Source organism: Trematomus bernacchii, unplaced genomic scaffold (assembly GCF_902827165.1).
Source record: "Trematomus bernacchii unplaced genomic scaffold, fTreBer1.1, whole genome shotgun sequence".
Taxonomy (NCBI): Eukaryota; Metazoa; Chordata; class Actinopteri; order Perciformes; family Nototheniidae; genus Trematomus; species Trematomus bernacchii.
The window spans coordinates 2,407,215-2,542,453 of record NW_022987739.1 but is presented as its reverse complement, the minus strand read 5'-3'; the positions used below and the strand labels follow the sequence as shown (position 1 = coordinate 2,542,453).

The window sequence follows — 135,239 nt, the reverse complement described above, 5'->3', positions numbered from 1 at the left end:
TTGTTTTGGCGTTCTGCTGATGCTGGGCGCTGGTATCACACCTGATTCATGACTGGCTGCTTTGTCCAGGAGGAACTTCTTGTTGTCGTTGGCCGAACACCGAGTGCTCCTTGCTATCTCACACACAAGCACACATATGCACAAACCCAGAAAACTTGTAAACAGTATTTGTGGATATTCATGCTTTTTATGCTCTCTTGGGGTTTGGTCTACACATGCACAGACGCACACAAAAACAAGTAAACACAAATAGCTTCAGCCAACCCTTCCAAACCAATACACGCACACAAATCAATTCAAGCACGGTATTTAAGGGTTTAGTATCACGCACACACACAGATGCAAAACATATGCACACATATGAAAACATAAAAATGATTTTGATGAGTTTGGTCTCCCTTTCCATCTCTCTCACACACAGACACACACAGACATAACCAGGCAAAAACCAGACAACTATGCTCTTCTCAGGTTTGGTTTACAAAAGCATATCTGTGCGAGCATCACTGCCTGCTCTGTGCGCTCGCTGATCCTTAACCAAGTGAACTTGAGGTCTCCAGTTTTATGGGTCAAATGGAGTCAGCTCCCGGAGGGGGGGGGGGGGGGGGGGGGGGCGCTATGGGAGGTTCTCAAGACGACTTTAAAACACTTCAACTCCTATTTCAACGCTGCATGTCTTTGTCTCTTCTCCCTCACATCTCCTGCCAAGTCTCTCGGACGGACCTCGAATCTCAACACGGAAAAAACCCAGGAGAAAAAGGTGCGCGGGGCATTTCTATCTGGATCTTAATAATGGAGCAGACCAAACTGTCTGGGTTTATGAGAGATTTATAAGACTCCTTCTGTGTGCTAGCCTTTAGTGTCAAGAAGATAGATAGTTTCATTATGCTGCTTCATTGTGTCCATGTGTGGGTACGGTGTGCCAGAGCAGTACGGTCTGAAATATATGCGGGGAAACCGTTCTGGAGATCGATGGTGCTCATTGAGAAAATTAAAGCCTTCTGATAATTGTTAGAACATGTTTTATATGGTGGGGAAGCTAAAGACTTGGCCGAGTTTTCTTGAGATCACAGGGGCTTTGGTTTTTAGAACAGCTGAGGTTCAGACCAGGTTTCCTCAGGGGTTAAAAATGGGTTACAGGGAGAATTTGATACAGCAGTGGAGGTTGTTCAGACTTGAATCACCATTGCTGCATTGTTTGTAGCTCAACCTAGGTGGCAGGGCTGAGGATTGGACCCGGGGTCAGACAGTGAGCGGAGAGGCTCTGGGATCGGGCCAATTGGGGATGTGGCTCTGATCCAAATCCACCGCCTCTGTAGCAGCCGCAGCATGGATCATTATAAGATTTGTTTTAAAGAGTAATGGTTAACCGCAATATGGCCCTGTTGCCTGAGAGCTGAATGGCCTCCTGGGTTTAGACAAGCTCGTGGATGTTTGTTGAGAGCTGGGAAGCCCCACGAGAAGCACATTGGGGGTTGGTTGCTTGATAAATCACAGGAGCTGCAGCCCACAAGGCCGGGCCGCCAGTCAAACGTCCAAAAGGCCTGCTGTGGAAACACTGGGAAACTTTGTGTGGAACCACACACCCACAGACAGTTACATACAGAGGCCTATTATCATGGCCTAATGAGTTTAATGGCAAAACACATTAATGCACACACACACATTTCCCAATGGTAATTCCTTTTGGGTTTAACAGTAATTTCATTAGCAGGTGTCCATTTTCAGGCCCCTCTGCTCTGCTGGGTTTGACAGAGCATCCATTTCAATTGGACTGAATGGACTCAGGCTATGAACGATACATTAGCAGCTCGCTCCAAACCTTTCGACTCAGAGAAGACATTTTTCTAATGATTAATTCCTCAGAATTTTCTGTTACACCGTGTTCCTACTCCATCCATTAAGATGAGATCACAAGCCCTGGTGGGAGCCCAGGATTTGTCCACAGCTCTGGGATGATGGAGCTGGAGTTACCTCTTTGCATAAATATGATTAAGTGTGCAGTAATTCAAAACCACCGCATTGCTTTCATCATGAAGGTGACTTTTAAAAACCCGCAACTTCAGTCGTTCCTGTTCCATTCATCTGTAAAGGCAGCATTGCCATTTACAGGAAGTTCTCTGCAATCAGAAATCTTACAATGTAATATTTAATAAAAAAAAACGTTCTTCCTTTTTAAGTGGAGGTAAGCTGAATCCAACTTTTCACTAAATTACTTTAAAAATGTTATTTCCTTTTCCTTTAAAGTGACATGTTAGATTATGCAAAGGGTAAAAAGCTGCTCTGCCTATTTATACATATTTTTTAATATGTTTGAGTTATTTAAAGTGGACCTATCATGCTATATTTGAATAATATATTGTAGGGCCATACCTATATAAAACATGTCTGTGAAGTTTTTTTTTCAAAATACCAAACAGATCATGCATTTTAGCCATGCCTCATTTCGCTCTAACTGCTCTTTTCCAGCCCTGTTTTTGCAAGGGCTGATTCTGTGAGAAGTCTTCTTCGCTGCTTTTGTGGCAGACTACAGCGCCACTTACAGGCCTGGCATATGTACTACAGCGTCTCCAGCGCTTTCGAGCGGCAATGGCCCTGGCCCAACCCCGCATTCCCCCGATAGGTGGAGCGTTGCCCATATAGGCGGAGCTCCCTGTTTCTGACGTCAGAACAATTTCAAATCTGTATCGGCTCCGTTGCAGCCCCGTTTTTAGAGATTTGGGTATGGAGGAAAAGAGAGAGGGTTGTGTTTTCTGACACTTGGTGAGTTCCCTGACACACCGGGGACACATATTCATGTATAAAAGACGTACAAAAGTGCATTTTGCATGATAGGTCCCCTTTAAACCTATACAGATTATTAACTTTTTTTTCAGTAGTTTCAAAGAAGATTGGCTTCTTAAAAAACTTTTATTTTGGTCGTTAAAATACATTAATACAATTTCTATTTGCCACATTTTTTAAATACATGTTATACCAAACATAGTCAGATGTCCTTTTGGTACCTTATCAACTGTTTGATGATAACTCCCTATAGCAGATTCTCACAGATTTCCTTCCTCAACACCACAACAAATCCTCTTACTGTAATTCCTCTTCTCTTTTTCCCTCTCACTCACTCTCCATCAGTCCCTACATCTTTCTTTCTTCTTTTCCCTCTCATTGTCACATAGCAACGAATAAAGCCAAGACAAACAGGAACTCTGAGATTATTCAGTCATTTTAATCAACATCATCTTCACTTTCCTTCCTCAAATGAGGTCTGGCTTCGGAAATGTTTCCACAGAACGGTTGAGTCTCCGTCAGCGCTTACGTTGGGATTAGAGCTCAAATTACTGACTCTGTGGCTCATTTACTCTCTGAATCCACAGTCTTCAAAACAAAAGTTGCATGCGGACATGTCCAGTGATATGATAATAGCATGAAATGTGAAACACATTTCAAGAGAGAGACTCTTTCCAGCGCTGCGGAGAGGCTTTCATGTGTAGCGTTTGATGTTGCATCACATAGAGGATGTGAGAGGCAGGAGCAGAGACAAAAGTGAAGATGATCTGAACCTCGAGTGAACGGTTTGTAAAGGCAGAGAAGCCCTGGCCACTGTGTAGGATACAGTACAAAGTAAAGATTTATCCGGGTAAAACAAGCACTGAGTAATGAACAGTTGGCAGTATTATAGTACAACAATTAATAAGCCAAGTGGTTGTCATAAGTGACACCATTTGCATTTTTTTAGGCCGAAATGAGGACAGAATAATAAAACAAATGCCAAATGAATATCATTTTGGACAGAGAAGTGATTAATGATACTGAATTCTTTCTATTTTTTTCTTACGAGTGACCTGTAAATCTGCACTAATTTTCTTTGTGTTTAAACTCACAAGGAAAAAGTTAAGAGATTATTGATTTAATAATAACAAAAGAAGACAACTGAATAAACAAATATCGCCACAAAACAGTGAGTGTTATTTAACTAAAGTCTAAATATCTGTTCCACATGAGGTTCTCACCACCGACTTCACAACAGGAGACTCATCTTGGTCTATGATGTTGCAAAATATTGAGTTTTTTATCGCTCTGTAAGCAGTGTAAGAGGTTTGCAGCCGAAGTTTCCCATCTATTGTTAGCTCCCTCTTCTGTCTGCAAAAACACATGATTTACAACATGCCTCGTAGTTTACAGTCTCCTGAGACATTATCACTGTAAGCTTGCTAAGACACTGCTGGCTGACTCCAGTTATGACCGGCACCAGCCTCATACAAACAAAATGTTTCACAAGCTCGCTCAGGAGATGAGGGGGAGCATCAAGATATATTGTGCTGATTAGAAGCGGTGTGATGCAGGACAGCACTGTTGTACTTTGTTATGAGAGTACATTGAAAAACATCTATGTAGTTTGTATAACGTAGTACTTACAGTGGTTACAATACCACCAGTTTCAGCAATGATGTAGAAAAGACAGCAGCCATGCTAGCTGCACTGTAAGACTCTTCTATGCTGCAGTCCCATCATATGAGATGGTTTGTAGAAAAGGGAAGGATTCCCAGGCCACTTAAGGCAGTTTGAGATGGTTATTGAATAATAACAGAGTTGGTCACCAGATCCATTAAATGTGGGTTGAAACACAGAAAACAAGGGTCAGATCATGCCTTACGTAATACGCCCATGCGTGTTCTATTTTCAGGCCTCTCTTAAATTATTAATGACTTATTTAGTCAAACATATGGGAGCTTCCCATTCATAACTGCGACTTAATAAACGACATGAGCGCTTTATACAAAAAATATTAATCACAATAAACCTAATATGATGGATATAGGAAAAGTAGTTTTAAAACTAGAAGCAAATGTAATTCATTATCACATGATAACACTGGCTAACATATAAATAAGGCTGATGTGAATGTCATACACCATTGTATTGGATAAACAGCCTTTTTAAAGCTGATAATGGTGCAAAATAATTCAATTCAATCAATTCAGTAGTTTTCGAGATATTTGAGTCAGAATTTGATCAACTGAAAGACAGACTAACATTTCGCCGTTGTCAATTTGACTGACTGCATTACTGATTTTAAATCGTTAAAAGATTCTATATTCGGTGTACTCGACTGCATGAAAGCGAGGATAGGATAGCGTGGATACAGGAAGGGCAAAGATGAAATGGCAACAAATTAGGCGTGAGGAGGTTTAGGGAAAGTTACGAGGAACAAAAATGTCCTGCATGCTCAAATTACTTTGTAAATGCTACTCTGTCAACTTCATTTGAGCAACTACAGCACCCAAACAGAACACAGTTATCTCTGGGCGTTTGCTGTGAGGTGAGTGAGTGGACCTTACATTGGCTCCGATGTGACTTTCAATCATGGTGGCGTGCTTCGACCCAGCAGACTGCGCTACGCTCAGCTCCGGCTCATAAATCAACCGACTGTCTCACTTAGCCGGCTGCAGAGTTCTGAACTCCCGGGAGTCTAATGTATGATTTAACCCTCTGCAGTCAGGCCAGGCTGCCCTCACCAGGCCTCTGTATACAGGGTCACTGCTAGAGTTTCTGTTTGTAATAACCCTCATATCTGTGCTGCACAAGGCTCTTCGGTATACTCACCAAGTAAATTCAACATGCATGGAGAATATCAAAAAGTTGGATCAAACTGTCCTTTGCTCTAAATATGCAAAGACCAAGACTGGTAACATAAACATAACTCCTACAGTTAATTAGCATTGGCATTTTCTATATGAGCATGTTACTGTAGCATGCTAAATATAGCATTTAGCTTAAAGTACCACTGTGTGTGTACAGTCTCACTGAGCAACAACTTTTTAATCACACTTTTTGCAACAACCACAGCCTCAAAACGATCACCTTCCCTTTAGCCTCAGCTGTAGGCAGGAATGAGCAAATGTTAGCTTGTAATATGAACAAAATATATAAGATTGGTAACATGGAGACTGTGTTGCATTGTCATTGTACGCAAGTTAGCATGCTAAAGATAGCATTTAGCTCAAAGCACGACTCAGCCTTAGAACAGTCTCACAGAGAATAGCTGGTACCTTTCTAGTCTTGATGAAAATAAAGTAAATAATTCAAACCAGCATTTGATTAGGTATCACTGAATCAATCCAGTTTCTCTGTCCACATCAAACCTATCACAAATTATTTAGCGCAAATGCTAGGTTACACTAGGCCTAAATACATGTCTACTATGCATGTTTATACTGTACAGCAGCGGTTCCCAACCTGTGGGCCGCGGAAGGCATTGCAAGTGGGCCGCCAAATAATTTGCAAAACATTATGATTTGTGTGGACATTTTTTTTAATTTGAACCTCTTTTTCTTTCTTGATCCTCCTTAGCAACGGCCATTACAGTCCTTGACAGCGGTCTGTACTCCGTATTGTTTATGGTTGAATGTGGGCCGCACATTTTTTTTATTCTTATGTGGGCCCTGAGTTGAAAAAGGTTGGGAACCGCTGCTGTACAGTACATCCACTGCATCTGTATTGCTTCTACTGTATTATCGGCTTCCCTACAGAGCATTAGGCTCCCAGCCTGCCCTCCGCTGGGAGCTGAGCATCAGAGCTCTGTCAGATTGAGGCTGTAATTCATCTTCTATGAGGCCAGGTGGAGACTAGCGGCTGTCATCGTGATGTTATTGATGGGTTGCAGTCGAGCCACGAGGAACTGAGCTATGCGGCCTGGTTTGCTAAAAGAGTGTACTCTGGGGAAGCCTTGACTCTATGAGATGATAATACTTTGGGAACCAATCAAAGGCCTCACTCCACATGTACATGAGTAATTTTGTAACAAAGGTTTTTCCTCTTGTTTGACAAGAAACATGGCGCATCTGTTCCTCAATAAAGAAGAACAACAACCAAAGTGTATGTGTAAACATGACAATCTTGCACTAATGTACATTTCCCAAACATATTGAAGTGACTGTTATTTTGTATATTGATTGTTGTGCTTTTTTAAAGTCTTACGGCCCGTCCACACGGCGGCGTGCGTTGAAGCTTCAACGCTTCTGCCCATTCACTTTGAATGGGGTGACTTCACGCTTTGCCGAACTGCATTGTGGTTCCGTCGCTTTGCTTTGCTCACGTTGCTCGCTTCAAAAGTTGAGCAATGTTCAACTTTTGAAGCTTCGACGGAAGCGTCAGCCAATCAAATCATATGCCAGTACAAGCTCTAGCCAAACAAACCGCGTGCTTGTGTATCCGGGGCGGGAGATTCATGTGATTGGTTGTTGGTCGAGTTTCCGACACGCCCACCGGCAAGCTTCAACGCACGCCGCCGTGTGGACACTGCGTTAATGTGTGCATATGTATAAATATGTCTGTTGATTGTGTATATATAGGATATACATATTTTTATACATATTTTTATATATATTTGTATTTTTGTAATATTTTGTATTTAATCTGAGATCTTTGTCCTTGGGCATAGGTTCGCAAAAGCTCTGTTTTCAGTGACCTAAAACACTTTTTGGGTGTGGATAAAAGGCCAAAACGCAAATAAGTTCACTAAAAATATCAGTTTAAATGTAGCCTAGGCCTGCCACAATGTTAAATGATGCATTGAAGTAGTTAATACCAAGGTAAGTCAGAGTGAGTGGTTAATGATATCATATGTTACGCACACATGGCAATACAACACAAACGTCCCGTGGCCCAAACACAGCTCCAGACAAGACCATAAATAAATCCAGAAATGAAAGGAGAGGTGAAGTCAGTGTATTTTCTTTTCTCAGTCTCTTACAGTAGATTACAGTATAAACCTTGACACATGTTAAGGATCAGCTGAAGAAGCAGAATGGGCGGACTGCTTGTGTATTTGTCTCTGCGTGTCTGTGAGTGTGTGTTTGTGTATTCAGTCATGAGGGTCATGCTGTTTAATGTGTTTCTGTTATTTGTGTGCGTGTGTGTTACAGTTCAGTCATTTAAGCCACACTGTTTAATGTGTGTCTCTTGACCTACCATGCATGTGTTTGTGTGTATTTTGTCATAGAAGCCATGCTGTTTGACATGTTTCAACTGTGTGTGCATGTATGGATCTGTGTTTATATCAGTGTGTGTGTGTGTGTGTGTGTGTGTGTGTGTGTGTGTGTGTGTGTGTGTGTGTGTGTGTTTAGAGCGCAGACTGCTTCTTGACAGGCTCCGGGTCTGTTGACAGCTCCTCTGCTCCCTGTCATGCAGCAGAACAGCTCTATGTGTGAGTGAAGAGTAGCTGTAGGAACGAAGCCCGGAGAGCAGGGAGAAGTCTGGAGTGTGTGTACGAGTGTGTGTATCTGTGTGTGGATGTCTATGCGTGTCTGTGTGTTTATCCAACTCCTAAGCCAGGTTGTTATTACGGAGACAGATCTTGAAAGCCTCTACCGCCTCCTCTGCCCTCTTTCTACAAACCATTAATTCAAGACACTTGACATATGTCCTTTAAAGCAATAAATGATGTCCACATATGTCAATAAAGAGTCGTCAATCAGACCTAATCATCTCCCTCTCTGGCATTCCCGCGTCTCTTCACATAAATTGCTCTCTCTCACCACCTTTTTTCCGTTTGTAATTCTATTCTTGTAATTTCCCTCTTCTGTCTGTTCCCTATCTCTCTCCCCTCCATCATGTCTCATATTTAGATGACTATATATCCACGCTGACACATGAACTCAAGTCTTCAGGTTTGAGGGAGAAGACCAGCCAAGTGTTACAGAACCGCGCACTGATTTTGAAAATAAACAGAGCCTAAAACCGAAGGAGACGTGTGGGGGGAAAAGACAGAAAAGGATACTCAGAAAAGAGCAGATGATGGATAGGAAGCATGAAATGTCATATTGTGTTACCAAGACAACATTACAGGCCTAGTGGAAAGAAAGGCCTTCACATTGTACAGCCCCTCTCTCACGGCCTTACACTGATTCTGACCCGACCGCTGCAGTCGAGTAACCTGACACACTAGATGGGTTTGTTAGACAGAACCATCTGAGAAGCAGTAATTGGAAACTGTTTGGAAAAGAGAAGGCTTTTTCAAAAAATATTTGGCAGGTGATTGGATGAACCAACTTTCTATCTCTGTCTAGAACCTCCACCAATCAGACTCTTGCGGAGGCCAGTCAGCAGTGGAGCGAAAACACATTTTTCATTGAAGAAAAGCCCTGAAAGCCCATCTTTGCTGTTCTTAAAATTAAGGAATAGTCTAAAATTGTGATTTAAGGTTTGCTATTGCTAACTGCTTTAGAAGCCGGCATTCTTTTTGACAAATATCGCCTCTTGGTTTTGCATTGTACACGCCTAAACCATGCCTGGAGCTGCCAGTGCTCCTAAGACGCGGACACATACTGTACGCATTACTTAAAACGGTTCTTGTGATATCAGTGAAATCCAGCTGCCATGAAATGCAAGACGTCCATTAGTATTAATCACAGAGATCTAAAAGCTTCTGATAGCATCATAACGTTCTCTTTGACAATGCAGCTTAGTCAGGATGTTTGCTATCATGAGTCAATTTCTTTCACTTTTAACCATGCCTTTCATTGGAGACCATGCTGTTCGAAAGGCGCCAATATACAGGTCAGGCATTTGACATGATCAAGCAACATTTCACTAAAAATAGCCTCAGGGATGGTGGCCATATTGTGCTGTATACACACTGTGTGGTATTTTGGACACCTGGCTTTACAGATGTGGGTGAACAAAGCGTCAGGCAGGCTATGACTAAGACTACCCCCTCAAACACATCCAACAGAGGCCATAGCAGCCCGGGTACAATACCACCACAGACAGATGGTAGACATACAGTACACCAAATAAACCTTGGATTAAATGTGTTAGCTTCGCTGCCACCAAACTGAAAACTTTACAACAGAGCAGACAAAGGCAGCACTGACTCAGAGGCTTTGATTTCTCTAGTCAGTCCCATAAACTCACATTAAAAGCAAGGATGATCACCATGTATGAAAACAGTGTGGGCAGACAGTGTTTAAAGCAATGCTTCCCCATCCCTGTTGATCGTTGAACATGATATAGTATTTGTAGAGGCAAGCTTTGATGCCCTGAATTTACTATACATGTAAAATAAAAGCTCCTTGGACAATGAGATAATCTTCAAAGAACCTAATTAGAATAGATGACCGTCTTCAAAAGAAGGTCAAGTCCAAATCCAGATATTTCTCGACTTAAAGCAGGGCTCATCTGATCCTTCAGGCTTGAATTCTGTGTGTCTCCTGCACACCAGTGCTTTGATGTAATGGTATCATAACACATGCTGTTTACCCCAGTCACAGCAAAATGCCTTATTTGGCATTCTCTGTTGAACCTTGCATAAACCACAAACAGGACATTGACAATGAACTTTAGAAGCATTATGCGGACCAACATTAGCTATATGTATCGTATTTCCATAATATTATGATATAAAATACATCCATTGTCCAGAGCTGAGATTTGCAGAGATGTCACAATGGTTGTTGAAATGATAATGGGGGAAACATCATTATTCCTCCATATCTTATATTTTCACCATTCGAGTAGCCACAAGGTAGATCTACTTAACAGCAGGAGGGGCTTTTCACTCGTCCACCTCCCCTGCTCTGGCTCTCAGGGGTAAATGGCGCAGAATGAGAGAGAAGATTGCAGGGGGGTTCCCGATATGGAGAATACAATTACTCACAATGCCAATGATCAGTGGGAGAGAACGCAAAGCATCATGGGGTGACTTCGCCAGCCCGGCCTTTGATGTGAGAGCATTATAAACTCTAGAAAGTATAAGGTATCAGCGATGAGAGTTAGTAGGCATGTGTTTATTTGTGCTCAAAAGCAAAAATAAACACTGAAATGAAATCTCAGGACACATAATGCCTTAGAGTAGTATTTGTTGTATAACAAGGCCTCCCTTACCATTTCATAAGAGGGTATCCACATGTGTTTGAGATATTGAAGGATGAATACCACTCTTATGTTTGTTTATTAAATGTGGTACAGCCACAATCAAGGAAGCAGTTGTCCAATCCCAACAGAGTCGGCCAGCTAACCAATCAGAGCAGACTGGGCTCTGGTTTCAGACAGAGGGTGAAAAGAGGTGCTGCAGTACAGGCAGTATGAGACAAATAAAGAGCACAAAATACAAATATGAACCTAGAAATGAGCATAATAGGGCCCCATTAACAACAAAACCTGATGTTGTTTAAAGTGGACCTATCATGCTATATTTGAATAATATAGTGTAGGACCATACCTATATAAGGCATATTTATACTTTTTTTTTTTCAAAATAACAAACAGATCATGCATTTTAGCCATGCCTCATTTTGCTCAATTTGACAATTTCTAGCTCTGGGCTGATTCTGTGAGAACAGCACCATCTACAGGCCTGGCATATGTACTACAGCGTCTCCAGCGCTTTCGAATGGCAATGCCGTGGCTGTCTCCTCCTGATTGGTGGAGTTGGCCCAATAGCCGTAGCGCCACTGTCCTGACGTCAGGACAGTGTTCAAATCTGGATCAGTTTTTATCAGATCCGTTGCAGCCCCTTTTTTTAGAGATTTGGGTATGGAGGAAAATAGAGAGGGTTGTGTTTTCTGACACTTGGTGAGTTCCCTGGAACACCGGGACACATATTCATGTATAAAAGACGTACGAAAGTGCATTTTGCATGATAGGTCCCCTTTAAGTCATTGTAAGCAAAAGTATTGCAGCTGCTGCTATAGAGAAAAAGCTGTTTTCATTGTCTTATTTTCTGTGATGCTATTTCAAACATTTTCATTACCTCAAATCGCTCCAAATCTGCCTCTGATCCAAACTTAACTACCTTCATCACTCACTGTAAATAATAGCCAATGTAACTCAGGTCAATGTTACCTTATCCTTACATCACCCCAAAACAATGAGAGACAAAAATGATCTGAGACACAACTTCCAGAAAAACAACCCTCACCATGGCCCCTGTCACTTTATCTCTTCCTCTCATCTATTCCCCTCTTGCTTTTGCTCTTTTCCTGATGAAGACAGATAGCCATCCTACATGTGTCGACACGCCACAGGGGACGTCACTGCAGAGAGCGTGGAGAAAACAACTTAATACAGACTTGTTGTTACTAAACACCATCTTAATCTGTGTTTACTTCATCTACAAACACTGGGTCAAAGTCTCAGACACAAACCAAACACATGCAAAGTCAGACTGGTTAATTAACTCCTTCTTATGTCTGCCTGTGCTATGTGTGATTTGACTTAAACAGATTCATTTTGGACCCCCTTCTGACATTCTTTGACATATTGCACCCCCTAAAATTACCTTCCGAAAAAGGAAACCTCAATAACATTTAACCAGAACCTCTGTCAATATTATTCTTCGACAACTTCAAAGCGGGGGAGAGGATATTGGAGCCCGAGCAAGAGACCAGAGGAGATAGTGAGTGAGTGTGAGTGTGTGTGTGTGTGTGTGTAGAGTTCAGTGTGGCCTTTTCAGTCAGTCTGACAGTCTCTGAAGTACAGCTGCCTAAAGCCATGAGCCACTCCTTCATATCCATCGTATTCACATTTTCTTTGAAGCTCTATCTATCTCCCTACCTTTGTCCACACTGTGCAAAACCCCAATTCCTCCTCACACCACTAGGGGTCCCTGTGCACATAATAAACAAAACACTTCCAGCCTCAGTAACCACTATCTCTGTCACATTTGCCTTTTCATGTAGCAGTAATAGAAGTAGCACCTCTCTCATTACAGACATTAATGATGCTCAGTGAATGTTGGGGTTTTGTGGCAGGACTTCTGCACAACATCAGACGGACATACAGCAGCGAAGGACAAGTAGACACAGGATCCTAAGAGCTTCAGGGCCACAACAATTAAGAGGGTCTCTTTTCCCTCGTCCTCACCTCCCATAATGGTTACAATCTGTACGAGGGAACGCCAAATGAAAGTGTTGGAACGCATCAGTATCGGCAGTTGCAGATACACTTTTTGAAGATCGGGTTCTCTAAATGTCTCTCTGTAACGCCTTCCCAGATGTGCGTCCTGTAGGTGGATGTTTCTGCGGTCTGCTAACAGAACATTAACTTTTAAGTCTTCTTTCGTCCCCGGCTATATGTGCACTATGCTGTAAGCGCTGGCTCCCGTCCAGGAATCTCCTGCAGCCAGCCGCTCATAAGCCCCTCTCCTAACCGGCCAAGAATGTGGAAAAGCTCCTTCAAAGAGAAGCCCAGTGCAAGGTGTGGTTAAAGCAAGTACCTGAGTCCACAGGTGGCCTTAAGAGAGCAGATGAAACCCCTGAAATCCCACACCTGTCCCAGAGAGAGGAGAGGAAACGAGGGTACAAAGATGGGATTAGATCAACATGGTGCTTTTGCTATCAAAAAACATCTGAGGCTATTGTTCAGATGTGTAAAAAAAAACAAGAAATATTGACTCTTCAGCCTTTCAGATTCCCAGAGCTCGATGAATGGTGCCCAATAAAAAAGTCAAAGGGTCAAAGGGCAGGAGTGTCAGAGTTTTTACAACGTGAAACTGTGTTAAAAGACAAGCTGATCAAAGACCCTCAGCAGAAACGCCCCAATCTGCCTCTTCTGAGCGGAGAATACAATGAGCGTACAGGGACGGTGCAACAAAGCCGCCCAGTAACAGGAGTGAGGTGGAGTGGTGAGAAGAGGAGTGGGGAACATGGCTGAGGACAAAGAGCTGCTTGTCCAGGGTCTGTCTGCCGTCAGTCTGCAGGGAGGGGCCCGGTGCCACTTGTTTGAGGGGTCTCCATGATAAATGTCCCACTACTTGACTCCGTCACATGTCTGCCACTTGGACAATAACTGAGGTCATGGCGGAGTATAGTGGAGCGTTGACATGGTGGCCTGCAGCGAGAGGGGCCACTTTCTCTCAACACCAGCGCTTATTTCAGATCCGCCCGCTCCACATCATGACTAATATGTCTTAAGAAGAGTGCTGGAGTGAAAAATAAATAAAACACTTCTCACAGTTGTCTTTACTTGGACCTGTTTATTTGCGGACATTAATCATGCGTATAAGGGCTCATGCTCTCAGAGCCTCATACACATGTACTGCTGCAGGGTTGTCAAACAGAGAAGGACAGAGATAGATGTTATCCTCATGGAGAGGAAGCACATGACAACATGTGAAATATTTCTCATTTACATCTTTGGAATGACTCTGTTGAAAAGAAAACAAACAACTCTGCTCATGTTTATGCCACCTGGATCTTCTTGGTGACGGTTTTCTTGGAAGGAACGAGCTTCAGCGGCAGCTTTATACACTGTAGAAATTGTTACTTAGCTAAACATTTCAAATATTGAGGCAAAGGTTTCAAAGCATGTTCGGGAGTCGGTTGACCTTCTGCATATTTTGAGTTTGAGTGGTTTGGATATTTTAGGGGAATATCGCTCAATGCACAGTGGTGATAATAATGCAAAAAAACACAATGAAAATGCAGAGAAATCAGACTTCTCAAACCTTTTGGACCTAATAAAAAAAAAAGGTTAAGAAATTATAATAATAATTAAAAATAATTATTAATATGTTTTATTAATATGATCACTGTTATTATATTAAGAATAATAATACAAATAAGTATTGCTATTATAATAATAAAACGAAATTATACATACAAATAATAAGTATTAATATATTATTATAATTATAAATACCAGTATATAGGCTAAACATGTCCCGTCTAAATGAATAGATTGCTTAATCTGTTTAATTGTTAACCATGGGAATATGAAATAATTCAACTAAACAGAAAAAAAAGGTTCATATTCTTTCATTATTATTTAAATGATAGTACTGCTGACGATACAGCAACACTCATTCAGCTCTGCTCTCTGGTCGGGTCTCTCTGGGGGGCATAATCACGCAAACCTGTCATCCCTCTCTCAACCTGCGCTCCCTCCTCTTAAAAGAAGCAGTTTGTGTGTGTTTGTGTGTGTTGTGTTTGAGTGTGTGTGCGTGTGAGTGAGTGTGTGGTTGTGTGTGTGTTGGGTGGGTTAGGGGGGTTCTCAAGTCGTCCCACCTCCCTCTCTCACAGTCAAGACGCTCCAAAGTTGCGGAGCGCTCCGCGGAAACTCTCCAAAGAGTTTTCAGCTTCAGAACTGCACCGAGTTTACGGAGACAGAAAAAAAGTTTCAGGAAAAACTTAACTCAGCCTCGGGGAGCGTCGGGAGTATCGAAGGGGCGGAATGGTCCTCCAGCCGCGCGGCACATGTGAGCCAAGAGGCCACCGGTAAAGTGTTTTTATTTCAAAGGAGACGGGGAAAGTATAAGAAACGAGCCGGTATAGGAGAGACCTCTGAGAGCCGCCTGTCAGGAGCGTCCTGTCACCTTCACACCATGGCCTGTCTGCCGGGATTCAGCTGGGTCTTCCTGAGCGCGCTCCTGCACGCTGTGGCACCCTGGGGCGCGCACCGACCGGACAGACCGAGGCAGTGCGACGCACCGAAGTCGGTGAGTCGTGTTGGGACACTTTATGAAGTCACGGATGCCACATTTCTCCCAAAACAGACCCTCATAATACATTATATGTTGTTAACCAGCCTTAACAGCCCTCAAGGGATACTGTTAAGATGGTCACATAACTTTATTTTATTGTAGTTTTCTTTCCTAAAGACATAAAGTTGGAAATATTTGGGAGACATTTTTACGTCTTGGAGGGAACAGTCCCACCATATATCGTTTATTATTAATCATAATTGTGCTTTTTAATGAGGCCAAAGTTGTTTCATTCTTGTTATTATTATTAACTGATAAAGAGATTAAATAAAATAAATTATAAAATATAAGATTATTAAAAGATGGGATGACATTTTGAGTTATTGATTGCTTGATTAATAAGAATTGCCTGATAATTAGGCTGTCAAATTGTAGGCCTTTAATCATAATAAAAATACAAATGATAACGACTAATACTATTTCATGTATTTAAATTAATATCAGAAATTAAACACTGTGCATTATCTTGATATGACATATGAAGTGCAGGTATTTCTGAACTTGCTCATAAAATAACTCAAAAGGAGAGAAATTAATGCACTTTGCCAAGAGAAATCATTAAAGCAGGCCAACTTCATGACTGTGTATGTGAGATAACACAAAGTGGGGAACACACGCGGGTGACTTGACTTCATTTGGGGAAGTTTCACTGACCTTTCAGGCGTGATTCTGTTTCAGCGCGACACACGGCCTACAAAAACACTTATTAGGGAATATTGGTGAGATTATGACTGTGGCTTGAACTCTTACTGTGAAGAAGTGCAGCAGAGCAGAGACATGAAGGAGGGAAAAGTGAGGATTAAGATAATAACTGTAGAAAAAGCATGACCTCAGCATTAGGCAAATGTTCAAATATGACACACTCTGATATCATAAGGGAGTCATTTGGAGATCACGCTTTACTTTAATTAGCGCATCACATCCAACTTGGAAAACGGATTTGTTGTCAGAGATCACTGAAGACTTCGTGCTCTTTAGCCTCATGTGATTTCTAATGCGTCAGTACAGTGGTCTCTGTTTTCTGTTAGGAGTAATTACCCCCATAAAAAAAGGAGCCCAGGCTCTCCAGAAAAGTCCACGCAGCTTTAGCAGAGGGGATCTCGCCTCTCTGCAGGACACCACCACACTTTCCATGTCAGAAAAGTCTTCATTTATGGGGAAGGCTCTAAGTGCACACTTGCAAGTTAACGAATGAGCACGAGGAAAAAAAGCTCTGCTCTCTTAGTGTCCAAAAATATGACAGATAATGCACTAATGCCAGAGGTGGGAGAAGTACTCAGATATTGTACTTCATTAAGGTTTTAGTACCAGAGGAATTCTCTGCCATAGGTAAAAGTCCTTCATTCATCATGTTACTTAAAGGTGGGGTAGGTAATTTAGGAGAAACCAGCTCGAGTGCGCTAGAATTTGAAAATACACAACCGGAAAAAATCTGCCACTTCCTTACAGAGCCCCTCCTCCAACACACACGGACGCGCACATGACCAATGAGGGCACGAGATAAGTTTGTGCACAGATGGAAGGCTGACAGGCAGGTAGGCCATCCAGTTATTTTAGCCGGGCCGGCTCAGATGATTGGTCGTGCTTTTTACAGTATTACGGCTTCCACAGATGACATTTTGTTATGTATTTATTGTCAAAGCATTTAATATATTCATTGCTATCGGGATGTTAAGAGCATTCCATGGAATATAACAAAAAGTGTTTCTGAAATAAATTACACACCCCACCTTAAAGTAAAAGTATTAGCATCAGAAAATAGTAAAAGTACCAAAAGTAAAAGTACTCATTCTGCAGATTGCTCAATTTCAGAATAATATTTATTATATGTTTTATAATTATTGATGCATCAAAGTGTTATCAAAGCTGGTAAAGGTGTAGCTAGTTTGAATGACTTTGTATACTGCAGGGTAGCTTGTGAATGTTACTCCAGGTGGAACTAAAGTCTGATTTAACACTTGATTATATTTCACATCATTATTCCAAATCTGAAAAGCAACTAAAGGGTCAAAATAAATGTAGTGGAGTAGAAGTACAGCATTTGCCTCTGAGTTGTAATGGAGTAGCAGGAAATTGAAATACTCAAGTAAAGTACAAGTCCATCGAAAGTGTACTTAAGTTCAGTACTTGAGTAAATGCACATAGTTACTTTACAACACTGCGAATAAGCACACACAAAAAAAAAGCTCTGCTCTTTTAGTTTCCCTCCCTCAAAAATATGACAGATCGTGTCTCCGATGCTGTCCAAAGCTTTCCCGTCAGCCTCGTGTCGCCTGCACCCTGCCAATGTGGAAATTACAGTTAAAACATCTCGCTGTGTTTGCAAAGAAGAAACGCTGCTGTGAACTAAAATGTAGCACTTTCAATTTATTTTGTAGAGAGAGTTTGTGCCAGGAATGACTTGTATGTTCATTGTAGTTAATTATGATGATAACAGAACATCCCACAAGAAGACCTCACTTGCTCTTGGCAGCGTTTGGAAACATTTTATTTGACAAAGGCAGGGTTGGCAGTGCGCAGTATAATTGGAACACAGCTGAAGGAAATCTTGATTACATTTAAGAAGTACACATTGTCTAAGAATAACTTTATTTTACAGTAATGGGTTTCATGCCTCAAATGCCTGATTACACTGTGTCTCAGAAGCCAGAATGTTGATATTGTTTATACAAGTTAATTCTTTTTCTCATATTAAAATAATGCCAGCATCACAGTCATAACACATGCACAGCACATTTGCACAGCACTTAACAAGAAACATATTCGAAACGCAATATCGAATGTCTGATTATTTCATTTCCATCGTGAAGTTGTTTTGTATAAAGATAACCGCACTAGACAAACACTTCCTGTAATGTTAACCTCAGAGCAGTGCTGTTCTTAAGGCTGTCAGCTGCACATTTCCCCGCCTGGTGTTAAAAAAAAAATCACAAACAAAAGTATCACAGAAGGGTCAGAGAGCGGAGAGCAGGTTTCTTTCAGCTTTTGGCTTTTATGAGCTCCAGTGCAGTATATTTGCACTGCAGCTTTCAAAATGCTTCCCAGGCCGAAAGAGGCTTTGGCAACGGAGGTATGCACCTCAACAATACACGGGGGTCTGTTTACAGCCCAGAAGGCCCCTCTATAAACCTCTGCCCGCTCCATCGCAGCAAGCCAGAGCTGACTAGACTTCCCCTGCCGTCATCTCAGAATTTCAATCTTTAACTTGTTGACCCGGGCCTATTAGCCAGTAAACCACAAAAAGGGAAAAATGTGTCAGCTTTAGTTTGCTTTAAATGGTGGTTCTCTCCATATATAAACGTTCATCTCTTACTTTCTTCCACAGCAAAGTGACATGAACTCTTTCCTGTGGCGGGTAAAGCGTGCGCCTCCTCACCCACCCTCTTACTTATTTGGTACCATCCACGTGCCCTACACTCGGGTCTGGGACTTTATACCTGACAGATCCAAGCAGGCTTTCCACAGCAGCCGCAACGTGTTCTTCGAGCTGGACCTGACGGACCCTCTGACCATCTCCAAGCTGACCAACTGCCAGCTGCTGCCCCACGGGGAGAGCCTGCAGACGCTGCTACCTCGAGATCTGTACCGCCGCCTCAAGCGCCACCTGGACTACGTCAAACACATGATGCCTTACTGGATGACCTCAGATCAGCGGGGTCGTGGACTGTACGCTGACTACCTGTTCAACGCCATCGCAGGGAACTGGGAGAGGAAGAGGCCGGTGTGGGTGATGCTGATGATCAACTCGCTGACGGAGTGGGACGTCCGGTCCAGAGGGACGCCTGTGCTGGACCTGTACCTGGCGCAAGAGGCTGAGAGGATGGGGAAGACGACAGGGGCGGTGGAGCGGGTGGAGGAGCAGTGTCACCCCCTCAACGGGCTCAACTTCTCTCAGGTAAGAGGCAGAATTAATATATTTTGTTTATTTTATGCATTTGATTCCCTGTGTGTTTAAAGCTGAAGTTGAAATTGCAAGAACATACTGTATCAGACCTAGAGGGGGCCGGGGTAGATCATATAATCTGTGTCATCTTCCTGTCGTAAAGCAGCCCTGAAGAGAAGCAGGTTGAGTAATTTAAGCGCAGTGGAAGTTTACAGATTTTGGGTATTTCACAATCTCTGAGCTAAAGAGTTAGAGAATGTGAAAGAAGACCTGATTAAAAGCCGTCTTGAGACAGGGTTAGGGTTATGGATGTGCATCCACCTCACTGAACAAACACTCAACAGCTGGATGTTCAGAGAGGGTGTCAGGCTGAGCAATGCACATGCAGAACAGCTTAGAGAAGGTGAGAGGAGCGGGGGGATCTCTGGTTCATTAACAGACTGTCCGGCTGCCTCTCTGAGGTATTGTTGGACGCTAGCACTGTAATCGGAGACTGGAAGAGGAACAAAATAAACATATTTCTTGGCGAGTGTTACATCTTTTTGATCTTGTCTGATTATAAATAATTGAATGCATCTTTCTAATCATCCGTCTTTTTGAGGTCATTTTAGCTCGAGTCTGCTTTTTCAAACTGTGTGAGGTCCCGCAAAAATCTGTAAAATCTGCGACGAGCCACGCAGAGGATGCTCCGTTCAAATTTATGATCTAATGCGACCTTTGATCTACACACTAAGGAGAAAAACATCTCAGTGTGTGTATTCATGCAGCACTCACAACCTCACACATGTGCTCTGCACGCACGGCACCCCACACACGAAGACACACTGTACACACGCAGAGCTCCATACATGCACATCGGCCGTGCCTAAGCCTCCATGTGACAGGTCCGAGGGCTCCGGGGCTAATTTGAGAGGCCGTGGGCTCTCAGCCTCTCCTCTTTCATCAGCACATCCTAACTACGCTGTCAAAGCCACGCTGCATGCCCTTTGCACATGCCTGGGAGCTTTACTGCCCCTCGAAATAAGCTCAGCAAGAAACACAGTTATGAAGAGGAGACGTGCTAATGCCGTTCTGTAATCTGTACCCAGGTATGTCCTGCAAACAGAGGTGGGAGAAGTACTCAGATCTTATATTTCAGAATAATATATCTTATATATTATAATCATTGATGCATCAGTGTTATCAAAGCTGGTAAAGGAGCAGCTAGTTGTAATGATTGTATTCACTGCAGGGTAGCTTGTGAATTTACTCCAGATGTAACTAAAGTCTTATTAAAGTGTTTATATTTCACATTATTAATCCATATCTGCAAAGTAAATGAAGGTATTTAATAAATGTAATGGAGTAAAAGTTCACTATTATCCTCTGAATTGTAGTGGAGTAGACGTACAGCTAGCAACAAATTGAAAAACTAATGTAAAGTACAAGTATCTCAAAATTGCACTTCAGTACAGTAGTTAGTGACTCGATACCACTGCCTGCAGAGGTGTTGTTTTCATGAGATGTATGCTTCTTTGTCTATATAAAGTAGTCCCAGTCTAACTGTCTCTAATGCTGATCTGTATTTAGTGTGGCTCCGTACGACAGTTGCCCCTAAAAACAACACTGTTTTGAGTTACATCGTAACAGGGTTGAGTTGCAGTACAGTGTCCAACTTTAGAGAGCCGTGTTTATGTTTCCAGAGCACGTCTTTTTGACTATATTAAGCATAATCTATTGATCTACAGGGGAAAGAACAAGCCCTGAATTTACAAGAGATGGTAACATTTTTACAAGACAGATGTCCAAATTCAGATAAGAATTTTATTGCCATGAAAATCCAGTCAAAATCGGATCAAGGATAACTTAAATGTCACCCCACCTTCTGAGCTTCCAACCCCCTCCTTTACCAAATCTGTATGAGAGCTGAACTGAAGCTGACATGGAAACCATTATTCTCAATTATAATAATTTGTGATTTAATCTGAACAATATGGCTGATAGAGTCCCACTACGCTTGACTGTAACACGGATGGGGTCAGGAGGAAGAGTCAAAGAGAAAAAATCCTGGTTGGGAATCAGAACAAAGAGAAATGAGACACACAGTGAGAGAAGTCAGAGATTGACTGGGGAGTAAGTGAAAGTGTAGAGGCGGGCTTGAAAAAGCAGGAAGACTGATGTGCATCGTCCCACCGCTAACGCTAATCTGAAACATGAGCGACTTTAAAGGCAGATCTGAGTTGGGAAAGGTTCCAAACCCTGACGGCCCACATATTATTTGTTCCCAATAAAAGTAGTTGCTTACAATATCCTGTAACTCCGACTTCAATGAGAGGCTCTTAGAAACGTGAACGCCGGTGATTCATCATCCGTCACACTGTCGGGTTTCTCAAAAGGCACCTGGACCTGGTGGTGCCAGCGCAGTGAGGCGAGAACCTCTGCTAGACCTGAGGTAATGGGTCCAGGTCTGCAGGTTAGCTGTGACCTCATCTCTCTGGGATATGAGGAGGTGGAGCGGATGTTTTATTGCGGCGACCTTCAGCTTGTAGGTCTGATGTCGGCGGCAGCAGCGTAGGAGGGACGTTTAGAGTTCCCGAGTCCTCCTTAGAGCGTCGAGGTCGAGCTGAGTCTGTCTGAGATCCCTCTGTGCGCTGCTCAGATCTCAGCGAGGTGTGGATGTCTCTGTGAGAGGCAGTTTAGAGCTCGTGAAAACAAAGGCATCTCGCGGTGCATGGTTCTTCTCCAGCTCTTTGGAGGCCGATGCAGGTTGACAGCGGGGCGGGACGACCGGCACCAAATGTCTTCAAGTAGCGAGTGAGAACAGCTGGAGAAAGCTTTATCTCTTCGGAGGCTGCACAGCTACAGGAGGGGAATCATATGCAGGTTCCTTACCGAGAGGTGGATCAATTAACCCTCCTGTTGTGTTCTGGTCAATTCTGACTGATTTACTTATTTCATCAATCATATATTGTGTTTGACATTTGATTGCTTCAAGGCCTTATGAGTATGACATCCTCCACAGCAGGCATTTGAAAATATACAATTGCTGCTCACCACTTTTATTCAATCTGAATGGTGAACTTCGTACATCTATGGTCTTCCAGGTCAAAAATGGCCTCCAAAGGAAATGAAGGGTTACTTTAGATTATGTTCATCCATCATATAGTACATATACCCACACATTGACAACATTTTATAATTTTGGAATATATTTTCAGTGTCTATTCTTTGTATATTCACTGCAGTTATCCATGTGAACCAGAAGTCTGATACATTGTTTACAGCTTAAAAGGGTGTTAAATAAAATGTGTTGATGATTAATGTTTTTTTATTGTTTATTTTAAGAGCTGTTAAAACAGACCGGTCAAATTTGACCTGGAACACCAAAGTAAGGGGGGAGAAACGAACACGACAGGAGGGTTAATTAAATCATGACTTCAGGTATCTAAAATAATAAATCAGAAGATGCAAGGTGATGAAATTGAGTGGTCTCAGCATCACAGAGGTACAGTGTAATAACCAAACCACCGTGGTTTATTTGTCTGTTTGTGGAGTAAAGATTTGGTACAAAAACGTCTGTAGTGCAAAGCTGCGTTTAGGAAAGTCCAGGGCGGCTCCGACCTGTGGGCCTCCCTCACTCCCACCAAATAAACACCCATATTTATTTTGCCTGGGTCGCATTGCAGCCGAGGCCACTGGCCCATGTCGGAGAGAAATTACATCATATCGGTGGCGCCTGTCTCCTGGACAGGGGTCGGAGGTCGCGGCTGGAGGAGGTGGTGGAGCCGTGGAGCAGCAGAGCAGAGAGGAGAGTCTGGAGGGTCAGACTGATACCTGCACAACCTCCGACCAGTGTACAGCAGCACAAGCTATTCTGTGTTTAGACGTGTGTGTGTGTGAGAGAGAGAGAGAGAGAGAGAGAGAGAGAGAGAGAGAGAGAGAGAGAGAGAGAGAGAGAGAGAGAGAGAGAGAGAGAGAGAGAGAGAGAGAGAGAGAGAGAGAGAGAGAGAGAGAAATGGAGTTTTGTTTATTATTATCTTGATATAATTATCATCCGAAGTTTACTTTCATTATTATTACCAACTTTGTTTATTATTTCTTATTAGTTTCTTCGTTAGTTTTTTTGCTATTCTTTGGCAAAAATATTTGATTGAAGATTTTATACATTTGCCAATAAATCAGACTAAGAATCAGGATTATTGCCAAGTAGATTTATGCATACAAGTAATTTGCTTTGGAGTATAATGCTGCATACATACACACAGATAGTATATTATGAAACTATTGAAATTACTAATAGATTATGACTTTGAAAAAATAAATAAATATGTGCAGTATGTCAGAGTTTAAAAGTGGAAGAGTTGTGCAGTTTTAAAGAAGTAGCACTGTGCAAATATGTGTACAAATTCACAGGATGTGCAATAATGTAACGCATAATGGAGGGGTTAAAGGGTCTGTGTCAGTGAGGGTCCCGGGCCTTGTTGTTGAGGCCAGTAGCTAACGGGAAGAAACTGTTTAAGTGGCGTAAGGTTTTTGGTCCTGATGGACTGGAGCCTCCTGCCAAGCATACAGAAACAAAATATGAAATTGACTCTCTGTACATCCCAGTGTTGTCCCCTGAGGGGCTGCAGAGGGGAGGGGGTACATGTGGTAGGTGACAGAATCCGGTCTGATACGGTACATCAAGAGGTAATCTTCCTCTGTTCACAGCTTCAGTGACAACCTGACATGTTATTTTCAATGAGTTAATCATCTCTTCTCCAGGGAAGACGTCGGGCTGAGGCGCTGGTTTGTGCTGACACTGCCGTTTCACACATGCTGTGGTCGCAGTAGGACCCTCTCAGGCCCGGAGATGTCTTTTTTTTTAATAGGATAATAATATGAAATGTGATTACTTCTCGCTTTTCCAGTATATGTATGAAAATATAAAATGAAAAGGCGCTAGGGTAGCAACCACTGAATGTACACACAGCGGTCGTAAAGTGAATCAATTGTCTGTTTTGGCCATGCTGTTCCCTGTAATCATGTTCAAACCCTGCATTTCCCATAAGTCGCTATTACTTTATATGATATTCAATTTGATTTGTATTTGTGTTTGGTTTTCCAACTCAGTTTGGACCTCACAAGAGATATGAAAATGATTTAAAAACATGAAAAGTGAAACACAGCACACATCCAGGAGGAATGTCTCACTGCGTACAGATCCAGAGTTTTCTGGCTGTACACGGGATTTATTTGATGAGCGTTTATGGTAAGCAGTGATTATCATTTTGCGAGCCCCGGGTAGTGAGAGTCTCCTGGCTGGAAAGGGGTTGCTAAGAGTAACAGCAGTATGTGAAATCAAAATAAGATCCTCAGGCGTCGTATCAAATCATGAAGAATACTTTGCGTTGTGTTTTTTGGAACATGTTCGCCTAAATAGGACATCTTTTAAAAGGGAGGAATAAAGTAACATCGAACCTTACCCATATCCAAATATTTACATTCCACGTCGGGTTTGCGAGTTTGGGTTTGAAGGGATGTGTTGGCCGCGGAGGGTGACTGATGGAAAAAGTGATTTCTTTGTCTGCTCTTCTTCTCTCCGACCCTCCCTTTTGGATCTCTGTTCCATCTTTCTCACTCCCTATCTTTCTCACATGTCCCGAGGCTCTGGCTGTCCTGTGCTAACCCATTGCTCATCTGCACACACACACACACACACACACACACCCAGTGGAAAAAGAGGTGGAGAAGGGGAGGAGGAGATTACCTTTAAAGTGTGCTGGCGACATGTATCCCCTCTTTAAGCGTGACATCTGAGGGTGTTTCACATCTAAGCTATAATTACCTGCGCAAATATGTGGAAAACTGCGAGGCAACACGTATCAGGCCGATCATCTGGTCCTGTCGGCGGGCAGACGGCAGTCCCACTGTTGCACTAATGACTTAATAGGCCCCTTAATGACCAAATAGCCCGCTGCCATCCAGAAGCACTTAGACAATTATGTGCCGGCCAGAACACTGCAGGCTGACGGAGAGATGAAGGAGAGCAGAAAGCGTACGGACGCAGAGAAAACAGGGGAGTGTGCACTTGACAACTGAGTAAATCACATTTTTCTATGCTAAAATCATATTTTGGGAGAAGAAGAAATAATGAAGGCTATGGTGGAGTTTGAGAGCTGACAGGAATTGTTGCAAAGCGGCAACAAGAAATGTTCCACTTAAACAAAGTGCTTCAATTTGAGCATTTCCTTAACTGGAAAACTTGAGTCAACACAGCTTTCATGATAACTCCCCTCACTTACTCAGTTAATCAAGTTGAAAGCGGCGAGTTCAGCTGCTGAATTTCGAAAGAAGTGTAGAAATGTAGAAGTAATGCGTGCATGGAAAGTGGAAAGCCTTTGTACGGACAAAGAGGAAACAGGGGAGTGTGCACTTGACAACCGAGTAAATTGCGTTTTTTTCTTCGCTAAAATCACATTTTGAAAGAAAAAGAAATAGTATGGTGGTTGTTGAGAGCTGACAGGAACTGGTATAGAGCTGCAACAAGAAATGTTCCACTTAAAAGAGTGATACAATATGAGCATTTCCTTCACTGGAAAACTTGAGTCAACACAGCTTTCATGATAACTTCCTTCACTAACTCAGTTATTTAAGTTAAAAGTGGCGAGTTCAGCAGCTGAAGTTTGAAGAAGTGTAGTAAAGCATGCAAGGCAAACCGATAATAACGTCTGGAGAAATCTTCTGGTAACTATTAACTTCACTGTCATCTCCGTGCTGCTTTATAAACCCGCGGCTCTGTCTGCGCTGAGTGGATCCAACAGGTCACATCCCTCCTCACACGGAGCAGGGCACCTGGGGACCCCGAGGTAATGACTCCACCACATTGTCACCGAGGCAGAGAGTAAAGCGTGGCGGGTCAGAGTGCTCTTCCATACTTCAGCGCTCACTCTGCCAAATCCTTCCCTCCTTCCCCTCGCCCACATTCTCCCTTTGGTGTAGAAAATGAGCGTTCCTTTCTGCTGCCGGCCTCAGTGTGGATCCATCTTCACCTCGCATTCATCTTCCTTTCAAATGAGCGGCAGAGCACACGCCTACACACACACACACACACACACACACACACACGCTACTGTTTCTGTATAATTATTTTGTCATCCTAACAGTGGAAAATGCATTAAAGTAAATTGGCTTGTTTTTCCTGAAGGCAGGTATTCTCACATTATATTTCTCCGATACATATTTGCTCATCCCAACAGGAGAAAGCTGGAGGTTGTTTTCTGAGGGAAGGGCAGGTAGTTTCCAGGCCGGCTGAGGTTAATCTCAGGTTGTCTGGGCCAGAGGCTGATTGATCACAGACAGGAATGTGACGGACTGATTTCCTCAGAGACCCACTCGGCCCCTCAAGAATGTTGTTGTCCTTTGGGACGTCGTTGTTTTATAACCTTTGTTGAACCAGGTTAGCCCCCGCTAAAACCAATCATCATTGTGTATATCTGCGGTCTGATGTGTGCGCTGCTTAAGTTTGTGCTTCTCTCTACATGCTATCAATTTTAATCACATTCTTCATTTATATATAAGACACTATCATTTAAGGTGGAAATGCTGGCTTTTACATTTGTCTATCTATTATAGAATGATTCCAAAACAATCCTGAAATCAAATAATAATGTCACTGCCCTCTAGAAAGACACATACAGTCTAAGCGTTTTCTTATCTGAGACCCGTATTGATAAGATAAGATGACCCTTTGACAATTCATGTTTCCACTCTGTTATTGTATACACACATGCATTCCTATACAGATTAAGTCTGAACACAGATATGCACAAACACATGCATTTTTTGGAGAGGCTGCCAGGTTTCGCAAGGGAGAAGTCAGGGGTTTCGTGCCTTGCTCAAGGGCTAGGGTTGAGCCCAGGACTCATACACTCCATAGTTTTGGTCCGATCGGGACTTGAACCGGCGACCATTTTATTACCAAGCTAGGTTTCACGATTCAAAGATTCAAAGGCTTTATTGTCGTAGCTGTAGTGTAGAAATGGCAATGAAAATGTTAAGTCCCAAGCTCCTCCAAGATTGCAATATAGGACATAAAGGTCCCTGCAGACTGAGCTAATCCTTCCAAATCATCACTACAAAAATAAAAGCTTTTTTTTTATATTTACCAATGTTATGAATAAGATTTGGTAAGGCTCAGGCACAAAAACAACTTGGTACAGGTTAATGCAAGATTATTTCTTTACATTTAAGTGACGTTTTGCCGCCTGAGACCCGTTGTGGTGAATCAGAATCGCCTAATCAGTGTTGGTGAACATGGAAAAAAGATTTGCCAGAACACCATGGCATGCAACTTTCCATGTCGGGCACTTGGTGGTCGGAGATGAACTCCGCGTCCATGCCTGCCTGTGACATCAGCCACACATACAGTACTACCACACCTCACACACACACACACTGGTGCTCATAAATAGGTGCCAATAGGGAACAACTGTGTGTGTTGTGAGCCTGGCTTGTTGGGGATTAGTCAGTATTAGCAGAGTCCTCTCGCTGAACCTGGTTTTAATGTGACCCATGCGTCTTCTCTACCTCGTCCTTATTATACTCAACCCAGTGGAGCACTTCAGCTCTGCTTACACCTCTCACCTTTCCATGCCCCCCCCCCCCCCCCCCTCCCCCTCCCCCTCTCCAAACACCTTCATGCATGCTCATTTTCACTTTCACACCAGTTACAGTACTTGCAGGTCAAATAATCATGTTTTGCTTTTTATGTTTATTTATCCGACTTGCAGGAACATGTACGCAGCATTTTTGGCATCATTGGTTAAAAATACTTTGATTGTACAATATAACCACACAAAACATTTGGATTGGGGTCATACATAGGTTATTCATGATCAAACAATCAGCCTCTGAGTAGCACTATTTGTTCTGTGTCAAGATTGTTTCAATTTAACTCTGCAAATGTTAGAAGGGAGAGCTGAGAAGAAACAGCAATAAGCATAGACAGTTTTTTTAAGCCATGGTCTGCTATACTGTATTCGTATATTATCGGTATTCCCAGCAATCATAAAGGCTTCAGCCACTGACATAATAAGCTCAGAGTAACATTTAATAAAGCTCTCTGCAAGGCTCCAGTGTGAAACACATGAGCCTGAGTTACATTACACATTGTCTGTCAGGAAGCAGTGAATAGTCGTATTGGCCTTGTAAACTTAAATGATTACATGCTTGTTCAGAAATTTGGCCAGTGGTGAAAGAAGTGCTCAGAAATGTTACTTAGTAGGAGGAAAACCGCAGTGTAACATTTCCCTGCATTGAAAAATGCTTCTCAACTGATAAGTAGTGTCTATATTATATTGTGTATATTGTACCAGCCATGTAGTGTATTCTATTTCTATACTTCCGTTGATACCCACATATACGGTTCTTACTGTATAAACTTTAACTATCTTAAATCTCTTATATGTGTATTATTATATTATACTGTACATTACACTGCACTACACTGGGACATTTCGTTGTATCAGTACTTTTACTTTATTCTAATATAATCTAATCTAAAAGTACCAAAAATGTTAGCATCAAAATATTGCATTCATGCTTAAATTACTTTAATGAGGCTGTCAGTACTATAGTTTCTGTATATAATGCTGGTCCTATTGTGTCTTAAACTGCAATTAAACGTCATTATTTTTCAATTTGATATCATTATCAGAATCTCCAAATAGTAGTAGGAGTACTAACTGGTAGTAGTGGAGTAAAATCAGTACATTTCCCTTAGAAATGTATTGGATTAGTCAATTAAAACTCTCAAGAAAAGTACAGGTCCTTTAAAATTGTACTTAATTTAAGTACTTGAAATGTACTTAGTTATTTCCCAACACTGAATATACAGTATCTTAACATACCTCCAATCCAAAGCCTGCTCTTTTGCTTACACTAACAGTATGGGAATGACCCTGAAGCTGTCCTCAACTCCCAATGTAAAGACTCCAGTTAAAACAAGGCTCCACTTTAACAAACACACACACCTCTCATCTACCTCTCAGTGTAAGGAGGCAGACAGACAAGCAGCAGGCAGCCAAGAGAGAAGGAAAGACAGCAGGTAGAGAGACAGGCGTCAGGAGACAGGCTCCAGTGCCATTAACAAGCCTTCAGCCACAGATGTTCTGCTTCCACCACAAACACTTTTGCAGGGATAGATTACTGCACAGATAAGTAAAACCTCACAGGTCAAACTGAGCTGAGTCACCAAGTTGGAACATTTTACCGTCTGAACAAACTCCTCTCGCTGTTGACCTGTTCTCAGTCAGAACTCTTCGTAAACAAGCCTCCCTGTTACACAGAAGAAAAAAAAGGATAATTTAGTTGAGTGAATGGATAGAGTGGTGCAGGAATGAGTCCTACAATCTGGAATTAAGTCAGCATTTTAGCACTTCTGGTTGCCTGATCTCACATTAAATGGATTTTGTTTGGAGGCCTGAAATCTAAATCTGTCTAAAGCTCATATGTGTCATGAAATACAGTGGTTGCTAACAAGTAGCTAAATGAAGCTACCAAACTTCATCACGCCAAATATTAGCCACCTCTAGCTTAGCGGTGGTGACATGAAACCATTTGACCCTGATGAAGTTTGTTTATAGCCTTACATTAGCGTTTTGCGATTGCATTTATGCTTCAAAAAGAATAACATTTGTGTTAATATGTAGTGATTAACCCAATTAAAGGTGGGGTAGGTAATTTGGGAGAAACCGGCTCGAGTGCGCTAGAATTTGAAAATACACAACCGGAAAAAATCTGCCACTTCCTCACAGAGCCCCTCCTCCAACACACACTAACGCGCACATGACCAATGAGGGCACGAGATAGGTTTGTGCACAGATGGAAGGCTGGCAGGCAGGTAGGCCATCCAGTTATTTTAGCCGGGCCGGCGAAAATGATTGGTCGTGCTTTTTACAGTACCACGGCTTTCACAGATGACATTTTTTTTATAGATTCTTTGTCAAAGCACTTAAGATATTCATTGCTATCGGGATGTTAAGAGCATTCCATGGAATATATCTCGAGCCGGTTTCTCAAACTTACCTACCCCACCCAGGGCCGGCCCGTAGCACTGGCGTTATAGATGTTCGCCTAGGGCGCCAGATCTGGGGAGGCGCTGCGCTGGTAGCTCTGGGAGGGAAACACATTTTTTTTTACCATTGGTACTCATCCTAATTTTCGGCCTTGATGTAACAATATTCATAATTAAGAAAATGTAACACCCTTTTCCCCCCGGTTACACTTTTCATTTGCCCTGTACGATGGGCGCTGTAAGTGATGAAAATCGGGGATGTTGGCTTATCAGGCGCCCGCAGCTCACAGCCAAAGGGCGAGTGAGCGTGGGAGCGAGCGAGGGAGAGAGAGAAGAGCGCACCGGTACCGGCGCTGTTGTTATTAGAATCTGGTGCTAGCTGCTCTAACGGATATAAGAAGAAGATTTTTCTACAATAATGTGGAGGGAGAGTGAGGTAATGTTACGAACTCAGAAACTCAAGGTATAGGAACCAATTGCACGACCCAGGAGACAGAGGTAAAGTATTTGTAAGATCGTTTATTTTCAAAAGAAGAACAGAAATAAACACTTTCTAATCTCTTGATGAGATGACAAAAAGTGAACAAAAGAAAATCGCTCACGTAGTGAGGAACAAAAACATCTTGGTATCAAGGAGAGCATAGATCTGGCCTAGGCATGAGACAAGACGAACTGACAATAAACACTGGGGGTGTTTCTCAATCGCGAGTACGCTTGCTTGGTAGCACATGTCTGCCGAGCGTCTTGCTTCAGAAGCGAGTCAAGAATACTTCCTGACATTTGGAAAACAAAGAGTGGAACAGGCTAGCAAGTGTGCAGGTGTGCGTCATATGAGAGGCCCCGCCTTACATTTTCCGCCACAGATTTTGGAAATTGGTCCGTGCTTTTTACAGTACTACGGCTTCCACAGATGACATTTTTTTATGGATTTTTTGTCAAAGCACTTAAGATATTCATTGCTATCGGGATGTTAAGAGCATTCCATGGAATATAACAAAAAGTGTATCTCGAGCCGGTTTCTCAAACTTACCTACCCTACCTTTAACAAAATATGTAAGTATCATAAATGCTTGTTTGCGTCTTGGACCTTATTTTCAGCAGTATGTCTAAATCCATTGTGAAAATCCCATTGTTTTTTTTTTGAGGGAATTATTTAGAGGATTTCAACTTCAGGGTTTGTCCAACAAATACGTCATCCCTGCACTCCTCTATTAGACTGTCTTCATAAACTCAGATGCACTTGGCTGCATCATACCAGGATAATGTGGAGTAGTGTTGTTTGCCTGCATTCGAAAACTGATCCCAAAGCAGCAGCTGACCCCATGGTAGTCAAACTCTCCAATCCCTGGTCAAGTTGTTTTACCTCAGCGTGCCCTCGGGGGTTTCTAACATGTGTGCATTCAGGCCTCTGTTCACCTTTCAAATGAGGGCTCCCAAAACGTTCTCTGAGCCGGACTGACAGAGGGAGCCGGTTGCCCTTGTCTTTGCCCTCTAGACGACCCCATCTTTTTGGCTGAAGCCCCAGTAGCCCCCCCCGCTATCCCCCCCTCTGAACTGCTGTTGAACATGACTTTTTCACTTCCTTGAAACCACACAGGCCTGAGTCAATTAGTTTCTGAAAATGTGGTCTTAACAAGATAAGCGCTTTAACAAATACGGATGGATGGAGATTATTTCTACTTTTTTTTTTTCGCACTGTAAGATGAGTTCATTATGTCAGGCCGGTGACGAAGAGTCCACCCATGAAATGTCCAAATACTTAAATGAAGTCTCTGGCACTCTTTGTGAAAACGACTATCCATCTGCCACGTAAAAGGGATAAAGCGTTATGTAAAATTGGCTGCCCTGCTTTTGACATGTGACCCGGTCAATCCTTACCACGAGAGAAAGGACCGAAAGAAAAAAGAAACATAAAAAGGGATTATGGGAAGGACAAGAGGGGGAATCAGGGAGCAAAGAGAAGCAGAATAACCCCAAGGCAAAACGAGAAAAAGGAGAGGAAACAAAAGTCCTTCAATTTGGTTGTGAGAGCAACAATAACAGAGGAAACCTTCCACTTTCTGCACTCATCAGCTTCCTTCCTGCCAATATAAAAAAGACAACAATAAATGCTGCTGCTCTGAGGTTTCTCTCTCTTCTCCTCAGTTGGTTTTGAGTTTGTTCTCTCTTTTAACACGCTCAATTTCACCTGTCATTCACCGGCGAAGTTTTTCCAAAACAGCTCTTCTACCTTTTCCCAAGGCATGCGCTCTCTTGGCGTCCACTGGAACAGTTTAAATATAATATCCAACATATGGCAGAGTTTATGGAACGCAAATGAGATGAGAAATCAAATTTACTTAGAGAGTCGTAGTGGGACCGAGGTCTCTGAGGGGTGCCGTTGTTTAGAGAATGATGGACAGCTGTAATTACACCCACAAACTGAGTGGGAGAGCAGGAGATAGATGGGATGGAATAAGTGAGGCAGCCAGGAGGAGAGGGAGCATGGTGGAGGAACGAGGGGTGAGATGGGGGAGATGTTTGAAAAGCGAGGCTCTCACTGGGTGGCTCTTTTTTTTTCTGCTGGGTTCTCTCTTGTGGGTGTGCATCATGTGACGCTGTGTAATTGGCCCTGTGGTCACACCAGAGTTGTGCAAACAGATTAGCAGGAAAACATGTCAGCCTGCGGAGGTGAATGTGTGTGTTGTGTGGATCACAGATGTGGGACTGTGTGGGAAAAGGTTTGATGGAGTAAAACCTTTATTAATGCTGAACAGGTGGGGCAGTTGACTTTGTCGCAGACTAATCATTGTCGTGGTCGTGCTGGGAACGTCTACAGCTCAAGTCTTTATGCACGGTGGGACGTGCAAATTGAATATATTCATTCATAAAGTGATATTCAACGTTTCATTTGCATTCGCTACATTTAATTATGTTTATAATCCAGAGGTTCAGCGTGGTATTAGGACTAGGGATGGGAATTTGAAATGTATATTCGAATATTCGACCCCCAAAAAAACGGTTAACCGATTAACCGAAATGTACATATCCTATAAATAAATACATGTTCAAATAAGTATGGAAACCAAGTCGAATTTGTCAAATGTATTGAACTGGTGATCACAGTTTGAACAGTTGACAGCTATAGGCCTACAGCTTTCATGCTTAAAACATAACTTGGTTTTGGGGGGGTACTACACGAACAACATAACGGGTTAGGGTAACCCTATTACAACAGAGATCAACAACCTATAACAGGGCCTATGCACAGAATGCAGCTATTCAATACTCATTCTTGTTTAAGAATATGAGCATGTCTACTCAGGGGAGAGGCGGGTGCGGAGGCGATTCACAATCAGGCCAGCTGTAGAGAAGACCCTCTCAGCTGGAATTTGGGCATAAGATGAGGTTTGAGTCTGCGTGATCTGCGTGTAGGGAGGGGCAGCAGCCATATCATTAGCTAGAACTAGCTAGATCTGATGGATTTGAACATAAACGCGAGTGAAGTATAACCGGACGCGAGAGAGAGAGATCAGCACCTGCAGCTCTGCCCGCTGTGAGGGACCGGTGAGCGGAGCAAAACACACCTTTAGACCTAACACATTAGCTGTGGCACTGTCGTATACATTGCATTTTTGTTTTTTATATTCGAATACCTGAATAATTTCGAATATTCGAATATTCTATTAATCGTTCCCATCCCTAATTAGGACACTTTAAGATAGACATTTTGGTTTCTACAATAAAGTCTAGCTATCAGGTCTGATCAACCTGGTTTTCCTAAACCTCTCAAAGCACACCAATATACGCCTTTCTTGTATCATAACTGTATTAATAAGCACAAGTTTCTCATTTACTTTTAAGCAACAGTGGGGAAATGGGGGTAAAACATGGATGTTTAAAGTCAACTGGAAACAGTGTTGGTGGCAGGGCACAGCTCAATAATAGGTTGCTCCGTGGTGCATGAAGCTTAAATGACATGACTCTCCAGAACAAAAAATACCCAGATCATGCGCGATCTTCCCGTGTTCTTCTGCATCCATTTGGGCCCATAGAGCATGCCAACTTTCTTGGAGCTTGGGGTAACAGCTAGCCAAAAAGTTACACACCAGTGCCTCTATACATCACTATTAACACAGCACATTTCCTTTGTTTAGAATGAACAAAAGCAAAGTGTAAAAAAAGAAAATGAGTTGTTCTACATCAGGCTTAATTTTTTGGCTGTGAGAAGTGACTTCCTGGAGTCTTGCCAACGCTGCTGGGTAGCCAGGCATTAGAAAATAAACCAAATATCACGAAATGACTGAGCCTCAGAGATGCTGGCCCTGAGATTCCCATGAGAAACCTTTGAGGTATTCAGAGAGGAGAAAGAAAGTGTCCATTAGTGTTCGAGTAGCTAAAGTTGACTCTGGGAACAGACAGATATGTGAGTTTAACTTGGCAGAAGGAGTCGGTGTGTAAGCAGACACAGTTATTGGTTTCTGATGCCCCTGTCAGCTCTGTGCCAAACACACAGCCTTCGGGTAGTTACAGCAACCCAGAATATACCACCCAATGTGGATGGCAATCGTGTTTTTCCCCTAGAATACTCCAACGCAACATGTCAGTCTTTTACTAGCAGGTGTCTTGTTGAGGCCACTTGTTACTTTCTAGCACATGGTATACTTTTTTAGTATTTTTCTGGTTTTACTGGTACAACTTTATAATTACATAAAAAAAAAAATGCTTGGATAATTCCTTATACCATCTTCTAACACATTTTTGGATTCAGTGTGACTAACCCTAACCCTAACTAACGCTTTAAGGGTAATCATTATCTCTGACATCCCTTAATTAAATTTGTACCAAATCCGCTTAGAAATCAAAGAAAAAAAGATCTTCCCTTAAACTCCAGGTCTTGCCTAAAAATCATCATGTTTTAATTTCAGTGTCAAAGTCATATAGTAATACAATATCCATTTCTACATTGCAAACAGAAACAGCTGATGGCTTGTTCAGCATAATTATAAAGATGACAACTTGTCGAAATGGAAACATAGGCTCCATGGCAACATTACGGTAGACAGCGCATAGTAAAGGGTGCACTTCTGTGTTTAGTGTCTCGATTAGAAGATATTTTTGAGGTCTTATGAATCATGTGTGGTCCCAATTGAGATAGCATATAACTTTTTAAGAGGGTACTTTCCACTTGTTTTCTTTGGCTATATCTTCTTAGTCCATGGTGGAATTTGGTGTTGCTAAGCACGTCATCCATCTCTGTTTCTCTAGACTCTATTGTGATGGAGAGAGCTTCAGTGGTGAAGAGCTCCTCAGAGATGTTTCCCTGCCACTTGCTCTAACGGATGTGCCCGTTATGTCATGCTGCAACTTTAAAGCATCTGATAATGTGAAAAATATGGGACTGCACGCTGCGTGAGCCAAGCAATGTTCTGGATCGGCACGGACAAATCCCATGTTTTTGATAGATTTCTCTGCTGTTGACTCTCTCAGGTAGTAGTGTCAGCGCCTGGGGCGGTCGACAGAAGCCTGACAGACAGACGGTGCAGGCGTGCGTGCCATTGTTGACAGCCAAAAGCTAGATCTTTGGGAAAAGCTCACAGAGAGCGAGTGAGTACTGGAATGGAAACACAAGTCTATTTTATCGGCTTGCCAAAATGCAAAAGGGGAGACGCAGAGAAAGACGAAGAGAGAGAGAGAGAGAGAGAGAGGCCGGGCTCCCTCAAAGCCTCCGCAGTCAGCTCTGATGACGGCCAACCCAAGCAACTGAGAGCAGTGCGAATGGGTTTTTAATGCCTGCTAACAGCCGGGGTATTTAGTGGGATGAGGGGATGGATGGAGGGAGGATGAGAGTGATGACAATGTTTGGACACGAGGTTCCAGCTGACCACCATTGCAACTTTTCTGCCCTCAAGAAACTTCACGGCTGTGTTTCACGCCGCTAGCGATCACAGTTTTTTATATCTGTGGTGTTTTCTCTGACTTCAATCTCATTTATCTTGGTCGTGCCTCAGTGTTTTTCTTTCAGTCTTGTTATTTTGCCTCTCAATTATGTGGAAATCACAGGCATAATTGCCTTTCTTGCTCTACCTCTATAGATGAATGTCCAGCTGGCTCCTGATTATACACTCACTCAAATTGGATTTATATGCTGTTGAGAAATGCTGTCCAACACAAAGTCCAATATACTAACAATAACAATCCTGACAAATGTGCCCCCTATTGTGGCCACGATCAGAAGGATATTGGCTTGTCTTGGAATCTGTATTATTGTTTGGTCATGGCCTTGACAAAGCTGATCACGACTGCAATGCTGATTTATATTTTCCTACAGCTGCGTCAAGACAAAGGGCGTCCAGCACAATAGCTCTGGCAGAAACCTCATGCGCCTGTAAATGTGTGTGCATGTTAAAGGAAGGCGTAGGAGTGAAATGATCACAAAATTGCTTTCATTATGTAGTATTTTGACCAGTTTAGGGGAATTCAGTACATATGATATGACTGCATTTTGTGAACTTCAGCAATTTAGAAGACTAATGGGAATCGTGTGTGTGTGTTTCTGTTACTTTCTCCCCATTAAAGGGGCCCTATTATGCTCGTTTTCAGGTTCACAGTTGGATTTGGTGTCTCTACTGTGACATGTCTCCGTGCTTTAATGTTCAAAAAGCTCTTTATTTTTCTCATACTGCCTGTGCTGCAGCACCACTTTTCACCCTCTGTCTGAAACCAGAGCCCAGTCTGTTGTGATTGGTCAACCGCTTAGAGATGTCCCGCCCCTTAGCCTATCACGTACAATGAGCTAGCCAATAGAAGCACGAGTGATACATAGTGATTTCATTATGTTACAGAAGTAAACAGGGGGTGTGTCGGAGAGAAACTCCCTCTGGAGAGAACTTAAGCCCTTGCAGACCATATACATGCACAACATCCTATATAACACACTACAGGAAAATGTAAAAGCCCATAAAAGCATAATAGGTTCTCTTTAAGCTTTTTAGAGTAAGTATCCAGTCGCTGAGTCTACCTGCCAGCAACATTTATTGTATTTATAAGAAGACATGACCTTTGACGTTCACTAATAGGCTTTTCGTAATAAAAAAGGTCTATACAATAACTACAGTACATATTAGTGTGTTGTGTCTCGCATTACACTTAATGGATTAGTTTTGCTGCATTGCAAAGCAAGCAAGTGAAGCCAAATAAAGAAAAGATACTTGCATGTCCAAAAGGTTTCAATAATAAGTACTCACGCTTTGACTCAACAACAAAGGATTTTGGTGTCATAAAACTCAGCATATGTAATAAATAGCTATGAAGTGTATCAGTCCAGATGTACAAGAGAAAAACCAGTGAGAGCCAGAATCCATTTCCACCATGTGTTTTTATCAGAAGAGGAACACTGATGTAAGAAATGGGTCAGATCATTTAATCCATATAAACGTCACTATCTTACCTCCAGCCGGCTGCTGTTTACACAAAACCCCCCCCCCGACTCAAACAAAAGCTGAAAGGCTCAGTCGAAACTATGGGAAGAGAAGATGAGAATGATGAGGATAGGAGAGCGAAAGTAAAAAAAAGATTACTGTAGGTGTTGAAAGAAAAGTAAGAAAACAAACTGAGAAATTTAAAAGCGATTTTTCATTTTGAGGTCATGTTTTTTCAAAGAGCGTAAAACAAAATCTTCTTTTCACTCCCTGCTGACTTTCTCGAATGTTTGACAGTTTCTGTTGAATTGACTTCACTTGAGTAAACGTGTTTTGCGTGTACAGTTTATCTTTCAAATGCTTTTTCCTATTATTGTTTTAAAGTATTTTCTTTGGCAACACCCTCAGCTCTCCTCATACTGTTGTTTTGGTCTTAGTTGAGTAGGATTACTTTGATTTAATATGTTGATTAGTGATTATTTTAACATAGTATTTGACTTACTTCCAAGAAACCTATGAGCACATATTTGGTAAAAACAACATGAAAAGTTGTGCTTTTGTATGATTCCTTGTGGCCATCTCTGATTACAAAATCTGTTAATTAAATATTGTTTATCGACAAAATCGTGTGTGTGATTCTATTTTCCTTTAGTCAAGGACATATTCGTATTTACTTTGTCTGTTTCTTGTCAACGGTAGGGAGTAACATCTGATATTTACTAGAGCAGTCACTCCGCTGACTGATATGAACCAACCCATAAGCTTGGCAAGAAGAAGATGAGCTTCTTATGATGAACTGTGGCAACAAACGTGGCCTTTAGGCTGCTCCTCATCACCCCTTACAACTACAGACAGATTATTTGTCAAAACCATCGGCAAGTTCTTCTCTGACGGAAAAAGAACAAATTCAGAAAGTGTCTGGTTTAAGTCTGCAAAATGTTCAAGGAATTTGATCCGTCTTCACTCGGGCTAGCCTAACATGGTGTGGACTGTGGGGACGGGAGTTTTTTGGTTAGGAAAGCGCCAAGTATTGGAGAAATCTTTGGCATATCTGTTGAAATGGTGGAAGTCCCCTTCACTTTGAGGATTGTTTTCACAAAAAAACAAAGAAGCTTTTCTTGGATTAGTTGCAGTTGTCGATGCATTGTGGATGAAATCATTGTGAAGGATGTCTGGTTTGGTTTCAGCTTTACGGGGGCAGCGCTGCCCACCCAGGAGGACCTGCTGATCTGGCTCTTGTAAAAAGCAACTCATTCCACTTTCTCTCCCGGAGAAACACAAATAAATTCCTTTTAATCAGACGTGGGTTCTTCAGGGGCTCGTTCGGAGGAATGTAATTGAAACTAAAGGTAAAGTTATTCATAAGGTAAAAGTGCTTCGGTAAGCATGATTTCTCTCTCCCACAGCTGGCTTTTGATATACCCAGAGGGTGATCTCGTAGCAGTTTAGATGAAGACGCGATTATTAGAGGCGGCGTGGAGGTGGCCTTTGAATGGGAAAACGCACACAGCACGAGAGACATTTCAACAAATGATCAAAAAACAAACTCTCCTATATCATGAGCGGGCCTTGGCTCTCACTTCCTGTCTGTCTTCCCTGCTTCTTGTTCGCTGCTCTCAGGAATGCTGAGGGGGGAAAAGGTCTTGAGTTCAGCTCCTCTGAAAGGGGATCCAAACCGCGTGCTAACGAGAATGCCAAGCCTAACAGGGCCTGACAGCTCATCGCACTGAGAACCGCTGTGTGTCAATGTGTGTGTGTGTGTGTGTGTGTGTGTGTTTTGGTGTCGGAGCGTGCCAAATATCTGTGTGCATTTATTATGAGAAGGCAAACATCCCTGGTGAAGCTTAATAACTCACTTATTTTTTCACACACATGCATGCAGGAATGCACCCCACATAAACACACGTGACGATCAGTGTTACATTGCATGCAAACACACACACACACACACACACCAATCAGTCAGAAATAATAATCTAAAAGGTTGCGTCTCCCCTATCCATTGGTGGTTCTAGACCAATTTGACTGGGTTACTGAATGAGAGAGGCAGATTTAATGCTGGACAAGGGAGACAAAGACCGTGTTTAAACTTCTTCAGTTTACTATGAAGTCATAGCGCACAAAAAAACATGAAATACCATTATTGGTTTTTATTTTAATAACAGAATTTTTGTCATTGACAAGTTTAGTTACTACTTTACCATTCAAATAAATGCAGTTTGGGATAATCAATACATTATTTATGCAGCCAAACATTGTTTTTATTTTATTTCATAATATGTGTTGGTATTTGTTTAAGTAACAGAATTTGTTTCAGTAACTTAGTTTCAATTTATTTAATTACATAACTGAAAAAAACCCATTCCTGTTATCTTACAGCGCAGTATTGAGTGCATCACTATCACAAATTGCATTACCAAATATTTATTCTTTTGCACTGGCCCCTGTTGCCCCCCCCCCCTAGAACCGCCCATGCTCCTATCCCATCTAACTCCATCAGAAACAGCTTCCTACGCTCCGTCTATCAGATGAAAAGCAGATGGGTCAGAGGGCGGAGAAAGAGAGACATGAAGAGCAATAAAATAGGTGTAATGTCACATGAAGGCTAAAGGGGTCAGTCAGAGAGAAAGTGCTGAAGAGAAACTGTCCACGGAGGCAGAGAGGTCACAGAGAGAGCTGAGGAAGAGAAAGTGAGACCGACAGACAGCGAGGGGGAGATAGAGGCAGCTGAGGGGTCAGACTGGGAGCGAGGGAACAGTCAGCCATTTTCACATGAAAGGAATCCAACCAATCCCCTCAATGATAAACATGTGTCTGCGTCACCCATCCCAGGCTCTATTTCTGCGTGTGTCTGCGTTCTTCCCCGGTACAGACACTCTGACTCCCGACAATGATGATGATACTAACTCTGACACACACACCGACACCTCGTCCACAATTGTGGCAACAGCAGGGGTGTTAACTGACAAAAGCCATCACACCCTCAACACCAGAGCCAGACAGCAAAGCATCTTCTCCCCCTCCCCCCCTCTATCGCTCGTTTCTCCTTCAGTCCTCTCCAAACCTGACGTCTAACTAGCTGCACACTCACACCATTAGTGAGAAGCCAAGTTACTTTTGAAATAGGAGCCAGAAAAAATAACATCACAATTGCAAACAGTCATATGAAGATGTTTTCAGGGATGGGCTTGTGGAATAAGTGGGAAACATGCTTTCATTTTGGTCTTGACGCCGAAAAGAGGGTTAGTCAATGTTTCAAATGTGCAAGCCATCATGGTGGCCTACTGGTCTATATGCATCCACATAACTTGGAATCTGGCGGAGGATTTTTGTTGAATGTCACGCCTCTTTTGCTCCCCGAATTCTCTGACTATCCTTTTACTAGTCAATCAGAAATTAGAAAAATATCTCCAAAAACATTGCATTTTCGTTTGATAATGTTGAAATCAAGGCATTGTAGGCATCAACTTATCTCCAAGCAGTTCTCTGATCAAAGGGATTCCATTCAAATTAATTGATTTTGTCTAAAATGTATCCGAACCCTAGAAACATTTTTATTTAGTTTGACATATTTCATTTGTTTTTTACATTCTCTTGACCTAAATACATTATGCACCTGCATCGATGACTTGGCCTCTTTGGAGCTGTCATATTTGTCTCCTACTGCTTTAAAAAATGTGTCAACATGAGCCAACATCGCAATAATATAACCCTTTTTTATTGCACAACTTTTACTAGAATTCAACCTCATATGACAATTTTTTTTGAAGTGTTTGCTTTTGAGATCATTAAGAATTGACTGTCTTTTTTACGTCTTGAACTAAGTTTGTCTTTTGGACGCTGCTTCCCATTTCCTTTACTCTTTTCTCCTCACCAGCCCCCTTCATCTCCTTGTTTCCTCTCACTTTGAGAGTTAGAGTTGAGGTCCACTCTCTGCAGCCTCAAACCCCCACAGATGGAAGTTGAGGCCTGTGCGGCTCTCTGTTGACTCCACCAGCTCCTTGTACCGTTGCCATGACCACTCTCAGCCTGGCCCGAAATGAACCAGGTGGGGGTGCGGACAGAGGAGGAGGGAGAGGATATAAGTGGGGGGAGAGTGGGATGGTGACCAGAGGAAAAGGGAAGAAAGAATGGAAGAGAGTTATGTCTGGCGGGGTAAACATTGGTTAGCATGTTCTTAAGGTAATGTGAGTGTCTGTGGGATCACTTTTTTTATTTGATCTGTTCTCCATCTCCATCCCGTGTTTGTATGTGTGTGCATGTGCATGTGTGTGTTTTACTGTGTGTTACTTCCTTTATGGTATTTCACAACAATGGCTGTGGTGGACAGGGTATTTATTTTTGGGAGTCCAATCACTCTTCTCTATTCTCCTGTTGGAACCCTGAACTGTGTAAAGCATCTGTCAGCAAGCTAGTCTGTGTGTGTGTGTGTGTGTGTGTGTGTGTGTGTGTGTGTGTGTGTGTGTGTGTGTGTGTGTGTGGATTTTGAGCCATTGAAACCACAGTTACTCACCCGTAACCACACACTGCCGATTGGGTCACTGGCACGCACTCAGGCATGCAGGAGAACACGTAAACACTGACGGTCACACACAGGCAAAGACACACACACACACACACACACACACACACACACACACACACACACACACACACACACACACACACACACACACACACACACACACACACACACACACACACACACACACACACACACACACACACACACACACACACACACACACACACACACACACACACACACACACACACACACACACACACACACACACACACACACACACACTGAGGGTCTGCTTGATGTGGCTCCATTCCTACTCAATTGACTTTGACAGATATTGTTTTCAGTGACCCTCAAGTCGATAAAATTGTGTGTGTGTGTGTGTGTGTGCGTTTGTGTCCTTAACTTCAACACTTAATTACTGTCACAGTGGATGTGAAGCTGGTACTAAACCAACAGAGATATAGTAAAATCCCGTGTTAATTAAGATAGGCTTTGGCCCGGCAGGGAGTGAGGTGAGATGGAAACTGAGAGCTTAGTTAAATAAATAAAAAAGCCTTCCTATGTGTTGATAGTACTATCAGTGATATACACACAGACATTCTTGTTCTCAGGCCACAACAATGCACAAAGAATATAGGGTTAGTCTGGGGAAACAGTGGTCTATTTTATAGCTCACTTTCAACAACAAACTAAATAAACAGCTCTGGAAACTCACAGCAGCTTTGATGGAAAATGGTTTCCCCTGTGGTGAGACTTGGCCACTGAAGCTGAGGTGTCTGTGTGTGTGTGTGTGTGTGTGTGTGTGTGTGTACATTTAGATATGAGATTGTATTTGTTTGTTTGTGACAGTAGGCTCTGATCAAGAAAGAGATAACACTAAGTTTAGGCAAGGGTCATAAAGAAGTGTGTGTGTGTGTGTGTGTGTGTGTGTGTGTGTGTGTGTGTGTGTGTGTGTGTGTGTGTGTGTGTGTGTGTGTGTGTGTGTGTGTGTGTGTGTCAGAGGCACTGTCCTCACATGAAGTGTACTGTATGTTGTGCTGCACTATTGATCATTTCCATCCAAACAAACAGTTCTAAAAGGAACTGCACCGTCATTCCTAAAGCCGTTTTTCTTTCATACATACAAGCTGCGGTTTTACAACTCAGGAGCTCCACCTGTCAACATAGAGTAATATTTCAATCACAGTAACTGTTTGTCTCAAAGATTAAGCAAAGATAAGTCGGGGTTGACACTGCATTTAAATATTACAACATTACATGGGGGATTCATTTAATTCAAGAGAGATTGTCAAAACTTGGGATTTACTCAAGTTGCAAAGTAAATCCACAGAATTCCCAGCATAACATTTACACTTGGCAAACTTTGATCTGCAAGCCCTATTTACATTTAAACTCCTTTTTTGGGGTATAAACTTTTCCATAAAGAAGAAACTGTTTGCAGACAGTTATCCTACAAGAGCTAACAGTACAAATACATTTTGAATATGTTGTGAACTTATTGACCTTCCAGGGACCAAGCTAATTGAACTAGCCGATGTGTTTGCTTTATTTTCGCTCCTTAATAACCTTTTATTACAAAAAAGACCAGCGATACAGCAATTTACCAACTATTTCACTGTTAGATCTGTAGTTAAGAAACATGTTACTGTAACTGCACAGCAACATATAGAGCAAACCTCATACAAATATACTGCTCTGTCCTCTACAGCAGTCAATACACATATACAGTATACACCACTGTACTGCCTCTGCTGCCTCTACTGCTAGGTGTTTCTACCAAAGGTTTTAGTCTTTTCCTTCCAGTAAAGACAAACTTCAGAAGCTGTAATCTTGTTTATCCAGCACTCCTCCTGTCTGCTTGAGCACTTCTCTCCATCCGTGTGGCCTGTTTGAGATTTGCGGCCCATTTAAATCCACAATCCTGTGATCTGTTGGTCCGAGAGACCGCAACCCTCAGCATGGCCGACCAACTCTTCCCTTGAGCCGCTGTGGTTTCACACACACATTCAGTCTCACATACACACAAAGAAACACAGCAAAGCACACACATACGTAGCCTAATGTATGTGCCCATGTATGTCCAACTCACACCTACTGCACACACACTTACACACACTCGAACACTGAATTATGGGTCTTTCCCACAGGCTGATCCCCTCTGTCAGAAGCTGTGCTGAGTTGTGGTCCAAACCCAATGTTTTCCTTAATAGAGGGTACGGGTGCTAAAACTATTAGAGGCAGCAATCATAGTCTTAATCATATTGGATTTCTTCATACCAAGCACTTTCCCTGGGAGGCTACAGGCTGGGACCCTGGGAGGTTGGAGGTTGGAGGAATATGGAAGTGTGTGCTACTGTCTGCGCCTCACAAGTAAAGAAAACAAGAACATATAAAATATATACTTCTGTTTTTATGTATTTCCGTGATTTTGAGTATGGTCTATCTTTTCGTCTATCTATCTTTTTTATATTTTCATTTTAAAGGTCCCATGACATGGCCATTTCTACTGATCATAATTCCATTGTTGAGGTCTACTAGAATAGATTTATATTGTGCATTGTTCCAAACTCGCATTGGTTTCTCATCCAGCATCTCTGTATAGCATGTGTATTCACTCTCTGTCCTAAACGGCTTGTTGGAGCTCCTGCCCCCCCCCCCTCCCTATGAGCCCAGTGTGCTCTGATTGGTCAGCTCGCCCACTCTGTTCTGATGAGTCCACCACCGTTACAGCGGAACATCAGTGTTTATGTTTTACAATGGCGTTAGCAACCAGAAAATGACACCAGTAATGACAAACAGATGAGAATGCTGCGTGGGGTCTGGGTGCCGTGTTGGCGGGACGTTGCGCGGCTCGCTGCTGCGAGGAGCGGACAGTGTGAGCTGGGTTCATTTCCTGCTTGCTGCGTGGGGGCTGCGAGACAGCGAGACATCGCGAATGGTTTTGCCGCTGAGAGAGTGTGTGTGAGGAGCTCCACGGATTGATCAATGGGTCCATTTGGGTATGGTCACGTCACTGTACACAGGAAGAAAAAGAGAAATCTCCAACGAGGCGTTCTGGGGCAGCATAGACAGGTCTTTTCTGTGTTAGAGTTTTACTCGCTACAGGGTGTACTTTGAGGGTTTGTGACTCTGCAGACCGTTTACATGCAGAAAAACCTTCATAACACACAAGGGGACGGGTAATAACCGGAAAAGCATGACATGGGACCTTAAAGAAAATAAATTGTTACATGGCATACGCATAAAAATAAAAAAGTTAAACTATATTACATACAATAAAAAAACTAAGAGAAAAGAAAGATAATCGGTTATCAGTAATATGTTGTGCATTTTTCCGTCTTTGTCTTTTTTATGTTCATTGTTTGCAAATACTAGGAATAAGTAATAACCTTTACTGTTGATCCTATCTGTTTCGTTCCAGTAGTAGAATAAGTGAATTTGTATTTAAAGAAATCCCCAAACTGTTGGACAGTTATAGATAGATAGATATTTCCGAGAAGCCACTTATGCTGTTTGCCTTCTGCTAGCAGCATTCTCTCCAGTATTTTGAAATGTCTTTGTACTTACAGTACTTTGAATTTTGGCTATCTTAAATATAAAATGATATATCTTCCTTGTGTATTCTTTCCAGTGGTTTGATTTACATCTATTATGAATATTGGTCTGGTATTTGTGACGTTTAAAACTATTTGGTGTTGGCGTTCCAGACAGCGAGAGCCTTCAGGTCATCACCAGTAGCCTGATAACACAGACAATACAGAGACAAAGGAAGAGCCAAGAATGTGCCAGAGCAAAAATAAAAATGGCAGTAGAAATATGTGTCACTAATTCATAATGGAATATATAGTCATGTGTGTACCAGACGCGATAACAATGTATTCCCCTGCTGGCTCTGCGCTTTTATTTATCTATTGGATGGTGCATGGAGACACACACACACACACACACTCTGCATAAAGCTATCACGCAAACAAGCAAACAGGGAATGAGATCAATCAGCATCTCTCTACATCCACTCCCTTTCTCCACCTCTTTCCCTTCTAAGCACACAAATGAATGGAGGTTGTAAATAAATTAAGGAGACTGTAAAAACATTCTCCAAGCCTTGGCGTGAGCTCAATTCAACAGAGCTGAGCGTCTAAACTGCACATTTATGAAATAATGAGAGTCTTATGAGGGCAGTTAAATGCCTCGTCTCTGAAGTGACAGCCAGCGCCGCTCACAGTCAAGGCCAGCGAGAAGAAGAGCTACTAATCTGCAGCCAGTGTTGCTGTACCCACCCCCCCCCCCCCCCCCCCCCCCCAAACCACTGGCAGCCAAGAGGGGTTGTTTCCCATCACTGGGCTCCCCTCCCCTTCCTCCCACTCGTTGCTTCTGCAAGTTTTCCTGTCTGTTTGTTTGTCTGTTGTGCTCTGTCCCTATGTTGGCACACACACACACACACACACACACACACACACACACACACACACACACACACACACACACACACACACACACACACACACACACACACACACACACACACACACACACACACACACACACACACACACACACACACACACACACACACACACACACCACACACACACACACACACACACACACACACACACACCACACACACACACACACACACACCACAGTTGCTTTCTCCAGCTCTACTTCTTCCAACTCTTGATAGTGCAAGCAGAATCATTTATGGGCTGCTCGTAAATATATTAGTTCCTCCTTATTCCAGTTTTCAGCACAGGCCTCGTGTCTGCCTCGGCTGTCAGTATGAGCAGGTTGGGTTTATACATTGCAGCATGTCGAGGCCAAAACTCCTGAGCAACAGTAATGAAGAGAAACACTTTGGAAACCTCTTGGCGGACGTCCTTACTGTATCAACCTTTTCAGGACTTCCATGGCTTGTGTTTTTGTAGTTGTTTCGTTTTTAAACCATACAGCTCTTGAAGGACATTAGAGCATGTACTCTGTGTAGTTTCTCATTAACACATATAGCAGGAAACAGGAGATTGTTTTGAATGAAAGGTAGGGTAGGTAAGTTTGAGAAACCGGCTCGAGATACACTTTTTGTTATAGTCCATGGAATGCTCTTAACATCCCGATAGCAATGAATATCTTAAGTGCTTTGACAAAAAATCCATAAAAAAATGTCATCTGTGGAAGCCGTAGTACTGTAAAAAGCACGACCAATCATTTTAGCCGGCCCGGCTAAAATAACTGGATGGCCTACCTGCCTGTCAGCCTTCCATCTGGGCACAAACTTATCTCGTGCCCTCATTGGTCATGTGCGCGTTCGTGTGTGTTGGAGGAAGGGCTCTGTAAGGAAGTGGCAGATTTTCTCCGGTTGTGTATTTTCAAATTCTAGCGATCTCGAGCCGGTTTCTCAAACTTACCTACCCTACCTTTAATGTGTTCAAATTAACTCAACATTTTTGTCAGAAGATTACGATATAAAAGTTTCCCAATCATGATAGACTTTTTCATTTTGAATGATCCTTCTTCTTCTTTGTTTCCTACCATTTTCATGCAAGTCGCAATAGGAACATAATCAACACGCCTCTATTTACACATTCACACGGTCTCAATCGTACATTACTCGGATTTTCTTACGTAACCCTAACCCTAACCCTAGGAGCTGGCAGGGTAAAGTCTATTTAAAGTTGCTCAGAATGACTAATATACATTTTTGTTCTCACATACAGCTCCTTGGGGTAATGTCTATATCATTTCAGGGTTTCAATGCAGGTTTAAAAGATGGCAGGAGTTTGTATCATGAGAGCACAGAAGGTTCAGTCACATGATAAACAAGTTTTTAAATGTTTGTTTGACAATAGTTGTCTTTAGGTATATTAATTTACTAACTAGTCGATAGCTACTTAGCTTAACCCTCATAAGGTGCCGTCTAACAACTCCAAAGCCTTCCACATTTTAATTAGTAAGCAAGCCAGGCTACAATTATGAGGCATTTACTCTCCCCCACTAACAGCTAGCTTAGCACACACACTCAATCTCTGAACTAAACCAAGCTGAGCATAGACTCACCAGTAGGTAACTTGGTAAGAAAACAGCATTGAGACAACTTTGGAAATAGGAAATGCTTTCCCCCTATTTTGGCAGAGGCTAACAATCATTTCCTGAACCAGTCACACAAAAACACGTACAATTAAAATAGACAGAATGTGGCCTAGTGGGGGGTTAATCTCCCTCTCATTACTGTAAAAAAAGATGCAGCCAATAAACATTTTCCTACAGTAAAAAAACGTTTTATATCTGTCAAACACATCAGCAGTTTCTCTGGTGGTCCCACAGTTGTTAAGTGCTGGCAAACCGTGGTAGGCAAGGTTGGAGAGGTTTAATACATTTGTTTGTGTGTTTGTGTGTTCATCTCAACGCTTCATCTAAGGCAGCTTGTTCTCATCGAGGAGATAATTGGGACTCTTGTTTCCTCATGAATGTGCTGACAGAACGTCTTGAAACGACCGGGTAGCATGACCCTCGCTCAAAGTGTGATTTTCCCCCGACTGGAAAACTTTTATTTGACATTCATTCACACCATTTTACTGCTTGTTCATTCGGTGTCTCAAATTATACATTACAATCTGTCTCTGTTTTTCCGCGGGGCCAAAAACGCTTGCATGAAATTGAACATTTATTCTGCTGATATGGCGTAAAATGGTGTCAAGCGTGAAAGAGTTGTGAATGAAGGAGAGGAGAGGAAGTTGGGTCCAATCCGGCTGCTGCTCCAGTCTAGGAGACAGTCAGAGCCCTGTGCAATTTGGACACACTCTGCGGTGAAGACAGACACATATGGAAACACAAACACACCGTATCTACATGCATGCACGTAGGCACAGAAGCAGTGAGTTACACGTGTGTGTGTGTGTGTGTGTGTGTCTACAAAGTGGAGCACAGGAAGGAGGAAGGACATTAAAGCTAAAATAAACAGAGATCGGTGACAGTGGTGGAAGGAGAGCCGCCATCAAATGAAAGAAAGGAGATGAAGGGCTCGCTGCTGGACTGTATAATCTAGAGATTTGTCTTTGAGAGCGCTTAGCCTGGGTGGGGAAAGGGAGGAAGGCCGGTGATTGAGGGTTTGAGAATGGATGGAAGATGAAGATACATGAGTTGTTTTTTTGAGGGATGGGGACAGGGCTTTGGGAGGATGAAGAGGAGGTGAAGGACAAACCTGCCCAGCTGTGCTCCAGACCTGAAGAGGAGGAGGAAGTGAGGGGCAAGAGGTCTGCTCCCTCCTCTCTTCCTCTCCTGTATAACTGTAAACATCTGGCCTTTTTGTCTCTTATGATACTTTGACATTATACCCTCCCAAACCCCTACTGTGTCACTTACATGTTTTCTCTTTTCCTCACATGTTTGTTCTCACTGTCTATCTCACTTATCTTTGCTCTTATTCTCCTCAATTTACTTTCTACACCTTGGCAAGACCACATATTCACAATATGCAGACGTTAACTCATGCTTAAAACATCTAATTCACATCCATTTCATATCAAAATATACTTGTTGCTACATGTATAGGTATTATCTGCTACATTACACTAGTGACACTAGTCATAACTTATAGCATTGGACCACTTCTGGTTCCCTCGTCTTGAAGTCAACAGTTTTTTGATTGCGTTTTTTGGTTAGAAGCCTGAAAAATTTGGTCTGTGGTTAACACGAGTTGAAGAGATTTGAACGTTTTGACTAAAAGAGACTACAAAACGTCATCAAGCCGACATGAGACTGCCTCTAGCTTACCGGTGGTGATGCACAGCCATGCGACCATGATGTAGTCGGTTTATAGCCTTTTTACTTCTGGTGATTGCATTTCAACTTCAAAAATCATAAAGTGATGTCTACTGTATATGTGGAGATTAAGCTGCTTAACAAAATGTATACGTATCATAAATGTGTGTTTACCACAGAGTTTATTTTCTGCAATATTTCAAAATCCATTGGGGAAATCCAATTGCTTTTTGTCGAGGGCGCCCTTTGCGATGAGAACTTCCACGTTGCCCGACAAAAATACGTCATTACTGCACTACTAATATGCCTCTTAAATAGTGCATACAAGGATTGGTTGCTTGCTTACACACAAACTATTTCTTTGAGAGTCATTACATCATTTGAACGTCATGAGAATGATGTGTGAGGATTGAAGGCTGCATGCGACTTAGACTAGCACGCACACTCAGAAAGCTCTTTAAGGACGTTATAAGAAATGAATTCAGTCACCTATACCAGTTTATACAGTGTGGACAATTGATGTTTCCCAATCTGGATCCAGTTTTTCTTCCATTACCCAATCTATGTTCATGCAGGAGATTATGTGCTGCGCTCATGCTTCAGATGCGGACGAATCATTCTTTGGGAATTATTTTGTCTAAAGACATTAGGCCAACCAAAGCAGACTGGGGGAGATAAGAGCGAGTGGTGGGACCCTGGTTAGGGGCCGGGCGTTTTTTTTAAACACACACGGCTGTTTCTGCGGAGAAGACCCGGCTCATCTGGTTTGGATAGCATCACACATCATAATGGGAGCCGGATAAAGCCCATGGAATTCAATGAGAGTTTTCCCTCGGACAAAAAAGCACGCTGTGAAATGTGTTGGGATTAGTGGGGGCCATGATGTGGACTATGAGCTTTAAAAGGAGATAAGGTTAGAGTGATCTGATCAAGTGTAGATACAAGCAAGTCTTTTAATCTTATTTCTCCTCAAAACAGCTGAAGTAATCTGATGGTGGGTGAAGTCATTTCATTCAATGCACGTTTTGCTCAAGCGCTGTTTATTCACATCACTGATCCAACAGAAATGCTTGAAATAAAGCAGATCACGCAATAAAGAATGATGGAAATGATACTTAACATGTGGAGTTTTCAGGGATTTAAAAAGGAATCACTTTAAAGACCCTAATATCTAAAGTACAGGCAGCACTTCTAACACGTAGTAAAAGAGGCAATAACGTGCCTGTTTTTAAAGAAAATCTAATTAAATATCTTTCTATTTAAATTGATTTCTTTGGAAACGCATGGGTAGTGCAATTGCCTGTTGACTTTCAATCAACACTGACGTATTTTCACTTCATAAAATGGTTTATTAACATTTTCTAATATCTATCGCAAACAAAGAAACATCAGCAGTGATCAAGAGCCATGCTTCTGGCCACTTGATGAAGGTAAGTTCATATTCAGCTACTTTCAACTCTTTTTTAGTCACTATCAAACTCCTGAGGTAAATATCCGACCCTCTAAATGGCTCCACATGTTACCAGATAGTGTTTACTGGTTTACCCCTGTTTGCTTTTTTGTACAGAGCTTTTTTGTTGAAACAATCATGGGCGTAATTTCCACTAGGGACAGGGGGGACATGTCCCCCCCACTTTTCAAAATCCCATTTGTGTCCCCCCCACTTTTTAAATGTGTTTATTATTATTTTTTTACGCAAGCGGTCATCGTCAAGGAGGAGCGTCTGTGTGTGTGTGGCACGAGCGCATCTTGTGAGAGAGAGATAGAAAGAGAGAGAGAGGGGGTTGTTGTTAGCATTTGGTGCTAGCTCTGAGCTAACGGAGATTAGTAGCTGTTTCAACAATAAGGAGAGGGAGAGCTCTTTCCTGTCGGACTTTGAGAGACTGAGAGAGAGACAGACAAATATATAGAGAGAGAGAGAGACAGAGAGAGTTACGTGGGTTGTTGTTAGCATCTGGTGCTAGCCCGGAGCTAACGGAGATTAGTAGCTGTTTCAACAATAAGGAGAGGGAGAGCTCTTTCCTGTCGGACTTTGAGAGAGTGAGAGAGAGACAGACAAATATATAGAGAGAGAGAGACAGAGAGACAGAGAGAGAGACAGAGAGTTACGTGGGTTGTTGTTAGCATCTGGTGCTAGCCCGGAGCTAACGGAGATTAGCTGTTTCAACAATAAGGAGAGGGAGAGCTCTCTCCTGTCGTAAAACAGGTTCACATGGATAGGATACTAGATAAGTGTGCACACTCATTATATACACTACACATTTTTCTTGGATTTGTTAACACTATAGTCCCTTATATATTTGTAGAAAGGCAGGAAATGGAATTAAATCGAGAAAATGTTTCATTGCGGAGGACCCCCTGTTTTGTGTCCCCCCCACTTCTCAAACCAAAGTTACACCCTTGGAAACAATGGCCTGTTTGAAACAAAGTAGATGAGAGTAATGGGACTGAACCCAATCATTAAAGTGTATTGGATGTCAAACCAAAACGAGAAATGAGCTAAAAGACGTTAAAACACTAGAGCAAGTATTTTAGTTGGTTACTTTTTGATCAAGTCAAGTTTAGTCATGTCATACTTGATTATCTCATCAGGAGAATTGTGTTTGCAGCCAGATAGACAAACAATGTAATGTTCAGATGTGTTGTCTTTGTATGTTTACACACAGACGTATTCCTGTTCAGCAGTTATGACCACTTGATGTTGTACGAAAACAGAAATTAGCACAATTTCCTTCAAACATTTCCCAGCACTGCTTGTGGGCATTCATGTTGAGGGACCAGCTGTGTGCTTTTCAGTCGGGATCAAGTGATACTTTATTATTTTCTGTGTTTTCTGAGGAGGCAGGAAAGCTGGGATGACCGGCACAGCGGCAGCGCTGCCAAGTCAAACAGTGTGTTTGTGGACAAATGTAGGAGTGACACACACCCCCACTATTCACTGAGACTTTTAATAAGAGGGGAGACAGGAGGAGGCTCTGGGGACTGGAGGGGCGTATACAGTATGTGGGTAAGGGTGCTTATAAGTCTGTTTTATGGAAGAAAAGAAGATAAACAAGCAAAAAAAAAGGCAAGAAGGGCAGTGGTGTAAAGTAACTAAGTACATTTACTCAAGTATTGTACTCAAGTACACATTTGAGGGACTTATAGTATATTTTGATGCTTATAAGTTTTACTTGGGTATACATTTTGATTGCAGAACTTGTAGTTGAGTATTGTTACACTGGTACTTCTACCTTTACTTATGTACAACATTTGAGTATTTTTTCAACCTCTGGAAGATAGTAGTGGAGATAGAAAACTGGTCAGAGAAAAGAAGGGTAAGAAAAATAGGATTGGATTGATTTTAGAATTGTTTTATTACTCCAAGCTGAGAGTGGGATACCTCCCATCATTAGACATTCCCCCCCTGCCTCGGAGAGGAAATAGGACGGGACGGAAGGAAGAAGGAGGGGAAAGAATAGGGGGCTTTGGGTGGAAGCTGGTAGCAGCAGGCCTCTGCCACTGGGATTGTCCCTCTGGTAATCCCTGGATTTCCTACGCTGAGACAGGAGGTAGACTAGGCAGGGCGAAATACTTAAAAGACAGAGAAAGACAAGGAATGAGAGAAATGAGAAAGGTAGTGGGAAGAGAAAGAAAGAGAAGAGAATAAGGAGATATTCAAATTGAAATGGAAAATATATGATGTCTTCTCTCTCATTTTCTGCAATAAGTGGTTTGTTTACAGGTAGCAGAATGTGGTGTGCATAATTATTAGCGTGTGTGCTTATATGTGAGCGTGCATGTGTGTGTATAGTGGGTATTAACGGGGATAAAGATTTGGAAGAAAGCAGGCGTCTGGCTTGCCGTAGCTCATGCCAGATGTGATGAGTTGAAAGTGCTGCGTACCTTCAAACAAGCAAGCGATACATACAGAAAGGCGCCGAAAGGCTGTAAAAACTATTTTGGCAACGCTCTGACGCTGGAGGTCGGGTTTGAGGCATTTTTATGCTCGAACGTAGCCTTTAAACAGGTTACATGATTCCCTCGGAGAGACGAAGGAATGGAAAAAGTTGAAAGGCTTTTGTTGATAAAACTGTAGGAGACAACAGTGGAGCTATCATGTGAGACTGTCCAGACAACTTTGATGTGGTCTTGTGTGACACCGTCTTTCCGCCTAATGTATTCAAGGTGCTTTTTAGAGCAGAAATGGGTTAAAGGGTCGGAAAACAGAAGTCTTTTAAAATACCGCCGCCACTGCTCCATGCATTCAAACAAGAAGTCATACTGAGATAGTGCAGGTTAAAAGAAGGTGGTTTTTTTATGTAGTCTCTAATGGTTTTTATGAAGTCCCTAACCCTAACCCTGTGTAGTGATCATGTGTTGTTGGTGGTCACAGCTAATACTAGTATGCAGTTGTTAAACCCACTGTTCATTTAACAGTTTGGTCAAGTGAAGCTTTCATTCCCATTTTGTATTTATTAAGCTTTCTTTTTGTTGGAATATTATACATTATCTCAACCCTCTAACCCTGTTTCCATGAAGGAAAGTAAGCTAACACAGATTGGTATACCCAGCCTCTTTCTGCTCTGTGGGGAACAAGGATGAGCTATCGCACTTCTCCTATTCTTGGGTTGCCCTGGATGTTATTTCAACTCCCCTACCTCCTTCCTTTCAGTCACCCCAGGGTGCTGTGTGAACCCAATCCCCTCTTGCGGCCTGTAGCCGGAGCCTGTGGGGGGGGGGGAAGCTGGCTCGGCCCAGAGGAACCCAGCCGTGCGTGTCCTGGGTCAGGGGTCCAGATCTTCTCTTTCTCAGGCGATGAAACACAAGCGGCTGGAGGGGAGGGGAGAGCGCTGGAGGGGAACGCACCACCCTCAATCTGTGTGTACTGTTGTCTTTATCAGGGCAGATTAAATGACCAGACATAAAGACGGAGAAAGGGCTGCATTCCCTTTTTCTTTGAATGGTCTGTATTCAAGGATGCCACACAGTTTTAAAGAAACCAGCTGATCACTTATGGAGGGGTTGTAAGTTAATACCATCGCACCACAAGCTTCTATTTCATCTTCTATTTTGAAAATTGAAGCCAAGCTTCCCCTTAACCAGACACTGAAGGAAATGTGCTTTCTGTCACGGAGATAATGTTACTACGTGTCTCTCTTCCTGCTGCTCAACATGTGCTTGGTTTGATAATGGGGAGAGAAGGGATAAAACCAAATACCAACACTTTACTCACCTCATATTTTTAGAAAACCATAGTGATGACATGCACACGAAAAACAACTACTCTAGATTTTGGCTAAATGTTGCGAATGTTAAACCCTCATGGTTTAAAAATCCATAATACTTAGAGTAATAACTGAGTGTGTTAGCTGTTCTGCGTGTCCTGTCAACAGTTTTACAGATGTCTCTGTTATAATGGCGGTCTAAGTGGAAAATGCTTTTTGGGTTGCAGGGCATTTTTGAGTATCAGTACCGCAGAATGCCATTATTTGCCATTTTGGTCAAAAACGATTTGACAGAATGGCGTTAAATGTTGTGCAGATATTTATAGTGCACAGAGCACAAGTCATACTGAATTTGGTGTTTCATACATTTACTATGAGATATGGTCTTTAATGATAACATGCTAAATGAGATGCCCATCAGATTCAGCTGTACTTTGTGTTTAGTGCTAATTAATCAGCCAACGTTACCATGGTAAAAAAATAATTGTGAATATGGTAAACATTATTCCGTCTAAAAATGTTAGCATTTGCATAGGAGCATATGAGCATTCTGAATATAGCATTTACCAAAAAAGCACTGCTGTTCATGACTTTAAGGTTTTCAGGTTATACATTTTAGGATTTCTATTAGTTATCTACATGAACGATCTCAGGAGCTTAGAGAAAAATATCAGCTGCTTAAGATTTGCGTCTGAGTCTCAAATAGACACCAAAAAGGTCACAAGGTTGATGCAAGTTAACAGTTAACAAAGTCCATGATATTTCCTCTAGTCCAAACCAATAAAAGGTGTAAACAAATAGGTGGGATTGATAACTTTCATGACAATTAACACCTGAGAGGACAACAATTGAGTGGGCAAAACAAGGAGAAATCTACTGAGAGTAAAGCTGGTGTAAATTGTATATTTATTAAATAACAAACATTCTCAGATCTCCTGACACGCACCATCGTGCCTTCATGCACCTGACTGCCATACAGTGCCCATGCCATGTCTAAACTCATGCCCTGTGTACACATCCTTACCCAAAGTCTGCACTGCACAAATGAAGGAGAATCACCTCCATCTGCACAACACATGCCCCCTCTCAACGAGAACAAGGCTTTGTTTGTCTTCTACCATTCTTTCACACTTTCAACTCTCTCCAGCTTTTGTTCTCCGCTCTCTGTCGTCCTCCAATAACTCCCTCCTTTCTTTGTTCTCTCTTTCTTTTTTCTCCATCAGTTAGCAGCAGTGGAATAGTTACTCATTGTTTTACAACAGAGAAAAGAAGTGAGTAATTGATAGAGAAATTAAGTGTGGCTTTGGGAAAGTGGATATGAGGGACAGGATTCAAACTGTTATGCATTTACTGCTGCTGTGAATGATGTGCACTTTTCATTCGCTTTTACTGACTTCTCCAGCTATAAAGTAAAAAATAATCCTGGGTATTATATGTTCTCCTATTTACCAGAGTTCACTTTTTTTTTGGCCTCCACAGTTTGACACTTCCTTCTGTTGTTTCGCAGCCCAAAGCCCTTTAGCACAATCCATCACACCCGTTCCCCAATTCAGATTTAAGGAGGTATTTTAAAGTGGAGTGATGTATTCGTCGAGATTGAGCTCTATAGGTTCCAACGCCTTGTCATCGGCACCTACTCATGCTTCAGACCAGTAAAACCTTCAAACAAGCTAACACTATTGCTAGCATACCGCCAGGATTTAACGCACTTCAAGGTCAATTGCTACAATGCACACACATGTCGATAAATGACATGTTCTGAAACATGAAAGATCTCTCTGATTTCTTTTTCTTTTTTTTATGTCGCTCCCACTTCTGCCCTGCCCCTTTGTTTCTGCTTTCTTCCCAACACTCGCTAATGAATTTTTGGAGTGCTGCGCTCAGATCACAGGTTCCAAAACCATCCGCATGCTCTGCTCCTTCCAGCTTTGTTCTTATAAAGCTTTCATTAATTACAATGAGAGTTTCTCACGCATACATCAGACGAGGGGGAGAAAAAAGGGAAAGAGAGACCTGCAGTGGTGAACTGTGTGGTGAGCAGAGTCAATGTTAGTTACTTTGAAAAGGCCTGGCTGTAAAAGAGCCCGTCTGTCAGAGTGAGTGGACCACTTCAGCATGAGAACACCCACTCTGACAGCCAGTGACACACACATACTGTATTCACACGTATGCGCGTACACGTGAGCGCACACACACACACACACACACACACACACACACCGCAAATGTTTGCATTTTCCCTCTCTCTTCCCCTCAGCCTCCTGCAGTGATTGACATGCTCTTTCACTGAGTCCAGCACAAACGCAGGCGCCATGGTTACAGCTGCAGGGATGTTCTCTTCCCGGGAGACGGACAATATTGAAATAACAACTCCCTTAACAACACAACTAACCACACACACACACACACACACACACACACACATCTCAGTTCTTACCATGCATCCCTCACTGCACCCTCTCGTCCGTCATGTCGGCTGCTGTTTGCTGTGTTAAGGGAAACCACCGGAGCTGGCAGTCTTACAAACAGCCTGACAGGTGTGTGTGTGTGTGTGTGTGTGTGTGTGTGTGTGTGTGTGTGTGTGTGTGTGTGCTCTGCCAGCCCACTACCCTCGACCGGTGTTTCTCTTGGAAAAACGTTTGAGACGTGGCATAGAGCCCTGTGGGTCAAGTACTTGGGGCAATGGCAATTAACTGGCACAGAGTCAGCATCTAAAGTAGCAGAACTAGCTACTGTAGCTAGTTAGCCGCCAGCTAGAACTAATTATCAGTCTGGCAGAACCTTACATTTAGAGCTATAGAAAAATCTCACGTGAAATGGTAATAGGAACTGAGATAAGGTATATAATATATATATAATAGTGTTGTAGGAGCTAGAGTTCAAGTAGGAACCACGGTTTGTGTACTCAGAGGTTCAGCAGCTGCAAACAAACACAGAAACAAACAAAAACACACACACACACTGAGGTAAAGGTTGGCTGCCGAATTTAAGTTATTGTGTTTCTACGAGTCATGTTTTGTGCGCTGATTGAAAGCTGATTTGAGTTTAATAGACAATAGTAACAGGAATAAAAGTTGAGAGAAGAGTGTTAAATAAACTCTTCCTATCTGACTTTTATTTATCAGACAAGGTACAGAGTCGGGCTGTGCGATTATGGCAAAAATCATAATCACGATTATTTGGGTCAATAATTGATATCACGATTATTAAATACGATTATTCATTGACTTTGAAAAAATCCATTTATTGAACTTTAAAACAAATACAAACAATAATTTGAACAGTATCTTTTTAACTGTTGATTACCCTGAACGTATAATTCAACTGAAAAACCAATACAAAAATAAATAAAATAAATGATACATTTAAATAAATAATATCAAAATAATAAATACCAATAAACAAGATCAACAAATATTTTGGAGCGCACTTCCCCAAGCTACTAAACATATATAAATATGATAAATACAAATAAATTAGACTAAAATAAATTAGATCAAATATGTTGCAGTGCACGGTCACAACCAAGCAAAGCAAAATAATTGTTTTTTTCGATTATGTTGTTTTCGTAATTGTGGCAGGCCAAAATCGTAATTGCGATTAAAATACGATTAATTGCACAGCCCTAGTACAGAGTGTTAATTATGTGAACACATTGGCACCTCAGGGTCTTTAAGCGTTGGTTTAGCAATACCACCATACAGTGCAGCAAGAGGGAAGTCTGGGTTTAAGAAGTCTGGTAAGATTTGAGTTGATTTTTCCAGGATTCAAATGGTCACATATCTGTTCGAGAACATTTCTGGATTATTCACCTCTGGCAGGGCGAGAGAGCAAAACTATTTGGTCGATGATATACGTCAACATGAATAAATATGATCAGAGAAAGGTCTTAGGCGCTGGCAGAGAGATGAGAAAAAGATAGACACTGTTCTGAAGGAAAAGTGGAGAGTAAAGAGGGTTAAACCAGAGTTATATGTGCCGTTAGCTCATCACTTGTCCCTTTGCATTATGGAATAAAAGCACACCAAAGCAAAAAGGAGCCCACAAGCCTGGTAGGCAAACACAATGACCTCAGAGAGAGAGTCCCGAGGTTGAGCTTAAAGCTGGGTCGTGATTATCCCAGCGTTAGGGGTTACCTGGAGGTGAAACATGCAATATGGGCATTTATGATTGCGAAAAACATAACTAATTGTGTGAATTACGACCCAGACTTTTGACATGGGGCTCAATCAGTTGTGCAGCTGTATCGGCCTTAAGCTGCTCCACAAATCATCTGAGCCTGGATGCTGACGTTCTCCCTGCAGTATTTTCCAAAGCTCTAGTCGGATTTCTTGGGTGATTAGGATCATAGAAATGTTGTTGTTTTATGATATGATGAGCTGAGTCACTTGTTCTAATAACTGAAAGGTGCAATGTAAGAACTGTGTGAAATCTGCGGTACACAGAAATAAAAATATCTCCTGTAACACACCTTGGGTAACCTGTAAGAGAGCTTAACAGTGATTGACAGCTTGGTCCCAGTCGCCAGGCCAGTGAGAGGTGGCGTGGGATTTCAGAGGGCGGGAGTTAGCCCCCGGTGTCTGGGACAGCTGTGGAGTTGTCGGGCTGGCTGGCGGCTGCACGCTATAAATTTCTCTCTAAAGAGGATTTACTTTTATTTTAATGGCTGCTGTAAATTTACGGCACCCCGGCCCGGTGAAAGAGAAAGAAGGGTTATTTTGAAAAGGGCCTCTCACTCTCTCTTCAGCCCTCCCTTTCTTCCCGTTTTTCTCCTTTCCTTTAGAAGCAAGTGGAGTGTTGCCATGTCTCTTGTGGTCTGCTTTTACCTGTAGTCAGCCTGTATGGAAAGTGTATGAAAATATCCTGAAAGAAATGAAAACGCTGCAAAACAACTTATATTACGCCCGACACTCTGGAATAACGGTTTCATTGTATGTGAAGGTCATATCATATTTTAACAGAGGAACACTGGCCACGCTTGCAGAATTTCTCCCACTTGATGGCAAATTCCTCTTCTTGAGCCCAGAGAGTTTTCAGATGCAGAAAGTAACAGTTCTTCCTGTTTTTCCATCTCTCTCTCTCTGCAGGTGCTGTTTGCTCTGAACCAGACACTCCTGCAGCACGAGGGCGTCCGAGCAGGCAGCCTGCAGGGCTCCTTCACCACCGAGGACCTCATCACACACTACAACTGTGGAGACCTCAGCCACATCATCTTCAACCATGACACCTCACAGGTTGGTTAGAATTTAAAAGATCTAACTCCTACTGTAAGTCCTACAATTAAAATTAGAATCACTTAAAGGTGGGGTAGGTAAGTTTGAGAAACCGGCTCGAGATACACTTTTTGTTATATTCCATGGAATGCTCTTAACATCCCGATAGCAATGAATATCTTAAGTGCTTTGACAAAAAATCCATAAAAAAATGTCATCTGTGGAAGCCGTAGTACTGTAAAAAGTACGACCAATCATTTTAGCCGGCCCGGCTAAAATAACTGGATGGCCTACCTGCCTGTCAGCCTTCCATCGGGGCACAAACTTATCTCGTGCCCTCATTGGTCATGTGCGCGTTCGTGTGTGTTGGAGGAGGGGCTCTGTAAGGAAGTGACAGATTTTCTCCGGTTGTGTATTTTCAAATTCTAGCGCACTCGAGCCGGTTTCTCAAACTTCCCTACCCTACCTTTAATATTCATTCTTCTTTCAGCTACGACAGTGTTACATTTTGCAGCCTCATTATAAAACAAATGTTGAACACGAAAACCATAAAATGAGTATCAACTGCTTGCCAAGCATAATACAAATGATCTGATGCCATTATCTCACTTTGCCAAACAATCCCAAATTGTTCGTATTATCTCCCATATTTTCCCACTTATAACGTTTTAAATAGTCCAAAAACAACGGGTGGTGAAAGCCATGCTGCTTTAATGCACAACACACTCGGTTTTCTTCAGATGATGTGAAGTGTTAACCAAAAGATGCCTTGATAACGACCCCGACAGACATGTATCTGGACAAGAAATTCAAAAGTAAAACCTGCTCCTATCTCATACGTATGTAAACGTTTCACAAGTTGTGTCTAAATATTGGATGGTTGGTTAATTTGCAATTAAATACTTTCCGTGACCCTCCAGATTTAAAAAGGAACAAGATAGATGTGAACAGATTTGTTTTATCCTTTTGATTCAAGAGTTTTTTTTAAATGCCTGTTTTGTCTTAAAGTATATCCTTAGTCTCTGCCCGATGTGGCCCAATTTGACAACATCTCCTCCTTCCAATTTGCCTGGGTCCAAATTGTCTGCCATGTCTTTCAGTAAAATCACAGTAAGAAATGTATCACTCAGTGATGTCTCAACGACCACACGAAGAATCTTGGCCCCTTTGGTATCTTATTAAATCCTATACTCTCTCTTGAGTATTCATATTGGGTCAACCTAGTGCAGGGGGCTTAGTCTGCCTTAGTGTAAATGTTTCATTCTGTCAAGTAAATATGGAAGTGTAAGTAAGTAAGTAAAGTTTATTTATAAAGCGCTTTTCACAGACAAAGTCACAAAGTGCTTGACAAAACAATAAGACATCCACATAGGAGGCGTACAATGATCAATGAACCCACATGTTAAGAAGTCATAAAAGCACCAGAGCATAATTAAGACACAATAAAAACACAATAAAACATAAAAGGGAATCGTTTTCAGTGAGAAAAGAAGCGATAGTGAGGTTTCTGACATAATAAAAGAATCCCAGAAAATACCACTTACAGCTAAAATACTGCTTCAGTCCAAAACCATCTGTAGGGATATTCAAAATCCCAAATCTGTCAGACCCTCGATTTAAGTTGGCAAACCCTCTCATACCCACTTCTCTGCCATTAGGCTATCGTCACCTCAAACTTTTAGGCTTGCACATCAATTCCACCAAACTGCACGTTGCCATCTTAATCCCTCAAGTAAGCCTCAAGTTACTTGATAGTCTGGCACTTTAATAGCTCCGGACTCGGCCGTAAATACGCCATCTGACCTCCTCTAACTTTTCCTAACATAGCCTCTGCTCCTTTAGCGATAGCCTCCTCATTTTCACACCCTGCCCTGCTAACTGTCAAAAGGACATTCAATATATAACACACACACACACACACACACACACACACACACACACACACACACACACACACACACACACACACACACACACACACACACACACACACACACACACACACACACACACACACACACACACACACACACACACACACACACACACAAGCTCTCACTCCTCATAAGTCAATTATGCTGTGTCAACCTCTCTCACTGATCCTCAAGTCTCATTAAACCTAACACACCGTGTAACCTCAACTCACCACTCAACTGAGAAGATTCCACATCATTTACACTGGAGACACAAAGAAAGAGAAAGTATGCACAACTTCAGACAAATCTCGCCATGCGTCTGTTATTAGGCCCTGACAAAAGAAACATATCTCCCTTTTTGTGAAGAGCTTGTTAGACATAGCTTCACCTGTAGTCGTCTCCTGCCTGAGCGCTTTAAATCATACCAGTTCTCCCCTGCTCCTCATGTCATAATAACATGTATTAACATTCCCCAGCACATGCTAGAGCAATCAGACGCCTCACTGCGGTGCCAGGTTCTGTAGCCTGGTGATCTATAGCAGGTTTGTCCAAGTGTGTGTGTGTGTGTGTGTGTGTGTGTGTGTGTGTGTGTGTGTGTGTGTGTGTGTGTGTGTGTGTGTGTGTGTGAGAATTTACAGCGTCGTTAAATAGCAGGTGTTTTTTGATAAGTAGGACCAAAGAGGCCTTTAACACCCCCAACGCTCTCCTATTGTTCAATCTTCATCATATTAGAGAAGGATCTGTGATGGGCCTCGTAGTGTAGAGATGCAGGATGCTTTTCAACACTTCACCACAGACATAAAGTCGAGACCATCCTCAGTGGGAGCACATTAGACGTTCAGCAAAAAAGGCTTCTTCTGCGGCTACTCCTTGCTCAGACCACGCGCATTTTTGAGACTCAAGATGAATTTTTCTGCACGGTTTGTTAAAGTGGACCTATCATGCTATATTTGAATAATATAGTGTAGGACCATACCTATATAAGGCATATTTATACTTTTTATTTTTCAAAATACCAAACAGATCATGCATTTTAGCCATGCCTCATTTTGCTCAATTTGAAAATGTTTAGCTCTGTTTTTGCAAGGGCAGATTATGTGAGAACAGCACCATCTACTGGCCTGGCATATGTACTACAGCGTCTCCAGCGCTTTCGAACGGCAATGGCCGTGGCTGTCTCCTCCTGATTGGTGGAGTTGGCCCAATAGCCGTAGCGCCACTTTCCTGACGTCAGGACAGTGTTCAAATCTGGATCAGTTTTTATCAGATCCGTTGCAGCCCCTTTTTTAGAGATTTGGGTATGGAGGAAAATAGAGAGGGTTGTGTTTTCTGACACTTGGTGAGTTCCCTGGAACACCGGGGACACATATTCATGTAGAAAAGACGTACAAAAGTGCATTTTGCATGATAGGTTCCCTTTAAATGAGTCTTGCACGGCTGCCACGCTTTGCTGGCCCCGAAATGTATCCACACACACACAAAGGAAACCAGGGGACACTAATAAGTGATGCACACAGCTGGTACCAGAGCGCTTTGAGACGTTCTGGGATTATAATGCCAACTGTTGGCGGAGTAAGTGTGTTTCATAATTGTAAGTGTTTTGTCTGTATATTTCAAATGACTAGGTTAGCTAGCTAGCCAACAGCAGATAATATCGGAAGGAATCATGCAATCACATTCTTAAAATAAGCCAATAAAACGTACATTTTGGGTACATTTCCAACAACACTAAAAGGTGGCCAACTTTATAATCCCCAAACGTCAAGAAGCACTCCCGACCCAGCTGTTTTTGGCTGTTGTAGGGCGTTCCCACCTGTTGGCCACCGTAGATATCCGATAAAAACGAATGAAAACTAGAGATCGTCTTGCGATAAGATCACAAAGTATGAAACCAAATCAGGCCAATGGCCCCTTCCCAACTGTCTACAACCTTACTTTATTACTTCCCCTTTGAACTCAACGTTATTTTTGATCTCAAATACACACCTGTAAAGTTTTGTGACTCCATCTTGCAGAGTTGTGATCCTTTTGTCTGGCAAAATCTATTCAAATAAATATGAACACATGGTAAAGTACTCTAGTAGTTCCTAATATAGTAGGTATCTCGAGGAGCACATTTTCCTTACTTTTTTTACACATACTCACAAGTTAAGAAGACCAAAAAGGACTTCAAAGAGCAGCATCATAAAGGAAACATATGTCACATTGAGTAAATTGCTGTCAGGAGAGACTAAGAAAGTGAGTGCAGAGGGATCCCAGTAGTGAGGAAGGGAGGAAATATCTCCCTGTCACTCCGTGTTTCCTGCAGGTTGGGATACGGAGCAGTTAATGGCCCTTACTGTGATAAGTTATCTGCATTAAGTGCTCACTCCCACCTTGACCCCTCTCAGGCCCAACATCGTCATGAAACACTCACGTTATCCTCTCTCATCAGAGCAGTGATGAAGCACTCCTTCTCCACCTCCCCCTCTCTCTTAAACTGTTTCATCCAACCCTGCTTTATATTACTTATGAATCATTAACCCCTGCCTATCCGGATTAACTTGGGTCATTCACACCGGAAAAAACACAGACAAGTGAAGGCTTCAGGCTCCAGATATCTGTGGGAATTTATTTATTTGTGGCTTTCTTTCCTTACTGAGTGTAGAGAGTAGCGTGGCTTATGTCATACAAACATTTTGGATTGGATCAGGTCTTGTAATTAACAACCATCAATATGCCAAATGTGACGAAATACATAATGTTAACCGCCAGAGTTAATAATTGTGAACATTCAAAAGGTTTCTTCATACACTTTTGTAACTTTGTTTACACTGTGTTTAAACTCAATTGAACTGAATTGTAGAACAGGGTATATGCAGGAATCCTGAAGTCAAATGTAAAACCTTTTAAGACCTTTTTTAAGACCCTTTCCATACATTTTAAAACCTCATCGCCACTTGGAGTTTTAACCGGTTACATTGGCGACACACTTTACCTCACATTGACTATATACACAGTATTGATTGTCCTTCCTCCTTATCTTCCAACCATTTGGACGCAAACTTGCATTTCCCCATAACGATGTTGTTTAACAACCGGCGTAAGCGGACCTTCGCACACTATCAAGCAGTGAGCGTGCGATGTCCTGTTCAGATGACGTCAAATCCAACGGGATGCCATAAATAAACTACACAGAATCACACTACACACCTACGCAATGATTACATTCAGGCAGACTGTAGAATACAACCTCTTTGGACAAATTATATACTCATTGAAAACAAGCTACAACATTTAATACCTTGGAAAATGCCGTTTAATACTTTTTAATAGCCTTCATTTTTGCTAAATTGATTTATCAACTTTTAATACTTCTTAAGACCCCACGGACACCCCAGTAGAAGCACATTTAAATGCATCAAATCTGATTTATCTGCCGTACAGGCCTATCGTCAATCAAGTTAATAAGTCAGGTAATTTTATAATAAAGAATGTTGAGTTATGGGCCTTTCAATGTTAATTTATTGTCTCTGATTTTTACTTTTAATGTTGTTAATTAGCAGGCACCTGGTCACTTTTCAAGTACCCCGCTGATGCCCCGAGCAACAACTTCACGCAGCTCCCTGTAAAACCTCTTAAGGCCTTTTCAAACTTTTCACAGTAGTACTCCCCGAAACCAGTAAAGAGACTATAATGTGTGAAATTTGTGGGGTTCCCCTGCACACCACAGGTGAAATCAATAAATATCTGATGTAGGTGTGAATTAGCACCTTTCACCCATTATGTGAAACAGACTGTGGGAGGGGGCGTCGGGGGAGTGAGAGAAAATGTGTCAGGTAGAGATTTTAGATGCAGCACCTTGTTCACATGTGGAACAATAAATCCCCCTATGAGTGCAGTATTCAGACACCACACACACATTGACAAATACACACACACACACACTTATTACACACACTGATTTATGCAACACTTGCAGCTGTTCTGCTGTTGTGTCAACTTGTAATTCAGTTTCAGACAGCGGCTGTGTGTGTTCTTGTCACACTCAAGTAGAATTACACATTAAACGCATGTGAATGTGTCTTTCTCTAATCCCTCCATCTTTTGAAGCTTTCCAAGTGAGAGGAAATATTGAAGGCTGGCAGCCTCAGGTGGTACAAGAGAGACTACAAAGTAAAAACCACAGAAATATTAACAGGGGGAGAACTGCAACCAAAAAGAAAACAGCTTGGGGAACCAACATACCACAAAGTTCTTTGTGCACAATATTAAGCTTTTACAGATTCTGAATTTATGTACGCCGTCGCCATATATTGATTTTCAGTTATTAAAACTAGTGTCAAACTCTACTTAAGACTACACGTTTTTACTAATACTATACTTCACTGAAACCCAGTGGCAATGGATAGGAACTGTAAACAACTGTAAGCAACCCCACAATACACCATGTATGTGACGCCGGGACAATTTGCTCTTTCCATGTCACACTAAACCAAACACTCAACAACAGACCAAAAAGACTTCAAGGCTAACACTCAAATCACCAGGTGGAAACAGAGCTAGAGTTTAATTTGATCCATCAACAAGTAGCCAAAACTCTACACACATTGCTTTACTTACTGCTTTATTTCTTACATTAACCATTATTACAAATAACACAGGCTCTAGGTTTGAAATAAACAGGCAGAAACCCTCAGAGTATCAGGCTGCTGACAAACCGTGCAGCCAAACTAATCGATCACCTGGAGATTTATAAGAAAATGGCGCCACGTGTCCACAACAATGCTCTTAAAATCCTAGTTGCTAACACTCCCAAATAACTGGGAACTCAGAGGAACACAGAGATGAAACAAGCGATTTAACCTGTGTGTGCATTTCATTGTTGCGTTTGGACATTTCTTTAAATGGTGGCACTCCTGCATGCAAGGTATCAGTTTATTGAGGGTGAGCTATTGGTCAGAAAAGAAATCTGGATGAGCATCCCAGAACAAACTCCCAGAAACCTGCAGGTCCGCTGCAACTCTTACTACTTTTAAATCCAGGCTGAAGACTTTTCTTTTTGCCGCTGTTTTTAATTGAACTATTCACATCTTAAACTGCACTGTAACTTTTATCCATGTATTTTTTCTTTTAATGTTTATTTTATTATCTTTTCTTTTTAATGACTGATTTTAAATGCCATTTTCATAATGTCTTCCATTTTTGTAAAGCACTTTGAATTGCCTTGTGTTGAAAGGTGCTATATAAATAAACTTGCCTTGCCTTGCCTTGCCTTGCCTTACTTTCATATAAATAAAAGGGGAAGGATTCTGAACTAGCCTGAAATGGCTACTGGCCATATTTTTCCAATTTCAAACTTTGTGTCAAAGGAAAAAATAAGAATTACTACACATGGAAAATAATTTGGGCACGCTAATAGTAAAAACAGTTCCTTAGTCAAGAAAAGACAGCAAACAGAATACCAGGAGGCGGGAGCAGACGCAATGGAACGCTCTGTGGTGTCTTAGGGTCTCACCTTTCTCTAATATTTCATATTTTATTGCATAAATATATCAAGAGAAAGAGCCAGAAAAAGTCAATGCAGGTAAAACGATACTCTGACAGGAAGTGGAAGAAGTCAAGACAGAGTGTGTGTGTTTAGGTGTGTGTCTTGGACAGCTAAGACCCCAGCACTGACCCCCCCCCCCCCACTCATCCTCACAGATTAACAGTCTGTTGGATCGAGGGACGCAGCCAAAAGAGAGGAGCAGAGCCAGCTTTACTGTCTCTGTCTGTCTGGCTCTTTATAAATCACATATTAATTAAACACACATTCACACTGGTTGATACACTGCAATTGGACAAATGCACTTGCCTTTTATAATTATTATATGAGAGAGGTTCCAGGTTGAATTGAGGCGAATATTTGTAATGTTCAGAGGTTGTTGTGTTTCATTTTCATGAGAATGATTGTTCAAATGATAATAAACAAACATATAAAGCATATTTGTCCACTCATATGTTGATAAGAGTATTAAAAACTTGAAAAATATCCCTCTAAGGTACATTTAGAACAGATAAAAAATGTGCGATTAATTTGCGATTAATCGCGATTGACTATTTTAATCGACTGACAGCCCTAATAATAATACAATTAATAATACATTTTATTTCGAGGTGCCATTCAGGACACCCAAGAACAACTGACTGTACAATGCAACAAATAAATAATGAAACAGATAAAAACTGGTTAAACCTGAAAAAAACAGTAAGGTAAAAATAAAAAGAGACAGTGTACCCACTCAGACACTCAGACACACACACACACACACACCACACACACACACACACACACACACACACCACACACACACACACACACACACACACACACACACACACACACACACACACACACACACACACACACACACACACACACACACACACACACACACACACACACACACACACACACACACACACACACACACACACAGTCATGTACAAAAATGTGTTATGCACACACACTCATGGTGTTGAATTTTCTCTCCTCCCTCTCCTTTCCTGCGTTGGTCATTTCCCGTCAAGCCGACACGTCACACACACTCCCGGTTGCCAATTCTCACACTCTCAGTCACACACACATTTGCCAGATTGTCACCAACACCGTCCTCTTCTTTCTTTCCATCTCGTTTTCTATCCCCCTCAATTTCTTTAACACAAGTTCTCTTTGCGTTTGATGTATGCATAAAATGATTCATGGGCTTCCCTATGCTGCTGTGGACGTTCATTATAACAGCTTTTAAATTCAGATTTTCCCTCTCTTTGTCTCAGCTGCCTCACTTCATCAACAGCTCGCTGCCAGCTCACGACCGCACGACCGCGCTGCAGATCGACAGCTACTTCCGCCGGGAGCTCATCTACAAACGGAACGAGAGGATGGCCCGCCGTGTGTCCGCCTTGCTGCAGAGAAATCCCAACCAGACTTTCTTTTTCGCTTTTGGTGCAGGTAAGGGAGCCTCAGATACAGCTTGGGGGAAGTTTGGGGGGAGGTCAAAGTTGATGTAAATGTTAAGATCCTGCCCTCAGGTTAAAAAAAGGCTAAAATGACTGACCTTTGCTCAGCTGGTTATGGGACGTCTCTCTTAACTGTAGGCCAAACAAAGAGTGGTGCAGCGATGACGTATCTTTGTAGGCCGACACAGAAGTTAGCATCGCAATGACTCCCTGGAAAAAAAGATTTTGGAATATTTCAGGATAATCTCCACATAATAATGCCACTTTATGATCTTTGAAGCGTAAATGCTATTGCTAGAAAAAAGCTTACGTTAGGCTATAAACAAACGTCATCATTTTGGCATGTTTGCACACCACTATCGCTAAGCTAAAGGCGGCTAATGTTAAGCTTGATGACGTTTAGTAGTCTCTCTTAGATCCTTGTTAGCAGCCACTGTTTTTATGACACAGAAGCTTCTAGTGGGGTAATTTCTGATATATTTTAAGTCCTAGAACAAAACATGAAAATATTTTTAAGCTATTTCAGGGATCTTACCACTAACACGTTCAAAAACCATTGACTTTGAGACGAGGAAATGGTAAATTGCTAAGTCGATCCAGGTTTTAAGACTCATTCCTGCACCACTCTTTATGAGAATCCATTAGGCAGCAACTCTAATCTTCATATCTATTTTGCAATAAATGAGATCTTGTCAAACACAGTCTGATTGGAGTTGAGAGAGTGTGTTTGCATGTAATTGCCAAGAGAAAGAGGGATCAGGTTTGCTTTGGTCCAGACTCCAGAACACTGATTCTGTCAGAAGTAATGTGTGTTTATAGAGAACAATTTGCTCTCTTTCTTGTTTGAAAGCAAAGTTTGAGAAAAAGCAGAACAATAATAGCGTACAATGGTTCCCAGATCTCTGGCATGGTAAACTGGTTATCTACACACACACACACACACACACACGCAAACACACACACAGAAGTCTCCATTACGGCCAGCTCCCACCTCAGAAATGAAGAAACCATGAGCTGTTTGTTTCAATTAGCATTCCTGGCTAATGCTGCTAATGTTTCCTGAATGGTGTAGTGTGTCCTGAGGGAGGTGTGTGTGTGACTGTGTGTGTAAACATGTTAGTGTGTTTGCCCACAAAAGCAGGTGGTGGGTGGATGTCTGTTTACTGTACAACTGTGTCTGCGCTTTGCATCTGAAAATGGGCGGTACCGCCTCTAGGGGGTGTGTGTGTGTGTGTGCGTGTGCGTGTGTGTGCGTGCGTGCGTGTCACAGTGTATGATTAATGCTGAATGTCTAAGTCCTTCCTCTGAGCATGTTCTGCTCCCGATGCTCTTTGTGTTGTTTGAACAAAACTGCTGTTACACATACACAGCTGCTACGAGTGTGTGTGTGTGTGTGTGTGTGTGTGTGTGTGTGTGTGTGTGTGTGTGTGTGTGTGTGTGTGTGTGTGTGTGTGTGTGTGTGTGTGTGTGTGTGTGTGTGTGTGTGTGTGTGTGTGTGTGTGTGTGTGTGTGCACATGCAAAGATTGAAAAACTGTAGGTTAGCATATGAACTATGACCGCGATGGAGGAATTCGTTTTTGTAATAATACTTAGAGGGGAGTTACGAAAAACTCATTTTTGAGCGTTTGTGCACATACATAACCCAAACCCTGAAAGATCTTTGACATTCAATTATATTACTATAGCAGAAACCCATAATACAATTATAAAGCTGAACATTTGCATAATATCGCCCCCTAAAATAAGTGCAAAGGTGAAGCATTAGGACCCTCTCCTGTTACACACTGTGTTTGTGAAACATTGAACGTTATGGGAATTGGAGAAAACCAACCAACCCATTCCAACTCCTCAGGCTCAAATAAACTCAAAGGAGTGGAGGTCAGCAAGAAAAGAAAAACAGCCATGTTTCCATTACAAGTTGTTAGCAACGTTTACTACAAGCTCTACACAGGGATAAATAGGATATGACAACATTTGTGTAAGGCAATAAGATCAAGGATAATGTTTGTCTTAAGTCGAAAGCATACATAATTTTAAGAACGGAGGTGCTACGGTTTTGCTATATTGTGTTATACTTGATAATTAGCAGAATAGCAACCAGGTAATTCTATACCATATAAGGCAACGTTAAAGGGCTGCTGTGGCTCAGTGGATAGAGTACTGGACTTTGAATCAGGGGGTAGCAAGTTCGAGTCCCACTGCAGTCTGCATGTCGTTGTGTCCGTGGGCAAGACACTTCACCCCAAATTGCTCCTGTGGGGATAGTCCACAGTACTGAATGTATGTAAGTCGCTTTGGATAAAAGCGTCTAACAAATTACATGTAATAATAATAATAATAATAATAATAATGCAGCTTTGGTGCAGAACTGTAGCCTGCTGGTGTTTGAGCTAAGTTCAAACAAGTACACAGAAAATAAACATTAAATTGGATTTGTGATTGTGATTTATTATTAAATAACATAAGTCTAAATCCCTTTAGTAGCATAGACTGTTTTACCTGGCAGGTCCTAGATGTGAAAATATACATCTGCTAAACGTGAAGAAGGAGAGAAAAATTATTGTGTTCAGCCAAGAAATCTTCTGTGGATAAATATGTGATCGTGTATGTGGAGTCTCAGATTCTGTCAGTTTACATGAAGCAGACCTAACAGTTCCTTGCTAGCATTTTAACTTGGAATAGATAGGGATATCATGGCATGCAACAGTGTTCAAACCCCTACATAAAACTGACATTTTACATGTACATCCGTCACCTGTTTTGCTTCATGAGTCTCAGTTGACCATTAAAATCTGTTTTAATGCAGCTTCATGTTTTCCAGATTACAGCAGCTATGTTTTAGCTTTCCAGTGTGTCAACCTGGCCTGGAGGTGCACATCTGTGTGTGTATATGTGTGTGTGTGTGTGTGTGTGTGTGTGTGTGTGTGGGGGGGGGGGGGGGTCACCTGCAGGCTGCAACCGTGTGTGTGAGAGAACTGACAGCTGGTGTGATGTGAGAAGAACCATTACAGTTATGGCCTGCTATGCTCACACACACACACACAACACACACACACACACACACACACACACCCACACACACACACACACCACACACACACACACACACACACACACACACACACACACACACACACACACACACACACACACACACACACACACACACACACACACACACACACACACACACACACACACACACACACACACACACACAACACACACACACTAATTCATACTTAAACAAGCATTGTGCACATATGTGTATACTTTATAATGTGCACTCACACACACAAAGAGGAAACACAGAGGTCTCGGTGAAGGAAGACAGAGTCAATGACGGCCAGATTTGCGCACATGAAAGAGAAAATGCACAAATATTTAATTTTGCGCTTACTTATTTTAATAATTACAAAACTTCTCACAGCGATTTCCATCTAGGTTCATTCAAGGAGAATTTTGAAACTAGAGGAAAAAAACAAATGGTAATAAAAAACAAAAAATGCTAATATAATTAGGCAATTTTAAAACTTACATTTGCTACAATTAAAGTCACTACTATAACATAATACATCACTGATAATGTTTGTAATGGGGTGGTTGTAAAACAGCACCAGTGGAAGTCATTAAACATACATTTAAAAAACGAAATAACTGACTAACAACTGAGAAAGAGAAGACCACTCACTGCGATGCCTTCAATGCTCCTGCCAAAGCCACGTTAAGTTCAAACTTTATGACCACAGTTAAAACTTGTCACTAATTCATTGCAGATCTAGAATAAAGGTTATTAAAACTAGATATTTTTCACCACAGAGTTTTCTTAGCAAATATGTTCCTTACCCAGCTGAACATCTGTGTGCCACACTCATCGTGTCTCCTAATATTCGTTTTTATCCTCCTTTAGATGACATACAAAAAGGAGAAAGATGCCCTTTTCTAAGTAGACATAAGTTGTGTTTTATGTGACAAACTGGGGCGCCAAGGTGTTGTCAGCTAACACACATGTCTCTAGATGCTAATGTCTTTAGAACGGACGCAAAATGGATCATAAATCAGCCTTAATAAAGTCTGTCCCACGATTTATTCACAAAGCTTTCTTTCTCTCATCTCTTATTTCTGTCTTTAAGACGTTGACTCATGTCTTTACGGTCCTGTAACTGTCCCTGCTGGTCCCAGTCTCCCATTGGCCGTAACTAGCCATGACATTTTATCATCCAATGATGCCAGGATGTATTAAGTGACGGCCCCGGACTCCCAGAAATCTGACTGTGCTCTTCAGGACTTACAAGAAGTGGTTCTGTGATATGTCAGACTTGATTAATGGAGGTAGTTTTGCTTATACAGTATACCGATTAGAATCTAACCACAAAGCATGTTAGTGATGAAGACAAATAAAGAGGATAGGAAATGTGAAGGGTTAAGATTATCCAGACATATATTAAAAATAAATACAGCCCAGGGAGATGTATAACAGCCGTTTTCAGTCCAAATGTGGGCGTACAATAGCGTAATCCTGTAAAATCCAATCTTTATGGTAGATTTCACATTAACCTGGCATGTTTAACTACAAGCTCATGGTATAAGGCTTATTATTGTGAATTATGAGATGGAAAACTTCCTTGGGCTTTTTGTAATTGTGTCTATTTTTGAGAGGTGGAATAAGGTTACAAGTTAACGTTTTGGGGGGTTTTCCATACCTGTAGTGTGTAATACGGGTTTTTGTGCATGTAAATGGCCTGCAAAGTCTAAAATCCCTGTGTTCCCTCCAGAGGGAGATTCTCTCCCACACACTCCCCCCCCCCCTGTCTGAAACACCTCCATTGGTCTCCTTTATTTTCTTCCTGAACTTAGACCCCATTTACGCACCGAATTCGTTTTAAAAAAAGTCTTCCGTTCACACGCATTCGGCTCATTTAACGTGTCCGTTCACACGAGACCACTGGAAACGCTGTAGTATATATGCCGGGCCTGTAAGTGGCGCTGTACTTTCGCCACAAAATACACCAAAAGCAGCAAAGAAGACCCCCGAGCATGGTTGCCCTTCTGTTTATGCCCCGCGGTGGATTTAGCAACATGTAGTTCATGTAATTCTCCATGTCCACTTGTTGCTGATGGTTGTGGTAGAGGAGCTGTAGATTTTGCACTAACATCTGATCTGTAGCATGGTCGAGCTGTAGATTTTGCACTAACATCTGTAGCATGGTCAGTAGCTACTGACAGTAGCTACTGACCATGCTACAGCAGTGAGCAGCAGAGGTGGGGAGAGGCGGGGCTATGGCTCATCGTTATCAGGAAAATGATCGTATAGGGCGTACACACGGAGCCGTTTGCCCCCCCAGAGCGTTCCGGTTTCAGATCTATCCACCTTGGGACCCGTTATCGTTTGCGGGATCCGTTTCCGCGTTTCCGTTACGGCCTCGTGTGAGCGAACGGGCTAAACGAAAGAGAAAAGTTGCGGATACAACCGTTTGCGTTATCGTGTAAACACTGCCTTAATGACATCACTATGTAACATATTGTACGTGATAGGCTAAGGGGCGGGACTTCTCTAAGTGGTTGACCAGTCACAACAGAGCCGGCCAGCTAACCAATCAGAGCAGACTGGGCTCTGGTTTCAGACAGAGGGTGAAAAGAGGTGCTGCAGCACAGGCAGTATGAGAAGAAAAAATAATAGAAAAAATAGTTTTTGATCATTAAAGCATGGAGACATGTCACAGTAGAGGCACACAATACAAATATCAAGCTCAAAATGAGCATAATATTTCCTCTTTAAGTACATATACTTTGTTATTTTGCAGGTTGCAGGTTGCATTTCTCCCATACAACAGATGTTTATTGGTGGCCCCTCTAGCTGTCTTTGTCTTGGACCCCTCAGTTACAACCTGAACCGTGTCCAGAGTGCAGAAGGAAAGCAGGGCAGTCAGGAAAGAGTCGGGGCAGCGCTCAGGTCAGGCGCTCTAGAGTTTCAGATGTCACAGTGCGGTCGGTCCAGGAGTTTTTTCACATGGTAATTAAACTATACGATGTGTATATAAAGCGGTTCAGGCAGGAAATCCATCTCTGCTCGGCTCAGCACCTTACCTCCCTCCCCCTTTCCTCTCGCTGTACACCTACACCTTCCTGTAGCACGAGCACTTTTATGTGCAAAATATATGCTTTTGTACTTGCTAAAAGCTCTTTTTCCTCCATCCTACACACATATGCATGCACACACGTGTTGGAACAGACATTCTTTATTTTCTCCACTTTCACCAACAGGTAATTAATACAAATTACAGACGTGAACGAGCTCCAGCAGGCATAATTGAATTACCCCAGGCAGTATAAAAGAGACTGATTGAGCAGTATTTCTCTCTCCCTGCAGTCTGCTGGTTTCACATGTTATAGTCAGATTCCAGCCAGTAATTCCTATTTAGTAAGTGTACATTACTGTAAGCCTGTATTACAGCAGTAAAACTCCACTAGTCAGTATTTTTATTGCAGTTGTATCAAATGACTACATGTAATGTTAAAGAGGTCGCTCGCAGTCATGAAGCTTTATCCCACAGCTGTATTGAGCATTATTTACAGTAACCTAGCTCATTAAATTGTATATATTTATGGTTTTTAGTCACACAAATATAATTATGGTTTGGTTTTACTGCTCTCATCTGTTAATAAAGCAGCAGCAGCAGTTTTTTCAGCCAGAATACTCAATTTACAACAATATTCGATACCATACTCGATTTACAACTGTATCCCACCAGCGTAGGATTCATTTTTGTAAGGAGTGAGCTTGTAGAGGCCAAATTATAGCTAAAAAGAGAAAAAATACTGGACACTCATTGACATGTTTACCAGAAACATGACATCAGACTACAAAACTTCACTCAGTAGACTGCAGATCTTTAATATGTGCGCTCTTCTCACCCAAACAAATATTTCAATCAAACTCAATTCTCTCTCAAATCTCCCTTACAGTGAAAAGGGCGGCAAAGATAACAATAGGGCCAAACTTTATGTAGATCATAACACATTGGGTATGGACTAACGGTAATCTTTAGAAGCTCCGGTTGAAAATTAGACTTAACTTTTCTGTAGATTTCAGTTTCTGAGCCTCACACATGGCCCAAAGTCTGGCCTGCAACGGACGGGCTCATTTTTATCCAAGCCTATTCCCCGTAATGCCTTTAGCTGTTGTTAATCACTCTAAATAGATTTTTTTGTAAAATTGTAAATCACTGACCAAGAACAGATCCTTACACATACAGTGATACATGAGCTCAACAAATGTTAGGCTACTAGATCCAGTAAGACAGACATATGCACACACAAACACACAATCAAATACACTGTCTCCCCACAGGCTTATCTGCCCGATGTGTAGAGCAACTATTTGCTAACATGCTAGCCATAACAACTTAATAAGGTATAGTCTTAGAAGTGGTGACTGCCTGTCAGCTTGTTTGACATTTCATAATAAGCGAATTCCCCTACTTGCTGAGAGTCAGATAAGAAGAGTTACATTACCCGAATAGCTGTCTGTTAAATATGAAGCTAGTGTGTAAAGTTGAAAAAAAGGCGGAGGGAGATGTCTGTCTGTCTCTCATCATTTTCCTCTACGCCAATATGGTCACTATCAGTGTTATGTAATGGGAACCAATCATAGGAGCCCACCACAGCATGACGTGAGCGGTGTGTGTGTGTGAGGCCAAGTGAGCGCATCACTGTTTCCCCTTGGACAGAACGACAGCAGCAGCAGATGATTGCAGTCAAATGCTCTCAGACACGTCGTACGCACATTGGACACTTGTTCTGTTGCTATTGTAAACAGATTTTTTTCCATCACTCACTCAGCAAAAAACATGTATTCTCAGTCGCCCTCTCAATCACACACAAACACACACTGTCATTTAAATAGGCCAACACGCAGTCATGATTTTTGCTGAAGAGCTGCGAGGGTACACAGTGCGAGTGTGTTGGAGCTCTGTGGTGAGCTTCAGCAGGTTTTCATTTGCCAGCGCTCTGGCTGCCGCTGCTCGGCCTTATTGAAAACATCCCATGGAATTTCCTGACGCTGCCTAAGCCTAGATACACACACACACACACACACACACACACACACACACACACACACACACACACACACACACACACACACACACACACACACACACACACACACACACACACACACACACACACACACACACACACACACACACACACACACACACACACACACACACACACACACACACACACACACACACACACACACACACACACACACGTGTCTGTGTATGTTTGCAACACAAAGTCAGATGATCTGCCGAGATATTTATCGCCAAAAAGGGTAGTTACTGTCAAAAAGTACACATGTAGCATTGTTTGTTTTGAAATTAGATCCAGTTGATGAAAGGTGATTGTGTGCATATGACCTGCTACACAGACCATAATAGTCCATTGTGCAGAGCAGAGCGGGCCCATGTGTTTTGCAGTCGTTTGTGGTGTTGAAGTGATGACTGAGGGAGAGAGCCGGCATGTCACTTTGTCTCCGTGGCTCTTGCTCTCGCAGCAGATCTGCTTCTCTCAGCCCTTTTTCTGGAGCCTGCTCTCCAAGCTTTAATTCTGTCTGTCTACCTGTCTGTCTCTCTCTGTCTGTCTGTCTCTCTCTGTCTGTCTCTCTCTGTCTGTCTCTCTCTGTCTGTCTCTCTCTGTCTGTCTGTCTGTCTGTCTGTCTGTCTGTCTCTCTGTCTGTCTGTCTCTCTCTGTCTGTCTCTCTCTCTCTGTCTGTCTCTCTCTATCTGTCTGTCTCTCTGTCTCTGGGTGTTTCTCAATCGCGAGTACGCTTGCTTGGTAGCACATGTCTTCCGAGCGTCTTGCTTCAGAAGCGAGTCAAGAATACTTCCTGACATTTGGAAAACAAAGAGTGGAACAGGCGAGCAAGTGTGCAGGTGTGCGTCATATGAGAGGCCCCGCCTTACATCTTCCGCCACAGATTTGGGGAAATTGGTCCGTGCGCAAAGCATTGTGGGGATTTTAAGACCGCGAAGTCTACTCATGTGCACACTCGATATTTCTCCAAACGGAGTACGCCGGGCTCGGTAGATTTCCAAGTATGCTGGAGATTGGAACAGTACTTCGGCGGCACTCGATGACGTAGTATGCTTGAAATAGTGGCTCTGAAGCAGCTTTACTCGCGATTAAGAAACACCCCATGTCTGTCTCTATCTGTCTGTCTGTCTCTCTCTGTCTCTCTCTGTCTCTCTCTATCTGTCTGTCTGTCTCTCTGTTTCTCTCTGTCTCTCTCTCTCTGTCTCTCTCTGTCTCTCTCTCTCTGTCTGTCTGTCTCTCTCTATCTGTCTGTCTGTAGCTGCTATCTTCCTGGTCTTTCCTCTCCAGCTGCTGCTGTCTCGTCTTTATTAAACTGACGCCACCCCTCACTGCTATCTAGCTCTGTCTCTTCTTCACGCTGTCTTCTCCTCTGCATCATGCAGGAACATTTTATTAAGTCATTGGGATGCCATGCATGTGCGTCACGTGATGTCTAATGCTCTGCAGAGAAGACTATTGGTGCTTTCTTACTAACAGAATGGACTTAACATACTCTTACTTTTAATTTCAATGACAGTGCAGTCTGGCCTAGAAGTTTGGACATGACAATTGTGCACATACTTTAAAAGTTATCCTTTGTATACCAAAAAAAAAAAAAGGTATGTCCACTGTAAGACCACAAGTATGGCTCATATTTCCTCCAAGCCTAATCTGCTATCTCTGAAATGCCTTATGCAATACATATGCATCCAATTACACACTTGATTTGTGGATATAATGATAGTTGTGCTGTGTTACACTAAATTATAAAAACAGCAAAAGAAAAATAAATAAATTAAATAGATTTGTTTCAATTATTAGTTTTTGTATACATTATTGTAATTAAAGTGCTATGCAGAAGTGTTTTGAGTATGTTACCCTATTTATGTATGAGTTTGATACATGAGATTTTCTCTTTAAGATAAACAGATGTTCTTTTAAAATGGTAGAGATTTCTGATCTTTCTACTGTATGTAAATATTTACAGTATATTTAAATAAACCCAATGTGTTTCTGCCCCATATGAGCAAGGCTGACTTGAGATGTAAGCACACACTGTGCAGAATTAGCTCTATTGTAGTACCATGTAAGGTGGTCTTGTAAATGTTCAGGAATGTAACTGCGAGTTTGCGTGAAAACGTCTTATGGTAACTCTTAGCTACACTGCTTGGACTCCTCTAATGAAATCAACACAGCTCATTAGCTTGTTCACAGATTACACACTTCATTAGCAACTGAGAGAACATCCCATAGCCTTTTCAGAGCCAACCAGCTTAATGCTTAAATACATTTCATAAACACGTGGATGCTTCAGTCCTGCTCGCTTTGATCTTTTGAGCATTAACATTGCCCTTCATGCACACAGCGAAAGCTTTGGACCAAAGAATAAAACAAAACAAAGCTCCACTTCTTGGGACCTGTCGTATTGCTGGCTTTCCTACTTGGTAGTTAATTGCATTCACCTGTTGTTCCAGGTGTAAATCAGAGCCTGATTAAATGGTAACAATGAAAACCAGCCGGCGTTGTGTCCTGAGAAACAACTGATGTGAAACATACGTTGCTGCCAGCACAGACACTCACAAACACACACTCACGTCAGCAAGCTACATACAGTCACATGCCTACACACTTACTTTTATCTCTGAGCTCATGCCTGCTGGGCAGCATGTCTGTGTAATGTATGCCAGCAACACACACACACACACACACCACATCATCGACACATGCACACAAATCTGCGCTCTTTTAAAACAGCAATAATTTGTACTTTTTAACGAAAGTAAATCTGTACTTGCTCACATAAAAACGGAATGTGCCTCCTTCTTAACTGCAACGTTAACTGAAGGGTGGAGGAGAGGAAATGAATCGACGGTGCAAGAATGAGATGAGAAAGATAAGGGCTGCCGTGAGCTCTGTGAGGATGTGTGTGTGTGTGTGTGTGTGTGTGTGTGTGTGTGTGTGTGTGTGTGTGTGTGTGTGTGTGTGTGTGTGTGTGTGTGTGTGTGTGTGTGTGTGTGTGTGTGTGTCAACTATAGACCAGCTGCATCTTATACGTTTATTGTCCCAGTACAGCAGGGAGAGATGGTAAAGACCCCAGCTGACAGGCAGAAAGACAAACAGGGAAGACAATTTTTATTTTGCTTCACTCAGCTTAAAGGGGCCCTATTATGCCCATAATCCTCAGGTCCATATTTGTATTTTGTGTCTCTCCTGTGACATGTCTCCATGCTTTAATATTCAAAAAGCTCTGAAGCCAGAGCCCAGTCTGCTCTGATTGGTTAGCTACCCGGTTCTGTTGTGATTGGTCAACCGCTTAGAGATGTCCCGCCCCTTAGCCTCATCACGTACAATGTGTTGGAGCTCTGGCCAAAAGAAGCACAAGTTTTACATAAGCACGTTCACACCAAGTACTTTTCCCACAGTAGTTCATGAGAACTTTAGTTCATGAGAGCTCCTTTAGTTCTGATGAACTAGTTAAGTCACTATGTTACAGAAGTAAACAAAGGAGGGGGGGGGGAGTGTGTGGGAGAGAAACTCCCTCTGGAGGGAACACAGGGATTTTAGCTAAATAACTAAATACACTAGAGAGAAAACCACAAAAAGCACAATAGGGCTTTTAACTCCTTTCTCTTCTCCAATTTCTCTTTCCCTCTCGGCATCCTTCTGTTTTTTCCACACCTCACCCACTTGCTTCCCTTTCTCTCTGCCCACCATGACGGTTTTCTGCAGAAGCAAGCTCACACAGTCTAAATATTTGAATGTGAGGAATCACTTTAAAGCTTCTAACATTGAGCCCGCCCTCCAGCCTTTCTGACATGGACCGGTGTCAGGCCCACCGCAGGCAGCAGTCGGACCCCCCTCTAACTCTCTTGATCTCCGTATTTGACCAGAACATCGAGCGTAACTTGGACATGAACCGCCCAATGAAAAGCCGTCACTCGTGACAGCTCAGTGTGGAGCAGGCAGACGGACAGATGTCGTACTGCATGCAAAGGAAGTGAAGTCATTATGGAGATGAGGAATGAGTGTGAGTTATGGAGAGGTGGAATTCACCGTCCTGCCTTGTTAGATTTACACATCAAGTTAAAAAGACTCAGTGTTCAAGGCATGGGTTCAAGTATTTCTGAAGTGCCGTGGGTAGTTGCTTCTCGGCTGTTAATCCAAAGGCTGCTGTGTGATTTATAGAGGGATCCCAGTACTGTAAAACTAGAAAATGTGAACGCACAGCACGGCGCGGGGATGCTGGGCCTATTAAAATCTCTGTTGCATTACTCATGTGTTGTTGAAGGAAAGAGTGAAGGTGCAACCCGGGATAAATCAGAGAGACTTTCACCACACAGGTAAACAACTACACGTGCTCCCGCTGTTAGAAGTAGACAACAACACAAGAACAGGAAACAAATTAAAAGGAGAAAACCTGTATAATGTATTGGAATCATAACAAATGAAGACACTTAGATACAAGACATGAGGAACTAATGAATTATTTGATTTGATGAAAATGATGTTTCCTTTGCATCCATTGGATCTCAACCATGAGCTCTGTCTCACTCAGTTATTAATGCTACGAAAGTTAAGCTTTTGTTTTGTCATTACACATGTAGTTACGATCATAACAGAGCCATTCAGCATTTACATTTTAAGTATTTTTCTTTTTCAATTAGATTTTTATTTGGTGCATTAGTACAAAAAGTAGGCTTCTTATTTCTAGCCAGCAACCATGGTTTTTGTGGACCGGTATGATCTTAAGAGAATTAACCTTCAACTCACAAAGTGTATTCATTTAATGACAAGGCCCCTTGCCTTACAATTTAGCGGACAAACCCATTGTCAATTATTATCTATTCCTTACACTTTTTGGAAAAGCCAGTGAAAATGACATCACCCTACAAACTATTGAAAAAAAAAAAGTATTGCCATTTTTAGAGCCTCATGCATACCGTTTCAAAGTTGGAGGATTGCAAATCAGTCCTGCAATGATGAAATGCTTTGCTGCGCGATGATTGGACAATCTCTATTGGGGGTTCAGGTTAAACAAACAGTCACTTAAACAATTACGAAAAGTTTCAGAGTGACGTGGTAGGCAGCGTTCTCCGTCACCGCCACCAGCAACACACTAAGGCCCCGGCTCCACGAGAACGCATACGGCAAAACGCATCGGAGTAACGCAAACGCAACCGCAAAAAACCTTCCGCCCACACGCAATATACACCGGATTGTGTCAAGCTCCACGAGACGGCTCCGTTTACATCCAACCGCTGGAAAAGCTGCAGTACATATGCCGAACCTGTACGTGGCGCTGTAACTTCCTCCACAAAAGCAGCAACTTCCTCCACAAAAGCAGCAACTTCCTCCACAAAAGCAGCGAAGAAGAATGGTTGTCATGGCTGCACTTCTGTTTATTCTCTGCGGTGGGGGCCGAGGGAACCGGGCAGAGTTTTTCGCCGGTCAACGTGTGTTAAAGTTTAAATCTTCCGGACAAAATTATAAAAGTGCCGGTCAAAGGTCTTCATTGTTATTTATTGAGCTTTAAAACAAATTAATAACGACTCTATAATGATATATAATAATAAAATACACGGAGCCTGTCTCTTTTTCCTCTCTTCTCACAGCGTCAGTGTCTGTCTCATGCAGCAGCTGATCCAGTAAGTATACCCGACAGTAAAAATAAACATATTTATAACTAGTTTAGGTAGTTTGAGAGGTAATTAAAATAGCTAAGGGTGATGATCTGACTTGAAGTGTGTGTTTTGCTCCTCCAGCTGCATCACAGCGGGAGGAGCTGCGTGTCTCCGTCCTGTCAGATTAGACTTCACTCGCGTTTATGTCCATATCGAGATAAAGATAAATAATCTGTGTACTTTTGCGGGGGTGAGCAGCAGAGGTGGGGAGAGGCGGGGCTATTGCGTCGTCATTATCAGAAACGGATGACCGTATAGGCGACCACACGGCCCCGTTGGACCCCCCCCAGAGCGCTCCGTTCCCAGATCTATCCACCTTTGGACCCGTTGTCGTTTGCAGGGTCTGTTTCTACGTTTCCGTTACGGCGTCGTCGAGCTTAAAGGGCTATACGCATGAGAAATATGCGGATTCAACCCGTTTTCGTTCCCGTGGAGCCTAGGCCTAAATGAGGCAACATTTTATGAAATAACTCCAATAAAGTTCATGCCATGCAAAGAAGCATTACATCTGCTCTGGTGGCTCATTGTGGTCCAACAACTGATATGTTATATTACATTCCATATCACTCCTCCATATGAGTACACTTCAATACCATAGACCAAGCCAATGGGAGCCATTTTAGAGTTACATATCTTGCCCAACGACATTTTGGATTGCAGGAGAACGAAACAAAGACCCTCCAATTGGTAGAAGCCCATTTCCCCCCTGAGCCAAATCCGCCCTGATAGTTTTTCCTTTAATTTGTCAATCATTTGACACATAAACACACAAACACATGGGGATGAGAGGAATTTTCCACATCACCTCAGCCTGCCCACATATCTTCAAACAAATGTGAAGAGGAACCCTCCCATCGTAAACCGTGAAGTAGATTGTATTTCCCCTCTCTATTCTTCTTCACTGTATTCTCTCTTTTTCCTCATCTCCCTTTCATCTTTTGCTCGAATGACCTGAAGGCTAACGCTTGTGTTTTCTTGGACCGTAAAGTAACAGTTCCCAGCATGCAGTCTGACTCAGGTGGAAGATGTGCGTCGATGCAATCCTTCTCGCCCACTGATAACATTTTTCTCTATCTATCAATCAATCCTCCCTCCACTCCTCTATTCACTCCCTTAAGCTTTTCCACATATCCATCCTGTTTCTACTCTCCTCCCTTAAGTTGTATTTCTCTTTTTTCTTAACGTTTGTGCTCTGATTGCAATTGTCGTATGAGGTGGTCTGCTTTCAAGACATGTGGGATGTTTTTAAACCACAAGCACGCATCAGCTGACCCATTGTTTACCCAGTGTAATTGCGACCACATTTTTGTTTCTCTTCCTGTGAGCCTCAGTTCTTGGACCAACCAGAGAGATATGAAACAACTTCGCCCCATGCAACAAATTCATACACAAACTTGCATGGAAAATTAGATGAGGGGGAAAAACGGACGGACAGAAAGTAAAACAAATAGAGGTTAGAAGGCAAGAGAAGCACAGACGCTTTAACAAGACATGATTAAGTGTGGAAAGCCAGACAGATAAAAGAGATAGTCCTGAGACAAGAGGTGGCTTCAGTAAACACAGACAGACAAGAGGAGAAGTGGAGTGCATTGAGTCGCTACTGTAAGTGGAAATCAGGATGGAAAGGTTATTAAACAGAGGAGTAACCGGGTCATTAACTCTGCTCTCAGGAGCCGCGGGAGGGGAAACACCCTGCAAGGTAGAGCACACACTGCAAAAAGTTACCTAAAAAAGGAATCTCTCTGAGCTAAGAAAAATATTTTATTCATATCTGCTTCATTAGAGCGATGACAGCAGCGGGTTGGGTGATATGTGAAAGTGGTTGTAAGTGGTTTTAAGCCACATTACCGCAAGTGACGCTGATTCTGTCTTCAACTCAACAGATCACTCTGCACCATGATCAAGATAAAGCCGTGTCCCACTTCCACACTACTAATGCATTTTAAGCTATTATACCTGAAAAACCTGTAATGTACTTGCAGGATTCTTGCTATTTTGAGTTTGTATCTTCATTGTTGAGTCTACTTACAGTAAGTCGCTTTGGAATTGTAATGTAATATACCCAAAAACTCAAACCGTTGAATTGTTGGTACACCGTTGATGCACTGAACTACAGTCAGTGGGCATACACTTTGATATCGGAGCAGTGTGGTTAGGGTTAGGCAAGAGACTCCTTGGTTAAGGTTAGGAAGTAAGTCAACACTTCCTGTCTCACTTTAGACTTTTCCAGTATTTAACCAAGACCACGATGTTTCCCTAACCAAGAGCTCTGAGTGAGTGCCTGAACATTACCATAAAAACATTCATCCTGGTAATAGAGGAACTGCTCACAGCTGCAGAACATCACAACTATGTGCTAATGGCGATGCCGCACAAGGAAGCAATAAGTATTACATCCTTGAAATAATATAGGGCCTTCTCTGTGCTAACTTTAATTGGATGAGGACTTTTAAAGTCATGTTTTCAATTGTGTTTAAGTCTGTTATTGAAAACCAACAGTATGTAGATGGCGTCCCTCTTGTTCCACTTTCGTTGTCGTTTTTCTTTCAATATAATTTTTTGTTAATACATTCCTGTAGAAAACACTTGATGTTTACACCACAAAATGTCAAATCAAGTTATTTGTGAAAAACGTCATATATATACAGTAATTACACGTTGCTGTCATCGACTGTTTGCTTTAGCTATGAAAAGTAATGCACTCAAATTAGTGTATGTCACACAAAATCAATTATTTTGTATTCCACATATTTGTGAACCAGCAAGTTTTGTCAAATACTTGTTGTACTTAAAGTGGACCTATCATGCTATATTTGAATAATAATAAGGCATATTTATACTTTTTGTTTTTCAAAATACCAAACAGATCATGCATTTTAGCCATGCCTCATTTCGCTCAATAGAGTGGCGAAGTCCCTCCCCTTCCGGTTGAGCCCCATGGGACCTTATTTCGGAAAAGTTATGCATTGAAGTCAATGGAGAGAGAAAGATTATCTTTCGATCCCGTTTGAATTGTGCCACGAATTACACATATGATGTTTGTCAATTTAAAAGATAATTTTGCAAGTAAAAAAAAAAAAAATGTGTCGTAAAACTGTGAAGTAACACATTTGTTTGTGTGAAACGCTAAATGAACTACATCTCTGGTCAACCACACACCTCACCAAGATGGCCGTCACTACTGTCTTGTCAACAAACGATTGACTACCCTCACTATCACCACAATGAAACACGTCCTGAAGAATGTCATGCAAAGCTGCCTGCCTGCCTTCCTTTGATTCTCTCTGAACTGCCTGGTCGTTTTAATGTTTAATGTCAACCATTTGTGCAGATAGCATGAAGTAGAAAAGATCGCCGATGCTAACGTTAGCGTTAGCATTTCTCCCCCGGAATTAAATGGTGTATTATAGAATGATCACACCGGTGACAGTACTATTCAAAGGGTTCACGAAATATGACTACTACTCTTACTGTTTAACATTTTGGGTTACTTAATGTTACTTCATGTTAAGGCTAATAAAAATGACAAGGCTGTAATGCTAACTAACGTGCTAGCTACTAGCTAGGTAGCTAACTTGATCAAGCCACTCCTGGTCGTTTCATCAGACGGGAAGCAAAAGAACGAGCAAGACCCATTGCTGGTATAATAACAACCTGGTACTAAGCACACAGGCATCTTGTTAAAGTTATCTTATCTTAGCCAGCGCCATATAGATAGATTATATCTATATTGCGCTGATCTTAGGTATCTGAATGGTGGAGGTAAACAATTGTGACATCACTTACGCGACTCTGGGATTTGTAGTCTTTCTAGTTGCGTATTTTTCATAGTCTTATATTTCAACAGTTTTACGACAAACTGTGACTTTTTTGACATGGAAATTATTTTTTAAGATTGACAAACATCATATGTGTAATTCATGGCACAATTCAAACGGGATCGAAAGATAAGTTTTCTCTCCCCATTGACTTCAATGCATAATTTTTCCGAAATAAGGTCCCATACCCCGGAAGTAAGTGGGAGGGACTTCGCCACTCTATTTGAAATTTTTTAGCTCTGTTTTTGCAAGGGCTGATTCTGTGAGAACAGCACCACCTACAGGCCTGGCATATGTACTACAACGTCTCCAGCGCTTTCGAACGGCACTGGCCGTGGCTGTCTCCTCCTGATTGGTGGAGTTGGCCCAATAGCCGTAGCGCCACCGTCCTGACGTCAGGACAGTGTTCAAATCTGGATCAGTTTTTATCAGATCCGTTGCAGCCCCTTTTTTAGAGATTTGGGTATGGAGGAAAATAGAGAGGGTTGTGTTTTCTGACACTTGGTGAGTTCCCTGGAACACCGGGGACACATATTCATGTATAAAAGACGTACAAAAGTGCATTTTGCATGATAGGTCCCCTTTAAGTAACAACACTTATTATTTTAACACAGATGTTGACTTAATTTAATAATTAATTAACTTTGCCACATCCGCAGTTATTTTAATCCAAACCAACTCATTTCCTTGCCTTATCCTAACCAAGTGTGATGACGTTTTTTAATGATCGCAATGCATGCAACAAGCTTAATTGGACACATGTTGCTGGATATTTGCAGGAGACTGCAGAAAGAGGAAAAACCTTTCGGAAGATGTCGTAAGAACCATTGTACGAGGATACTTTGCTCTAGTACTATAAGTACCTCCCACACTCAGCAGCAGCATGTTTTGTAGTGTACTAGCAGTGCAGTCAGCAGGGGAGCGATTAGCAGTCAGCGGAGCGCTCATTACGTCGTGGATAGAGCAGCTGATTGTTGGGCCTGCCCTCTGCTTCAGAAGCACCACACTGTTTACTGTCTGGATACACCGAAAACAAACACACCAGCCCAGCCTCCCACACACACTCCAACCCACTCACAGTCAAGTGTACGGAAAAAGCTATTATCTGTACCAGTCGCTCAGCCACACACAGGGATGAACCACGAAAGCACACAAACAAACAAAAACACATGTTGTCAGATGAAAAGCTGCTGAATAAGCTTTTTCCATAAGGCATAATTTGGAGGAAAAAAACATTTGTTTGTTGGACAAATTGTCCCAAATCAAGAGGAACCGTCCAATCCTTCAATTTAATTTCAAACATCAAGTTACCAAAGTTTGACAAGTGGTGGGTTTCACCCTGAAATGTGTGTGTGTGTGAGGGGGGGCATGTGTGCCTAAGTGTATGTTTGTAGTTTATTCTTGTCTGTGTTTAGCCCTCCGTTGCAGACATAAGTGTTTGATTAGCTGGCCTGTGTGGTGTGTGTGTGTGTGCGTGTGCGTGTGCGTAGTAAGTTGTTTAAGGAGTAGGTGCATGTTTACAGCATCCTGAAGACAACAAACACTAAAAAGGGATCCTGAGCAGATGAAATGCTTTAAGAACGTCAGATGTGCAACAGGTGTGTCCGAGAAATGAAAAACACGTGGTCGTCTGCAGGCACTGAAGGAAAACTACAATTCCATCATGCAAACAAACGCACACTGCTCTGTCTGAGTGTGTTATGCAAAACAGCCGCGTGGAGGAAGTGGAGTCAGCCCATGAAACATGCAGCCTGACCTCACACCGGGCCGAACACTCAGGAGGGGCTCGCTCTGCCCCCGGCTGCAGGAGTTAATGAAATAGCTGCTTGACACAGATATGAGGAGGTTGAATCTGTCAGCATGCGGTCACTGAACGAGCTGAGTCTGGCCCCCACATTAGGAGAAAGGGGTGAGAGAAAACAGAGAAGAATGTAAGAGAGGAATTGGTAGTATTAAAGGTATTAAGTGGTACTTTTTGAGTTTGTACATTTAGGAAGTGATTTGGATTATATTACTGTGCTTCAGTTATAAAGGCTTCTTACTGTTTATACTATTATATTTTAACATAAATCAACCGTGGAGGACATTGTTTGCAGTTCTTCCATAAGCATGGCATCAAAAACCAGCTACTATTACTTTGCCAAATGTGCTATCTGTTAGCAGACTTGCTAAAGGGGGTGCATTCAAAAGATACGGTAAAATGGCTCTGCACTGACGTTGCTGTTTCGTTTCTATGGAGAGTGGTAACGCTGACTAGGCAGAAGCCTCGCTCGGCCTTTGCACTGCTCGAAAAGCACTAAATATTTCAACTCATTTACCGCTGACCTCAATGAGCAACCAATCAGATAACAGCAGAATGAAACAGTGCAAGCTAGTAGCGGAGGTAAACGTAGAAACGCGGTAAGCAATAAGTAAATCGTGTATCTGCATTTACATATTTTCAAATGTTTGGCAATTTCAAAAATACGCTTGAATTTGCATGATTTTTCTAAACAATTAAATGCCAATTCTTGAAATAACGGTGTGTGTGTACAGCAGTACCAAAATCTATTTGGCATTAGAAAAAAAATACTACAAAAATATCATTATTATATATCATTATTATTTAGAATCTTCATTCTCAGCTGAATAGTTTTTCCCCTAACCCTACATTTCAGTTCAAGTACCCTGTCTTCACTTCTGCACTTGTTATAAAGTCTGCATAGGTATGACAAAGCAAGAACACACACACACACACACACACACACAAATACACTCACACACCTTCACCCAGACAAAAGCTCACCCTCCCCCCCCCTTGGTGTAATCCCATGTGATCTCGCCGACACTCTGTTGTTAGAAGCCTCCTCTCTCTCCGCAGCCTCTCCCATCGCTGCCTTTGAACTCGGCTGCCAAGAAAGTGTAACACCGCGTGCCAACATTATAATGATACAATTGGCGGGGGGTGAGGAGCTGAGTGGGAGCAGAAGGCCCTGACACAAAGAGAGTAAGAGGCTCCAATATTGTCAACGTGTTGTTAATAAGCTGCGGGAGAGAAACGAGGTGTGTGTGTGAATTCCTGGAAGTTTTTGCATGTCCACAAATATGAATTCTTCTGTAAAGGAGTGTGTGTGTGTGTGTGTGTGTGTGTGTGTGTGTGTGTGTGTGTGTGTGTGTGTGTGTGTGTGTGTGTGTGTTGTGGAGGTGATGTCAGGCTACATTACAACTTATTGCTGAGTTGAGTGACATGCAGGATTATCGGCTGGGAGAAATACAAAAAAGAAACTTTTATCAGCGTGGGGCCGGGCCCGCATGTTTGATGTTGGTCTGATGACTCATATACAGGGTGGAGGACAGAGGTTGAGTGCTGACAGTGCGGGGTCATTAGAGAGCAACAAGTGGGCCCAGGCAAGCTTTCATTTACACAGTCTCTGTCATCTCACAGATAGTTCACAATCATACCGCAGGATAACTGGTATAATATGTAAATATCGGATGGATAAATTAGGGCTGAGAGGTATGAAGAAAATCATATATCACAATATATTTGACCAAATACCTCAAAATTGATATCATGATGATATTGTAGGGTGTGCTGTTGAGGATTTAAGCAATTTCAAACATTAGCATTTTAATAAATAATCATCAATAATGTAGATATAATGACTAAGATCATGATTTTCCTGTACTGAAGCAATATCTACAGTAGTCTTATGTCATGATATCAATACAATATTGATTAATTGCCTAGCCCTTAGATTTTTTTGTTTTGGTGGGTGAGGATTACTCAATATTAGATGTTGATTATGCACACAATTTGAAGCTGTTGTGAGCATCAAAACGTTTTTTTCCATGTTATATTTATTCTTACAGACAACATGCATGCTCAGCAAACAAACGGGCTTCAATTCCCTTACTTCACTTATATCTGAAATGATTTTCTTTTGTCTTTTTTGACTACTAGGTCACTTCCTGGGGAACCACAGCGTGCTGGAGCTCCTGAGGCAGGAGGGCTACGAGATCGTCCACGTGCATCCTGATCACCCAGAGCCAGACACAGGGTGAGCCAGCAGAGGAGAGCTAAACTAATGACAGATGAAATAGCTGTGGTTACAAAGAAACAAAGAAAGTCTGCTATATATAGTCAGGAAAAAATGCTAAATGCTTGGGTTACTAATTAAACACATCTGATGCAAAACCAACAGTGATTGTTTGACAATACTGAATCTGATAAGGTTTTAAATGCTGTAATCAGGCTCGCTTTGATTCTGACAAGGCAGGAGGGATTTGTTGCTACCATCACACCAATAATGCAATATGGATTGTGAATCAGAGCATTTGTGCACTCTTAGTTCTTGGCAGGCGTGCAGATATATGTGGACATCCATCAACTCAGCCAGTCCACATCCGTCTAGCTCTCCGTGGAATCGAGCTATTTAACCTCGGTAGATTTATTAAAGTGAAGCGCAGACACACTGCTCTGTAACATATAAAAAAGCTAAGCTACGCAGGAACCCTTTGATACATCCTCAACTCCCTCACCTTCCTCCCCTGTCTCCCGCCTGCCAGAGGGCGAGCTGCCAGGGGTGGTTCTGCCTGTTCTCAGCAGCCACTGGTACCAGGGTCAACACAAACACACACTTAAGCATGTAAGTGTGTGTTTGGAGGAATGCACGGTGCCAAGGAGGGTTTAACACACACTCAAACTAGCACGGGAGTCACGCAACATTTTTGCACAGAAACCCTTCCACAAACGCTCTTAATATCTCACTCTGTGTGTGTGTGTGTGTGTGTGTGTGTGTGTGTGTGTGTGTGTGTGTGTGTGTGTGTGTGTGTGTGTGATCCCATTCCTTGGCAAAGAGCAGCTCCACTCTTACGAGGTTTATCCATGGGCCCATAAAATAGCAGCAAAAGCCACTTGAATCAGGGTGAAATTGGAAACAAGGGGCGCCCTCTTAAAAACAGTAAATACATCCCCACACATCCATCCAGCTGTGATTTCACCCTGCACACCTCTATCTCCCACCGCTCCGTTTTAGCCGGCGGTTTGAAAGCTGACAAGTGGACTGACTTACTGTGGTCGCAAAACACTCACACACAACCACACTGTGCACGGACACTTTTAGCTTCCTGATACAAGGGTGACATGACAGACCAGGAGCAACACCACAGAGCGAGAGGTGTTTGGGGAAGACTCAGACTTTGAGTGTTTCGGACCGATAGGCAGGAGGTTTGAAAGAGCGATCGTACGACTGACTAGGCGGAGAAGAGTGGAGGTGGGTTTGGCTCCACAGAAGCTTGACTGCAGGCCTGCCGCTATCATCACCCCCGACCGAGGGGGGGGTTCATGTTTGTGGAAGTAGAAGTGCAGACTTTGAATTTATGATGATCAGAGGGAGATGAGAGAGCCGAGGAGATCTTGAGTTAGATCCATCCTGCAATCCATCATATTGGGTTAAGTAGTATCAAAGTTGGACACGAGAATAAGAGGATTATTGACTACTTGTTTTAGACTATTTGTTTCCCTTATAGTCGACTTGCCAGCAGTGTGAACCTGGAAATGTGGAGTACTCCAAAGTGTTATGTTAGAAATTTATAGTACGTAAAAAAGTATTGGTGTGGTGTGGTTTTTGAGGTATATTGAGGATGTGTAATCAATTTCTGACATTTTTAGGATAAAAGATTGCAGTTTTGAGTCGCCTTAAACTTTGAGATTGACCAAAAATGCATGAGCCCACCAGGAGTACACATATGGCCACTTTCTGGTCCAAACTGAAATTGTTCATCCTGAAAAATGTCAGAAATCGATTCAAAGTCCTCAATTACCTCCAAACCCACTCCAAGATTGTCGAAATGGGCCATGCCAATTTGTAACTATTGTCTGCATATGGTAATTAATGCTAAACATGCAACTTATGCTAATTGTGCAAATTGCCCAACATATGCAAGTTAGCATCCGGTAGTTTCTATGAGCTTGGGATCTATACTATACATTTCTAACATAAAACGTTGGGGTACTCAACATTTCCGGGTGCACGAGTACGTTTTTACGATCTGGCAAACAGACTATTACTGTAGTGTCGATGATGTGTTCAGGCTCTTTTTGTTGGTCTACAGTACCTTGAAAAACAAAGTCATATGCGAGCCACATTGACAGGAAAAGAACAGGAGAGGAGAAAGTATGAGTAACTGGAGGACAGAGCAGCGTGGCAAAAGTTTTTGAGGAGAGGCCGGGGATTCTGGGTGGTCTGCTCCGGGCAGATGTCAGTTTTGAAGCAACAGTACGGCCAAAGGAGTTACAACTTCCTCTAATGTTGGCTGCAGGGGATTTCTGCCACTCAGGGGGAGGGTTTATAGGGCAAGGCGTCCTATGGGGTGCTCGTGTCCTTGATTGAAGTCAAGACATGTTAAGGGAAAAGCAATATTGGCCAGAAACCACAAACAATAACATTTGAAAAGTGAAACAGTTTCAATTACCGACTCACAAAATGTGATTTACCCTCTATAAGTCAAAGTGATACATTTGATATACCTCGTTTTCATTTGGTACAAAGTTACTAAGTGGGCTTTTCTGAGTATAAAGTGAATCAATACATGCGACATAAGAATTCATAAAACTCTTTCACTCTTTGAAGTTTGACCGCTCACATATTTTTTTAAAACGGTTCATTTATATGTTTAAACATATCCACTTATTTGTATATTATTACAGTTTATTGAATTGATTCTACTGTAAAGTTTTACATGTTTTACTCTCAATTTACTTGCATCAGTATGTCTCTGGCACTATTTTATGTAAAGTATTCAATGGTGCAGAAATGACCAATTAACGTAATTAGAACACCTTTACGTTAGTGTTACGGACCGTCTCCACAGCAGCGTTAAAAAAATCTTGGAGGTGGGCGTATCTGAAGCTTGAGGATTTTTTGCGATCAACCAATCACATGAATCTCCCGCCCCTGACATACGAAGCCAAAAAGCCCGAAGTAAACTGGATATAAACTCCCCAAAACAGGCGAAAACCTACCACTGTCTCTGCCACCTCCCTCCATGCCTGGCTCCTCCGGTTTATATCCCGGTAGGTCTGGTCATAAAGCACCAGGTGATTCCCTACCGCTAATTTCTCCTCCATGTTTTGGAATATGAGGAAATGACCTGCGGTATGTCTCTCCCAGCATACACGCCGTTTGATTGGCTAGAGCTTGAACTGTCAGATTTGCGTACACGGGATTTGATTGGCTGACGCTTCCACCTCAGCCTCAAAAGTTGAACATTGTTCAACTTTGAATCCTCAAAATCCTGAGAATCTCCGCTCGCCTGCCCACAATCCATTTCGGCGAAAAGTGAGGGAAAGTGACGTCACCCCATTCAAAGTGAATGGGCAGAAGCGTTTCAAGATTTTTTAACGCTGCTGTGGAGACGGCCCGTTAGTGACGGCATGCAGGTAGTTATGATCCACCCAAATGACCCTAGAAGTGTTTTTTTTTTTTGCTAAACATCTCTAAAAAGGTCAAATGTCACTTGTTTTGCATCAATCTTGATACAGGGTACTTATTATATGTTATAGTTTGGATTCCTAAAGCTTTTAGTAATGTTTTTTTTTTGGACGGACACTATAATTTACATTTTTTTACTATGTTCAATCTGAATTTACTTTAAAATAAAAGCATCTATATTGATTCTGACTTTTCCACATCCAACTCACAGGTTTATCATTGCTTTGAGAAAAAAGATTATTAATTTAACCCTTTTAGAAGTGAAGATATAGTCGTTTGTTCTGGGCATGTCATTTTCGAGCCTGAGGCCTGGAAAACAGGCTCAGGGCTTAACAGGTTAAACCCTAACACTAGCTTCTTACTTCTGGTTTCAGGTAAATATAAGGAGATTATCTTGTTGAATAAAACTTGCAAGCATCATAAACATGTGTTATTTTCTGCGTTAATTGATAATGCAATGGAAACAAATCCCATTGGCTTTTTGTCGAGGGAACCAGTGTGATGTTAACTTCTGGGTCAGCCTACAGAAATGCCTCATCCCTGCACCACCATACAGTACACTCAATATTGTATGTTGTGTTGTTCAAGGAGCCTAGGACTTCCGATTATCATTGCCAAAACTACACTCTGGCCCAAGGGTGTCCAAACTACGGCCCGTCTTATATTGTACTTCTTAAATATATAGGTAAAAATGTATTACACGGTAGTAATCATGTATTAATAAGCCCACTTGTCAAATAAATTCTGTCAATTAAAGTTGAGAACATTTTCTAACAAATCTTTGTTAAAAAAAAGGACCAATAACTTATTTACCTAACAAGCTTGAAATAGACCCTTCATATTTTCCCCTTATTATAAGCAATCTGAAGCTTCTGTTTTGAGGGATGAGCTGCCAACAAAATAAAGTAAACCCTAGAAAGCTTTTTTTCTTAAAGGTCCCATGACATGCTTTTCTGGTTATTACCCGTCCCCTTGTGTGTTATGTAGCTTTTTCTGCATGTAAACGGTCTGCAAAGTTACAACCCCTCAAAGTACACCCTGTAGCGAGTAAAACTCTAACACAGAAAAGACCTGTCTATGCTGCCCCAGAACGCCTCGTTGGAGATTTTTCTTTTTCCATTTTTTTGTGACGAGTATAGTGACGTAACGAGTATAGTGACGTAACAGCTCCTCACACACACACACTCAGCCTTATATTTTCTCAGCCACGGCTCTGTGCTCAGGCTGAGTTCTGGGTGTACCAGTAACCCAGCTCACACTGTCCGCTCCTCGAGCCTCAAAGGGCGGAGCAGCGAGCCCCGCAACGTCCCGCCAACACAGCACCCAGACCCCACGCGGCATTCTCATCTGTTTGTCATTACTGGTGTCATTTTCTGGGTACTAACAAACGCCATTGTAACACATAATCACTGATGTTCCGCTGTAACGGTGGTGGACTCATCAGAACAGAGTGGGCGAGCTGACCAATCAGAGCACAGTGGGCTCATAGGAAGGGGGGGGGGGGGGGGCAGGAGCTCCAACAAGCCGTTTAGGACAGAGAGTGAATACACATACTATACCGAGATGCTGTATGAGAAACCAATGCGAGTTTGGAACAATGTAAATCTATTCTAGTATACCTCAACAATGGAATTATGATCAGTAGAAATGGCCATGTCATGGGACCTTTAAGGCATTATCAGGTATCAAGCATCATTTACCTACATTTGATTGATTTTTCGAACTTATAACTGAACCTATGAGGCAATATACCTCTAGTGAGTGGCCCAGCCCTTCGTATGTTTTTCTGTATGTGGCCCTCTGTGAAAAAAGTTTGAACACCCCTGCTCTAGCCAATGTGAACATGACAGTGAAGCCTTTGAATCTTTCCTCCTCCAGGAGTAAACCAGCTGAAGACTCTGAAGGCACGGACCCCAGCACCTCATCTACAGACAGCTGGATGACCGGTTCCCCCGACACGGAGCTGGAGCTGGAGGAGCCGGAGGACATGCCGGGCCTCGGGGGGGAGGAGCTGCCTCACATCCTGCTCCCCGACAGCCTGAGCCAGCTGGAGGAGTTCGGACGACACAAACGGCCTCGCAAAACTCACAGAGGCCACGGGAGGCCCCGCCTCTTCAGTGACCTGTGGGTGCGCATCGGGGACAGGTGAGATATCTACGATCATCTATCGTGCTATTTTATGTCTTTTTTCTTTTCTGCCTTAAAGGAGAGGTGTCATGCTTTTCCGGTTATTACCCGTCCCCTTGTGTGTTATGAAGGTTTTTATGCATGTAAACGGTGTGCAGAGTCAAAACCCTCAAAGTACACCCTGTAGCGAGTAAAACTCTAACACAGAAAATACCTCCCCAAAACGCCTCGTTGGAGATTACTCATGTTCTTCCTGGGCATCGTGACGTCTGGATACCCAGTAGCCACGCCCAGAGCTATGACGCGATACGGTCATGCGGTACCCGGAACCAAATGGACCAATCCGTGGAGCCGTTATGTTACGTCCGCGGAGCCGTTACGTTAAGCCCCCGCTGATTGGTCCAAATTGACCAATCCACGGACTTCCTCACACACAGGCAGCTCAGCTGATTTCTCCTCCCTGGCTGCAGGCTGATAACAGACAGTTGGGATCGTGGCGAAATTCTCTCTGCAGACCCATTCTCACAGCGTTTATCAACCTTTTTCTTACTCAATATCAAGCCACACTTATTGTTTTTACTTCGGCTGTGAGTTTGTGTGTGCTCAGGATGAGTTTGGCTGTGTTTGGCTGTGTATCCTAAACAAGGAAACAACACCTCCACGGAGCTCAGCGCGATTCACAACGTCCCGACCAATCAGAGCACACTGTGCTCACAGGGAGGGTGGGGGCTGGAGCTATTGGAGCTCCAACGAGCCGTTAAAGGCAGATAGTGAAATTCAGTGAATACACGTAGTTTACAGAGATGCTGTTTGAGAAACCAATGTGAGTTTGGAAAAATGCACAATATAAATCTATTTTAGTAGACCTCAACAATGGAATTATGATCAGTGGAAATGGCCATGACACCTCTCCTTTAAGTATGATAAATGTTGCCGTGTTGGAGAAGCTTTAGACTAGGTTTCATTGCCAACAGCCACCCTGTAGATATTGTTCATTTGACAATAACGCCTTTTCTATCACTATATTGGTTTTCAGCTCTATATTGTATGAGGTTGTTTTTTGGAAGTATATCATGATTTGATAAAATCTTATACAATAAAATGTGACATGATAAGATGAAATTCAATAATCTCAAAGGAAATGTATGCGATTGCTCAAAATGACATAATAAAAAAACAAAAAACATGAAGTAATAAATAAAAAGTGTATATGATGTAATGTTGACAAACTGCATAATACAATTTTATAAAAAGTAAGACACATTTTGTTGACCAAGTGAACTAAAATATGAAGTAAAACATTCTTATTATTGTTAAACTGAATTGGATATTCGAGGAAAAAAAGCTTCAAAATGTAAGAGCACTTGACTCGACATATCTGGCAACGCCTTTTTGTAAATGATTCTGACCATAAATTCAGCTATAAAGTATTCACATTGGAGAAAAACTGAAGCATTGTTTGCTTTAAAGATTTAAAATTGACATTGTCAAAATGATTGAAGATATATTTGTGTTGATTGATCACCAAAGAAGCTAAACCCCTGTTATCTTGTGTCCTCCTCCCTCCTGCAGCACCACTCCTCCCCCCAGTGTGAGGATAGTGAACGGCTATGTGACCGTGGAGCCTCCTCTCACCCACCAGGAGCAGCACAGACGAACAGAAAGCTCCGTCACAAAGGAGCACCCTGACCCTGCCTCCCCCTCCTCTCCCCCCCCCACCCCCCGCTCTGCTCAGTCAGCCTCCGTGCACAGCGCGCTCACACCATCGTGTATTTTAGCCTGGCTGTTATCACACATGCTGCTCACCTCCTGACCGAGGAGACAACAACAGCGGTATCTAAACACACACACACACACACACACTGCTGCCTTCTTCCATACCAGAGCAGTGGAATGTACCTGATAAACAAGGAATGAGCATCTCACACGCAGGACGAGAGATGGAGGAACAGTCCTGCTGTCGGCCTCCACCCACAGCGAGAGATACAGCCTGAAGAAGACTTTACGAACATTTACAAGTCTCCGAATGTGCAGAATAAGCTCTCAGCCAAGCAACCAATGGACTGTGTTGGAGTTTGCAAACCTCAATAAAGTATTATGGTGGAATAACAAACACATAACACAATGAAAACATGTTTTAAGAAGTTGTGTGGTGGAACAGAGGGCTGGGTAATATATCAGTGTTGGGAAATAAGACTAGAAATCTTCTTAGATTTTGGATAACATAATAAAAGTGTTATTTCTTCCTGGTTTTAAAGGCTGCATTACAGTAGGGGGGAGGGCTTTTCTGAATATACCAGGTTATTTCAGCACGTCTTCCTACTTGGACATTAAATCCACAGTACTGATGATCATTTTTCCAAATTATCATTGTGTAGTATTTTGAGAAAGCATCACATTTCAACCCTAAAATAAAATAAGGATACCGATATCAAGGTATTTGGTCATACATATTGGGATATGTGATTTGTCTTCATGTTGCCCAGCCCTGGTGGAACTTTCCATCTACTAAAATCTGTAATACTGTATAGAATAAGACCAAGTGTTTCTTAATATTGAGAGTAGGACATACTAATAACAGTTATTATAACTCTGTGGTAAATGAGTTGAATGCATAGAGTTAAACAGTACTGTGTAGGAGGTGGAGCACTCAGTTGCCACTTTTTTTGTAAATTGTGCATTTTGTTCATAAAGAAATATTGTATATTTATTATTTCTGGAAGAAAAGAGTATATTTTCTTGCTTTTTTTGAAGATAAATGTAAAAATAAACTTTGAAAACGAATAATTGCTGAAAGATTTCTTTTTGATCCCGGTTGACACATCATTTGGGTTTGACTTTCATGGCCAGACATTGGAGAAAAAACTGATTGAAATATAATGAACAGCCTCCTAAAGACATTCATATTCCTATATGAATTGATATATGTAATATGTCATATGTGAATTATTACAATGGCTATATTTAATAATCACAGTAAGATCAACTTGGATGAAGTTAGTGGCATCAATGTATTCATTTCTTGATGTATTTATTATTAAGCACCATGCATATTCATGAAACCATGAATTAATGTGGTAACAATTAGGCTACATTTAGTGACGTGTGTATGTGACAAGTTGGCAGATGACAAAGCTTAACCTGTGTCGTGCTTTCTTTAACACTTAACTTAGTGTATTGAAAAGAGTAAATGCACATTACAGTATGTTGGACTGCGGGTTAAAGACCTTTTGATTACAGTGTACACACCCAAATATTATACTGAAAACATAACTGAGCAGACCATAAGGGGTAAAAGAGACAACATGTGATCTCAGTCTGCCACCTGCTGGCCAAACAGGGAAACACTTCACTTAAATAATCTACTACACATACAGAAAAATATACAAAGGGCTGGGCCACTCACTAGAGGTATATTAAGTTCAGTTCAAAGTTGCACAAATCAATCCAATGTAGGTAAACTATTCTTGATACTTGAAAACTGCCTATATCACAGCTCTCCATAAGGTTTCATTTATTTTGTTGGCAGCTCATTCCTTAAAACAGAAGCCTCAGATTGATTATAATAAGAGGAAATAGGAAGGGTCTATTTCAACCTTGTTATGAAAATAAGTTATTGGGCTTTTTTATTATCAACTTAGATTTGTTAGAACATGTTTTCAACTTGAATGGACTGAATCTATTTGAAAAGTGGGTTTATTAACACATGAATACTGTAATATATTTGAACATATATATTTACATGTAAGAAGCACAATATAAGACAAGCAGACGTTTATTATGCTTAAGTCATTAAACTTTTTTAATTTGCTGAGCGCCGATTCAAAATGGTCCGTGGGCCGCATTTGGCCCCCGGGCCGTAGTTTGGACACCCCTGATCTATTAGTACTACAGTTGCATTAGACAAGTGCCTATCAGAGTAATGCAACATAACACCAGAACCATCAAACCTCAGGAGGGGAAATGTTGAAGTCAAACACAGCGAGGAAGGTTAAAACAAGGCACATGTAAAGTCAGAGGTCATTTCAGGGGACTTGATGCTTAAAAATGCAATAAAAAGTCTGAATCCTGTTTTTACTTCTCAAAAGGGAACATTATAAACACATTGGCAGATCAAGATGTTTCTCACAATCTTGTGAATGAATGACATATAAGTACCATTTCTGAAACAGTTCAAAGTTAAACACAGGTTAACCTGAAGACGTAGATCATGGCAGCTATTGATAGGTAAAAGGCTTCTCGGCTGTGATCTTGATCTGGCATGTCTGCAGAGGTATTAAAAGATTCATGATGATTAATGAAGGAGATGTGGTAAGATTGTAGGAATTCTCATGATGACATTTACCTCAATGTGATTTATACCGAAGCTTTTACATTATTCACCTGCATCGTTGGAAGCTGAGAGCTCCTTATGAGCCATATTTAAAGTGGACCTATCATGCTATATTTTAATAATATAGTGTAGGACTATACCTATATAAGGCATATTTATACTTTTTTTTTTCAAAATACCAAACAGATCATGCATTTTAGCCATGCCTCATTTCGCTCAATTTGAAACATTTTAGCTCTGTTTTTGCAAGGTCTGATTCTGTGAGAACAGCACCACCTACAGGCCTGGCATATGTACTACAGCGTCTCCAGCGCTTTCGAATGGCCGTGGCTGTCTCCTCCTGATTGGTGGAGTTGGCCCAATAGCTGTAGCGCCACTGTCCTGACGTCAGGACAGTGTTCAAATCTGGATCAGTTTTTATCAGATCCGTTGCAGCCCCTTTTTTAGAGATTTGGGTATGGAGGAAAATAGAGAGGGTTGTGTTTTCTGACACTTGGTGAGTTCCCTGGAACACCGGGGACACATATTCATGTATAAAAGACGTACAAAAGTGCATTTTGCATGATAGGTCCCCTTTAAATTTAGTAATAACTCAGGCAGTCATAGTATTTACCTCCTTGATTGCCAGACGCCTAATTCTTCTGTCCTGGAAGGAGCAAGCACCTCCCAATTTTACTAGATGGATAAGAGACACTATGCTCTTCCTTACATTTGAGAAAATCCAGTACACTCTAAAAGGCTCTGTGCAGAAGTTTACAAAGATTTGGACCCCCTTCCTAAATGATTACGATAGTTTACAGATCCCCCTTAACCAGGATGACTAGAGCAATAGTTTGTGGCAGCAGTTTTTTTTTTTAAACTGTTAAACATATAAAAAAACGAAGACGAAATCCAAAATTCAAGGGCTGACAATTTGGAAAAAATATGTAATTTGTAAATAAATGGACTGTTGTTGAAATTGAAATATGATTCATGATATCAGAGGGGCTTCCATGTGTTGAGCATGCATTCAAATATCAACATTATGACAACCAAGACTTCAGATTTAAAAATCAAAAACCACAGCTGTAGTTACAAAGTGTTCCCACTAGGTGGCGCCAGAGTCATATATGTAATTCAACAACAGCACAAAGCTCTAGGCGGTCAGAGGGAATGTTAAAAGGCCTCAGAACAGGGCCTGGAACTGAAGAGCTGCACACAGAAGGGCTTTGCTTTTGGGATACCACACTTTAATAGAGTTCATATAGAGACACATATATATTATTATAGACACATTTTCATCCAAAAAAAACGTTTGATCATTTATCCAATGATTATTTCGATGTAGGCCTACATCTTGAATTAGCTAGTGAAGACTGGACTTACTTAACTGATAGAGTCCAAATAGTTCAGAGATAATGTTTAACTTTGTTTTGAAATCACGCCAAAATATATATATAAAAGTAATTTCACAAATATACTATAATTTTAAAATGTATGTATTCAATGTATAGATTTCTCAAAATAAACCACACGCGTGTTGCAATATATTATTATTATTATTATGACAGTCACAAAATATCAAAGGAATAATAAAGGATGTTATTACTATTACATGTTATTATGGTAAATAATATATGATGCAATTCAGTTCAGCTATTTTATGGCTTATTGTGCCAGTGTTAGAGTAGTTTTTTATAATGTATGTGTTCCTAAGTGCTTTTAATGAATCAAATAAATACTGTATATTTAGGGTTCAGATGACAACAATATACATTTCACTAACTGCAATAAATAGCCTAACGTGTAGAAAACGTTTCACAAAAACAATGAAAAAGTAAAAGACACATAACATTTCAAATACAGTCAATACCATACATTTAAAAATAATTACTGATTTGATTGAGCACTTACAGTATTAGGCATTTAAACCTAAAAAGTAAAAATGCATTGTAGATTTTTTTCCTTATGTAATTGTATTTGTATTGGTTATTTTATTGAACTAAATAGTGTCCAATCTTAGTAAGTTTAATATTGATAAAGCTTTTAAATTGTTAAGACACTACCAAATCCTCTCAAGATGTTTTTAATCAAATGCTTCTAGTCAATATTAATTGAACAGTATTTTCTTATTTTCTAACCTTATTTAAAGAGAGCCTTCTCCTCGTCTTAAAAGGTTGAAAAAAAGCAGTGAAGAGCAAGTTTTTTTGAACAAACAGTTTTTTCGCCCCTTAAGCCAAGACAGGACAATATTTGCCTTAGCTAGAATACCATTTTCCCTGGACTTTGGGGTGTTGTTTGAAGAGGAGGGGGCCTGACAGGCGCTCTTGAGGGCTGACCCTCACTCTGCCGGGGACACGCCGCCAGCCGCATATAAATAAAAGATTACAGTGGAAAATCAATTTCTGAGCAAACTCATTAAAAATGCCCCTCGCCTTAACTGATTCCATTTCCTCCCGTTCAACCTGTTAACGCCTTGCTGTCCCTGAGCCGGACCACCACCACTGCTTCACCCCCCCCCCCTCCTCCTCCTCCATCCTCCCTTTGCCCTGTCGCTCTCCCCCGGTGGTAATTACTTGCACAAGTCGTTTTTTGCCCTTTGATTTGCACCGTTTCACAAATGAAGGTTAAGTTTGTTTAACCGTGCTGGATTTGCCAGTCATGTTAAAGCATATAATGTGGCAGGTCCTTGGTTTCTGCACACACCTCAGGCCTGCCTCCCCCCTCATCTCCTTCCCTGTTGGCCTGGGCCTCCCCAGGAGGAGGAGGGGGGGGGGGCTCCAAGGTTAAGGCTTACTGGGCCTGAGGAAGCCTGCAGTGGATCAGGCTTCAGACCCATTGACTTAACTGAAAGGAGACCAGGAAGTTGTTAAAAATCACCTCTGCTAAAAGGATTAAGAATCAAACTGCTGTGTTTGTCCTGAGAGGATGTTAAGGTGCTCTCGGTAAGTCACTGAGAAGATAGAGAGGACGAAATGGGAGCGAGATAAGGGATCATTAGTGAACCTCCCTCCAAGGTCTCGGACCTACAGTACAGCAGAAGCTTTTGTCAAAATCTTCCTATACAATGTTTATGAAACACTTTGCACAGCTTATTGTTGAAACAGAAAGAAATGAACAATAGTGAAAGACACACAAAGTGTACAAGTGTTTTCCCATTTCAGCGCCTTCGCCTTGTCTCCGATCAATACCTCACAGAGTGAAAGTCACCAGAGCCAAGGTGAACATCGATCTCAGGCAGCCGGAGCCGTTAAGAGCATTTTAAGTGTGTCGCTGAGGATTGTTTAGCTGCAGCTCGCACACAAAGGAGAGCACACGGAGGAGTTTGTTATCACACTGCACACAAAACCACGAGACTTTCACATTCACAGCCAGGCATTGTCTTTCAGCTAATCAGATCTATATTGGTGCACTGAAGCAGTCTTGAAGTTAATGGCTTTTTGGTCTGAATTTAGGTTTGTTGTTAACACAAGCTTCAGAGATTAAACCAGTTTATTCCACAACCTAAAAAAGCATCAATGCACACGTGAAGCCTATGTCATAAAAACGAGGGTAACAAGTTACTAAAGGAGAATACTAAACGTCGTCATGCCAAACATTAGCCACCTTTAGCTTAGCGGTGGTGACGTGAATTCATGCGAACGTGATGTTTATAGCCTAAAGTTAACTTCTGAAGATCGCATTAAACAAAACAAAAAAAGGGTTAGTATGTGGCGTTTATCCTGTTGAACAAAAACTCTGCAATATTCCAAAATCTAATGGAAAAAGTCCCTAATTGGCTCTTTTGTTGAGGGAACCAGCGCGATGCTCATTTCCGGGTCGTCCTACCAAAATACCAGCTTTCTATCGGTCGCACATGTGCTGTGAAAGCCACGCAAAGGAGGAGCAGCTCTGTAGTTGTTGATGAAGGATGTTTACAAAAATATGTTTTACACTGGTAATTATGCGTTACCGGGAACGTCTGTCTACCCTAACCATGTCCTGTGTGGTGGAGGTTACCCCACATTTCACTGAGAGCTTTGAGTCTCTGTCTAGCCGAGGGCAGCCATAAAGCTTTGGGAAAACAAAAGTGTGTTTAGCTGCGCAGATAGCTCTTCTCCCTGTAGATAATCCTGCTGATAGTGTGAGGTGGAGCGGTGAGCTTCACTAACTCACAGCTCATCTGTGTTTGTGCTGGATGAGACATTATTGTCTCCCATTGTCCCAGTCTCTGAGCCCCACCATTGAGCTGTGGCCTTGTGCTGCTTTAACACCGGTCATGTGCAAGACGTCTGGTGAGCGTATATCAAAACTCAGTTCATAATAAAGGGCTCATGGTATACTCTGTAGGTTTGTAGCCTGTTATTTATTAAATAAAACGTGATAAAAGATTAAACAATGTGCAATAATTGAGGATAAAGCTGCTATTTTTTTTATTTCTGTGAATTCCTTTAAGAAAATTGAATTTAATATTTTCCTAGGACAGTTGCCCGCATAGCTACAGTCTAGCCTGATAAAGCTCTCCATGCCATTTAACGCCAATATTATCCAGAAACTATTGAAACACAAACAAGAGGCCATGCTGATGCATTTGGTGACTTTTTCTCTCCTCACAATGAACATGGCTAGTGTTGTTTATTTTGGAAATGAATCAGTCACATGGTTCAGCTCTAGGTCATTGTCTTTGTACTGAAGCAATATATCAACCAATGCATCAGTACGGCTCTTTGATGTGTTGTGAGGAGACAACAGGAAATACGCATAAGCATGTTAGGATGTACATTTGTTACTTTTTGAATATTTATAGTTCATTTTGATATTTAGGGCCACATTTTCGTCAAAGCGTCAAGAGGCGGAAGACCTATTGAACATGGTAAGATTATTATAATAATTGTATTTAGCATTTGAACACATTTTCGGGGTCCCTGCGATTTTGGAAAAGTCAAAAGTTTGCACGTAAGTGGCGAGTGGCGAAAATGTAGTTTTGACAACGTGGTTGGGCTTGGATGTGGCAAAGTGCTGAAACCATGCCCATGACACTTTACTAAGTAAACATTCACATATACATTTTGGTAGGCATATGTAGCATGATGATGCGTACAAAAAAGCCTCATGGAACAGTACTTTTGTAATGGGATTTTAATAATAAAAAAGATCATAATCTCAGCACTATCCTTAAAGATTCATAGTGAGTATAATCAATGTATGTACCTTCTTTACAATAACCATGCATCTTGTGTGGGAAATAAACCTGTTATGGTTGCATGGGAATAGTACATACATTATATAGATATATTGCACCACTGGTTTTCCATTTGAACATGCAGCGAGGGAAAATAGTTTGTTTTTGAGTGCAGAGGTAGAAGGAGTGAATGTGTACCAAGGAGATTAAAGTAGGTACAAAAGAGAGAGGAATACCTCGTGTGTGTATATGTGCGTGTGCGTCCTTGTGTGTGCATTGAAGGATGGTGGTGAGAGTGTTGTGTTTCACAGTTTTTTGCCATGATGCACTGCTTTATTATTCTGCACAAGGGGCACTTCACATGCGGAATGGGTTCTCTTTGATATCGACAGCAGCTTGAGGGAGAGAGTGCACTCAAAAACAGGCGCGGGCGAATTTATTCTGGGAAAAAAACAGATAGTTGTGTACTTCCCTGGCAGTGGTTGCCGCACATGCGAAGAACCAACCGCTTTGATGCTCCAGCGGTGACACTCCACACGCTAATGAAATATGGTAATTACAGCTACATGAAAGCCCTCCTAGACAGAACTGGAGAAAGGGTATAAAAAACAACAAATATGACTTTATCCAAAGATACCCACTGTGATTAATTCTCCTTTTTATAAACATATATTTTATGCCGTTCACTTGCGACAAAGCAGCGTGGGCCATCAGTTGACCCAGGAACCGGCGAGGGGGAAAGGTCTGCTGATTAAGAACCCTATTGTTCCCTTTCAATAGAAGACGCTGTCTGCAGGAGAGTGCTCTACGTGCCGAGCTGCTCTAACTTAGACCCCTTTCTTTGCAGCAGCAGATCTTTTTTCCTGAAATTCACCCAAATCTAGACTGCAAAGCTGAGTCCACAGCACACACACTTGGCTCTATCGCACGCCACAGAAGTCCCATTTGTGGAAAAACTGGTAACTTGAAGAGTTTAAGAGGAATTCATTATGATTAATGTTTAAACAATGGACACTTGAGAAATGTGCTTGCATTTTTAAGTCAAGAGTCTAGAGTGTCAGATATTACCCAGAGAAGGAAATCGCCAGTCACAAGGGAGAGACTACAATTTGATATATCTTTAGTAACTTATTTCAAAAAAGGAAATGGTAAGACTGTAAGTGGGGCAGATTTTGATGATTGGCGGTAAGTTTGTTGGAGATGATTGAGAGTTTGGCCTTTATAGTGGTCTATCTGCAGATAAAGACATAAGGGGAACCTGGAGAAGAACCAGAGATGGCACTGAGGAAGGATGTGAAACGCAATAGAAAATCTTATCAGTATAAAACACATCTTGTTGTTATCATCACTCGTAAAAAAAAAAAAGGTCAACCGTGAAGAATGAATACTAAAGCTAGATCATAATAAAACCCTTTTGGTTGCCAAGTTTTGTCAGACATTACTAAATCTGTTGTGATGGTTAAATAATGTCGTCTTAAAAGAACCTACGGTAAGATATGAATTTTAATCTACAGATAGGGGTCCTTTTCAAGCTGTATTCCAAGTCCACAAAATATTTAATTTACAAAAAAAGTTGAAATTGTACTTGTATACTTGACACTTAAAGAACAGGTGTCGTGACACAATGGCTTCTCACCGAGGAGGAGGACGGAGAGAGAAAGGAAGGGGGTGGAGGAGGCCGTGTGTTTGACCATCAGTGTTTGCTCTCAGTCAGACAGCCAAGCAAGCAGTCCCCCATCCTGTCACACACTCACACACACTTTCGCCTCGCTGACCCACTCTCCCGAGGGATGGAGACCTCCACCTAGAGGTCAGGGAGAAGGTGGAGGTCAAATGGGCTCTGATAAGTCCTGCTAATAGGACTGTGTATGTGTGCATGTGAGTCTAAATAGGGATGTGGGGGTTTGACCGGCTAACTGGGGCTAAAAGCTAAGTGAACAAACACACAGGGATTCACACACACACACACACACACACACACGCTGTATGCATGCATGCACACTCTTTAAGGTCAGAGCACAGGGTGAGAATGTTAAACGGCCAAGCTGGGGACATCAAATATTTTCCTACCCATCACTATCAGCAAACCACCTGCCTGAAATCTTCAAGTGTGTGCACCCGTGTGTGTGTGTGTGTGTGTGTGTGTGTGTGTGTGTGTGTGTGTGTGTGTGTGTGTGTGTGTGTGTGTGTGTGTGCGCGCAGGAGAGGCTGCCCGAGAAACATATATAGGCTTAGCTGACTGCTGAGACAACTTGGCTTTATTAGAGCACACACAGATTCAGACAGACAGATAGGCAGGGTGTGTGTGGGCGCCAGCAGAGCAGACAGATGTAGTTTGGGGGGCGGGCTCAGATAGGGAGATCCTTCCCCACCCTGTGTTTTTCTTATACCCCCCGCTCTTTTTTATCGCCTCTCCTCCAGGTGTATCCAGGTAACTCCAAGGCCAGGCCGCTCTTAAAACCCACGACAGTCAAGGTAACGGGTAATTGCGGAATGGTACTCGTAAAAACGGCCTGTTTGCCTTCAGATGAACTCCGCCCGGCTTGTTTTAGACACAAAAATGGAGAATCATGAAGCTCAACATGGCGTGATATTGTGGTACAAGCTTCAGACAAACTACTTATGTCCTGCTTTCACCTTCATACCAATCCTCCTCTACCGTCCAGCCTTCAACACAAGTTACTTTTTCTTTGTATTCCCTTCTCTGCTTCCCACTGTCTTTATCTCTCCCCCTTCAGCGCCCATATTTCTCTGACTTTATGAGTAACTTTGGCTCCCTCCCTCTTTTAATGTTTGATTCCAGGTGATAAGAGGAGGCTGAGAGATGAGTGGGACTGCGCCTGGTTAATGTGGTCAAAGGGCAGAGGCTGTGCTGGGGGAGTGGGGGGCCGGCTGCAGTCACTCAGCCCGAGACTGGGCCGCGCTGAGCTTTTTTGGGCCGTGAGCTGTGGATGGTGGCCCTCAGCCAATAGCTGCACACAAGCCAGGAAAACACACATATTGAAGCAATTGTCCATATCTGCCGAGGAGTCATTATCTGACAATCTATCAAGATATCGATCAAGAGTTTGTATATATCTACTGTCACATGTACTTACCCTCTGAACAGCGATAAGATGACTACGTCTCTTTGCACAAAGGCCGATAAACACATGTGCACACACCCGTATAGGCAGATGCATGCAAAAAAAGCCGGGTGTATATTTGTACACATAAATAAAAATATTGTATACAGGCGCGCACGTACAGGATACACACACACACACACACACACACACACACACACACACACACACACACACACACACACACACACACACACACACAACACACACACACACAACACACACACACACACACACACACACACACACCACACACACACACACATCACACAAACACACACACACACACCACACACACACACACACACACACACACACACACACACACACACACACACACCACACACACACACACACACACACACACACACACACACACACACACACACACACACACACACACACACACACCACACACACACACACACTTCACTGTCAAACACAGTCTCAGTCCATCTCCTCACTTTCAACAATCACTTGTTTGTTTCAGACCGCAAACAAACAACCCACTCCCGCACATAGTGGTCATTGACACGGACTTTCCTCTCTATTACTCTCCATCTTTCGCTCTCTTGTCCTCCCTAACCCCTCTCTCTGATTTTATTCCTCGCCCTGCTCCGGCCATTATAAATTCATCGTATGCCATCGTGGCTGATTGAAGTGATGGGCTGATTCCTCAGAGCTTCCTGGCTGATGGAGGGTGCTATAGCAAATAGCCCAATGGGTCTGTTTAGATAACACTGACCTCTCGCAAACCACCGCCACCTCTGTGAGTGAGCTTTGTGGGAGTCGTCCCCGAGAGGAAGCATGATCCAGAAATGGAAAAGGGACATTTAAAAAAAAAAAAAAAAAAAGGAAAATTGATTTATCACAAAAAAACAGAGTAAAGGAAAGAGAGTGTTTCAGAGAGATGAAAAGAAAGTAAAAAAATATATGGATGGGGGGGAAAAGGAGAGTAAAGGGGGGATTGGGGTGGGCCATGATTTGAAGCGTATTGTAACTCCCACCTGCCCTCTCCATGAACAAAAGTGTTAGTCATCATCAGGGTGAATTGTGAGGCGAGACGAGAGGCCGCTTCGTTGGTCCCCCTGATCTGCATTCTGGCCATGGGGTTACCAGGGTAACGAGTACAGTACACGGCGGGGCGAGGAGGGTGAGGGGGGCATGGAGAGGGCACTCACCCTTTTCCTTGGAAATGGATATTCATGCCTTTGTTCGGCAGGGGTTACGATCATGTTGATTAGGGGGGAAAAAATAGTGTTTAAACGGCCCGCCCTCTCGGCTGGCTCCATGAAACGGGTAAATAATGGAAAGCAGGGTCGGAGGACATTTCAGTTTTCCTCACCTGCCACTGTAGCAGGTCCCTAAATATTTTTAACGGCCACTCAATTTTTCTCTGCCAATACTGAAATCTACGTATAACCAGCGATTGAATGCAGTGAAGTACATTTACTCAATACTTAAGTACAAATTAAATGTATTTGTACTTTACCGAAGTATTTTCATTTTGTCCATCTTCATACGTTTACTCTTAACTTTTAAAGAGTATATTTATAAAATGTAGTATTGTAACTTTTACTTAATTAAAAGATGTAAGTACTTCTTCCACCTCTGTGTAGAACGCTTTGAATTAAAAACCGTGATTCAGTGGAACCACACAGTAATAATATTAAATATCTTGTGTAAAATTAAGATTTTTTTTTTTTTTTTTGTTAACTGCTTTTTTTTCTGTTAACTTATCACATGATGGCAGGGGACTGGACATGTTTCCTGTCTCAGCCCTTTGTATTCAGCAGGTAGAATGTGCTCATTTTATTACTTTATAAAAAGTATGTACACCAGCGAATGCAAATGTGTTTGTTCTGGTAACATTTTATTAAATTTGTTTCATTCAGCTTTTATCCAAGCCTACACCTAGACTTACAAAAGGTGCAACAAGCTGCGAACTGAAAACAGAAACAATTTATTTATTCTTAAAAAGAGGAGGGCTGCTCGATTTCTTCCCTCCCCCTTCCCCAAACAGCCCATTGACCTTGTCTGTCTGTCTGTACAGAAACTACAGTATTCTCTGTTGCACAAAGATCCTCCAAATATGTTTTCAGTCTGGATAATATCTCTCTTTCTGTCAGCCACATATAAAGAGTGTGTGTCTGCTAGCCCGTAAGTGTGTTGAGGCCCATGTGTGTGGCATGTATCCATGTCCGTATCTGTGGCCTTGTGTTTAAGTACTCACTTTATGATACACATCAGAACACACATACTCCGTCTTGAAGTGTGCATTTAAAAATAATGGGCTTTGGCATTATGCAACTCTTTGCACACACTGAGCCCGTTTTAAAAGTTACGGAGGGCAATATTATCACTCATCTTTAAAAGCTGGGGGCTGTAAAACATCATTGTAACTCCCCTCATGTGACAAGATGTTTTACAATCGCACCATTAAAAGCTATTGAGAGAGCGTGGGCCATATAGAGTTGAGGAGAGTAAGCAGCGGTGAGTGTAGGTGGCTCTTTCTCTCCTGACGCAGCACTGAAAACATTCTTCAGTGCAAGGCGTGCAGCGCCCTAAGATAATGTTGTTCTTTAATTAAACTATCTCTGCTGTGCACTGTAAAGAAGCGGGGGAGAGGGCGCACACACAGGTAACCTTGGGCAAACCGATGCATTATGAATTCTCAGTATTGTAGGTTCTTTGTGTGGCGGTGTTTACGCATTTGAAAGAAGTGTGTGTATTAATAATGTGTGTGCACTTTCCACACTGATCGCCAATTAAAACAACCCTCGGCTCAATGAAAACATGAAACTGACTCCTGCAATCACAGTTATGAATCAACCATCAGAGCTCATTACAGGAGTCAGGTGATCGGCCTCTGAAGCAGCTTCGCTTTACAAGATTCAAACCTGGAACTGAATAATGTTCAGATCAAACTGCACAACCCAGCAATGAGGCCTCACCACATCGTGAAATAACACACATGCTGTATATGCATTAGGCTGCATCACTTAAATAAATACAAATGTGATTTTTAGATATTTAAAATAATATTTATTCTAAAGAGTCTGGACTTACTGTTTGTTTTTAACAATCTGCAGTATGCAAATGTAGATATTTGAGCCAAAAGGCTGAATTGAAATTAGTCTACAATAATCCTCCAGGCTATTATTATTGAATGAGCTGATAAAGTTTATCCTATATATCCGCTGCTTATTATGGGTAATAATATTTATTAAATCTACAGTTAGGCTGTTATACAACGTCCATACATCTCTGTATGAGTTAGTGTTATGTTGCTCCAGTGGCTTATAGTTCAAAAGGCCTGAAATACAGCAATAGATACATAAATAGTCATGTGAATAAACACAGGTGTCCTTTACACTGGGGACATGCCTGCACATTTTGAAATGGAATTGTCCCTATTACTTTTTTGAAGAATAATCTGTAATAAAAAATAATAAAAAAACGCTTGCACCTACAAATGTTAACTAACCAATAAAAAGGGCTTTAGGAAAGGTATATTTGCACCATAAGGAAAGATATAATGCAATGTAAATATAGAAATAATTAATGTGTATTGTCAACTGAAAAAAAATCCCCCTATAAAATTTCCAAAAAATCATGCATTAGCGACTTTTAATATTTCATGACATAGGTTGTTTTTATCCTTATTCTGGTAATTTTCTAATCTAATTCATCCTTCTATAACACTGCCTTACAGTGTATATGTTGAAGACAATTTTTAAATCTTATGTCACCATTACTTTACAACCCAAAGTGACGCCCTTGTAAATCAAATAGAAGGAGGTTCGTTTTATGGCGGATTAATTACGGCTTTTAATGAGAGTTATCGTCGGCAGACCGCTTGATGCTGCAGAGAAACGCGATCCTGCAGCAGCCTGTGCAGTCTGTAATGTCTGTAATGTCTCTAAACTGGAGCCGCGGTAGGTCAGGCCGACCACTGCTGAGATGTGAGAGGAATCCCTCCGCTATCTGCGAACTGATCCGTGTCCTGCGGTTTGATCCAGCTCGTGCATCTGCAGCCTGACAGGAAGCTGGCGCACACTGTCCGATTTAACACCGAAGAGCACGGAGACGAAGCAGGCCTAAGGTCCGGTGTTGTGTTGTGATCCGGCTACTGTTCATTTACAAGAGCTTTACCTGCTGGTAGCCTATACCGATAGGCTCTAATTCAGGAGGCTGCTGTGCCTGGTAGTTCACCTGTCAGCCGCTAGGGGGAGATATGCATGAAGATAGAGAGGAGATCAGCACACAGCTTCCGTTCAAATCAGTAAAGGGTGTGAAAGAAACAACGACAAAAAAAGACCTTTAAATAATTTAAATTAAAAGATAAAACAAAACGTGACAAAATGACCTTAAACAAAATGTAAAAAGGCTAATAAAAAACCTACAGGGGTGAGTAACAGGCAGTGGTGTAATGTAACTAAGTACATTTACTCAAGTATACTGAATAGCCTACTTAAGTACAATTTTGAGATAGTACTTTACTTTTTTGCTACTGCGTACTTCTACCCCACTACAATTCAGAGGTTGATAAAAGTAACTTTTACTCCACTACATTTATTTTATACCTTTGGTTACTTTTCAGACTTGGATTAATAATGTGAAATATAATTAACACTTAAATAAGACTTTAGTTACACCTGGAATAAATCCACAAGCTACCTAGCACTATATAAATCAATAAAAATGACCTCAACTTTTACCAGCTTTGATAACACTTTAGTGCATCAACGATTATAATATAGAAAATATATGATTCTGAAATAAGGCCAATCTGCATAATGAGTACTTCAAGTTTATTTGATGCTAATACTTTTGTACTTTTACTTAAGTAACATTTGCAATGCAGGAGTTGTACTTTTAACAGAGTATTTCTACACTGTACTTTTACTTAAGATCTGAATACGTCTTCCACCTCTGGTAACAGGTAAGGATAATACAAAAATTGCATATAGAAATACATTTTAAAAAATACAGACTGGTGTGATTAATTGAATCTCACCTTTGGCCCCTTCATGTTTCAACCAGTGAGAAACTCAGTGCAGAAAATAATCATAATATGGAGAGTGGATTTTAGTAAAAGGGGCCGAGAGAAAATGCCATTTAGGACTCAAGATTTTTCCATTTGGCCGCCTGAAAGAGACTTAACGCCAATTGTCCTGCTGGTCATCTCACTCGATAGAATGCAAATGCGGGGGTCTATAGGGCCCGGTGCGGGAAAGCCATTGATTTGGGATGAATACAGTGGCTACTCTCAGGCCCTTCACAGTTATTAGGACTAATAGAGAAACATAAAATAGTGAGAGAGAGAAGCACAGATCGGCACAAATGCTCTAAATAGCGGGCTACTCCACAGGCCTCTCGCCGAGTTTGGCTTGCAATTTGCATTCCTTTGTGTGACAACTTGTAATCCTCTCCTCAGCATGCCAAGAAACACACAACAGATTTATTGTCCCAGTCAACAAATAGTTTAAGTCATCCCAAACCTATTACTGCCTAATGCAGTGGGAGCCGGCCCGCCTATAGCCCCGTGCACCGTCCCGTCTCCGCCACCGGAGGCTTGCAAACACCGGAGGCCCCCGTAGGCTGCAGAGCTTTGTGGGCCCCGCGGTCTATTCACACTCCCTGCACTTCTGGAGCTTTATATCATCTCCCAGCAGCTTGGGAGGTTGTCTGAGCCTCAGCCCCGGGTTCTGTGCCTCTCAGTTTGGTGTCGGGACGGTTTCTGATGCTGCAGGCCCACACAAGCTGCACACACTCTTAAAGCACAGGTTTGGGAACAACATGCATTGGAAATAACTCAAAATCAGCCATTGTGTTCAGATTTAGGAGCTTATTTCAAAGGGAAACTACTTAAAAACATGAGCAAACATCCATTTAAACATAGAAATCACAAAAATAGAGATTAGTATTAAGTAAAAACACATGTGGGATATTAAATATAGTCTTAAACGGGATATTGTATCCAGAGTTAGGAGCTTAAAGTGTAACTACTTGAAAGGTAGGCCAACATTGAATTAAAAATAGGAATCACAAACAATTTAAGCTAGTATTCAATAAAAACACATGTAGGATGTTAAATAGGGTCTAAAACGTGATATTTCGTCCATTACATTCTATTTTCAAAGTTGTTATGAACTGCTCCCGGGCGAACAAACATGGTAGCTCTCCATAAAAAGCCTCTGTGTGTGCATTTTGGGAATAATGTGTATCTGTACTGTTAGTGCATGTGTGTATCTGTACTGCATAGTAACAGAGTGTAAACTGGATTTTATTAAAGTATTTGCATTGCTGGTTTCTTAAGTATATCATCACTCGTCATATTGTTTTTGGACATTATGACCTAAGCATGGGACTGTTTTGGTCCTGTCATTATACTTGATGGAGCGCGACCACATCCTCACATGTCTGCAAGAAAAACCATAACAACACTTTATTTTTGTTTGTCTGGGACAGGCGTGGACCTACTGACTGCTGTTTTGTTGTGGAAGAGCTTTCTGTTAAGACAAACAGATATTTTTCATTCACCTTTTTTCATTTTACACCAGCATTTTGAAGCAGCAAATGAATAGGAGTGAGGCATTGAGTTGAATTAAAGTGAACTGAATTCACATGAATTGAAGTGGGAGTAAAAGGCAGATAATGAAAAAGTGAGAGCAGCGACAGAAAGAGAGACTGCAGCCCATCTGTGAGTCTCGGCCTCGCACCGCAGGACTCAAAGAGGGGTCAGCCCGGAGAGAAAGAGAGGAGGAGGGGGGGACATCTCTCCACCAGTCATCTTCCCACAAACACAACGGGCCTTTGATTCGTTTGTTTGGACACACACATTCATGTCTAATTGTTGTTTTTCTTTTTTAGTGTACCCCACAAGGCGCCCATGCATCATGCAGGCCGAGCGGCGCATATGTCTCCGGTCCTGCTCTGAACCGCAGCCTTTCTCCCTCTGAGAGATCCACACAGCCCTAATTATAACGGGAGTCAATGTCCGTGTTTACATCAATGAAGACTGGAAATATAGCCGGCATCCTAACAAGGCACTTAGGCACGCACTATTTTAAACATTGTAATTTTGTGAAATATCAAAAATCAAAATTAGCTGTTTTCGTTTATATGAATGAAAACAGACTTCTTCCTTGGCTCTAACGAGGGTATTTGATGGCAATTAAACCTCTGTTTAATGCTCTTCCTGGAAATTCTAGATTAGCTTGGATTTAATTAGATTAGATCATATTTCATGTATTTATCCAAAATGTGGGAAAAGTAAGGCCTGACACGGGTTCAAAATAAAATAGAAAAAACATTAACAGTAAATATATACATAAGTAGGAAAATATATATCTTTATCCAATTAAACTCTGACGCAGGATGTACCAGTCAGTAACCAGACTTTAAGGCTTTAATTTAGTCCCTTCTCATGTCATTATTGTATTAGAGCAATGGCTGTGAGCTGTAGTTAGACCGGCTCAGATAGGGGACTCTTTAAGTGTTTAAGCCCTAAACTGTCCTTGAATATGAAAGTGCACCAGCCCCCCCTGAACTCATTTGTCATAACTTCCCTCCAGCATTCACTATTTCTCCTGCCAAAAAAAAAAGGTCATCTGACTATTTAACACCCATTTTTCATAGTCTAGCAGAGGCCGGATGTCATTCTTTTTTTAATTCTGCCCTAATCCGTCTTTATCCCCATCTAATCTCCATTCATTGTAAAACAAAAAAACAACATTATGCAGGTGAATGAAGGGGTTAAGAAAATAAAAGCTGAAAAACATGTTCTCCATTTCCACACACTGATGCTGACTGTGTTCTGTGGTTCATACACCAACTCCTGGGCCACCAGATAACATCATCCATTACATCATTCTTAAAAAAAATTATAATATCAATTTCATTAGCATAAATAGCGTGAGATAATTAATTGAATAATCATATCCAGATCTAAATGGTCGATTCATGAAGCAGACTGCTGATTTATATACACACATTAATCATTTATTAAATACAAACAATTAATTGGTGTTAATAAACTACATATGGTTGCACATAGTAGGGACTAAATATAATAATACAAATATGTAAGCTATTATTATTGTATGTTGTTTTAATTATAATTCCAATAAAAAGAAAATTGTTATATTTTCCTATTCCTTATTTCTCATTATTGTTGGAATTATTATTGTTTTGCATTTATTTTTTACTGAACTAAAAATGTTTTCTTACAGAATGGGCTCGATGACAGTGCAGCTGCGCCTGTTGAAGTGGTTTTAATTTAATCTGTCAAATGACATTTTCCCAGAGCGCGCCAGGCCTAATGAAGCCTGGGTTTGGGAGGATGTTTGCAGTTGCGCTTGGCAGAGAACTCTGGCTGGTTTCAACATTGCCTTGTGTTTCAAAGAATACTTTTATGAGTTTATTTTCCTTTAAAATATAATTTCTCAGCTCCTGAGCTTGGCAGAATGTCCACATTGTGGCGAAATAGGCTATAAATCCCACCATTTATGCAGGCCGATATTCATTACAATGAAATATTCAAATTCACAGCGGGGTTAAGGCAGTGTCTCCTTTAATTTCCTGGACGTTTGTACTAGCAAAACATATCGTTTTTTTTTAAACATTTTGACAAATTAGTTAGAAAAAATGAACATAAATAATTCACTCCTCTGTTTAATATGATCAGGAAGCCCAGAGAAGCAAATGAGGTCAGAACTAAAGCGTCTGATTTAAGAGAACCAAGGGCCTAAATTAAACGCTTCTCCCTCAAGGCAAATGTGAAGTCAGGATGACCTAAGCGACACGAATTCCGTCTGAATAAATTGTCTGGCCACACGGCTCTTGCACACATGCCCTTGGTTAGGTCGTCTCCTTTTGTGAGACTTCCCACAGATTCCCTACGTAACTCAATCTGTCGACAATCAATACCCTGCCCAGAGCCCATTGAATAAATACATTATTCAATTATTTGGCAAGCTACGCAGCATGCATCCCATTTTCATCTCAGGAAATGTAATGCAGAAATGGTTTTAGCTCAATGGTGCTCCAAATGGAAAAGAAAATAATTCACTTTTAGTAGACTTTTGCCACTGTTTTGTAGTGTACAATATTCAAAGGATTCAAAGGCTTTATTGTCATAAGCACAGTAGCTACAGTGTAGATATGGCAATGACAATCTTAAGTCCTAAGTTCCTCCAACAGTGCAACATAATCTATACAAGACATAAAACAAATTTAGAAAAACAATACAATAGTGCAAGAAGAAACCGAGTAGAATAAAATATTGCAAGAGTATCCAATGTGTGAGTAGTGCAGATGTTGCACAGCATGTTATAAGTCTAAATAATTCCAGTGCTGCCAGAGGAGTTTATTCCACTATGGTGGCAGCAGAAGCAGGTGTTTCTCCATAGTATTTGGGAGGGTCCCACCATGGGTTTAAAGACACCGCCATCCCTGGTCCCCCTGCTTCACCTTCCTCTCTTCAGGCCGGCCTGCTGCTCTCCTCCCCCCCCCCCCCCCCCTCCTCCTCCTCTTCTTGAGCCTTTGATCAAAGCTGGCCTCTCTACCACAGCTGCCCATCAGGGGGCTCCTCACCCTCACCTACAACAACACTGCCTGCTGGGCCTCCCTCTCTGATGCACACACATGGGTGCAAACACACAGGGATCCCACACACAGATGAAGCCCCCCAGAAGTCTCAGAAAACGTATATTGATTTCTGATAAACAAGCAAACGGGGGAAGTTTTTACTCAAGAAATGTGTGTGAGCGACCGAGAGATGAGAAACAACAAGTCACTCATCGTGCGTGTGTTTCTCTGTTTGTGTCCGTGTCTTGAGGTTTGCACACGAGAAATAACACCGGTTCATATGTGTTTTGGCCAAGTGAAAGAGACAGGGAATGTTATCCAGAGTACATGCTATGATTCCACTGAGCAAACACATTATGTGCTGGGAGCTGCATTTTCCACATACAAACAGACACCAGAACAAACAAGCAGCACAGCTTGCTTACACGTGTAGAACTGTGCGTGGTTCCACCTGTAAGCTTTTATCTGAAGGCCTGGTGCCCGAGTTACTTCCTCCTCTGTACTTTACCTCAAAACTCCTCTCATTTTGCATGTGTACCCCCAATTATAGACACAAGAAACACTTTGGTCTGCCTTCCAGAGGCTGTGAGAACGTTCCCCTACAGAATTTGTACAAACTCTTATGTTTTAGTCATGGTGGCGGGCGGCAAATGTTTGTTTCTTTTCTTTGTCTTTCTTGTTGGTTTCTCTTTGAAAATCCACTGCTCTCCTCCAGAAACTGGAAGTAATCCTGTTGAAACATCTGGTGATGACTCAGGCTGCATATCAGATACACATCACATGTGATTCATTATCCTGAGGTTGGCCTGTCCCGGGCAAATTGGACTTTGTATATTTTCAGACAGTCCCATGCATATACATGGGACCCGGCTGTGATGACACATCGGCCCGATGAAAGTGTTTCCAGTGTTTGTGTCCCGGGTTCAAAGGGGCTGATGGGTACCTCCGCTGGTGATGTGACACAGGAACACCTTGGGCCAATCCTCTCCACCCTCACCTGTGCCCCTGAGCCCCTCCATCTACCCCCGTCACCCCTCCTCCCCAACAACGCTGGGGTCAATTAACTAATTAAGTGCCAATTAAAGCATTAACCGCCTCCCGGAGGTTGTGAGGTGGCACTGGGGTGGGACGTGGAGCAAGTGGCCACGGGCTGAACCACAACGAGTTCAAAAGGGTTTTATTTCCTGACAACACAAAGAGGAAGGTTGGCCAGCGTGGAGAGAGAGAGGATGACTTCAGTATATTTAATATCATCAGCCTGGTAGCAGTCTCAGGAAATAAAACAAACATCCTTTCCAACTATCAAATGATGCTTTGTTAATCGTGACGTAAAAAGGACGAGCTTAATCTGTAAAGAAATAAATGAATTAGGTATTTTTTTCAATGCTATTGCGATTATTTTGGTCTAATACACAATGTGACTTCAGTTTGATAATTCTTAAACTGGGTTTTTATTATTCACTTTCCAGAAAAATAAACACTGCTTTGATTTTATATTCCTGTTTTTTAAAGTTTTAAAGTGTGTGTGTGTGTGTGTGTGTGTGTGTGTGTGTGTGTGTGTGTGTGTGTGTGTGTGTGTGTGTGTGTGTGTGTGTGTGTGTGTGTGTGTGTGTGTCACAGGGTAATTGAAATCACCTGCATTCCTGTTTATCACTAGTTGTGTTTGTCACCAAGAGGGGGGGGGAGGACTTCATTCCTGTTGTCATGCAAAACAATCTTAATTTTTGGTTTGCTATTACAAGAGCAACACGTAACAAAATGACTGTACTGCGCAACTACGGTCTTCTGGCTCTTTTTGTTTGGATACGGTGTGTGGGACAGACTTCCTTGCATGAGCTATCTCAGCGGACAAATCGTTTTTTTGTAAACATTCGCTTCAACATGTGGTTTAATCCGGCAGGTGCTATGTGGGTGGAGGTTACCACACAGTGCCGAGATGAACCCAAGGACGTCTCTGAAAGTTAATTAAATAAACGTAACTTTGTTATACCAACTAAGTAACAAAATAAGAGTTACTTCCTAATATTTGACCCACGTCTAGCGATGTTAAACCCCGCATAGACACAACTACCGCTAACACCTCCAGCTCTGTGCGGAGTACAGTGTTCTCTCTGTGTGTGATTTCTTTTTCCTCCCATGAACCCCTGCTGCTGGCCTGGACTTTGCTTAAACCTCCAACAGTCAGATGTGAAGGGGGGAACGGAGAGTCAATGAGGTAAAAAGCATGAAGGGCGACATCCATACCTCTTCAGAGGGGTGGATGTACAGGGCGAAGGGCGGATACATAAGTAGCCGTGCATGTCCATGTGAAGCTCAAATGTCTCCCTTGTCGAGTCGGGGTCAATTTGCTCTCAGTTTAACATGTCATTTTAAACGGCCATTCATTAAATAAAAACACTTAATCCTAAATCACTTCCTTGTAGGTTATTGCAGCAATTTTATGGTTGATTTTCACATTTAATTTTAAAAGCAAATCTACTCATTATGTAGACTTAGATGTGAATTAAACGTTGCTGCCTCGCATAAGGGATACAGCCCCATGGAAAATGAGTTCCTGTTTGCAAGACCCGGGTCCAAATCCTGTCTGTTACCTATACGTCCCTGAGAGCAGCTGTGATCCGACTTCACTGCGATACCTGCTCCCAGCGAGCCTGTGTAAGGGTTAGCCTCGCTCCCCACAGGACCAGTTATTGGACATATTTCCTCCACATTGAGGACCAGCAGGCTGTGTCCCTGGCTCCCCTTCACATCGTGTTTACCCGGGCTGGACGCCACCTCCCTTTCAGCAGGTTCACACGGAGTTCTGGCGTTTCAACTGGCCGAGGGACGCCTGAGTCTCAAGACATCACATCATCGTGACATGATGGCAGAGAGGGTAACAGAGCGAGGTGCTGCTAAATACACACTGCCCTTAACTAAGGAACAGTGGTTTAAAGTAACCAAGTACATTTACTCAAGTACCGTACTTAAGTACAATTTTGAGGGACTCAGTTTACTTGAGTATATCAATTCTTTGCTACTTTGTACTTCTACCCCACTACAATTCAGAGGTAAATCGTTTACTCCACTACATTTATTTAATACCTTTAGTTACTTTGCAGATTTAGTTTAATGGTGTGATATATAATCAACCCTTAAATTAGGCTTTAGTTACACTTGCATCAATAACTATAATCAAAACATATAATGGGCCGATCTGCATAGTGAGTACTTATAATATTTTGATAATAATATGTTTCTACTTTTACTTGAGTAACATATTGATTTCAGGACTTTTACTTATCAGAGTATTCCTACACTTTTACTTGAGAACAAGATCTGAGTACTTTTCCTCTGCTCAGGAATGGAGGGCAAAAGGACAGATGAAATGGATCAGAGTAAAATAATATTGTCTGAGATTGTGACGACTAAATGATGTAGTTCTCGCTGAGTGAGTAGGTTAAGCTTTAAGATGTAATCCGTCTCACCTTTAAGGCATTTTGGTGAGACAGGGGATAATGAATGGGAGGCAAAAGTTTTCATAAGCTCTTTGGCTTCCAAGGCATTCGTACAAATGTTATGTGAGAGGGGAAAAGACACCATGGGAGTGAGGAGTGTGAGGAGGAGGAGTGACACAGAACGGAGGAAGACAAGGAGTTGGGAGGAATGTCCCAATACAAACAACAAGCCAACACAAGTGACTGCAACTGTCAGGCATTATCAGCCCTGTGCACGGCCAGATATTCCTACGATGCACACAAGCATGCACATTCACACAAACGGACAATCAGAGGAATGCTGACAGCAACTGTTCCTGCAGTGCTGAGAGGGAATCTGAAGAATGGTACAGTGAGGAATTTCAGATATCTAAAGCAATCTTTCACTTTCCTCCTAGTGAAGGAATTTAAGCTCTTACTGTTTTGTGAACATCTGAGACTCATTCATCAACCAACTCTGTGTGTCCTGAATCAATGCTTCGACTAAAACTCAAAACAAAAGGACAGACGCTGCTGTTCTATAAGCAGGACTACAGCGTTAAATGTTAAATGTCTTTGTATCCTGGGGGGGATACAGTTGTTTGATAGACTGGCCATGTGTAACACGGGTGTAATATTGTGTACAATGGGGGTTATAACAGTGTAACTACAATGAAATACGGGTGTAATATTGATGTGAAATGGGTCAAATAACTGTTATAGGCGTGTGACAATGGTGTAGGTTGTGTGTAATAGAGTACAGGTTTAATAATGTTTAAAATGGGTAAAATAGAGGTGTAACGTTGGTGTAATAAAGGATTATGTGGGTTTAATATATGTGTGACAATGATTTAATAAATGTGTAATAGAGATATAATATGGGTGTAATAACGGAGTAGTAAAGGTGTAATAAGGTTGTGATAATGGTGTAATAGAGCAGTAATGTGTAATATGGGTATTACATGGGTGTAATAACGGAGTAGTAAAGGTGTAATAAGGTTGTGATAATGGTGTAATAGAGCAGTAATGTGTAATATGGGTATTATATGGGTGTAATAACGGAGTAGTAAAGGTGTAATAAGGTTGTGATAATGGTGTAATAGAGGTGTAATAATGTGTAATATGGGTATTACATGGGTGTAATAACAGAGTAGTAAAGGTGTAATAAGGTTGTGATAATGGTGTAATAGAGGTGTAATAATGTGTAATATGGGTATTACATGGGTGTAATAACAGAGTAGTAAAGGTGTAATACGGGTGTGAAAATGGTGTAATAGAGGTGTAATAGAGATATAATGTGGGTGTAACAACGGAGAAATCTGGGTGCAATAAGGTTGTGATAATGGTGTAATAGAGCAGTAATAATGTGTAATATGGGTGTTACATGGGTGTAATGTAAGAAAAATCAAACAATTAATTTTCAAAAATACTTAAAAGTGATTGCGCAATTAAGGGTTAAACGAGCAGACCTTTATGAAATATTACCCTGCTGCTACCTCCAACTCCTCCCTCCCTCTCCTCTACTGAATGTTTCTTCTGGCACTCCGCTCCCCTGTCTGTGTGCATCAACAAACACATGAAGAGGAACCAGCAACTGTATTAACAGATGGCCAGAGTCAATAAAACACACACAAATCAAGTGTTGGACACATCTGTTGTACGTGGAGTCTGACTAATCTTTCTGTGTGGTTTCGACAGCAGTGATGGAATCGCAGCAGCTCGGCCAGATTAGAGGGGACGGGGCAGATCACCCAGGGGGCCGCAGGCAGCTTTGTAATGGATCGTAGAACGGAGATAAAGCCCCGATAGAGGCCAGGGGGGGACGTGTTTCGGTCAGATAGAGTCAGTAGCGTGGATAAGAGCCAGAAATGAATGTCCTATCATGTTTTCATTAGCTTACTGTGGAGAAAGCTTTCTATAAAGTGTTTATGGAGCCATTATCTGAGTCAAGTTGAATGTTTACAAGACACCGGCAACACAGAAGGTTACAGAAATCCTTAACCACTAAACATGAGGATATGGATCAATTACTTCACCGTACAGCGTGTCATTTTATATTGTGATATCATATTAAAGAGTGTTTGTTAACTGAATAGGTAGCCTCATTATAATGAGAAGTAGCAGGCTTTACATAAGAGCACTGAAAATAAAAATGTTATTCTTACATCAAATATATAAATGAAACCACTTTCAATAACCCATCTATTCATGTTCATTTTCAAATCATATAAGGCCTTTATTTATTTACCTTAAAATCACACACTTGTTAAACTAAGAGAACTAACTACTTGACTAAATCAAACTATTTCATAACTCTAATGCAACAGTGATAAGCCAACATGTCTATAAAGCAGTCATGCTCACAGTTTTCCCATTCTTCCCAGAGATAATAAAAAGATATCTTCCAGCACGGTAAAACTTCTGACAGTTGAAGGATTTCAAACTCTTCATAAAACACTAAATACATAATAAAATGCAAATCGTTTGGTGCTTAACGAACTTGAAATATCCAATAAACGTTAAGGTGGCTGAGCCTCACACCTGATTTATGCTTGACACATCCACAAGGCACGTCACACCATCGGACCATCGGCAGGTTGTCGCCTGTCTATGTTCAAATAACATGTTCTTGCTTTGTAACATATAGCAAAATGAACTTTTAGGAGATTTAAGACCATTAATCTGCCGTGAAGAGAAACCTGCAGCGAGCATAAAAGAGCACACTTCTCCTCAATACGATAAAGCGGCAGATCATGTCCGTGTGGAAAGCTTAACCGAGGTTTGAGGCTCAAACGGCATTACGGCTGTGTCAAGTTTGTTGAAATGTTTGGGACAGTCGACTCACTAACTGTGTGACAGAGAGAAGTACTGTAGCTGCTGGATGCAGCTAATAAAATATACAAGACAGACAGTGATTAACAGAGATAGCAAAAACACAGGGAAGAATTGTAATGACCAAAACGGAGAAAATACTGAAGAGAAAAAACACAGAGACACAATCAGTCTGACAACATCCTAATTAAAGAATTAAAAGGGCCTAATAGATCCTTCTATCTCAACAAAGTTATTTTGAGACACCAATGCCTTGTGTTTTGCTATAATTCATTAGTTATTGCTGGGTACATTTTATAGGAATTGTAATGACATAATGAGGTTGTAGATTATTCTTCAGAAGGGTTTAGTATTTATTGAGTTGCACAACCATGGCAGCATTTGTTGCTGACACGTCCACTCCAGCAGCCTCTTGCGTCAATGGAAAGTCAAACATTACCAGTGAGATTTCATTGGGGAATAAGCCATTATGGAAAGGCCAGCCCTGCAGTGAGTGGAGTGGTGTGACAGTGAATGGCTGCTGCCGGTGATTACAGGCCAGGTTAATGCTGCACAATGTTAATCCTCCATTTGTCTGAAAACACATCAAACAAAAATATCGCAAAAGCTGACTATAGCGGTGAGCTGGCTGCGAAATAATAAATGTTGAAAAAAGAATTCCCAAACATCAAACAGATGTAATCAGATGAGGTCGATAAGCATTCGGGGCTCGGTTAATTCCCAACAAATTATCTAATCCAGATGTTGCACTCTTAGTGTAAACACGGTGCCCTGCAGAATCATAAAACAAATAAGCATGAAAAAGGTTTAAAGTTTCAAACAGAGCCTAACCCTGGGCCGAGACCTTTCCACTGAGGGGGAAAAAAAGAAAAGAAAAGAAAAATCCACACCACACACTCCCCCCTCTGCTGCCTTCTTGAAACAGGAAAATGTAAATATGGTAATATTTAGCACGTGTTTTAAAACAGATCGGTTTTCTCAAGCAGGGAGAAGCAGAGGGAGAGGAGAGAGAGAGAGAGGCAGACGGGGAGGAAAAGGAAGGGGAAAAAAGCAGGCCACACACGATAGAAAGGCCTCCTCGGATTTGTGTGTGTGTCCCAGTCTGTGCGATGTGGACAGGCTGCGGCTTCCTCTGTTTGCACACGGCCCCACCAAGAGCCCGAAACCCGGCGCTGATGGCCTTGACACGCTCCAAAACACCAAACTGGATCTGTCACACTGTGAGTCTAGAGAGTCAACAACAACTTAACAATAGGAAAACACCACTCCAACGGGTCATATCATCCATCTGTACGCCGCGGCCATTTTTCATGGAGGGAAAATAGGAGGTGGAAGATAAAGGAGGGGGGGGGACGGGGGGACGAGAGAGAGGAACAGGGAGAGAGAGCAGAGGGAGGAGCAGAAATGGAAACATATGGATGTGTTTAAGGACCACCAGGGAAGGGAAACTTGTGCATTTTCGCATAAACCCTGATAAACTCCAAATATGTAATTACACGGGGTTTAAGGCTTGTCTGTTGCCGATTCATTCAGGAATTTCTGGTTACGTCTCTCTGAGAGTTGGGGTGTAACGGGGCTCTTTATCGTTCTCAAGTGGCGGATCTGCTGGGCTTTAGTGCGGCCGAGCCTTCCACACACACTCAGCCCGGGACCTGCTCAGTGTGAGAGTGCCATTGTCGTCCCCCCAACCCCCCCCCCCCCCGCCTATTTAACAAGGCGGTGTGTGAAAGAAGAAAGCAGTCAAAAGAAATACCTCCAACTACATAAAAAGGCAAAAAGGAGTGGCACCGTCGTAAAGTACCTGCAGCATGTTTAAAGGTTTCATCACGACGCAATATTTATAGTTCTTCGATTCCTTGTCAGTGTTTGTAGCCAATTTGTTGAGCTCCAATAAATAGACCGGCCTATTTATCAGCAGACCACATGGCAGCCATTTATGGCACCTAACAAGAGGCAGATGTGTTTTGTATATGTTTTCACATGCAGGTTTGACGCGCTGACAGGCCGAGACAGATAGCTGAGATGTACAACCTCTGTCTTCGCTGCAGCACCGGCTGTAAACATCAGCTCTGATTAGACCGTGGAGAACACAAACATGCCTCTCTGGACATCCCCGAGCCTTATTTGTCTTCCCGTGACAAAGGTTTTTTGATTCATACTCCGGCTGAGTCCCTTTGACTGACGTGCGCTGAGGGAGTGTGCACCTTTTCCTGTTGCCTGTGAGGCCTGTGCATGCGTGTCTATGTGAGCGTGAACACAAACTGTGCGTTTAAAGAAAGTGTCTATTTCTTTGTACTTCCTTGTATTGTGTCAAACAACATTGACCAATAGAAATATACCTTATGAAAGCAAAAGCAATTGTTCTATCTTTCTTTATTTATCCAAGGGCCCTTTAAGAATTTAAAACACATAAATACTATTGACCACTTATTACAGTATTTATTCTGAGGTGCTGTTACCTTGTCTTTATTATTCCTGCAACTTTATTGCACCATAATGTCTGTGTTTTTTTTACGTAAAGTATGTTTTATGTTGCAGGAACCTGAGACTTAAGATTTTCATTGCCAAAACTACACTGTAGCTAAAAATCTGCAACTTAAAGGGTAACTTCGCTGCTGCCTGTGAGGCCTGTGCATGCGTGTCTATGTGCGTCTACCCCTGAGTGTAAACACAAACTGTGCCTTGTGTGTGTGTGTACGTTTAAAAGTGTCTATTTCTTTGTACTTCCTTGTATTGTGTGTGTGTGTGTGTGTGTGTGTGTGCGTGTTATGTGTGTGTCTGAGTGTTGCCAATTACCCCAGCTATAAATACAAGATCCCCATCCGTCACTGAGTTTCTGGGTGGCTGCAGCGCCGCCATAATTGGTTTCAGATGGTCACCCAGATCCTTCTCTCGCTGCTGCAGCGCCATCACACCGCCTGTGTGTGAGAGAAAGCCGCAGGGGAGGAGAGCGAGGCGGAGAGAGGGAGAAAAAAGATGAGTGACAGGAGTGAATAAATACAGAGCGAGCACAGGAATAAACAAGCAGACACTAAATGTTTCTTTTGTCCTGAAACTCTCCTCAGCCTGAGAGTGAGGAGTGAGGGAATGGAGAATTTAACTTGTTAACTCAATAAAAGTGTTTTCATTTTTGATGGGATTTATTCAAATCATGTGAGGTTTGGAAGACAGGATATTCGGGTCAGATGTGATATCAATGTTGACATATTTCTTATCTGTTATGGATGCATGTGGAAATGACATATTTTCTGCTCATGTCAGCTTGAGATGTCATACCAATTGTATACATTTTGATCAAATTAGAATCAGAATTCATTTATTAGTCCCACAGCTGTGACATTTAAAGTGATTCATCTAAAGAGACATGGCGGGTACAAAGAGTTAGCGTATTACATATAGAGAAAAAGCACACATTAGTAAAAGTTCAAATACAAATAAAGACAAATAAGTACACAACCTCGGCTTAAAATAAGTAGCAGCCATTTAAAAGTGACATAAGGTGTTGACACATTATGAAAATGTTGGGACCTATATGTGATTATTGCACAATTAAATGATTTTAAATACCATTATCTCTTAATCCTTACAGTAACAAAATGAGATACAAATATTTAGTGGTATTATAAAGTTTCTTATTGAGGCTATAAACTATTCATAATGGCTTTGCTAAGCATGGTCATTTCACTTGATGGTATTTATTTGATGTGTTACTTAAGGATTTGGTTGAACTAGGCTTAAGTGCTGTTTCTCTCTCCGCTCCCAGAGGACACTTGATCAATGGACATATTAACAATGAATTAGCAGACTAGGCCTATCGATCGGCTGAGCAGAGGGCGCTGTGACTCGCTGACAGCTGGTGAGTCGCTCTGTGTGAAAAGGTTGGATCAAAGAGGAATTACAAACAACCCAAAGACAAGGATCGCGCCTCTAAATTCAAATCCCTATTGACAGAAATATAGGTTAAGTAAGGGTAATGTTGTGGCTAATAAGAGAAGGAGTGTGACCTTCAGCTGGCTAACAAACAACACTGACCAATTTGACTATATCTAATAAAAGCAGATTCACTTTTCATGTCTTTCTTTATTCATCCAAGGGCACATGAACAATACAAAATGCATAAAAATACTGATTATATTATTGCTGTATATATTCTAGGCCGTTTTTATTTTACATGCTGTAAAACCATATTTAATATTTTATTTATATATATTTTTCTTGCTACTTTATTGCACGATTATGTCTGTAGAGAATGTGTTATGTTCCTCAAGGAGCCCGAGACTTAAAACTTTCATTTCCAAAACTACAAAGTTGCTATTTCGCATATGACAAATAACGTTTTGTAATCCTTTATTTATTATTATCATCAGCTTTATTTGAAGAGACTCTTGGTCCATTATTAAAAGACATACAACACTCAAATATCAGTTCGATTCTGCACCTAAATGGTAATATGTCATCCAAAAGAACCCCCCTCCCCAAAAATTGTAATAAAAAACCAACTCTTCGCTTCCTCTCTTTACTGCACCTGCTAATGTTTATGCTACCATTTAAAATACTAATTCATAGCAGACTGGTTCCACCCTTACCATTCTTTACTTTAAAAAGGAGGTTCCACATCCAAATAAAATATGTGAGAACATAACCTCCGTTATAAACCTTCACATCTAGAACAACAAATGTTCACACTTTTCCCACAATCCTCCTCTAACTGCGCAGCATCTGGGTTGGCCTCAGCTACCTGTTTTCATCTCGGCCGTGGGAAAACATTGGATAGGAGTTTCAGTTGTTCCCTCCCTCTCTCTATCTGCTTCGTGTTAATGTGGAGGCAGCTCACCAATTATTACAGACGTTTTTCCGTGAAGCCAAGAGCATGCGGACACCCAGGAATCCTGCGCTATAAATCCATTAAATCCCTCTCATTAGAGCACGAGCCTCGTTGCTGCGAGGCGGGACGCAGAGCGGCGCGTGCTGTTCTCTCACCGGGGGGGGGCGGCGTGCCCTCGTGTGCATCCTCCGCACCGCAGTCATTACCCTCTCGCTGTGGTCCTAATTGCATCACTTTGTTGACAACAACAACAAAACGTCAGTGCAAAAACACGCAACGCTCGTTTTTTTTAAACAACATTACCTCCGACAGAGGTTATCGTAGACAGCGGGTCTTGGTAAAAGTAGACAAAGTTGCTTGAGTTAAAGTGTGTATCATCAGTCAACGATAAAAACTAAAAAAAGATCCTTGTGAGTAAACAGCAATTTACTGTTTTAAATTCTTTATATTATGTTTACACTTTTAGGCAGTTTGATCTAGGTAAATGTATCATATTGTACATAACACACATATTTTTCTCTTCCTTAAACAGTTTTAAAATTAATATAAAGGATCAAAAAGTGCACTGTATAAAAGTGGCATGAAATGGAAATACTCAGGTCAGGTCAAAGTTAGCAACATGTAATTTGTAGAAGTGAAATGTACCAAACCACAAAAAAATGTGCAGAGTTTAATAAAAATATTGGGTAAACGCTGAACTCCCAATGGGAAGGGTCAAAAATCCAACTGTGCATTTATGGAATCTACATCCCAGCATGCATTGGGGCAGGGGGAACAACACCCTGGACAGGTCAGCAGTCCATCACAGGGCTAACTTCTACAGATATAAACAAACATGTCTTTTATTTCAAGATAAACAAAGCAGCTATTATTATTCATTTGATGAATAATGTTTCTATCCAGCTGTGCTGTGAGACGCATTCAGGGGACCTATAACCGAGGGGTATTTCTTTACAAGCAGCAATCTTGGTAAGGTCCAACTCAGTGAAAAGCTATTTTACAATATTATTCAATTTCATATAATATAGTATGACACGCTCTTATTTTTTTATTGTTTGACTGGAAAGCAAATGAAAAAGGAAGCTAAAATAACAAGCCTCGTATTTTTACTGGGGCAAATTTATTACAATTCAAAACATCCGAGCGGATCGCTGCTCCATTTTAAATCGGAAAAGTGAGTTGTTTCTAATACAGTGCAGCCCCGAACTTGATTTACAACACGGCTCCATAAATCACTGTGACATTTTCCACTGTGTCAGCTGAATCCTGTTTTTCACGGTGTACTCGAGACTGTCTGTCAACAAGTGATACATCAGTGTCAGAGGGGATTAAGACATGGGAGCCATGCGAGCTGGACTTATGAAGGAATATTAGGATTGTTGTATGTAAAAACAAGACGATATGGAGTATGCATGAGGAAAAGAGTACTCAAATACTAGTATGAACTTGTATTTTGGGGGGAGATTAAACAAATACATGTGTGGTGTTGTTTGTTATAATACGATTTCTGAATTATTGCCATGAATTTGGACAATTGACAGACATTAAGCTAAAGAATTGACAGACAATGACACTGATTCCCCTTTTTATTATGGGGGAGACATGCGAGTTGGACTTAAGTTGGATTTTTGTATTTAAAAACAGGAGGTGCGACAGAATCCGAATTCCTTTATTAGTCCCTGCAGCACGGAAATGGACAGGTGTTACAGCAAAAGTGGCATATAGCAGGTAAAGAAAGGCATGAAATAATGAAGAGTAAGCTAACTTATTGCATATGTATTGCACATTGCAGGTTTATTGCACGAGGAAAAGAGTAGAGAGGAAACGGTGGGAGTTCAAGTACAGGAAGAGAAAAAGGCAGCATACGAGCGAGGAAGCCTGGAAGATGGAGAGGAAAGTGAGAGGAGAAAGACGGGGAGGTGAAGGAGAGGACAGCCGGCTCTCATCAGGAGGAGAGGGGAGAGGGGCCACAGCGTGGAGAGCGGGCCCTTGTGTAAATGGAGATGTACTAAACCTTTGCTAACCTGGATCACCCAAGATAAAATATTTATATATGCTATTGTGTGACGGAGCGCCGGGCTGAGGAGAGCCATAATTTGTTTTCCTCCAGGGTAAATTAATTCCCTCCCCATCATCAGCGCAGTGAACTCATAGTGATTACTGCCCAGCCCCCCCCTCCCGAAACCCCCACTTGAGAGATTTTAATGGTCAAAGTCCACCTTTACAATTATACTTCATCTGATCCATACATTTCCATAGATTAAAGGTGAAGCAGAAACACTTGCGGGAGATGAGCGTTGATCCCTAACTGCCTTGTCTCCTCTTACTCTCTACTACTTCTCTCCCCTCCCCCCCCCCCCACATCCCTCCTTTCATCTCATCTTTGGTGTTCAAAACAAAATACTCACCAATAAAACGTCTGACAAGTGCGGAAATGTTTACCCTTTAGATGTAGGTTACAATATTGTGAGAAGTGGGTGTTTATATGGAAAAATGTTATTGACAGTGTATACGTTGGCACTGTACAGCTTCATCTTCTCATGCACTGAATAGATAAAGAAAAACATGTGTATGCTAACCATATGTAAAACACATAGTCAAGGGAGATGCAGCGTGAACAACAGCGCAGATTGACACTGATTGTCATGCTATTACGGGCAAATAGCAACACTTGCTCGGCAGTCGACAGGGCATAATCATGTGTGACTAACAGTGATGGAGAGAGCGCTACAAAGGGAAGGCAACGTGGTGGAGGTGCAGGCTCTTTGTCTCCCCTGCCATCTTCCTCGACTCTGAGTAGCCTGGAGGGGCTGAGCAGAACGGGCCATGATAAAAAGATGGAAGCCACTCAAAGTTCAAGGCAGCAATGCCCCTTTCATCTATTCCAAGACAATCACGTCGGGTTCTACATGTACATCACTGCAAACTACCAATCTCAGCTTCCTACAGAGAGAGTGAAAGGCAGGGAGAAGTGAAGAGGTGGTGGCACGACCAACTCCAGCATAATACTTTTCACTTGTTCCTCTGCTGTCTGTGGCAAGTCAATCACAAGTCAAAGGCGAATTGCTTGTGTCGTTTCAACTTTTTTTATAGTGCTGTGGATCGATTAAATAATGTAATCAAGTTCATTTCAATAAAGATCTGTGATTAATCATGATTGAGTTTTAAATGGTAGTATTAGCTTGTTTTTTGGGGGAGATTAAACAAGTACACGTGTGGTGTTGTAATAAAGGAATGCATGACAAACTGGTAAGAGAAATCAGAGGGTTTTTTACTTTGTATTAATGTGATTTCTGAATTGGCATGAAGTCAGACAGTTTCCGACACTAAGCTAAAACATCGACAAGAGAGCCGATGTGATCACCCTCTGTATAATGTGCGCTACACATGGCATATTATCCAACCCTGTCCGCTATCTCTCGCTCCTGTGCAACTTCAAGAAACTGCATCAAAGCGAATGGGTGCAGTTATGCCGTTTAACCAAGGTATTACAGAAGCAAAACTGGGTAAAATTGGTCAAATTGATATTTTTTCTAAATTAATCTCGAGCCTTAACGCGTTAAAATAGACCGCCCAACTTCTTGTACATTGTTTTATATACTACAGAATTAAATACATTGAAAGAAACCTATATACACACAGGGGTTGTTTTTGATCAACAAAATGAGGAAACTAATTACAAAATGTTCTTAAAGTATCCATTTGTAGCTAAAGCAAACTTGTTATAAAGTTATGTTAAAGTACAAGTTTAGGTGTAGGGAAGATTGTGGTCTTAGTTATTAAATATTTAACTGAATTAACTTATTCTAAACTCACAGGAGACTCGGGACGCAAACCCTGGTCTATTGAAAACGAAATCTTGAGAGAAAGTACAAACTCATTAGGCACTTTCACACCGGAGTACTTTAGTTCCGATAGTTCCTGGGATTTTGCGTTCACAACAAAAAGATCTGGAACTCGAACTTTTTTTTGCGAACCTTTTCACCCCTTTTTAGTCCCTGCTAGAGAGGGGGTACTTTCCTGGGGAGAAAAAGGTTCCAATTTCTGATTGGCTGGGCGAATTGCAAACCATGCCCCGTAAAACTTTTTTTTGTTTAGCCGCCATTTTATTTGCTTGCATTAGCATAATTAGCATTAGCCCAGCGCACCAACGGAGAGAGACTAACTTATGGCAACACAAAAGAAAACATGGGAGCGGTGGAGATGAGGAGGTGTCGGCGTTCTGGCGATTTACTCGGAAGGCTTCAGTAGAAGCTGCTGGGAGTCCTACTTCTACTGAAGCCAGTCCCCAACTCCGGGGACTTCGGGTGGCAGTATACGCCGTGAAGTTGTTTGCGGCCTGCCAGTAAACCCAAAGCAGAAGAAGACGAAGAAGAAGTGACGTCAGCGGCTCTCTCAGGGACTTATTCCGGTGTGAACGCGATCTACTAGATAGTTCCAGAACTAAAGATTTCCGGGGAACTAAGTTGCGGGAACTATTCCTGGGAAAAGTACTTGGTGTGAAAGCGCCTATTGAGTGATTCATCTTTGATCAACCAAGTTTGCCTTTCATTTTGATTTCATTTTGTGCAGGTTTTCGCAGACTTTAGGGGCAGATTTCACACAAAGTGTATTCTGACAAGCATCATATGAAGGAACTCCATCTGCACTATGACTGTTTCACATAACCTTTGTGTACATATCACATATCTTAAGTCAATCACTGTGAAGTAATCCTCACTAGCTCCATCATACCTCACAAGCAGAAAGAAAAGAAGCAGTGGTGATTCAGCAGCATGGATTAGTCAGACTGACTTCGGGTCAGTCAGGGAGCCAGTAAGTCCTATGTGGTCATTGTCTTGTTCTTAAGCATTTCCTTTGCATTTCCTCAGCACTGGTGGGCCACCGCAGAAAGAAAATGAAGGCCAATTTCCTCTCACACAGAGAGTAAGTATAGGGCCAATGGTAGGAGCTGTTTTGATGCTGCTTCATGCACCAGAACCACAGCTGGAACTCATGGACAATTAACCTTAACTGTAATTAACCCCAACGAGCACTGGAGAATCATTGTTGTGTTGCTCATTCTGATGAGAGGCTATTTAAAACTCAGAAAACACATTTTATTTGTTGCTGCTCTGAGTAAGATTCATGTCCCGTCGGCCAAGCAGCTCATCGGATAATCAGCAAAGACAGACAGGACGCAGAGTTTGAAACCGTTCCTGCCACGCAGTCTGATACCGTGTGCATTACAGGCGTATAGTGCAGCAGTGGCCCGCGGTTTAATGAACGAAACCCAAGCTCCCTGTTAAACAAACAGACTGAACCTGTGAAGAGAACCTCCACATCACCCGTTTCTTCATCTCTCATTAAAAT

General features: G+C 41.8%; 1 protein-coding gene across 1 annotated transcript; it reads left to right on the top strand.

The window, feature by feature from the left end:
* Window positions 1–14,863: 14,863 nt before the first annotated feature.
* trabd2b (TraB domain containing 2B) lies at window positions 14,864–99,367 on the top strand. Its single transcript, XM_034146341.1, has 7 exons — window positions 14,864–15,433; window positions 18,804–19,373; window positions 60,377–60,523; window positions 69,217–69,391; window positions 90,925–91,021; window positions 96,335–96,601; window positions 98,156–99,367. Exons 1-7 carry the CDS (start codon window positions 15,320–15,322, stop codon window positions 98,394–98,396), a joined length of 1,611 nt encoding a protein of 536 aa, XP_034002232.1. The 5' UTR covers window positions 14,864–15,319; the 3' UTR covers window positions 98,397–99,367.
* Window positions 99,368–135,239: the final 35,872 nt, after the last annotated feature.

Coding starts and splice junctions, on each gene's coding strand:
- trabd2b (XM_034146341.1), top strand. CDS start 15,320: ATGGCCTGTCTGCCGGGATTCAGCTGGGTCTTCCTGAGCGCGCTCCTG. Junction 60,524..69,216: donor TCAACCATGACACCTCACAG/GTTGGTTAGAAT, acceptor TCTTTGTCTCAG/CTGCCTCACTTCATCAACAG. Junction 69,392..90,924: donor CTTTTTCGCTTTTGGTGCAG/GTAAGGGAGCCT, acceptor TTTGACTACTAG/GTCACTTCCTGGGGAACCAC.